This window comes from Spodoptera frugiperda, chromosome 23 (assembly GCF_023101765.2).
Source record: "Spodoptera frugiperda isolate SF20-4 chromosome 23, AGI-APGP_CSIRO_Sfru_2.0, whole genome shotgun sequence".
In the NCBI taxonomy this organism is placed as follows: Eukaryota; Metazoa; Arthropoda; class Insecta; order Lepidoptera; family Noctuidae; genus Spodoptera; species Spodoptera frugiperda.
The window spans coordinates 10,160,680-10,304,858 of record NC_064234.1 but is presented as its reverse complement, the minus strand read 5'-3'; the positions used below and the strand labels follow the sequence as shown (position 1 = coordinate 10,304,858).

Here is a 144,179-nt window from a genome sequence, read left to right as displayed (position 1 = left end):
AGTTTGAGAGTTAGTAATAACACAGAATGTAACAATACTACTTCTAATTGAATTTCAGATAGAATATGATTAGTGTAGACGGCAGATCAAGACATTAAGCCAAGAGTTTTCCACGCAGAAAATAGAATCTGCCATTTTTATTCATATGAGAACTTTATCCCGGTTTTTATTTTGTATAACGCTCATGCTCATGTTATTTACTTAACAAAGACATACTAAAAGTATTTAGAAAAAAAAGGCAAACTGAAAGCGCTATAAATTGTCTTCTTTATGTATTTTTTCAGCCATTTTGTCTAGCTAATAGCTGCGAATATACAGCAGGATAAAGAGGTCGTTTTGAAATTTAAACTGGAAAAGTACCACTTACCTACGTCGGAGTTTTTCGTAGAACATTTTTGCTAGATTTTTCCTAGATGTTGAACTATTACGAAATTTTAGAAAACTGCTTTGTTGTAGTCGACTTTAACATGTTGTGTAAAAGTTTTGGGAAATTCTCGATATTCAGGTTGAAGTTTTTTGTAGTGAAATTACGTGACAAGACTTTTTTTTATTTATATTGATGTTAGAGTATGCTTAAATATTGATGTATCGTGCCATTTAGCGCTACACCATACACACATACATACATAACCTCACATCTGCCTCCCATGGGGGTAGGCAGAGACAATGGAACGCCAATTGCTACGAATCTTATATACCGTTTTCGCTTCATCAACAGTCATCAGTCGCGTTACACTATGTCTACCTATACCGATGAAAGATAGGCGACTCGACAATTATAATTATGTAAAGGCATAGCTTTAAAATATACTCATAACATAGAAACCGTGACCATATTTATTCAATTTCTAAATCGTTTTACAACTTTCTAAAAAAATAGAAACCGCCTCCGGTGCTTAAAGTGCGAGCCTCCATTCTGACTTAAAACCTTTTCCTGAGTCTGAAAAATACTATGCTGAAAACGGCATTAAAACGCATGTATGTACAGGTACCTATACATACAGATAGATCAAACTAAAAACCTACTTTATTTGAAGTAGCTTAATGTTTTAAATAATTATAAAGAAAAAACAACAAACCCTTCCAGAATAAAAATAGCTTTATATATACCTCTTACTAACTTCACAACACCCGTGTTACATCTCATTATGCTCAAACGTGTTTTATAACGAAACAAATCTTCACTCACTGACGTAAGAGAGCTTTGCCCAAGGTCCATCGACCTGCAAGTCCTGCTACTAAGGATCCTACACATTGGTAGACTAAATATAAGTCTTACAAATCTTCTGTAATCCTACTATCTTACTAATATTATTGGTTGGTTTGTGTGTATGTTTGTTATTCAAACACGTCAAAATGGCTAAAGGAATCTTGATGATATTTGGAACAGGTATCGATTATAGTCTGGAATAAAACATGGATTACTTTTTATCCTTTTTACGGGAACGGGGTGAAACCGCGGCAGAAGCTAGTAATATTAAGTATATAGAAGTATTGATTGTTGGTTTATATTGAGCAAACTGAAGTTTGTCCAAGATCAATTAATAAACCTTTTTTACAATTGGGAAACTCTTTTCAGAGAGTTACAAAAACTATTATCTCCAAATTCTTATAAAATTGGGACCTATTTGAGAGAAATCTATATCTACGCGGGTAAAGCCGTAGTTAAAAAGTTAGTACTTAATAATCTTCTTAGCTTTTACTTGAAAAGTTCAAGCAAGAACAGTCCTTAAAGCAAAGTCGTAGAGCGTACTATACCTTAGTTTAGCTGTTAATGCAGTTAAGGATCAAAATCGCTCATGTATCTTATACGATTTCCGATATAAGATTGAAATTCTAGCAGTTTGTAGCGATTATTTTTTAATCCATTGGTGTATGGGTTCTGATGTGAGTTACTGCACTGCACAAGCACACCGCATGTTAGTTTTTAAATAGCTATGTAGCCAAGACGACAAACACTATGTAGAAATTACTATTGCACATTATTATTACACTATGTAGGAATGACTTTAAAAATAACCCTACAAAAATGAGTAGCTTACTTAGATAACAACATGACGTGATGTTTTAAACCTCAAAGTAGATAACAGGCACATTTTCATTACCTTTTTTAATTATTAGGCTATTTTAAACGACCAGACAGATCAATCGCTGCCGGCCAAGGACACCCAAAACACCAGAGGCATTAAACACGTTGCCGGCCTTTTGGGGGTTAGGAATCTGAGGGTTGTTGGGGAATCGGGGATATGGAAGATTGGGAAGGGGGGATAATTGGGCCTCGATAACCTCACTCAGACAACGAAACACACTGCAATTGTGTTTCACATCGGTTTTCTGTGGTATCACTCCGGTCGACCCGGCTCATTCGTACTGAAGCATGGCTCTTTCACAATTGTTTTTGATGCCTTTTACACTTAATTATTATGCTTATCTTCAACATTCTTTCATTTCCTTTATATTCTTTTTTTACAGACGTGCAACTACTAACTATCTCCAACTGCATAATATAAACAAAGCACAATGTAAACTCCCTCTAAGTGCATTGAGCCCGCATTGGTCTTAAGTTATACAGCGTTATGTAAACTGAGCTAAGACACACAGACTAAGTTCTAGAGGTGTCCCTTTACATTTAAGTTGATTTACAAGTTGGATGTTATGCTTTACATTTCAGTTGATTCCCAAGTTGAATGCTATTCATTTTGACCACGTTGTTCAATTGAATTTATTTTGTAGAAGTGTGGACTGTTGACGTTTGTGTCTTTGATTTTTAAAGGAAAGTGACTTGGATATGTGTGGGTGGAATTTTGCCAACGGATAAATCAATGTGTTTATTTTTATTGTTGTTTATTCGTTTGGTATAAGAAAGGACACTATATTTCATCAACACAAATGTATGTTTATATAATATAAGATTAAATTCATTTTACTCGCCTAAATGTAGATTGGTTAAATGTTTTGAATAAATAAAAAACAACAATAGGTAATCCATATAACTAAAAATTAAAAATTACAAGAACCACAAACCTATGACGTCATAAGGGAAGTGACACCAACATAACGCGAGCACCACAAAATGGCTGCCCTCGACCATAAGTACCTAAGACCCCAAGTAATAACTGCTTACGTTTCCGCCCTTTATGAAAATATCTACGCTTACCGTAATAAAAATAATCATATACATTTATTTATTTACATATTTTAGTAGATTAAATTATACTACTTCATAGAATAAAATCAAGAAACATCGTCACTGGGCCTTCTTCACAATACGGTTTGTTATAATCTCTATGCTTATTAAGCAAGGTGAAGATAGCATTTTAAAACTTTATCTGGAAAGGACGCTGCCCGTTCTTATAAAATTTTTAGTCTCTTATTCGTTCTTGTAACATCTGGACTATGAGCCTCGTCTACATAAGATTGGGATGGAAGTATAAATGTGGTAGGGCTATGCTTCGTTACGAATGGGCCGACTCGGCTGGAGTGACACCACGGCCTCACAGAAAACCGACGTGACATAACGCTTGCTTTGTTTCATTGTGTGAGTGAAGGTACCGGAGGTCCCCTACCCAATCTCCGATTCCCCAATTCCTTACCCACAAAAGGCCGGCAACGCACTTGTAACTCTTCTCGTGTTTCGGGTGTCCATGGGCGGCGGCGATTGCTTACCATCAGGTGATCCGTCTGCTCGTTCACCGGTTTATACCATAAAAAACAAATTCACAACAACACATTCAAACCATGTGTAGATATTGTATGTATTTACATATGTATAAGTAAATGTTTTATGTATTGTCTTCACAATTTACATTCGTCAAAGTTGGAATATATTTTCACAAAGCAATAGCGTATTCTTGTAAATTACGCTTGCTTGATACAATTTCCATATAAAATACAAAGACGAGTCTAATATGTGCTCTCTAGTGGCCAATGTTTGAACCAACATTGTTTTGTAGCTTCCAATACAGAATACACTCGCATTTTTTTAAGGAATGTGTCTGAAAAAATCCGCATTATACTTTTTCAGACCTGGATATCGCAGTCTGGCTTCTAGGCACCAATGAAGCATGTCTTTTCATAGTGAAAATAATCCAATGACTTCTCCCGTCTTGGGCGAGACGAGAGAGAGAGAGTGTCTGACTCTTGCTGACTAAAAGCCACCCTGTTTCTATTCCTGCTTTTCGAGCCGGATCCCCGGTAAACCCGCTAGGTAGAGGTAATCCGCAGCTCCGGATCAGATTTCAAGTACCTAGTAGAACGATTCTGAAGCTATGAACCTGATACAAGTCCAGACTTAACAAGAAAAAAAATTACTGAAAATTCATATCGAGCTATTACCGAAAATTCCAAAACCTCTCACACCAGAAATTGAGCCGAGTCAAAAATATCCATTTTTAAATACATCTATATAACTACATAGCTCATTCCGAGAGATAATCCCTCATCTCATTAAGATTCCATGTTTACTACAGCCCGTAAAACGCGGATGTAGGCTACGGCTACTGTTAAGGGAATTTCGAGACCCTCAGTAATTAGAGCGGTGTTACAATCTGCGCTACTTAACTGTATTGCTGAGATGCATTTACTTAGAACGCTGTTGATTTTAAGCTTAGCGTTGAGATTTAGATTATATACGGTTATTAGGAGAAGTGAGTTTATTTTACGCGGATATTATTCGCAGTTTTAAGACATGATTATATAGGTATAACTAAGAAATGTATTGGGAACCTGATTGAAAAACATAACCCTCCTTCTGGCGCAGTCGGGTAAAAATAGTTACCAATGGAGTTTCTTGCTCGTTCTTCGTTATAGGAATCTACTCTTTGGAACGGCCTTTAGCTTCACTAAAGGACTGATGTCGATCAGACCTCTGATACCTTTGAAATAATTTGTTTAGCATGTGTTGTGTCTTACACGAAAGCTAAAATTCTTCTGACAATAAAATGTAATGACAAATAATGTAAAATTTTCTCATCGTTGACAACCTAGTCAAATTCAAAACGTTCAATTCTTCTCCCGTGTCACAACGCAGCCTGCCAGTGTGTGTCAACATCTAGCCTGCCAGGTGCATGTGATGAAACCTCATTGCTACAGTCTCCCCTCTAACCTGAGCGAACGTCCCCGCGATCAGGTTAGTTCTTGCGTGGTCTACCCCTCCTACGTTTCTTTCAGCCGACGTGAGGAGGCGACTGGCGTACTCTATAGGTCGCTCGTCGGTCCCCCCCCCTGGAGTAATGCCGCTCCTAAAGCCTAACTGCTACTGTCAGTTCTGAGTACGAAAGGTTTCGTTTACAATTAGAGACCTAAATCTGCACACAAACACTTCTGCACGTTTGTCTTTTTGTTCCTAGCTGAACATTTCACGTGATATCTTGTGATGAGAAGTCGAATTCTTGGCTGTCACTAAACGGGTCTGTGTACGGGTAGTGCACGAGGACACAGCTGAAGTCCATCGAGGCTCCGCACCCGCCCAACAACTTCCGAATCTTAGTCTCGGAGTCAACATGGAGCGAAGTCGGAGCACGGCGTCCTTCCAGGTGGCGACGTTGTTGCGGGCGCCGCGCCACCACACGGTGGCATCGCCCTCTAACAGCATCGGGAGTCCCCGCAGCGCGTGATCGTCACTCACGTCCGCACAGCACACTCCTTGTATACCTGGACCGCGTCGATGAAGGCTTCTAGTACCTCCGGTTTTTGAGAAGTACCGGTGAACCTCGTGGTACACTTTGCGAAGTTCCAGGACGAACTCATCTTGAGAAGTCCGGTGAACCCCGCGGTACACTTGGCGAAGTTCCAGGACGAACTCTTCTTGAGAAGTCCGGTGAACCCCGCGGTACACTTGGCGAAGTTCCAGGACGAACTCTTCTTGAGAAGTCCGGTGAACCCCGCGGTACACTTGGCGAAGTTCCAGGACGAACTCTTCTTGAGAAGTCCGGTGAACCCCGCGGTACACTTGGCGAAGTCCCAGGACGAACTCTTCTTGAGAAGTCCGGTGAACCCCGCGGTACACTTGGCGAAGTCCCAGGACGAACTCTTCTTGAGAAGTCCGGTGAACCCCGCGGTACACTTGGCGAAGTCCCAGGACGAACTCTTCTTGAGAAGTCCGGTGAACCCCGCGGTACACTTGGCGAAGTTCCAGGACGAACTCTTCTTGAGAAGTCCGGTGAACCCCGCGGTACACTTGGCGAAGTTCCAGGACGAACTCTTCTTGAGAAGTCCGGTGAACCCCGCGGTACACTTGGCGAAGTTCCAGGACGAACTCTTCTTGAGAAGTCCGGTGAACCCCGCGGTACACTTGGCGAAGTTCCAGGACGAACTCTTCTTGAGAAGTCCGGTGAACCCCCGGACCCGGACGAACTCGTAGTGATGTTCAGCGACGGTGACGATGGTGACTGCCATGAGGCGCCGGCGTTTCGACCGCGTTTCGTCGGCGCAACGACCGCAGCGTCTCTATTGGGCACCTAGTCGTATCCGCCTGCATTATGCCGGCACGGTCAGACGAGGCGCTGTGACAAGTTCGGGGGTCCGTACAGGACTCTGCTCCGTAGCTTCGTCGTCTGCCGTCGTCTGCCTCCGTAGCCTAGTTCGGGGCATGGTCGGCCCTACTAGCTGGGCGCCAATTTAGCATGTGTTGTGTCTTACACGAAAGCTAAAATTCTTCTGACAATAAAATGTAATGACAAATAATGTAAAATTTTCTCATCGTTGACAACCTAGTCAAATTCAAAACGTTCAATTGTGTCACAACGTTGCCAGTGTGTGTCAACATCTAGCCTGCCAGGTGCATGTGATGAAACCTCATTCATTGTAGCAATGAGGTTTTATCACATGCACCTGGCAGGCTAGATGTTGACACACACTGGCAGGCTGCGTTGTGACACGGGAGAAGAATTGAACGTTTTGAATTTGACTAGGTTGTCAATGATGAGAAAATTTTACATTATTTGTCATTACATTTTATTGTCAGAAGAATTTTAGCTTTCGTGTAAGACACAACACATGCTAAATTTATTTTTTGTTTAACAATCAAAAGTGGCTTTTTAGGATAATTGAATAAATTATTTTTAATTTGATTTTAAACACATGAGTTCTCTGTCAAAGTTACGGATGGTGGCTTAACCTATACTATGAGCAATTTTACTCGTACTCGTGTAATAATTCCTTCAATCAAGACGACGACGTATCATTAGTTTATCGTTACTACTAAGTATTACCAAACATATATTTCTCCCATCCAATATAAAACGAACAACAAACTTTAGTTTAAATAAAGTTAACGAATGCGAAACCACACATCTGGGTACCTCAGCTCTTTGCAATTTACCTGATATTACTAACTGTACAAGTTAAAACATGTCTGTGATCCATCCGAATAAGTAGTCATGACTTGACTTATTGTCTACCTGTGACTGAACTAGAATGGGAGGACTTTGTAAATTACAAACTGCAGTCAGTCAGGTTGTTACTCTCAGCAAATTGGAAGAGTCGCGAAATAAAATTGTGTTGCAACAACTTGTTTGTGACGGGTTCTTGTTTAGGTATAAGTAGTAGTAATGGTTAACAATTTAATGAAATTGATTTATACAGTATGGAGATCATAATACAACTAAATATTTCAACGAAATTTATTTATTTTCTAACAAAATATAAATTAAATTAATTTAATTTATATTTTGTTAGAACTAAATTCTGTGTTAGTGTCCATGTTCATTGACCACAGAAGAGTAGTGAGTATAATATTGTAGTTTATCTAGGAATGTAACTGGCACGCGGTGCTGCTGTTATAATGCCGTAATTGTAAAGAGTGTTCAAATTAGCTCATAGAGAATAATGTACTTTTTGGCTTACATACTGGGTCTATGTCACTAATTTTTCGCAAATCGTCAGCCAAGATCATAATAAATATGTGGTTTAAATTAAGTCATAAGAGGGCTCCCCATAATATACTTATCTAAGTATGTACACTGATAATATGCCTCTAGACAGTCTGGTATTTGCCTAGAGACCACCCTTTACTAACTTGTACCTACATATTACCTCAGACAATATTACGTTTCAAAAACATTGTAATCAGACTTTCAATTTAAACTTTTTGACCTAAAAATTAAAAGAATTTTCGTATTTCAGCCCTTTTTGTGTATCTTAATTTTGGTGTCGTTTGTAAAAAATCTATTAAACACTGAAATTTAGTTTGAAAACAGTAATTATGCGTAGAATTACATAAAGTTTAAACCATGTAATTAAGTTTGGGTCAAACTTGGTCGCAGGACACATTCCAATTAAGCCTATTATGAGATAAAACAATTTATTTAAAGAACGTGGTTCACATTATACTTACCTATCTGTCTGCCCTTGTCCTATACGTACTAATATTATAAATGCATACTAATATTAAAAATTTGTGAGTATGAGTATTTGTTGCTCTTTCCCGCGAACGCACATGAACTTTGGAATTGTAGTAGATTATGGTCTGAAATAAAAAACACATAGGCTACTTTTTAACCCACGGGACCGCGAACGAAGCCCCTGGCATAAACTACTTTAATTATAACTACCTATACTTTTTTAAGCTTTTTAATAATATAATTTAGGTAATGTTTAAATAACTCTTAATACTCTCAAACGACAAAGATGCAACTTTTCTATTCATGACGATAATACACAAAATATTTGCTTCTCCATTAAAAGCAAAAGTACCTACCAAAAACTATTTCCACAACCATCAAATAATCCCAAGATGAAGCAGCAGTCTACTTTCTATCTTAATACTAAAACCTAAAGTCTTAAATCCCAAAATCGATTGGAATCAGCACCCACGCTTTTAGTTACACGTGCCGAACCAATCGAAGCGCTCGTGGCAGGTACACGCTCCAAATGCCAAATGCTGCTGCAATTTTATACAGGAACGTTTTAAAAAGTGGGATTGGGGTGGAAATTAAACGTAGTAAGATTTATGGATTGATTGGAGTGATTAAATTGTTTGAACGGATAATTATGAAACGTAGAGTGTTTTGTTCCTTACTAAGTTAGTTTGTGTATTTGATAACTTTACGCCTTTAATCGCCGAAGAGGTAGGCAGAGGTTCACATTATGACATGTAATGCCACTGTACAATATACACTCACATTTCAAAATTTATGTTGTAAGTCCCATGTAATAGGGAGTGAGCCTATTGCCATATACGCGGCACGTTTCCAGACTCCGTGTTTTGAATCTACAAAACACGGAGTCATAGTATATAGTCTGAGAAATTTTCGAAAAACCGAAAAAAATCGCCCGAACCGGGAATCGAACCCGAGACCCCTTGCCCGGTAGTCGCACTGGCAACCACTCGGCCAACGAGGCAGTTAGTTTGTGTACTGTTTTATAATTTTGTTAAATAAAAAGTTTTTATTATATTCGTGTAGTTTTATTCTTCTTTACCAATTGTTACATCTAAACAATGCGCAGAGGCTGGGGGTAAGAGAGAAAAAGGATCGAGACCAACAAGTAATCCGTTTTTATACAAAATCTATTGACAACCGACAATTTGCTGTCAACGTCAACGGTGTCACCTGGGTTAAAAGGATATGTTACAGTTTGTTGATGTATTTTGTTAGATATACAAAAGTAATATAATATGTTGTTGTCCGGCAAATTTATTATTTAACCACGTCTTGACAACTATCTTTTTTTATTCTGATAATTTGACATCACAATCTAATTAAAAATCAGCTAGCACTAGACACCATTTATCATTAAAAAACGAAAACAATTGAATACATGACACTATAATCTAGCACGAACGAACCACATTTGTATATTCATAAGTTGGTAACAGAAACAAAATCACGAAAAATATAATAATATGTATATTGTATAACCAGTAAAGATTAAGTAAGTACATTCGTCTAGTGTTCACAGCAAAAAGGAATAGGACAGAAGATTCACTCTGCAAAAATTTGTTCAGCTCAACTTTTATAGTCTGAATTAGAGCGTGGCCCTACTTGTCAGTAGTGCTGTTGCTTCAAGAGGACGCGACGGAACGGAGCAATGCATTGTTCGCCCTATCAGGGTTGCGACGACGGAACACAACTAACTAAATGGGACCAGTCTTAAAAAATATATATGGCAAACGACACCAAGACAACGTAACGCAGCGCAACTAACAAGAGGGGCCACGTTCTTATGGTTTTTTAAATATTATGTAAATAATAGTCCGCTTCTCTTGCTCTTGTCATTCTTTTTTTCGAATAATACGCTCTTATGTTTGTACATTTGCTTTAGTTCAAGTATACAATGTTTATTAAATGTACAATTTTCCCAACACAGTAAGATCAACACTGGTATTATGGTACCTTACAAATAAACCCTCTGTATTTTCTGCAGCATGGCTCTTTGAAAGTAAAGCTGTGACGTAGCCAAGTTCAGTGGCAACGTCGATGCACTCCTGAACTGCAGTATTGAGTGCATTCAACTGCATGAGTTATGTTTTGCTTGAAGCTTCAATGTTCAGTTTTATGAATTTGGTTGTTTTTTTTTTTAATTTACTGGTTCTTTGTTTCTGTATTTTTGTGTGTTGGAGAATATCGTAATTGTATGCCATTTTAGTTAATTTAACAATGTGATTGAAAAAATATGCACAAGCTGTTAATTATCATAACAAACATACTTTTATTGACTGCACAGTTGGTTCGGGAGCTAGGTAACTGGCTGCTGTGCAACGTGTAGATTCGATTCCCTCACGGAGCAACTCTTTGTCATGTCTATCTGAAATTGTATGTTTGTAAACGCACCCACGACACAGGAGTAAATCTTAGTGTGAGGCAAACTTTTTAAAAAAATATGACTTTCTTTAACATTTGTTGCCCAGCCCATTTACCTACTCATACACATCGAAACTTTTTACAAGATACAACTTTTTGTATATTATGGGGCTACTATCGAGATTGAAAACGACAATATTTCTTCTCACAACCCAACAGCCAAGACTTCACAGAAATTCTTATTCCATGTCTCATATTTTGATGCTACGTAGGTTTTAGACGAAATTCCTAGGTTCCGTCCATTCTGCCATCGTAAAACTATGCCATCAGTAGATATGGCTAACATTTGCTCCCGTAATCCTCTCTCGGACGTCGAACACCCTCAGGAAGATTAGGGATACTTCTTTGTGATGTCTAGACTAGGAATATGACGGTGTATAGTGTGTTTTTTATGTCGGTGCTATTTTTGTTTGGTCCTTGAATATGTTGACTGGGTTTTTTTGGGTTCCATTACTCGTTTTTATGTCATAATCATCATCTCCATACGTGGACAAAATATTAAAGTTTCCTTAGACTCTATTGGTATTGTCATCATTATCAACAACCTGTACCTATTACTGTTGGACTATGGGCCTGTTTTACTTATGAGAGTATATGTAGATTATTTCTTTAAAAAAATGCCCCACTCTAGAGTTTTCTCCTTTACAGTCATAAAATTTCACATGCACATAACACCCAGACAAGCAACAACAAGTTGTCCATCACTCAAAGAGTTGCTCGGTGGAAGAATCGAACCTGCTCCACGTTATATGACAGCCAGTTGCCTAGCCACCGCGTCAACCGTGCCATTGTAGTTCTTAGACCTAACTTTCTACAAGATTCTAAACCTGTAAAAAATCTTCATTTCAACTTTTATAATTGCACAATCGGTCTGAATTAGAGCGTGGTTATCGTGGATGAATGGGATAAAGCTACGCTGCGTTGATTCGCGATAAAGTAACGCAACAGAAAAATAGGGCCAGTTATAAAAAATATATGGAACGTTGAGACGATGCAACGCAGCTATACATTCTACAAGGCTCTTTAACCCTAATTACAAAAAAATATATACAACTTCTATGTTGCCACGTGTACAATAACGCTACATATATTAGATATGTAATTTCCTTTACTATAACAACACATCTATTATATACATAAGTTTAATTAACAATAGCTCGTACAATAACATAGAGTTTCATCAACACAGTTTAATTATTACCTGTATTTTGCTACGAACAACGGATAAAGCCGTATTCATCTGATCCGGGCAAATATAACATTTATTTGTAGACTCACGTTCAGTAATTATACTCGGATTTATATGTAATGGTTATAATAATTCGCGTTAGTTTCTGTTAGTCTACTGTATTGTTTATTCAGTTGTAATGCTTGAGCGTAATTATTGTTATTTATTGGGAGAAAATAATATCTTCACGCCGTATTTAACTTTGTCTACTTTGTTACTCTTAACTTAACGAGTCATTATCTATACTTCTATACTTAATATATAAAGCTGAAGAAAATCTTTGAAAGTACTGGTCCGAGTTAAATAATTATTTTTGTGTTGGATAGTCCATTTATTAAGAAAGGCTATATAAATATCACGCTACAATCAATGAGCCGTTCGGGCGAAGCCGCGTGGAAGTAGCTAGTTATGTCATATTTTCGTTTATTCTTATGTATTTTTAATATAAGGTATTGTCCTTTCTATACCATCGAAGGTATCGATGCAATACAGCATTTTTCAATTTCAAAAAGTAAAATATAAATACCTATATATCTTTGTCTGATAGACGCGCAATAATATAACGATCAAACCTACCATTTAATAAATGTCTTATTCACAAGCAAATGTTCATCCAATTAACTAATAATACGGAAGCATTTAACTAAAAGTCCATTTTTTACTCTCCCAGCTACTCCCACTAATTCCAAGACTAGACACCAAAACAAAATAATCTTTGATTTCAATCTAAGCTGGTGCTGTCTCTGCGACTGTCATTATATCTAGCATTTAGCTTAAATCTGATGTCTCAAAGGAGACCTAACCGCAGGTAAGAACAAGTATATAGTAGCCAGCACAACCAGATTATGAGCTTAGTGCTTAACGTGACAGCGACGTATAGTGAGCTAGGAATTCTAGAATGTAACTAATGAATGTTTGTTACAGTACTTGTTGTAGGAAATGGATTGAATAAATGTGTGTTAAAATGATTGGCTATATCCTTAAGTATAATATTTTTTAGTATAACACCATCAAAACAAAAAAGAAAGTCGACCAGTATCGATACGTGTCAAGCCAAGTTAATTTTAAATGTTTGTCCTTTGTATTTTCAAAAGAAATCGTTAGCCAGGGCCAAGTGAAAATTCACACAAACCACTTGATGCCACTTTTGTCCCCTCCATAACTGAAAACCTATATATATTCATTTTTTAAACTAAGCAAGTTCTATCTAAAAATGTTCACTTTATTCACCATTTAAAACAGGAATCTCATCAGGAATTTACTTGCTACCATTTCATTTCTTACGTCAAGCATGGACCTGATCTTATTAAAATAGATTTTTTGCTCAACGAAACTTGTCCCAACAAATAGCGTTACAACACATCATTAAGATTCAAAAAGAGAACGTAACCTCTAAAAAACCTTTCCATTCAAATATTTTTGTAAAAAAAGAAACATAACAAACTAACAAAAAGGTCACCAAACATGAAAAGATTTCAAACGAATTTATTTTAGCACTAATGAACATTCATACCTGAGGAAAACTTGAATAATATATAAAGTAAGCGAGTAGCTTCGGTCCCTAGAGGGTTGTAACTCAGTTCTCCCCGTCAGTACTCGGACGAATCTCCCGAATAATACATAGCTATTAGGTACATAACCCGCTTTGTGGACATTTGTCATTATTATTTATTTTTATTTTCACAGTTCATCGTAAAATCGTGTTGGGTTTAGTGGCTTTTGAGGCCGTTTGTTTATAGTGCCGTGTTTCATAGTATAGAGGGCGGTTTTGTCGAGAATTGCAGCCGTTTGTTCGTTGTTGATGTTTTGAAATAGGAAGGGAGTTGTAAATTGTTTGAATATTTACTTTTTTACTAGATATGGTACCTGCTAAATAAAAATTGAATATTTAATTTAGTTTGGTTGATAACCATTTAAATATTCGACCTTAAAATCCAAAATCTATAGACCGATCTTCATTTTTGACAGAAACTCTATAGAACTAATATCGGTATCGCTCAAAATTGACAGTAAGAAGAAAGAAGTTTCAGATAGGATTATGTTTGAGAGAGGAGGATGAACATTGCATAGACCTCAAGCAGGAACAAGATAAAGTAGTTCATAAGAAAGTCAAATAGATCAAAATACACTAATGTGTATTATGAGAAGTAATCATGATCGATTAGGTCATCGGTCCACCTAGTGGGAGGTCTGCCCACGTTACGTCTTCCGGACCACGGTCGCCACTCGATCATTTTCCTGGCCCAGCGGCCATCAGTCCTTCAAGCCACGTGGCCTACCCATTGCTCAAAATATGCATGCAGAAGTGGTTCTGCATGCATATTTTGAGAGCTATTTCTGTAACTCTTGTTTAACTCTCTAGTTCTCATAAAACAATGTAAAAGAAATTAGAAGCGTACCTCATCATCCGGAGCTGCGGACTACCTAGCGGGTTTACTGGGGCTCCGGTTCGAAAAGCAGGAGTAGGAACGGGGTGGCTTTTAGTCAGTAAGAGTCTGACACTCCCTCTCGCCTCGCCCAAGGCGAGAGAAGCCATTGGATGATTTTCCCCCCTCAAAACAAAAAAACTCATACGAAACATACCCAGTTAATTTTAAAAGGAGTTTAAGACTGTTATCGATGGAGGTATTATCAGGTATAGACCAGTAAAGAGTCGCCTAGTCGTGCCGGTAAACTACATCTTACAGCTACTGAGCTCTTTATAGACACGTTAAGGGTACAACAACCTTACGATACCTATGTAGCTAGCGTTTATGAGGTACTCGGGAGTTTGTTCTGCTTAGGTCCTCCGTGTACCTAAATAGACAACTCGTTTCTTTTCAAACTGTGTAAAATAATTTAATGGTTACATAACCCAGTCCTTAGCAATTGTTTTCGGTACAAAATTGTTACTAAGGAATAGTTTTCGTAATCATCAAGTGTCTCTGAATGCGGTAGTAAGAGTGACTTTAGAATAATATAAAGTTTATGATTTTCAGAACTGAGGGTTATGACTTAGTCATAACCCTCAGTTCTGAAAATTTCAATTTTACTGACTTCTTAGTCAGTAAAATTGAGATGCATGCTTTGTCAATATTACTTACTTGTTGTTGCCGAACTTACTTCGAAGCGCTTGTGTCATATAAGTTTCGTTAGTTTTCTTTCTACTTATACTAAGTATACTCTACCTCCCCTCAAATTGCAACCGTCCTATTTTTTCTATAGTAGCAATTCAACATTACTGTATCAGAAACTACAAAAACAAATATGCAACTAAATTTTGCAACCCACAACTTTTACAAACAAAACCTTCCCTTTTTAACAACAAATATTTTCATTATACATAAACAAATCCGTTCAACACCTACGTAGGAAGCGAAACCTCATACGTCATCAGCACACGTTGAAATAACACACGACTTCACATCAAGCTACACAAACCAGTATAAACTGACCCTCAAATGTGAAGAAAGTTCATACAAAGCGAGACCATGGTAAACTGGATTTGTTATATTTTCAGCCCAGTCTAAGCTGACCTTTCGAATGTGCGGCATATTCATACAAAGCGAGACCATGATAAACTGGTTACGTATAACTCCACGTGTACCAGCAAAATAAACAAGTTCTTTGTTATACAACATATTGTTTCAAACATGAATTGTATGAAACTGTTTCAATTGTAGCAAAAATCAACTGTTTGTTAATGAAGTAATTATTTCAACGAGTTTGACGTCATGAGCGTTTATTTAAATGGAGTCAAATCGTTATATGGTATTAATTTATTTATGTGGTGACGTCATTACTTTGTAGTTATTTTTAGGTGTCGTCTGTTGAGACTAATTTTAAGTTACACGTAAAATAAGACGCTAGAAGGAGTAAGCGTGGTTAGTAATTGATTTCATGCCTCTTAAAATATTGTTTGTTTAGTTGCTTGTTTGCTACAGGTTTTTACAATATCACATTATCTATGTTATATTTATTATTTAAAAATAAAATGGTTTTACACTCTATAACGCCCGACTTCGCCGCGACATTGTTGACTGTGCGACAAGGAACAGTTTCAACAATGTCGTGGCGATGTCGGGCAACGTCGCCAGGCATCGCCCGATGTCTCCGAGGACACATGTCGCTCGACAAATGATCCTTGTGAAAACGAGGCTTAAGACATTTGACGCCAATCAATACTACAGCTACATTCATATTTTTCTTTAAAAATATCTACAAAAATATTAGGGTTGCAACACCAGAGTACAAAGTGAAACAAATCAACGCGACTACTAAAAGGAGAGATGGTTCAGACGCTACTGAAGATCAGTTTTTAGATTGGATGGCAGCCCTGTGACCAGTCCGTACGTAATTAGTTGCACAACTATCTACCTTCATCATTTCTGTCTTGTACATTTTGAGCTAAACGTACCTATTTTAATTTAATTAGGGATGTATATAATTTAAAAGACATCGATTTTTAACTGTAGAGTACAATTTAAACTAGATATCACTGGTTTCGAGTTATCTATACTTTAAATTAGATATGATGTTGGACGCTGTGCAATCTACTACCCATCTAAAAATAGACCACAGCAAGTCTACTTCAATCTATAAATATAACTAGTAGTACTTCGTTCATTCAAATACCAAGTTATACTTCTAGACAAATAACTACATGTACAACAGCCAAACAAGAGATCTGGAGCTCTACATATTCTTGGTTCGAACAAAGAAAGCCTCCAAGAAGAAACCAAATAAATGTGGAACATGTTTTATGACATAAAAAACTTCAGTAAGCATGGGTGTAACAGTAATATTCACTAATTTCTTCGTAGATGACATTTTGCTCCTACAAAACAACACATAGCAAACATTCGCCAATCGAAATACCCCGAAAAAAGATCTCCCCTAACGTACGTACAAGACCTATATTTAGGTCATAGACCGAAATACGATATATCACGGCGCTTTCGCACCAATTTTACCCAAATCACCCATATTGGTAACATATGGCCACTATTAGTGGGTCTACCAAATAGGGTGTTACGAAATCGGAAAATAAAGTAATTGGCGCTTATTCGGGCGCTTTGTCCGATAATTTCGTTTTCTTCTCTCCCGCGTGGAGTGCACTTAATCTTTTATATTTGTTTTCTCTGTTTTAGTTATTTATGTGAAGACGATTTTTGTTGTAACATTATCATGTACGAGTATGTTGCAGGTTTAGCGACAATGGGTAAGAGAATTGGTATTTTTTTTTCAAAAGAAGTAATCATTCATTGCATTTTAGAAGACAATTATATTACTGCTTCCTGTTTTGAAATAGGTAAATTTAATGTCACATTATCATTAAAAATAATGTTATAAAATCTCTTCAAATATGATTCAGCTCTTAACGAGTTCATGACAAACACATAGGAAAAAATCAATATAAAGTTTATTATTTGTTACCTATGTACACCAGTCGGTACCCACCCCTATAGGGGAGGTAATTAACGGTAACAATTATATCTCAGGTATCGAACAAACAAGAAAAAAAATACCTATTTACACATGGCCAACTAGTCAAACATTGATCTATTTTCTAAGCTACTACAGACATGAACTTAATGGAACCTGTAATCCCCAAACATACTTAGCTATTACTAGTACCACCTAGTCAATATATAACGTCGCAAACACAAGAGATATAATTATAATCACTGCGTCCGGTAGTTCGTATAATGGCCGGCTATTTGCTTGCAATTTAATTAGTGGCTAAGCTTCGCTGTTCATTAATTACGGCATGCAGCTTCTCCGATAATAGGGATGACGGAGTTTGGTATTGGGTACATTGATTTACACGTGCATGTTTACCATATGCGTATTTTAATTAAATTTCTATGTCTTGGAGTAGGTCTATGATGGAAAAGCATAAATAAATGTTGTACATACGTGTTTAAAAAGGGAAAAAACGTTGCCCCTGACTAGGATCTTCTCCTGTATCGTGGGTGCTTTTTCAAATATACAAATTCGCATACACTTGACACTCAGACTCGAAACAACAATTTGTGCATCACCGAACCACCACGTCAACTGCAGGATAAGTAGATCATATATCGTCAACTGCCTCTGACAAAGCATTTCTGGATTATGAGCTTCCTTTGCATAAAATGATAAGTTTTAACTCCCACACTTGCGTAAGCGGATTGAATATCATAGTTTTAGGTGACATAGCAGCAAAACGCGTAATACGATGTTCTTCCACAGCCGTCAGTGAGACCCCACCTTAACTTTAATGAAAGAATAAAAGTGAATGCTTCACGTACTAGAGAAAGTTGTAAATATCAATATTTGCCGACCTTTCCTTATTACGATCGGATTATAGCCGTGCTATATTGATATCGACCTTCTGTGTTCTTAATTATTAAGCTCAAATTCATTTATTACGTTACCTACTTAGTGAGTTATTGTTGTAATTATCCAGCTGCTGATTGGAAGACTTATGTTACAAGTGCGTTGCCGGCCTTTTAGGGGTTAGGAATTTAAGGGTTGTCGGTGATTGGAAAGACTGGGAAGGGGGTTTATTGGGCCTCCGGTAACCTCATGTAAGCTATTATCTCCAAAAAGGCTTGCTGTGTTTTTGTCCACCAGATAGCAGTAGTGTGAACCTCTTCTTCTTCATCCAATAGGGAATTACCTATAACCTCACATCATTGGACGTTCGATATTTGACAGCTGCATTGATTGGATAAAAACACCTCTTTCTACATTAACTCCCATTAGATCAAGCATTTTTTTTTTTTTATTCGACAAAATCTAATGCTTGACTACAATCCCACCTGATGGTAACTAAGTAGTGATGCATTACTTTTACTTTAGAATGATATAGGTACGTGGAACCGGAGCTGCGAAATACCTGGCGGGTTTACCGGGGCTCCTGTAGGAACGGAGTGTTTTTTAATCAGTAAGAGTCTGACACTTCCTCTCGCCTCGCCTAAGGTAAGAGAAGTCATTGGATAATTTTCACCCTTAAAAAAGGGTCGTAGAAGATCCGTGTTTCTGTACCAATGGGTTGGCTCGACGGAATCTCATTCAATCTTCCATTCCCTTCCTTTAACATCAAAAACATTCTCTTCAGCTTCATATTCTATGAGAAACTAAACTTAACTTGTAAATCGTGATTTCACGGCTGAAGTCCTAAAGTGTGCTAGCGTTGGCGTTCTATTATCTGTCCTTTATAAACTACTAGTAAGAGGAATAAATAATTAATACTCGGTACAAGATAGTCTTTGGATTCTGTAATGTAATTAAGTGGCAATTTCGAAACTAATAATAGAAAGCCCTCCGAAATTAGCAGGCGAGAAGTTCGATGATGAACATTGTGACAGTTTTGTTTATGGTATAAGCCGGTAAACGAGCAGACGGATCACCTGATGGTAAGTAATCGCCACCGCCCATGGACATCCGAAACACCAGAGGTTTGGGGATAAGGAATTTAAGGGTTGTTGGGGAATCGGGGATTGGTAAGGGAGGTAATTAGGCCTCCGGTAACCTCACTTACACAACGTCGTTTGTCGTCGTTGTTTCACGACAGTTTTCTGTGAGGCCGTGGTATCACTTCGGTCGAGCCGACCTATTCATGCCCAAGCATGACTCTTCCACACTTACACCACATACAACCCTGCGGCCTCTTATATACATTATATGTATATAATATATGGCCATGATCTCAAGTGAATATACCTTTAATAATTCAGTTTCTTTCAGGATTATTTCAGTTGCTTGGTCAGCGTTTAGATAAGTCTAGACCTGAGATAAATCCATTAAAAAGAAGATAGGTAGGTACCTTCATATGTCTAAATTTAATCCTAAACTACTTAAAAGCAAATACACATCAAGACATCAAGATTATAGACGTTGTACACATTATGTCGCTCTCAACTGAGATTGAAAGCCCAAAAGTATTGCTTTAAAAGCCTAGTAGTGTATTTATTTTCACTACACATATTTTAGCATTTAACATGAATTTACTTTAAACAGATTGTCGTAAATAACGCACTTACATACACAGTTTTTCATTCCCGAAGGAGGTTGGTAGATGTGCGTATAGACAATACTTATAACACTTGTATTTATCAGTCATGTTATGGAGTCTATCTCACAGAATCAACCTTAATAGTAAGTATTTTTCCAGCAAGGGTAGCTCACCGCCCGATCAGAGGACCCGTGCTTACGGCGCCGGGCGTTCTGCGCGGGCTTCAAGGAGCCATCAGAAAACCACTGATGGAGTCTAATAGGGCTGATGCCGACCTTGAACTGCTGACTGCCTAGCGGGTTACCGGGGCTCTGGCTCGAAAACCAGGAGTAGGAACGGGGTGCCTCACCCAAGGCGGGAGAAGTCATTAGATGATGACTTCACGCTAACACATGATTTCTTGCCAAAAAAAATCTATCTACGTTGTAAATACTTGACTTACGTTACGTCTTTGGCCATAGACCCCTCTAATGCCTATTTCTTAAAAAGAAACGCAATGCCAATAATACACCTCGGCTGCCATTAGCAATTGTTGAACAAAATCACATATTATGAACTCATAATTTAAAAAATCCTACCAATCAGTCTAGCAACACATAATTCACAGTAACAGCACACAACACATTAACCTCGTTACCATTACCCATCACAATTAACAAACAAACCTTTATTATTACTTTATCACGCCACAATTTCAATTTCATTGTCTGCTATTATTTCATTTCAGTGTAAACTATCACGATATAGTAGCTACATATCATATATATTTAAATAAACAACTGTTTCATTATGTATTTATATAATAAATACATGACTAGCTAATTGATTTAGTTATTGATGTTGTAACTAGTGCTAAACACAAAGCAGTTCTAGAATTAACGCCTTAACTGGATCTCAAACACTTTTTCGAAAACTTCTCTTAAACATAACTTTTGTTAGGGTATGTGCTTGAGTGCAGCATACAAATCACGTCCAGACAAACCCTCCATAGGCTGGATTCAGTAACTTAACACATGATGTGGGCGCATGCTGTTAGCGCTATAACATTTGACTGTTAAAAACTAGCTTCACCCGCAGTTCCGTGGGATAAAAAGTAAAATATAGGATATGAATTCATATCTTATCTATATACTAAATTTCATCAAAATTCGTTACATGAAATCAGCTTTACCCGTCTGCTTTCCTCCTCGTCTTACTTCTGTACATAAACGAACAACGTTAAGTTGTGAATTTTTCATTTCATCAAAGTAATGATAACTTTAAAAATCATGTCTACACTAAATTGCGTGTCACACATTAACACGAACATCTAAAACAACAAACCCAATTATAATAATGTATCAAACGTTACAATTTACAACATTACAATGTCGTTTAAAGCATTATAGGCCATATTAATACTTAACAATAAGGTTGTCATCAAAAGTTCGTGCCTTCAGTATTAGATACAAATTGCTGAATCTCATGCAAAGAGGTTCAATAACCCTGATACCGGTTGTCGGATTGTACAACGGCGTATGTATTAAAATTGGTTTTTAGAGTCATTCATAATATTGAGTAATCCGATTATGTTTAATGAGAATATGGAAACATTTCTAGATTCCTATGTAATAGGGAGTGGGACTATTGCTACAAACGACCGCGCTAATAGCAAAACGCGTCCAATAAATTCTAGAAAAATAAAAAAGCTCAATAATACCTTTCTCGTCTTCAGTACCCTTAGTACGACTTTGCTTTAATACGAAAACGAAACGAGAGCGCATTCGGCGTTCTGATCTGACCAATCAGAGCGCTGAACGCGCTCTCGTTTCGATCTCTTTAAACGTAAAACAAACTCATACTAAGGCCTCAGAATCGAAAAAGGAACCTTTGACTTCAGAAGCAGGTAGTTCAGTATTTCACAAAAAAAGCACTATCCCCAAACTACTTCCTTATCTTAGAACACCCTCTCCAAAAATAACAAGCTTATCAGAACACGACCCACTAAGAAAACTATCAAGCCGTCCATCTCATAAATAATAAAACGGATTTTTGGAGATACCCCACTTTAGCACCAGTTGCCCGTTATCCGAAGCTAAATATATCTTTTATTTTTCTACGCCTCTGACCCTATTTTGCTTAAATAATATAGCATAAGCAATGAATACCGAATTTCCTTCGTCGGAGCAAAATATTCAATAATCTTTTACGTGTAGGTACAGCTATAGGAAAAACTGTGTTATTGTTTAATTTTCTCTGTTATTTTTGAGATGAGTTTTGCTTGTGGAAAGACTATATACTGTTGGAAGATTTTCCATTACCTTTAATTAAAGTTTTACATTTTTCCACGGTACTTAAATGATAAAACGTTTTTATCAGCTTTATAAGTAGTTACTATGCTTTTGTTTTGCTAGTGTTTTGTTCAGGTCAATCGTGATTGCAAGTAGATACTCTGTCATTCATATTATGTTATTGTGACATGTAATTGCAATTTTAAATTCTTTAGTTGTATTTCCTGATAGTAATTATAAGTCACCATTTACCTTCATTACAAATTATTATTAAACCATATATGTTAACCTCTGAATTAAATAAACTTTCTAAGATTATTTAGGCACCACGGATACACGGTGAAAGAAAACCATCGTGAGGAAACCTGGACTTATAATTTGAATTGAGCAAGCGTGGTGATTATTATTCCAACCTTCTTCTTGTGAGAAGAGGCCTTTGGACAACAGTTAGCTACTTACACGCAGTTGATGTGATAATTAAACCATATATTTGAATTCGTATAATGACAATTTAACTCACATTTTCGTCCTAGTTTTCACATCAAATACAATTTAAATGGGGCCAAGAAAACATGGCCGCCATAAATATCGCAGCAGGATGCCAGTACTATGTCTACCTACCCGGGTTTCCTTTCACTCTTATTTATGAGTTACGCATTGTAATGTATGCGTCTACGATTTTGTACGAAATGCTTACCAAAACTGCTGTTTTCTCTTAGGACATCAAATCAAAGTTTTAATTCAGGGCTAAGTTTTCTTGTTGACTTATAGATGAAGGTTTATTGATTATTAAGTTGAATTTCATATAAGTTAGCCTAAGTTATCATGGGACAAGGAGACAATATAACACTTTATCTGATGCGATAAACAAATATACATAATGATGATATATACCTAACATACACTGCTATTTAAATAAAGGCTTTATCATCAAAGACTACATCAAAATGGACCACACATTTTACAGCACACGCAACATAACACACAAAACAAAAAAAAAGAACTGACCACGTCTAAAACCAAGCGCACACAATCCCACGATCCGAAAATATAGGTCAAACCGTAGTCAATACACGGAATTTATGTTACCACCATAACTTTCGTTACATCCGTGCGATCCGGTTGATTTACTGCCGGTATTACGGTTGTACCCGGAACCGTGGGTTCAGATTACTGCGCATTCAGTCTGAACACTGCCTAATAATGCGTTATCGATGTCGTTTCGGAGTTTCTCGTCGATGCTTCGAGCTGATACAGATTTGCGAAAAGAATCGGGGTAATCGATTGTTTTTTGTAACAAATGGTGTTAAATGTGGGTTGTAAAGACATTGCTTGCCTACTGTAAAGATATTGCTGTACACTCATCTCGCACGTTATCAGATTTCTGACTGCGATCTCTTAGGTACTGTACAAAGATTTAGGTTGTTTTACATCTAGAACAACTACAGGACTGCTAAATATGTATGCTGCTATATATGATTGACATCGCTAACCCGCACTGAACAAGTGTGGTGATTAATGCTCAAACCTTCTCCATGTGAGAAGAAGCCTTTGGTCGGCAGTGGCCACTTATAGGCTGTTGATGATGATGATAACATACAATTAAGGCGCATTATTATCTTATTTTGAAAAAAATATGGGTAATAAATTGGTAAAGTATAAAAATTTAAAAATGCTTTTACAACAATTTGATTTCACTGAACATTATCTCATTTGATATCAATCTTTTGAATTTGACCTTTGCTTAATACATTATCATATTGAAATTTCCCATTACAAATATTACTTGAAAACCTTTGAAAAATCCATACGAAGTTTTATTTTAACCCAAACAAGGCGCAAAGCTTTCTCCATGCTTCCAATTTCTTTGAGAAGGGGATGAACAAAACGAATAGAGGCGTAAAATACAATTTATCACTGGTTTCAATGATGAAGGAAATGTCGTAAAGAAACTCTCACATTCATGTCATAAAATCTAACGAATTTAATGTTGTGGAAGCGTTGGTAGATAGGCCCACTTGTCTCTGGACCCATTCGGTTTGGGGATGCGTTGAATAGGAAAAACATTCAATATAGAATTGTAATAAAAAATGTATTTGAATGCATGTTTGTTCTCGTGATTGATAAGACTAAACTTTTGGCTGCTGCGTAACGTGTAGCCGGTTCGATACCCGCAGGAAGCAACTCTTTATGTGATCCACAAATTGTTGTTTCGGGTCTGGGTGTCATGAGTATGTGAACTTGTATGTTTGTAAACGCACCCACGACACAGGAAAAAATCCTAGTGTGGGGATTTAATGTAAAAAAATATATTCTACGCTTAGGCCAGGATCAATGTGAAATGTTTGTAAACAAGCTACAAGGGTGGGTCAACGTCTCGTCAATCCCACCGCTTGCGGTCGCACTCCCACCCTCTTTTCCATTCTATTTAGTGACAGTTCTGAGTGACAACAAAAGGAAAGAAGCACTTGTAACAAATAAAAGTAGTAAATGAACGATTAGTCGTTCGTTTAAAGTTAAATCAGATGTAAGTTACTTCTTTTTTCAAATCAAATCATGTACTGCATTCATGTGTACATTATAGGTTAGTTTCAACAGGCTACTTTAAATTTCACTTTTAAAAACGACTGGTCGTTCATTTACTACTTGGTTACAAGTCAGAATTACAAAATGATGGAAAAATAAGTGACATGAAGTTTGGATGTTTGTCTGTCAATCACGCTGAAACTATTGAACGGATTTTGATGAAATTTGTATACAGACAGGGTATGAGCTGACTTGGTTGATAGGATACTTTTTATTGCACAGGAACGCGGGCGAAACTGCTGGCAGAAGATAGTTTTACATATATTTAAAGCTGAAAGTACTTTAATATGGTACCAATTAAACTTTCTGAGTGAAGCCCAGACCAAACTAAAGGACATTTTTTATCAAAGGAGTCCTCTACTGGCTCTTTACATACTCATACAAGCATGTTAGTTTGAATAGAAAAACTTTGACTTTATAAAGCCTTTGGCAAATAAAACTTGCTCCAAATCCCTGACCGGTCTACAAGTTAATTTGAGTACAAATATTTTTACTTTTTGTTACTGAAGAAACTCAGTAGCAATAACTGTTGGACATTTTGGATGATAATGATTTAGTTACAGTTGCCAAGGGCGTAGTCAGTCAAGTATTTGCAACATGGGTTGATTTTTTGTAAAGTATCAGGAGTAAGCGTAATAATGTCTTTTTTGAGCGGGGAAAATCATTCAAAGTCTTCTCCCGTTTTGGACGATGCGAGAGGGAATGTCAGACTCTCACTGACTAAAAATTACCCCGTTCCTACTCCTGCTTTTCGAACCGGAGCCTCGGTAAATCCGCTAGGTAGTCCGCAACTCCGGGTCTAGTTACAGTTACAGTTGGGTTACTCTATAAATTTATTGTGAAGCAACATCGAGATATGATTCAGTTATGAAATGAATTAATGATTCATATTTTATTGCAAGTTACCATTCTATCGTAATTCAGGTGTTTCTCCTACAATTCATCAAGTTTCACCCGATGATTGTTTTTTAGGCCCCCGAATGGACGTTAGCAACAAAATTAAAAAAAAAATGTTATTCCATTCTCTGTATCCTGTGAATGTGAACACATAATCATATACTGACAGCGTGTACTTACAAATGTACATACATGTATGTATATGGGAAGTATATGTGTATATACATTGATGATACACACAGCTGTACATTGCCTTTTATTGTATCTACTGAACCCAATACTCCGAATAGCAACATAGTTACAACTCCCCAACTATTGCTCGATCTCTAAATTGCCAATGCCTGCTCGTTATCGGCCAAAACTAACTCGTAACTTCCACAACACAGCGCGTAGTCCCAATTTTGAGACCCAAACAATGAATTTTGTTATCTACCAAAATTCATTTAGTACTTTAAACTTCATAGTAATTTCGCAAAATTTTCATTAAACAACATTCAAAGACCAAAATGTTCTTATACACAACAAAACTCATGATACTTTCAGTACATTAATGAGTATAATTTTGGCTTCTAGGCATAGTTCACTTAGTTATAATTTGTGTCTAGGTCTTATGAAAACAAATCTGTACTGTCTCTGTTTCAGTTTTATTCTTTGAACTAAGAGCAACAAACAAAAAGTAGGTAAATAAACTACATCATCTAATATGTTTATGTACCTATAAAGAAGGAGAAACTTCTGGTGCTACTGCTACAGAATGTTACCAGGCTATCATAATAATGTAATTGTTCTTTATAAGATTAAATTGACTTGCAAACACAGCGTGATTCTTACTTTTAGCCATCTGTGATTAGGTATCTCATATCAAAATACACTCCAATCGAATCAATCAAAACTTACAACCACAGTAGCTTCTACCAGGGGTTTTGCCCGCATTCGCAAAAAATAAAATCCCATCACCCAAATCAACTCATCTCTTCTGTAGTTCCAGCGTGATTGACGGACAAACATCCAAAACAAACAAACTTTCACATTTATAATATTGTAGTATGATATTGTCCAATCATTATGCACTTGGTCACGTTACAAAACAAAAATATAGTTCATTAAAATGTAGGTACAGACAGAGTATCCCAAAAAACACCATCAACATTTTCATTTCATAAACCCGTAATATTTTATTCAATTTCCCTTCAAGCCGGCACATACTTCGCGCTTTCAATCAGTCGGCTCATACTAAACGAACAAATTAAAATCTGGTGATTAATTACTGCGCCAGCGTCGTGTTCGAGTTGCGTCACAACATTGAATATTCATCTTTATGTTTTCCCCGACACATTTTCGTATGGTTTCAGCCACATTTGTATGTGTTTCGTAACGAAATGTTAGCACATTTCGTCTGCGAGCTAGTACGACACGGTAGCTCTTATAGTAAACGTCGTGAACCTATTGCCATTTAGGGAACAGAGAGTAAAGTTTCCTAAGAAAAGGGGGATCCTCCAACCAGGAGAGGTGATCATGCCGGGTGATCGGGCTTTCTGTCCAATCCGTTTTTTTTTGGCTTTTCTATCCATGTTTATTTGAAAACCTTGTTAGGGTTTTCCAAACACTTTGCTCAACCCGAGAATCGAACCTGATACTTCTCACTTCACCGTCTCTCTGACTCTACTCCACTAACAAGATAGTCACTTGTCATGATTATGACGTGAATTATGTTATTTCTTTCTAATTACCCATTATTTAGGAAACATGACACTGAAGAGGAAAAGTAATCTCAATATTTTCCTACCATGACATGCTTATGGGGAAAACAGCGGCCATGTTATGAAAGTAAGTAAGTAATAGATACAACAAACATAAATATTGCAGTGATTATTATTGATGCTTGTTATTGTTCGTGGGTCCACTCTCTTTCCTGTTTTGTTTGTATCTGTTATTTACTTCTGTTATGAAGCCCTACTTACCATGGCTGCGATATTTTATTATAGATCACTTTCGTAATCGTACATCATTCTACTTAATCTCCAAATTAATAGTTGTATAACATAATAGGGCTAATCTTAATGGCGTATTCGACACAAGAAACAAAGGAGACACACACCCAGAATACTAAAAAAATTGAAATATACTAAACACAAGAAAAACGTTTTAAACTTTGTACTAGTGCTATCATTGAATATTTTTCAAAAAATCTGTAATATAATAAAATCCCTAAGAATACCTTAACCCGGGATACAAACCTTTGATTGATATTCGCACTCGTAGCCACTTGAATCACAAGCCACGGTTTATACAAATTAATTAACTAACTTTTTTCCAAATTTAGTACTTCATAGGCATCTTAATTGCTACCAATACGTTGCTGATTATACACGTGAAAGCAATCATACATTCGGCCTTGAAGGCCATAAACTTTGCAAACCCAAAAAGCACTTGTCCCAATACTTCTAAGGTTCTACCGGCTCACTTCACTCCTACTTACCCCTCGTTCAACTTCCACCGACTCCAATTTCCGCATACCGACAAAATGTATTCGGCAAATCCTTTAAAATATATAATCCGATACTTTCGGATACCATATAAAGTATAAACAGTTTGCCCTCGTAACTATGCAAAATTTCCTGGTTTTTATGACTGGCTTCTCAATATTTATGTAACAATAAACCTTATATAGATTTAAATAAGAAATATTTTTGTGTTAACTTATAGGTATGTCGAATCGCCGAGCACATTGGAGTCTTGTGGTGCCGCCATAGTGAATAAAACGATTATTATATTCACACACTATTTATTTAATAATAACACTGTTACTGCACTGTCTATATGATTTAAATAACAAAATAATTATTTGAAAGAATAAAATTAACAAAGTCTAAACACTGAGCCACGTAGGTTTGCAAGTGTGCGCACAACGCCACGATCAAATTAACACTGCCCAAAGATAATACACACTGAGCCCACCAAGCCTACGCTCCCCACCATCGCGCCACTCGCAACCCCACTCGACAACCCAACCGGAAGTTAGGCGTCGGCTCCTTTCTACAATAAATTGACTATCCGTATTCAAAATATCAAATAACCATCTTTTTATTTTTACAAATCAAATAAATTGAAAATAAAATAATTGACAAACGTATTTTTAAAACATTACTATAAACTACCTACATAAATAAAAGTGATTTGCATGCGTGATAAAAGAAAGAAAACAATCAAAACATTAAGTGAACAGTGAAATATTATGAGTGCGCCGTCACGGCCGTCCTGCAATATCACACGTCCTCGTGTGTCTCCTCACAATCTGAAAGCAGATAAAATAATTTAACCCTTAACCACGCTCGGCTATACTGACAGATACTTTTATTTTAGTACATAGCATAAATTTTCACAACACTCTCTTTTTCAATGACACCTTAAATGAAATATTTTGCTGATATGACTTCTCAAACAGCAACTGTCACAGAGATCTTTTTTTTTTTAAGATATTCATAACCAAGATCTATCGTAAATATCACACAGATCTATTATAAAGATTTTACCCACACAGACCCTCACTAAATACCACACAGATCTTTATCATGAAAGATTTTAACCACATAGACTCTTGCAAAGCACCACACAGATCTTTATTAAAAAGATGTTACCCACCATATAGATGCTTTACAAGTACCACACAGATCTTTATCATAAAGATTTTATCCACATAGATCTTTTACAAGATTTTAACCACAAAGATCTTTTTCAAGATATTTTACTGAAACGTTCACCACTGAGATTTATTACAGATTTTTTTTTTAATTACAATACCTTAAATCACTCTTTTTTTTTTTTTACTCACCAATGCCGTCAGCGGCGCATCCACTGAGATTTGGGTCTAACTCTATTGGCACATAGCATTCAGGCAAAGGGCGTAAACGATCATGAGCATACTTATACATTCGTTTAGAATTTAAAGCTTTCAGGAGATACCTGTCACCGTCTAATACCTGAGCTACCAAGTAAGGACCTTTAAATTTGGGTTCTAATTTAGTTTGATTACGCTCATGATTTTCTAGAAGCACGTAATCACCGACTTTAAAATTTTTAATCTTAGCTTTTGATTTGTCAAATCTAACTTTATCGGCATTCGCATTAGTCAGAATTGATTGGGCCGCCTGCTCTCTTACCAAATCTAAATCCACAGAGTCGTGTTCATCAGTAGCAGGAATCATTAAACTTAGTGGTCGGGCAGATTTACCTATTAGCAATTCTAAGGGGCTGGATTTGGTCACTCGACAAAAAGTACTATTTAACGCTATTTGGACTTCAGGAAGGGCATCCTGCCAGGACCTATTGTTTTCGGTTTCAATTGAAGTAAGCATATTCTTTAGGGTACTCATTACTCTTTCTACCTGACCGTTGGCACGACTGGTGCCCGTAGCTATTAGGTGAAGGTGGATACAGTGTGAGTCACAAAATTGTTTGAAATCTTTGCTAGCAAAACATCTTCCCTGGTCGGCTATAACACGACTAGGGGCTCCAAATAACGAGACACTATATTTCAATGCCTGTATGGCATTAGAAGAGTCAATATTTTTTGTATGATAGAGGATGGTATATTTGGTGAAAGCATCAATTAATACGAATACATACTCTTTTGTATCATTTTTGCCTGATAATTTTCCTGTTGCATCTATGTGAATAGTATGCCAGGGAACCGTAACCTTTGGAATGGAATGCAATTCGGCTTGAACTCGACCTGAATGACATTTAGATAGCCTACATGTAATACAATTTTCAACAAATTTTCTGACGTATTTGTTCATATGGGGAAACCAGTAATGAGAAAATACCTTTTCTAAAGTTTTCTCCCAGCCTAAATGCATCAGACTTTCATGCACGTTATTTATTATAGCCCACTGAAAAGCACGAGGTACGATAGGGAGCCAAAAACTACGATTATTTCTTTCAACCTTTCTATGTAAAACTCCGCGCCTAATCTCATAGGTTTTAGAAATATCTTTATCGAGTGTATTATTTTTAAGTTTTGAAATCAGATCTAGTATCTCTGTATCTTTTTGTTGTTCAGCTTGTAGCCAGTTATCAGTAATTTCAGTAAGATTTATTTGTTTTTGGATAACTTGAGATATGGGTTTGTTAGGGAGGGGATTGCGTGACAGAAAATCTACATGCTCCATTCTTTTTCCCGGTCGATACTCTATGTCAAAGTCAAAGGTTTGAAGGAAACACCACCACCTATGAACACGTGGTGTAAGATCCATTTTTGTCTTAGAGGCCTTAATAGCGTTACAATCTGTGACTACCAGAAATTTTCTATTTTGTAAGTAATGTTTGAAATGTTTAATAGCATTTACAACTGCTAATGTCTCTAATTCGTAGGAATGGTATTTAGATTCACAAGGGGAAGTTCTTTTACTGTAATACTCAATGACATGTGGTTTGTTGTCTACTTTTTGTATTAACATAGCACCATAACCCTCAGCGCTAGCGTCTGTATGTAATTCTATTGGAAAATTAGGGTCAAATATAGTTAGCACTGGCTTATTTGTTAAGATGGAGACGATTTTCTTTCGGATATCTTCTAGTTGTAAATCCCAGTCAATGCTTCCCTTTTTGGACGTAAGCCTATAGAGAGGTGCAGATATTTGGGAGAATCCTGGGATGAATTGCCGGAAATAAGAGGCCAACCCAATAAATTGGCGAAGTTGTGTCGCAGTTTTTGGTGGGGGCAATTGAGTAAGAGCCTGAATCTTACGAAGATTTGGTCTTATTTGACCAGAAGAAACATGGTAACCAAGGTAGTCCACTTCAACTTTAAGGAATGCGCATTTCTTGAGATTAAATGAAAAGCCTGCCTTTGTCAGAGCTTCTATGACTAACCTAAGCCTCTCAATACCTTGTTCAGTTGTAACTGACGGTATTATAATGTCATCAATGTAACAGACTGCAAAAGATTCAGCAAGTTCACCAAGAGCTTTATTGATAGCGCGTTGGTAAACAGAAGGCGCATTCCGAAGACCAAACGGCATGGTAACGTATTCGAATTGCCCATCAGGCGTTACGAATGCAGTTCGCTCAATAGAATCGGGATGTATAGGTATCTGATGGTACCCACTAGCCATATCAAGAGAAGAAAAGTAATTAGCACCTACAAGACGCTGTATTTGGTCTCCAATCAAAGGTAACGGGTATCTATCAGGGACTGTATTGCTATTGAGTTCACGATAGTCAATGCATAGTCGGTCAGTGCCATCCTTTTTCTTGACCAGTAACACAGGGCTAGAAAAAGGAGAACAACTTTCACGTACAACTCCCGCATTGATGAGGTCGCGAATCTTATCTCTTACAACAGTTCGTTCATCCATACTCAATCTATAGGGACGTCGCTGTACTGTGCGACTTGCATCAATTAATTTAATTTCGAGTTGGCCTGAGGTTACTCTGCTTGTTGGGACACCTTCAACGAAATTATCTGAATAAGATTCAAGTAGACTTAGTAATTTGGGTTTGTATTCTATCGGGATATCTGTATCTATATCTTGGAAATTATTGGCCTTTTTACCTACTTCACAGTATTGTACAATTTTAGTTTTATTAATCACTAGTCTGTCGGGAGATATTTCAATTGTGAACCCTAAAGCGACTAGATCTTGTCCTATTAAAATATCATTTGAAAGCGACTGGTCAGGAACAACATGAAACAATAATTCAATCGAGTGCGTTTGAATTATGACAGTTGACAGAATTTGTAGATGACATACTAAACTATCTTTACCTATACCTTTTAAAACGATGGTATCATGAAACCGTTTACCAGAAAACTTTTGAGCTACACTCTCTTTGATAAGAGAGCATTCAGCACCAGAATCAAAATAAAAAGGAAATTTCTCACCCAGATTGTAAAGGTCCCCCGCAGCCGGACTGACGGTGCAGGTCTCTACCCGTCGCTCGATCGGTTCTTTATGCTCAGCAGGTTTCGCATCCTTAGCAGGACACCGCGGTGCCACGTGTCCAGATTGTCCACAGCGGTAGCATATAATGGTCCTTTGCGATAGTTCCTTGCGCTGCATCGAAGTACTTGATGAGCTTGAATCCTGACGAACAGCAATAGGATTTTCTTTAGAAGCGGCGGCGCGTCTGCATTCATACGCTAGATGTCCGGTTTTCCCGCAGTTGTAGCAAGTACGAGGATATCTCGCCCTCTTGGCTTCACTTCCTGTATCATTTTTTTCAGATGACGGCAAAGATCTCTTTTTGTACACAAAAGCCATTAGTTCTTGTTGTAACTTTCTTCGTGTAGTAATTTCTGTAGTAAATGCCAGTCTTTGGATCTGTGCATCAGTTCGCGCAACATGAGCTAGTGCTACCGTGGTCGCAATTTGTTCTGTAGACAAGTCTCTCCAACGGTTCACAAGGGTACTTGTAATCCGAGACACATAAGACGAAATATTTTCTCCATCATTTGGGTTGCCGTTCAAAATTTTGAAAACAGTAGCAGCTGGTGTTTCAACAGTCCCAAACCGAGTCAAAAACAGATTTTTCAATTCAGGCCAAGTTGCATTGGCGAATGAATTTTGCGCCAGCCATGTTGCTGCTGCACCTTTCAGGGCTTTGCTAAGTAAAATGATTAATTTACTACCTGTAACGGTTTCTTCAGTGAAGCATAAATCAACAGTGTTGCACCAAGCTTCAGCATCAGCATCAGTTTTGTCCGGGTTAAATTCAGGCAGAGTAATTTTTGTTGAGTCATCCTTAGATTCCCTCATGTATTTTACCAATTCCAACATGTTGCGGTGCTGCAGTTCAAACAATCTTCCCCAATTTTCGTGCTTGGTTTGAAGGATTGGACTTTGACTTCGGTTGTGTGCATTTGGGTCAGTCCCGACTTCTGATGTCGAATCGCCGAGCACATTGGAGTCTTGTGGTGCCGCCATAGTGAATAAAACGATTATTATATTCACACACTATTTATTTAATAATAACACTGTTACTGCACTGTCTATATGATTTAAATAACAAAATAATTATTTGAAAGAATAAAATTAACAAAGTCTAAACACTGAGCCACGTAGGTTTGCAAGTGTGCGCACAACGCCACGATCAAATTAACACTGCCCAAAGATAATACACACTGAGCCCACCAAGCCTACGCTCCCCACCATCGCGCCACTCGCAACCCCACTCGACAACCCAACCGGAAGTTAGGCGTCGGCTCCTTTCTACAATAAATTGACTATCCGTATTCAAAATATCAAATAACCATCTTTTTATTTTTACAAATCAAATAAATTGAAAATAAAATAATTGACAAACGTATTTTTAAAACATTACTATAAACTACCTACATAAATAAAAGTGATTTGCATGCGTGATAAAAGAAAGAAAACAATCAAAACATTAAGTGAACAGTGAAATATTATGAGTGCGCCGTCAGGTATTTAGTTTCGAAAGTTTCACACAGTACTTTTACGTTTTATATTTTTTTCCATAAAATATTTTCGGATATTTTTATATCGACTTTATATCGTTCTTTCCTTACCATCGGTTAATATACATGTCAAAACTGCGTGTGCATTTCCCATTTTCTACCCCTTCATTCATACGAAATTACATTTTGTATGTTACACAAAAATTCATGACATAAAATTCACATTTAGATCGAATAGATGAGGAATCAATTGCCAATTTTACAATGCGTATATTTATCAGGGGAGGTATAGTAAAATATAATACCCACTTCTTATATGTACATATAATACGAGATTAGAATTTCAGAATCTGAACTATATATTACAGAGAAGTTATTTTAAAAAAACCCGAGATATCTTCCTCGAAAAACACATTTGCAACTAAATGAGTAGAGAGTAGTTTTTTTCACGAAACTTTTTTTAAATAATAGGTACCGTCTTCAATTTTCTTTACCTACACTTCCTAAGTACTTAGCACGTACCTATAATTATAAATTTTCGACCGAAATAAAAGAAACAAAATTATCCCAATAAAATACTTAGAAGTACTTACTGCATAGGCGAGCCCTTTCACGAAATTTATCGTTTTTTAATGGACAATAAATTAGAGTTGGTAATTCGATAAAAGTGATGGAAACAGAATTAATAGTGCGGACTTAATTCAATGAAAAGTGGGTCTCTGGTACCTTCAGTTGTTTTTAATGCTCCATAAACAGAAGTGTCTCGAAAATAAAGTAATTTTACGTATTTTGGGCCAGAGGAAATAAAATCAGGTTGGTAACTCGAAAATGGCTGGACCAATTTTAATGTTTTTAAAATTTTGTTAAGCTTTTTTGTAGTATAAACCGGCAAATGACGAATCACTGGATGGTAAGCAATCACCGCCGCCCATGGACAGCCGGAATACCAGAGGCGTAACAAGTGCGTGTCGGCCTTTTGGGGGTTATAAATAAGTTGTTAGGGAATCGGGGATTGGGAAGGGGGCATCATAATATGAGGAAAGTTCATAAAACCTAGTTCTATGTTATTTCGCACCATAAAGCTTGCATACCGAGATTTTAATAAACTGACCAACTGATGAATAATTGATTCAAGTAACAAAACATTTTATCAAAATCCTAACTAAAAAAAGCACGTAGTACAGCAATACGATTAATGTAGATCTTACACAAAAAAATAAAAATACCGGATCCGACGAATTTACGAACAATGATTATTTAATTCTGCCATTTTTCTTACGAACAAAATACCTTGAACTTTCCTACCTATTTCTTTGTTTCACGAAAGGAATTACGTCATAGGAATAAATCTCTAATAATTACGTTTAGATTGAAATCGTAATTCATGTGTTGTGATGTGAATAAGAAAAACAGGCTGTATGGAACATTACGTAAAGATAAAATACCATTCCTCTGTGAGGCTGTAGGTAAAACTTCTAATAAAAATCGCTAAAATGTGTTGCTAAACTTTTAGTACCTTGTGGAAGAGATGACATTAACTGAGAAAAAAAAATGACTGCGCGACTTGACTGTGATCCATAAATTGTTGTTTCGGGTCTGAGTATCATGTGTATGTTGAATTGTATGTTTGTAAACGCATCCACTTCAATGGAGAAAATCCTGGTGCGGAGTAACGTTTAAAAAATAACATCAAATATCTACCACTACATACCATACACCACTCACCAACAATTGAATTTAATTCACAGAAACCAATCCGATACCCTTCAATAAAACACAACAAACTTACCAATTCCTATGCTCGTTCTTCAAGCGCTCATTTCAACATCCCCATTCCTTAGACACTCCCTCTCTCCCCCCACCCTTTACGGAATCCGTAAATACCAAAGAGTTTCTAATTCAGGATCACTGGCTTACGCTGATGGATTCGGTGTGAAATGATTGCCTCAGCTTATTACAAGAGAGGGGTGACTGGGAGCTTAAAAACGGTGAGAGATCTTCTGAGATTTTTCTTGTTCGGTTGTTTATTTTGAGTTGGGTTTACTTTTATGTATATATCTACGCTTGTTTAGTTTAAGGGTTGGTTATGTTTGTATGTATGTATGTTCAAGTTATTTTTCAGTATTTTTTTTGTAATCATTAGATTGTATATACGAAAGATTTATTTTATTTTATTTTCTTGGTTAGTTTTTAAGTTGTATGGCTTTGGATATATTTTTATGTTATTTTAAAATATTACTCGCATTGTGATTGTTAGTGATTGGTTGCTCATTATAGAATTACCACGGCCTTACAGAAAGCCGGCGTGAAACAACGCTTGTGTTGTGTTACGTTGTGTGAATGAGATTACCGGAGGCCCCGATTCCCCAACAACCCTTAAATCCTTAACTCCCAAAAGGTTCGTAACGCACTTGTATCGCCTCTGGTGTTTCGGGTGTCCATGGGCTGTCGCGACTGCTTACCATCAGATGATCCGTCATCTCGTTCACTGGCTTATAACATACAAAAAACAAACTGTTCCTTATAAAATTGTGTACCTACGTAGTAGCTTTACGCAAACTTCTGTCTACCCTATTCAGAAAACAGTTTCAGCATTATCATGATTTAATTATAGCATTCAATAAAAAAAATAAGTTACGTATTCAAAGCCTGAATAAATATACGATAAAGTATCTTAAATAGAATGTTCAATATTTTCTTTTCTCTAGATTCAAGGACTAAGCGGCTTTGTGCGTCGACGTGGAAATACTTTGTTCTTTCACCTGCGTGAATAAATAACATTATATCATACCTCTTATTTCCCGAAGGGGTAAGCAAAGGTGGGATGATGGAAACATCTCGTCATTCCTTTTAATTCGTGAAGGTGTTGGCAGTGCATGTTTGCAATGTAGTGTTAACTTTTTACCAGTTTTGTTGAGGGGTTGAGCCTTGTATGAGATGTTGAATGAGTCTTACATAACTTGTAGTTTAGGTAGAAAGAAGTCTCTGGAGCTGCGGACAACGTAACAATTTACTGACTCCGGCTCAAAGCAACTAATATTATAAAAATATAGTGTATAAGTGTAAGTTTGTTTGTTTGTCAGTCAATCACGCTGAAACTACTGAACGGATTTTGATGAAATTTGATATACAGACAGGGTTTGAGCTGACTTAGGTAATAGGATAATTTTTATCCCACCGGAACGTGGGCGAAGCCGCTGGTATAAGTTTATAATTTAACACTTATTCTTATTTACTTCTTCGAAAAATAATATAACATGTACTTAACATAGTAACCTATTTATATGTGTATGTGGCATATAACCCATCAAAATTCATATAAACATTAGCATATAAATATTTACAAGAACTGAGAGCGTTTTATGACATATGACGTAATAAGGTTGTCAATCTTGTGACTGACTGATATTGAATCCCGATCGTGTATTCGGGCTTGTCATATCTCAAGGACGTTGACGGAAAAATCGGAATCTGTATGAGGACATATACATAATTATTTATTTCTTACTATTTCTGATACTATTACCGCTTTTCATACATGAAGATGCGGGTTGAAAACCTACCAATGGCAAGTACTAACGTTACTTTTTCCAAGTTATATGTACTTTCTAAGATTATTTAGACACTACTGACAAACTCTTGAAACCTGGCTCCCCTATGTGTGAGAACTATACTTTGAATGTAGAATTTAAAAAATGTAACCACGGGTATTGTCCAGCTACCGCGCCAACCGTGCAGTCAAAAATATAAAATATCGACTTTACAAAATAGAACTCAGAATGTCATAATCTACAGCAATAGATATCACCTACATTACTTGCATAAAGATATTTCCATATACTAGCTACCATTAACTGAACCCATACAAAACATAGCAACTTCACACGAAAATATGACATAACAACAATTAATTTCCCATATCTTCCGGCGAAAATTGTATAACAACACATACCTACATAGCACGTCACGTCAGTATACCTAAACTAAATAATTTACACGAGAATTAATTTAAACTATGTTTCCCGCATCCCGACGAACAACGCTTAGTTATAACCGAAAATCAACGCAGTATTTCTTAGTGAACATTTAATAAATTAAACTTTAGACGCTATCTGAAGGTGAGGAGTTTTCTAATTTATGTAAATTGTTAGCACTTTCCACGCTATGAGGTAAGTTGGAATAGAAAATGATTTTCCTTTAAATATCCTTAAGGAAATTGTAAGGAATTTTCTTTTGGAATACATCTAATCAGTTGACTTTTTCAGAAGTGCCTAATTTACGTACGTTTCTTTCGTGTTTCAGTTTGTTAGGCTTTCCAGTAACAGTCAAGATGCCTAATTGCCTAGTGTCCTATTCTTATTTAATTATTAATTTTTAGATTTTGACTGCCAGTGCCAACCAAAATCTGTTGAAGGCAAATTTTCCGCTAGCGCCGGAATCTATTTTGGTCCCCATGGCGTTTAATGTGTTAAGGTAATTTACAAAGCACCTATTTTATAATCATAGATTTATCTATTTTATATATTTAAATAACTGTTAACATCTAACCGTTTAATTTGGCTTTTTTATGTAGTTCTATTGGAAGAATTATTAGCATTTCCTAGTACGAAATTAGATGGCAAACGCAGTCGTGTATTGAATTCCGAGGAAAAATATTATAAGGCGCGGGTCCAACGAGATGAAAGTGATTGAGGAAATACGGTGCCTTCAACGAAAGAGCTTGCATCGTATTTTGTAATTTTACTTTATGAATCTGTAATAACTATATTTTACCTACAATAAAGTCCTCATTTCTTTTTTTCGTCTTTCTTTATAAGAAGTGTTATATAGTAAAATCTAAAAGAAGTAAATAAAATCAAAATTTACTATCTTCACTCACATACATCGGGAACACTTAAAATCGGATCTGGGCGTGATGTGAACTTGTATGTTTGTAAGCGTACCCACAATACAGGAGTCAATTCTAGTGTGGGGTAAAGTTTTAAAATGACATCAATAAACATCATAAAGAAGTTTTACAGACTTACGTGACAAATTACATAGATCAAACAGCTTTGTATTATTTTTATTGACATGAGTTTAAATTATGGGGGTAGGTTTTGCTAGTAGTAGGTATCTATGTATAAACGAGATGAAGCTCCCATGTATAGCTGGCCCCAAAACCAAAAAGCATAGCAACTTCGGTTAGGTACATCAAATCCGGAGCTGCGGACTACCTAGCGCGTTTACTATCTGCTATATGCGCGTTTACGAGCTGTGGACTACCTAGTAGGAACGGGGTGGTTTTTAGTCAGTAAGACTGACACTCCCTCTCGCTTCACCCAAGGCGGGAGAAGTCATTGGAAGAGTAATTTTTACCTCAAAAAAGGTACATCAAATGAGTTAAACATTTTTGCCAATATAATTACCGTAGCCAAAAAAGTTTCAAGGCAAGGCCACACAAATGTATAAATCGAATGATCACTTACAATCTATTAAAAGAGTGAATGGTAGAATGGACGCATCAATCTCGCAACAATCTCGACACAGTTTTCAAGATAAACGATAAAAAGTCGGAGCTCATCTCCGATCAATTTGTTTTTTGTTGGACAGACTACGACAGCGGACTTATTCTGGGAAGACGATAATAAAACGATACTAAAGCGTTAAATTGGATTTGTTTTTGTTAAACAAAATATTGGATGTGCATATTTACTGAAAATTTGTACAGGATGTAAACAGGTTGTATACGGATTACACTTTATTTATTTTCGATTTTTCTCAGTCTATAGGTAGTTGTAGTGTGCAGCTCCGTTTCATTGGCACTGGTTTAGTAGGTCAGTTGTAATATAAAATATCGACGTGGAAATTCAAATCTTCAAACTGATTAGATGACATCAACTTCCTAATGTGTAGGTCCTACAGATATTTAAAAGGAATCACATCAAATTATGTCTGTCATTTTCTCAAAAGGTAATCAAATAGCGAATTGTCGAAACATGGCAAGATTAATTATTGTTACATATGTTTTCGTCTTTCTTATTTTTCGAGAAATTCGTCTAGTTTCAAGCCATGCTAGAGGATTCATGAGCAGCATTACGCGACACACGACGCGGTGACTATCACGCAGCTACTCGGCTAAAATACGTTATACAAATTCATTAAAACTATGCTATAAAATAAAAATATTCCACAATAATAACCTCACACCGCAATACCGTTTTAACATCACAAAATTCTCGCTATCAAGAATAGGTAGCCTGCAATTCATCAAGTGTGTCCCATCTATCATTGTCGTTGCGGTCTGCAATGGCCTTGTGGACCTTCCTGATAACGAACAAACCGAATCGGTCTTGAGATTAATAGATCGAAAGTGTGGTTATGTCACGTGTGTGCGTCACTGGAAAGGTCTTAGTTTATTGATGTTTTGTTAGACATTTAGGGCACTTATATTCTATTTTAATCGGATTATAAGTAATTAAGTTATATTGTATTAGTGATTTTTTTAAAGCGGTAATATCGTCCAATGTCTTCTCTCGTAATGAGCGAGACGAGAGAGAAAGTGTCAGACTTGTATTGACTAAAAATCACCCCGTTCCTACTCCTGCTTCTCGAGCCAGAGCCCCGGTTAACCTGCTAGGTAGTCCGCAGCTCCGTATTGTATTAGTGATACTATAATATGGAGTAGTAAAGTACTGATAAAATTAAAAGAAATCCGTCACAAAGTTGTGATGTTAGGTAAATAATTCTTAAACATCAACCTTATTCCAATACCTACTAAGTATAGCTTATCGGATCTATAGGCATTTAATTTTATCAAACCTAAAAAATCCACTTCAACAAAACATGTCAATACACCCAACCTCACAAACCAAACAAACAGCATTAAGCATAAATACAAAAGACATTACATTTCACAACTTAACGTACCAACCAGTACTTTAAGTACCCAAGAACTCGTAACAACGGAATAATTTCCAAAGATTTCTCAAACTATAAACTTTTCGAGACTACAACTTAGGATTTAATCCACTTAAATTCACGAACATGCCTGGGAACAAGCCACAATGAGCTTTGTGTACTAGATATAGTACATAGCATTCTGATTTATAATTTCTATGCCGAAGTGAAACAACGGCTTCCAAACACGGATAACTTTAGTGCTTAAATTTCGGAAATACAAATAGAAAATGTATTGTTGTTTAGATTTGTGTGTAAAGGTACGTAATTGGTGGCTGGAAATTGATTTAGAAGTTTCGGTTTCGAGTATTTGTTGGGAAAAGTTCGAGCATTTTATGTTTCGTGTTTTTAGGTTATGTCCAAATTAGCAAATTGTTTGTTTAAGGTTAAACTTGAAGCTTATAAGGGTCCTTGAAAAGTACACAATTAGGTTATCAAAAAAATCTAGCTCTAGGTAGAATCAATTACTTACTAACGATACAAAAAATAGATTAAGGCTATCAGTAATTAGGTAACGTAATATGATTACGTAAGCGGGAAAACCATAACACTTACTATTAATATTTCAGATCAGTTATTCCTAGACATCTTAGATTATAAATCTGACATGAGAGCAGACAAAACGTATCGAAAACGTCACTTTATCTCTTTATTACAACATTCTAGAAAAGATAAGAAACAGATTCCATCGTAAACGGAGCACAAAGAAAATGAGAATATTAACGGCACAGCAACACGTACCCAGAATACTAAATAAACCAGATTGACCTTTCATATTTAACTACGAAGACAGAAGACTATTTGAGGACCTAAAAATAAAAGGAAAAAAATGAGCACTCAATTACTTCCACGAATGTTTTTCTGAAAGAAAAAAACGTTTCGAGGATTTTCTGGGCTTCTTATTCTTAATCCACTTATTTCTTAACAATTACATGTGTAACACCCACGCCGTATCATTCCCTAGAATAATCATTAGAGTATTAAGTAAATATTACTACAATACTAAATTACTATTTACTAATCTCCGTTTTTTGCTTCCACATTCATTAACGAGGATTTTCTTTTTTCGTTTCCCAATACGGTATAAAATGTTTTTTGTGAATATGAGTTTTTATGCTTCTACGGATGGCGTAATGTTCAATTACATAATATTAATGGGAATTATCCTGGGGCGATCCTTAGCTTGCTTTTCTAATAGACATGTGCTAGGCTACATTGCGGTGGTTTCGATTGACTTCCACCAATCATTTTCATAGTACACTTAGCTTAGTACTGGTGGAAACGGCTGTTGTTTGTATGTAAAGATACGTGCTATGGATGTGTGCTATGAATAGCTTCCCTACTATCGATACATCGTATACTCGTGCTTCGCGTCTTCCTCGCACAGCTACATTGCTTAGTATCAGTGAAAACGGTTACATAGTTTCACAGCTTAGCTATTACATCTTTATTAGCATAGCTACATAGCAATTATCTGGTGGAAAAGCACCCTAATCCTGGGGCGATCCTTAAACCAACCATCAATTTGTCAATAATATGAACGTCATTAACGATGTTTGTAACACCAAACGTGCATTACGAAGTATAATACAATTTGTCTGGCTTAAGTAAAGGTACAATTCATAAGGATTCTCACAAAAATATAACTCATTCTAGAACAAACGGTTTTCCTATTTTATTGAATCACACACCCAAGGGAGAAACTGGGAGACTTCAACAATAAGACTTAAAGTATTACCTTAAAATTTGAATCGATTTCTCGATCATCCCATTTATAGCAAAAGACATACAAAACGTTTTTCAGCTTTCATTTGATTAAGCGTGCCTACGTGCGTTTCAAGTAACCGGGTTTTATAAAAGAAATCTGGTCTAAAAAGCCCATGTTCTAAAACATAACAGGGTGCGGTACTTTGGAATTATTGATTGGGAATCATCATCAGATATTTTTAACTTATGTCTACTTCGGCGGATTGTAGATGTAAGTTTCTGATTTTAAAAACCAGTGCCCTTAGTTTGAGTTTGCTTTTCGTTTAAAGTAATCTTTAAAACGAAGCGCGCATTCGACGCCCCGATTGGTTGGTTCACTCGAGCCGGCCAATCAGAGTGCCGAACGAACTCGTTTCGTTTGTGTTCAACGTTTAACAAATTTGCATACTCGTGCTCATATGCATTTGTGGATAAAAGAGAAAGAACGTTAACTGACAGATAACCAAACTGATAAATCAAAAGTATTATCAGACTTTTTAAATTATCTTCTATTTTGAAGCACCTCTTTGCGTTTTGAGAAAATAGTAGACATTATGCTATGTAGTTACCTTACAAAATTCACAACCATCGCCAGCCACCAATCAACATTACCGAGCCGTCTCTAGAGGTCCCTTTTTCCCTTTAAATTACGCAACCCTAAAAACGCCCGGTACCTAATCTGTCAGCTTATTTTATCGGTGTCTCGACGCTTCGTATATTTCCTGCCTTTTATGAGTCCCGTTCTAATTGTGAGATTTTCTCCGTACTTTGACCTTTCGGCCTTCGACCTTCGAGATATTTTCTGAACTTTGAGTCGGTCTTCCTTGTTGCGTTGCGTAAGGAACAAATTAGTCACGATAACATTATGTGCCGATTGTAAGGCGGGTCTTAACGACCTATATTGTGAACCTGATTGAAAAAAAAGAGTAACCTATGGAGTTTCTTGCTCGTTCTTTTCCATAGGGAACACTTTAGAACGAGCAAATAGCTTTACTAGAAGACTGACCGACAGACACAGACGAAAAACAAATATAATTTAATATTATTATATTTCCTTTCACGTTCAAACGTCTTCCCTGATTATTTGAAATAAATAATTTTGACTTTGACTTGACTGTTGTTGTGTATTATTTTGATAATAATTTGTTGGTGAGTGGTGTAAATGATTAGTAAAAGGCATGGGAATGATAAGATTAAAGTAATAAATTTACGAACAATGGAATTCTGTTAACTTATCCTCAAAAAACTAGAGAAACGTTTTCATTTTAAAACCTCATCAAGTCGATGAAGAAGGCAATTAGTTTTTAAATATTCATCCAACGAAGTGGGTAAGTAATAAAAGTTAATTTATTATTCAGTCGCTGTTTCGTTTGGCAATAAATATTTTATTTGATCAATTCTCAAAATAGCCAAATTGTTTCTTGGAACTTTATTTTTTAATACAAACTCTTGTTTGCAGATATTACAATAAGTAATTCTGATATTTATTTTTGGAAATCTTTTTACTACAGAATATTGTTGCTAAGGAAAATTCCATCAGACCACCACAGATGGGGCCTAGTTAGGCTGATGAAGCCGACCCGGAGCAGGTTTACCGGGGCTCCGGTTCGAAAAGTAAGATCAAGGTGGCTTTTAGTCTGTAAGAATTTGACATTCTCACCTCACGCAAAGCGGAAGAAGCAATTGGATAATTTCCCCCTCAAAAAACAAAAAAAAAATGTAAGCAGTACAGATTGATTATTATGAATTGTTTTTTTTTTCATTATTCACAAACATTTGGGTATCTTTAAAACATTATAATATTATGGACCCACTATTGACCAGCGTACAATACTTAGACACGTAACTTTATGAATCCCTATCTCTATTCTACAAAACGTATAAAGACACAGCTACTCAGAATATTTAATCAACACCGCAGATCTCGCAAAACCCCTCTAAACCCAACATTCCAAAAATTACATCCGAAAATTAATGAAGAAACTACCGCAATCGGAAACGCACAGGAATAAGTAATTAATAATCAAGAACTGAATTTACAACGTGGAGAAGAAGATAGTCCAATACCTACAAACTCCGGAGATTTGAATCTTGATAATTAAACCGACCAAATTGAAGAAGCTGCGAGGTCAAGTAGACTGAGATAAGTTTCTGTACATCTAACTTTGGCAAGATAAACTTCTGTCAGATCATTCGGTGCGCCTTGTTAACGAAGTTTCGTTGATTTTATCTGCGTAATTAACGAAGAAGGACCAGGTATTGTTAGCGTTATACTTGAGCACTAAAGACTGGTTTAGATTGTCTGAAAATCATCTAAGTGGAAGTAAATGTCTAGGTTTTTCACTTAATTTGCTATCGTCTAACAGTAATTTTCAATTTAAACCAATTTCAAACCTTTAAGAAAATAGCGTATTCCTTTTTTAAAGTCTGGTAACACACCTGTGACTCCTCTAGTGTTGCGGGCGGGCGTGTCCATGGGCGGCGCTGAACGCTTACCATCAGGTGACTTTAAGCTTACCATAAAAAAAAAAACTTAATTGTAATATATAGGGGTTTTCTTTTACTACAGTTTGCATTTAATATATAGAGTTAACCATTACAAAATTTTGCGGTAGTATTCAAGTTTATTTTTTATAAACTACGAGTACTCCTTAAAGCTTATATCTCTATCTAAACTAGGTTATACACAGGTTTTCCACTAGTTGTTGTATACGCATATACTTATATATACGCATGTAATATGGGGTCAGCCTACTGCCACATATGGGGCACAAATCTAACTCAATTGGAAATAGTTTTCATTCGAAATTGTTGGTTGCTGCGTGTGGTCTATTTTAACTTGAATGGAAACGTAATTTATTGGCACTAATTTGGTACGAGCCGCATATTAACGTGGTTTTGGCTATTCTCGTTTTAGGTAGGTAGGCTTTAATTTGATGGAAAATAATCATTAAGTGTTTACGTTTACAGTTTCTTTTCGTTTACGTATGGTAAGCTGTTACTAGGTCATCATAAGTAAAGGCTTCATACTGAATTGTTGGAATATAACAAATCACAGTTTTTGTGTTGATTTAGTAAGTATTAGCAAGTTAAAATGGCAGTACACCGATAACCTCACTCGCACAACGAAACACAACGCAAGCGTTGTTTCACGTTGCTGTTCTGAGGCCGTGGTATCACTCCCGTCGAGCCGGCCCATTCGTGCCGAAGCATGGCTCTCCCACACCTAAAAATACACATAATAATTAAAGTCTGGATATTTATATCTCATGTAATATAAAAGGGACCGATATAGAATATCCACCCGAACGAATTTGAACCAACAAACAGTGAATAAAACAAACAAGTTTCAAACTGAACGAGATAACTTTATGTAGAATCAACAGAGGATTGATTGCCTCCACTGACATTTCCTAAATGTCAAACTGAATCGATATTTAACCTCACACAAGTACCTCTGTTGTACATGTGTCCGTGGGCGTCTCATCTGAAAAAGGTCAGGGTATCAATTTGTAGGGATGAGATTAACTAGTGATTGACTATAGTGTGTATTTGTTGCTAGCTTCTTGCTTGCGGTTTCACTTATGTAGGTACGTGGACGAGGGGTTACTGTTTTGTAATACTTCTGGTTTTATCTATAAGCGACATAAGGTGCCGCTATGTATACAAAATTGTGATGAGTTTCGACAGACATATTTTTTGTAAAAATTAGACAAAATTCTACGGCAACAGCTTTGTACCACACTCCAAGCATACAAATATTTGGAGCTGCGGACTGCCTAGCGAGGCTCCGGCTCGAAAAGCAGGAGTAGAAACGTGGTGGTTTTTAGTCAGTAAGACTTAGTCTTACACTCCCTCTCGTCTTGCCCAAGGCGAGAAAAGTCATCGGATGATTTTCCCCCCCTAAAAAAGCACACAAATATTTCCCTTTTTTATAGGACAGGCGTAAATGAAATATGTCTCCACCACCGGAGTTTCTGGGCATTAAAGAATATCAGGAAATTTTGATTTTTAAATTATCACAATAATATTGTATCTAATAAATAAACAGACATACTTTCCATTTTACGATATGTATAATAAGGACCATTTTATTTGATACTAGCTTCCGCCCGCGACTCCGTCCGCGCGGATGTCGGTCTTCGCGTGGAAGTTTTATTTCTCCATTTTGAGTAACTCTGACATTGACATCTTATAAATATCTATTGGACCCAAATACGGCGAGGCCCATAATAATTAAGGAGATCCCTCTATTGAGTTACTGCTGTTGAGCTTGCGTTTTGTAGAATAAAACTGAAAAATAAAGTTATTTTTATACGTATTTTTCCAGGACAAAAAGTATCCTATTTTATGCCCAGGATAATAAGGTATAATTATACCAAGTGTCATCGAAATTGAACCGTTAGTTTTCACGTGATGCCTGCACATACAGACAGACAGACAAAAAAAATAATCACATATTTGGGTTTGGTATCGATCCAGTAACACCCCCTGCTATTTATTCTTTCAATATTTTCAATGTACAGAATTCACCCTTCTACAGATTTATTATAATATGAATGAATGAATTAATGAATGAATGAGAGTGTTATAAACGTAAGAGTAGACAAATACATATAATCAGAAAGCTCCGAACTGCTAAGCTATCGGGAGTTATACGTGTTATTGTGAGTCAACCATAAGAGATAGACATTTGCTGTCGTGGAATATTTTTTAAACAATTTTAAGGAGAACATTTCCGTCGTACATTATTTCTGTGTAGCTTTAACCATTAAGGCTGCACACGCGACGGAAGCTTAAAAAATGGAGTAAGTTCTCCTGTTTTCCTAACATTTCCCTTCACTGCTCTGCTCCTATTGATCGTAGCGTGATGAAAAGTATACTATAACCTGCCCAGGAGTATGAAGAACAATTGTACCAAGTTTCGTTGAAATCTGTCGAGTGGTTTTTATTTCTATAAAGAACATACAGACAGACAGACAGACAGACAGACAGACAGACAGACAAAAATTTTTCTGATTGCATTTTTGGCGTCAGTATCGATCACTAATCACCCGCTGATAGTTATTTTGGAAATATATTTCATGTACAGAATCGACCTCTCTACAGATTTATTATAAGTATAGAAGATAGATATAGATATACTCGTACCTGAATGGATTTCAATTATATTATGGGATAATGGACATTATCCGAAGTAATTATTATTAGTAATACGAATACCTTTTTCTTAGTAACCTATTAGATAGAGTACAGTTACATTAATCTCCGGATTGCGTACTTTACCGTAAAAGCCATCCAGTTTAGGTTAGATTCGTAGAAATGGTGATCCTTTTTCTCCTTCTTTTCCTAGTATTCTTACTTTCTTAGTGTCAAGAAGCGTCTTTTTTTTCAACAACAAAGTTTAACAGTTCTCCTGTTAACCTACAAACGTTTGCAACCTCTAAGGAGTCTTACGCGTTTTTGATCTTGCAAAAGGCTTTGCATACCGTTTCAAACTAACTTCAACAAAGGAAGAGGTTCTCAATTCGGCTGTGTTTTTAATAAGCTTGTGATGACGCACATAGATGATCGACGAGCAAATCGACGGGAGACGTCATAAATAATACAACGCATAAATGAATTTGCATGCGAATTAACATTGATAAAAAATCCCAATGAACAAGAGTTGGGCAGAAAACCCGCCAGCCGCGATTACCTCGCCTTGTCAGAGGATCCTCCTTTTCTTAGGAAACTTTACTCTCTGATCCCTACTCGTAAAAGATCATACTGTAGTATATCAGAGAAACTTAGCTAGAATTAATTATATCTAACTACTCGTAGCTAATTTACCGTGTGTATAACTCATAGGTTTTCAAATAAATATGTATGTGTTATCATTATTTAGCTAGCTGATAGATTTATGTCCTTATCGTCCGTACTAAAATGGATCCATTCATTCCACATGACCTTGATACTTGATAGTGATATAATGGTCAAAATGACCGATGTCTGATCAAATATTTATGTTTACGACTATAACTGTCACATATTGGTATGTTACATAAGTCACCGCAGGAAGGTTCCGGAAATTTCTTCGAGGTTGGTGAAGGTATGAAGTGAATCTTTAAAAATGTTCTTTTAATTCGCAAAATAATAAAATGTGTCTGTAATTGGTATTGTATAATTGCAATTTAAGTTTCTTTAAAAACTGATTTACTTGTTGCCTACTATTTATATTAAACCATTGGATAGTATTGGTTGGAAGAGCGGCTTATACGTGGTCAAGGGTGATTTTAGAGGCGGCGAATCCGCGTCGGCAGCCTAGATCACGGCCACAGGCAGTGCAGTGCAGGGTAGTGCAGAAACCCTATTAGGAACGGCTACTTATACGTTATACTTAAAAAAATATATAATTCACGAGGCTTACTTTATATTATAGGTATCAGTTTCCACATTTATGTTTATTGGCATCAAGGATAAAAACAAATGGAAGTGAGGAAATAAAATATTTATGTATTTTATTATTACTCAGTGGTATTGTGTTTTGTTTCTGTGTTATTGTATTCATAATATTATGTAGTTGATTTAGGCTACTGTGGTTTGAGTGAGCTGTATTATAAACTGACTAAACTCAACTCAAAAGCGACTAAATAGTATTGTAATACTACTGAATACAACAGTATTGTGATACTATTTAGTGGTTTTTTTTCTTATACAACACCTTTCACTACAATTTTCATGTATTTTAATTAATAGTTACTTATTCATAAGACAATGAAGTGCTTCAACCGCAACGTTTTTAACAAAACAGTTGTATTTCATTGCATTATTTCAACTTTGTATCGAAGAACGTATTCAAAGAACTTTAAGAGTCTGGTAACTCCATAGTTCTACAGAATTCTAGAAGGTCTTAGATTGATTTTACTAAAGCCACTGGCCAGCAAACAAGATGTACCAAAGTATGTCGCAATACAAGTACAACTTGAGGAAACTAGACGAATATCTAAAGTCCTAAACTAACAAACTAGATTTCGAAATCATTGGTCCGAAAGCAAACTTGGAACAAACTGTACTAGAGCTAATTTAACAAGGCCCAAATATTTACAAGGAATTCTCATCCGTATTCCTGGATCCTTAAGTCCTGGTTTGGTGTGAGGGTTCTGGCACAAATGACTTTTATGTTTTTTGCAGTCCCTTTCTTGTTACGCTCATTAGGAATATTAATTAAACTAACTATCACACGTTTGGTCCACTCTCTGTTTCTGAACGGCTTTGAAGATTGTAGATAAACATTTACACTGCTGAACCTTCTTTGGTTAAGTTTTGTTTTCGGATTGGTCGACTGGAAATAAAACAAACTGCGCAAAGGCAGAGGAATTACGTATAATCATCATCAATTTGAAGTCTTGCTTATCAATTATTTTCAAACGTCAGCGCCTAATAGCATGAAGTCTAGATTTTTGTTATGGTGTAAGCCGGTAAACAAGCAGACAGATCACCTGATGGTAACCAAGCGCCGCCGCCCATGGACACACGAAACACCAAGGGTTAGGTTTTTAGGAATTGAGCCTCCGGTAAACTCACTCACAGAACGTAACCCCTATATTTTATACCTAATAACTATCGTGAGACATACTAATTTGACTAAAATAACAGTTTACTCATGGAAGCTTTAGTCCAGAGATAGCCTACGCGACGTAACCACATCCGCTCATGCTGTATATGAGGAAAAGTCCTCTGTGTCTCGAAACTAGTAGAACTTTTCTCAGTATTAATACATTTACCTGAGAAAACCGTTATATTTTATAATATATTATTTTATTAACAAAATAGTTTATTTTCTATACAAACACAAGAGTGTGATTACTAACTAACACTGACCTTACTAAACACAAAGCAAATTAACGAAACCTTAAAATTAACTTAGCAAGCCCTTTCTAAATTAAAATTTTTAGCTAAAATATAAATCAGTGGATACAAAATATAACTTGACAAGGTTAGATTAAAGTTTTTGATGTGATCTAATCTGCGTTCAGACTGCGATGGATTTAACACCGTTTCTTACCTAAGAACTGAGTCTAAAAACTAAGACAAAGTGAATTTTAATTGAAACTACTAACTTCCAATTTAGAGTTTGTTTGTTATTTCTTAGTAGCTGTTGCCTACGGCTTCGTTCGCGTAGAACAATCACTTCTGTCTGACCGAAATTGACACATTGTTTTTTTTTTAATAAAAATAGCCTTAGAATTTCAACTACCTAGCAATAAAAGTTCTTCTAATCGGTCCAGCCATTTCTAACATTAGCCGGAACAAACAAACAGACAGACAACAATTCTAATATGTGATTTTAGTGTATTTATCATTCCGGAGCTGCGGACTACCTAGCGGGTTTACCGGGGTTCCGGCTCGACAAGCAGGAGTAGGAACGGGATGGTTTTTAGTCAGTAAGAGTCTGACACTCCCTCTCGCTTTGCCCTGGCGAGAGAAGTCATTGGATGATTTTCCCCCTGAAAAAAAAAGTGTATTTATCATATGTATATTCTTCATAATATGCTTGTAATAAAAAGGGTTGCGGTTATTTAAATATTACAAACAGATACTTCAAGTTTATTTGTTAGTGTAGACAATTACAACAGTGAATAGAAATGAAGCTTTTAAATTTTTAAGTCATGGTTGGAAATTTTACCGAACTTGTTTACGACTTGAAAACAGTCCACAAATTCATGGAGAGATTACGCGAGCTCTAATTATATTTAGATGCAGTTCACTTAGAAAATTGTGGAAAAATATTTTAACCTCTCATGATATTGCCCCCTTTAAAAAAGTATACATTAGAAACAGTGCAATAGTAAAAACCATAATAATACGAATTCGACCAAGGACATGTCCATACCAGGTATTTCTTGACACCTATTTCTTGGCAGACTGTTATAATATTACTATAAGGAAATAGATTACAACTTTTACAAAACTGGTGTACCTACACTCTAAATACCATTCTAATTTCCTCTTCTGGAACCTGTAGATATAACACAAAGTCTAACAACAAAAATAGTAAAATCTTTAACAATTCATCACCGAATCATTTTCAAACATGAATGAGTTACAAAATGTACACTAGCAAACTAAATTAAGGTGGGGTAAGTACCTCTGTACTGTCAACTGCGTAATTTCCATTCATATTCATGAGTTAATTAAAACTAATGACTAAAGGTATTAATTTCTAAACTCATTTCAACTGAGAAATAACGTTCCTTAGAGACAGATGCGAAATATTCATTGTTAAGGTGGTAATTTTGGCCCTTTTTTGCTTTTTGGAATCTATTGGGCCTAGTTACGTAGAAGTTTATTGTCTAGGTATTGCTGTTTAGAGGTTAAAAGGAGACAGGTCTTATGTGTGAGGTTTAATTCTTCTTTATTTGTGTGTAGTTTATTTATTTTGGGTATGTTGATGTTTAGTTTATAGTGTAAGAAATTAATTTTACTTGTGTTTAGCGGGACTGCTAAATTGGAACTCGTGTTTATTTCTCTGATGTATTACAGAGTCAGAATTCTCCAAAAACCCTTATGTTCCTAAACCCCAAAAGGCCGGCAACACACTTAATGCGCACAACAACACTGTTTTGCTATGCGCACCGAGTACGTTGACGTGTGTGTTGTCAACACAAACGCATCTGGTGTTGCGGGTGTCCATGGGTCAAGACGCTTTACCGGCTTATACCAAAAAAAAAGTTCATAAAAAGGAATTCAGTACATAGCAAAATCTTCGACCTTACCCACAATGTTGTCAAATATTTACCCTCATAAGGTGGAAATCAGACCACACAAGCATTGAACATTATAATAAAAAGTTTAATGACTGTCAATTTTCATAAATATACAATTTTACATTTTATGTTGCTTGTTTCAAAGCTTATTATCCAGTGTCATTAAAAATTCGTATACTCTGCAGTTTTGGTGGTACGTCGTAAATTATTATGTCCCTGCTGATGAGCAGCTTTGAACAATTAGATCTAAGCAAAATTAACGCCAAAAGTATGTATTAGTCCCTTGTTTAGAAGTTTTTGTTTAATCGTAAACAACAACTTTTGTTATGATGTGAATATATATTTGAGACCTTTGTAGTACCTAAGTTTCGTATTCATAGATATTTGACACCTCTAAAAAATAGCTTTTGTATTCATATATGTATATATACGTATAAGTAATTTGTGTAAAAGTCTTTATAAAATTGCTTTATAAAGAAACTAGTTCAAAATGATTTCATTTTAATTGAAATATAAAGAAAATGTTGTACATCATCATACTTTTTTCATTCATTCCATTTTCTAATGTTGCAATACTTATTCTGCTACAAGCATTTGCCAGGCACTTCACACGCATTCCCGTGGAATAATAAGTATCTTATCACCTAAAACAGTTCATACCCTGTCTATATACTTAAAATTTCTATAAATGTAATAAAAATCCATTCAGTAGATTCAGCCTGATTAACAGCCAAACATCCAAACAAACTAACTTTTACATTTATAATATTAGTGTGATTTGAGGCAGAGGCCGATCTCAACGACGTCACCTTGGCTTTAAAAAAAAGAGAACAATCTCATAAAATAAAACTATAATCGATATAATACGACTTACTGATTGGAACAAACACTAAACTCCAAAAATAGGTGACATTGGAAAAAAACTTTGTGCACACAAAATGTTTTTTATGGTATAATCCGGTAAACGAGCAAACGAATCACCTGATAATAAGCAATTGTCGCCTATAGACACGCTAAACACAAGATACGTTACAAGTGCGTTGCCGGCCTTTTGGGGGTTAGGAATTTAAGGGTTGATGGGGAATCGGGGATTGGGAAGGGGGGTAATAGTATAAGGGCCTCCGAAAACCTAGCTAACACAACGAAACACAACGCAAGCGTTGTTTCACGTCAGTTTCACTAGACACAATATAGTGATTCAAATTGTCGTACATAGATCGACGATACGAGAGGTCTGTAACGCCCTGGTGACCCCAACCTAGTTGGGATGCAGCCAGGAGAAAGCAGACAAAGAAAATGAATGTAATAGGTTCACATCCACATCATAAAATATTTGCTTTTCCACGCAATTTCATCTGTTAGCAAGCGCCAGCGGTTTATTGCCGTAACACACAGCAACAGTATTTGTGTTAGGGACTATTGAGCAATAATAAAAAGAAAAAATATATACGACGTTTCCCTAACCTGCGTCATTGGACGAGTAGTCGCAAGTGCGACTGCCGGACAAGGGGTCTCGATTTCGATTCCCGGGTCTACTGGGCTTTTTTCGGATTTTCGAAATTTTCTCAGGAGTCGGAACCTGGAACTGTGCCCAGTATATGGCAATCGTTGTTTTTTTTACTTTTTTTTTACTCACCTTATGCTCACCTCCTATTACATGGAACTTATAACACAAATAGTGAAAAGTAGGTGTACATTGTATAGCGGTATTAATATGCACCTCTACCCCATCGGGGATAAAAAGGCGTGACGTTGTATTTTCCCCTACCGAGAATCCAAACCAATTTTTTTTGGCATTCAGATTTGTTCCCACTCTGTTGATAACAGAGTAGGCACAACACGGCAGTCAGGAGAAAACTACAAAGAGAGAGAGAATTAAAAACCATTTTTTTGTTTACAAGTCCATGCCCCCATGCGAGGCGTACCTACATACGGTACTGTTACGTAAACGCAGCGATAACGCAAACACTGTTGCACAAGTGAAACGAGTTGATAAGAAACGAGAAACGCAGTAAACTGAACTGTGTAGTGAACAACACGTTATGGTAAAATTTTAAAACATTTTACGCCCTTAGTAACGGTAGAGATGAAAATATTTGTAGATCAAAGTTTGTTTGAGGTATCATGCTTTTTAGGGTTCCGTAGCCAAATGGCAAAAAACGGAACCCTTATTAAACTAAGGTTTGGACTGGGGAGTAATATGGTCAAATGACCATTTATATTACGATGAAAATTAAGTATTACTAGCTTCTGCCAGCGGCTTCGCCCGCGTTCCCGTGGGATAAAATGTGTCTTATCCCTCAAATCAGCTAATACCCTGTCTGTATACTAAATTTCATCAAGATCCGTTCAATAGTTTCAGCACGATTGACGGACAAACATCCAAAAATCAAACTTTAATAATATTAGTGTGATAGCGATGTCAGCACCTTTCAACTGAAGATGAGACACTCTTACCGCAAATACTAATGGTTACACTAAACCCACTTTAGATCGACAAAGCACTTAAATCATCCCTAATATTATGAAGAATATTTCCTTGTTAGTTGTTGTTCTCATACTTATACGAAGAGACCCTACCAAAGTGCTGCGTAAGTAAGTATTTAGTTATAATACACATTTTGTAAATTGAAAATCTTAATCATAATTTACATCCAGCTCAGTAACCACGTTGCCATAAAAAAGTAGAAGTACATTTTAAGTCATAAAACATAACATTATATAACCACCACCCCCCCCCCCTCCCCGCCTCTGCCCATTTAACATGACCACAGAAGGGACGGACGGCCGTAAAATCTGTTAAACAGATTTGGTTTAATTTAAAGCAATGGTTCATTGTAATTACGGCGATAGAAAAGCTGGAAACCTTTTATCACAGACGTTAAACTGAATTAAAATTTTATTCCATTTTGAATTGTTATTTTTTTAGGTCAAGTTTTTACTTTTTTTTACGCTCTCGTAATAATCTTCAAAGGAGTCTTGAAAGTCCCTAAATCATTTTTAAAGAACTAGCAATTTATGTCAAACTGATTAATGATAACGATATGTTTTTATTATCTGCCTAAAAAGACGATGAAAGTAACTAAAGATGAGACGAATAAATGTTTTTCTTGACATAATGCGATCTTTAATCACGTTATATTTTCCAATCAAAGTATATCGATCAACTCAATTATTGTGAAAAATATGTCTCAGATTGCAATTTAAGAAACTAGTATTAGTTTATTTTTAATACCCTATCTTTACCCGTGGCGTAGATATGTAAAATTTCAAGAAGATTGAATGAGTAGGTAATGCCTAAAAAGTACCACTCAAACAAACTAACTTTTCTAAACAGAAATCATAAATGATATTTATTTTTGCAAATTGGTTACAAGATAACACTTTTACACGTCAATCTCTAAAATTTTTGAACAGTCATTAGTTTACTCAACCACGTTTTCGCGTTTTAAGTGTGTTGGATATTGAGATTTATTCGTGTATGCTACTGTTTCCTATAAGCAATTTATATAAGAACCATCGATGCGGCCCAGTAGGGCTGATTCCTGATCCGGAGCTGCGGATTACCTAGCGGGTTTACCGGGGCTCCGGCTCGAAAAGCAGGAGTAGGAAAAGAGTCTGATACTCCCTCTCGCCTCACCTAAGGCGAGAGAAGTCATTGAATGATTTTCCCCCCTCAAAAAGTGTTATAACAAAAGTTAATTACAACACTCAGTCTCAGCATAATCTCAAACATATTTACTAATCAGTCAGCAAATATATTTACATCATCAGACATCACTAGTTAACGACTAACTAACAACGCAACAAAAATCCTGTTTTATTCAACTTAATTAAAGCAGATAGTCCTTTGGCGTAATTCACTAGAATTATTAATTACAAGGATAATTGGCTGGCCTTGTCTTCGCTCTATGTTAGATGGCATTAATATTATATGACCCGAAGCCTTTAGATTCCACGATCATTTAGCCTTTGTTACTTGTTCAGCCTAGGTAATGGGGATATTTGCTCTTCGCCTTTTCTTAATGAATACTGTATTGGGGTCAAGTCGATTTCTGGATATTGAGATAATAGTGTGGTATGCTACCTGACTTGATATTTTAATTATTGGTTGTATGAACAGATTTACTTATTCGAAATCAATACCAAATTAATCTGTAAAATGTATAAGTGATCCGTAAATCTATACTCTAAGTTACTTATAAATGTAGTCATCACTAACAATACAATAAATCTTTAGTTTTATTCTGCTTGCGGCAGCACCACCCTCCCGCCCGCAATTAAATGCTCACGCAGCAGAGGTGCAACACAAAAACACACACACGACACGCAACAAAACACTCGACGTATGTTTCGCTCCTCTACGGAGTATCTTCAGGAGTTGTCGACTCAGCGGCTCCCGCAGCTCGAATTCGATCGAAGATTTATTGTATTGTTAGTGTAACATTGATCTCCGTAAAGTAACGCCTGATTCTGTTCTATATAATGTTGTAAGTTTTGTAAACCCCCTTCATATCTGAAAATCCTCCATTTTCAGCCTTTACTTTTACTGAGAACTCCTTGGTCTAGTTTATCAATAAGATTTATAAACCTTCTAAAGTGTGAACAGTAACTGAAGACCTAGTAATAACCGAACGACCTCAATATACAATCACTTAGACTGAACAAGGCAGAAAATCCATGAATATAAATATACCACCAAATTATAAGCTTCTACTAACAAAATTGATACCAAATATGGATGACCCTGAACTACTTATGAATTCCGATAAATTACAGCTATTACGTCTCATGATTGTTGCACCTACGCGGTCCTAATAATAACCCAAATATGTTATTTATGAACCAAAAACGTCGATTTCAAGGTCAAACGTTAAATCATTGTTTGTTATATAATTTGAACGTCATATTTGGGTAATGTGATGAATTTGGTAGATGGATTTGTTATTTTTGTAAAAAATAGAAATATGCATACAATTAATTATATATTTACTCGAATAGTGGACGAACGGATATGTAGTGTTAGATTTTAAATACAACGAAACCTTTTTCAGTAGGCTGCGCGACGACTCGTGATGATGACTCCCCCTGTGACTCGAAACTAGTAGAGCTTTTCTCGATTAATATACGTGAGAAAACCGTGATTTTTAGTTAATTTAATGTGGCTCACGATAGTTATTATAAAAATAAACCTTTTTAATGGTCTTGTCGCAAAAACTAATTTTATTATAAAATACAAGAGAAGGATAATATAATTACTAATACTGAAACAACCCCTCAAGGGAGCTTTATCATTTTATTCATTACCAGGAGCCGTCTGGGCGGTGATCGTTTCCTCCTTAGATTGAGCGGTCCCCATGGTTCGAAGATTAATTACAGCAACATAAGACTCGTTACTATAGGGACGTGGCCACAGCAAAATATCAAAGTTTTGGACGCCTTCCTATATATTTAGGACATTTTGAAACTGACAAGCAATTTCCCCAAATAATATTTTTTGCCCCTATCTGAGAATAAACCGCGATATCTAACGCACTTTTTTTTTGAGGGGAGAAAATCATCCAATGGCTTCTCTCGCCTTGGGTGCGGCGAGAGGTAGTGTCAGACTCTTACTTACTAAAATTCACTCCGTTCCTACTTCTGCTCTTCGAGCCGGAGCCCCAGTAACCCGCTAGGCAGTCCGCAGCTCCGGATCTTATACACTTTTAAACTATGATAACAATATAAAGATTACGAAATAAACATCTCAACATCACAAGGTCAAAGACGACCTCCAAGAAAAAATTAAACCATGAACACCAAGAATTTTCTCCATAAAACGAGATCTTATGGGCCATACTTCAAGGGTAATTTACCCTTACAGTATACCTACAGAATTGCATTAATTGACAGTAATGGGGGATCCTTTGGGTAATGAGTATTTAATTAGATCCACTAAACAAAATAATTAAAATGGAACGGAAAGGTCGAGGGGTAGAAGATTTATTTAAATAAAAACAATCGTGGTTGAGTAAACTAATTACTCTTCTAGAAATTGTCTTGACTATCAATCTTGACTTTAAAGAATAGTACTTTAGTGATAGTAGCTAGAACAACTGTTTGAATGATTGCAATGAGTCAAAAATAATATAGACAGAAAAAAACATGGGAAGAATAAAAGGAAATGTCTTATAACTCAACAGATTCAAAGAGATAATACAGGTTGATCGTTCAGAAAAAATAATACAAAATTCGTATCAGATGGCTCTCGATATTTTTAGTACAAGTACTTACTGTTTGTGAGTTTGTGTGTTTATGTGGATGTTTGTTACTCAATTAAAATGGCTGAGGGGATCGGAATGAGGAACAGAGGTAGGTTAGGAAGCTAGTTACTATATACCTACATATTGTAATAAACAGTGAATAATTTCAATCACAACGATCAATTCAGGTTTATCACAGATCTGGTGGTATCTGGTGGTATAGGAGATAATTTTATCAGAAGCAAAAATAGGAGCGATAAAAATAACTGGTGCTACAACATATTATCTTCGCTATGTGCGCCACAATAATATTGGTTTTATTATAATATGTACTTTATAGATACTCGCATATTGTTATTAATAACTTAATAAATACACCTGCTCATTCTGAAGCCGACGAGTATTTGAAGTTCGCCTAAATAAGTTTTAGGTAAAACCTAGAAAGTTCTACAAAACTGCTTCTAGGAATTTTCAAAATCGACTCTTATTATTTACCTGTTATAAAAGTGTAGAATCAAAATGTCACATATTTATAAAAAAAAACTTTTGAGAAGATTACCTAAATCTAACTTCTGCTTTTTAGTGGTATAAGCCGGCAAAGGATCACGTAATGGTATGCAATTGCCGACGTCCATTGACACCCGCAACACCAGAAGTGTTACAAGTGCGTTGCCGGCCTTTTGGGGGTTAGAAATTTAAGGGTTGTTGAGGAGTCGGGTATTGGGAAGACTGGGAAGAGGGGTAATTAGGCCTCCGGTAATCTTACCCATACAACAAATCACAACGCAAGCGTTGTTTCTGGTCGGTGTTCTATGAGACCGTGGTATCACTCCTGTCGAACCAACCCATTCCTGACGAAGCAAGGCTTTCCCACCCTTATAACCCAAATATAAACATACTTCCTACATAAAAAAATATAATATTTACATGTTCATGTGTAAATACGTCAGCTTTGATGTAGGTAAATAACATCTTTTCACATTCATTTCACACTCCAACCTACCGCAACACAAACATGGCGTCTAACCATGTTCCTTCGATCATTCAATCGGGAAATGATTGCCTCCTAATATAGTTATTCGCATCACTGACTCTGCCCTTAAGCTTTTTCATATATTTTTTCACACGGAATCCGTATTGGGAAGTAGGAAATGCATCTCCAGCCTTGTGATGCATTGATTTTGTTAAGCCCCAGTGGTTCGACAGATAACTTGTCATTAAACAACGGTAAATTGCGTTTTACTTTTGCACGTGGAAATGTAAAGAACTGGTTTTAACTGGTTTTTAGAATGTTTTTAGTTTTAATTGTGTAAGCGCCGTACTCCAAGTCATTTAATGGTTTGTTAACCCAGTCCTTAGCTATTGTTTTTGGAACAAAATGAAAAAAGGATTAGTCTAAGTAATCATTAAAATTAAATGTCTCTGATTACAGCAGTATTATTCTCTATTATAAAGACACAATTATTCATGTTTTCTTCAATATTATAGGTAAATTCTCTTTAATTTTATTGCCGTCTCCAAAATCCAATACGTTTCGTAGTTCGAAGTTTCTATCATCACACACACGTTTACAAAAGTTGTAGTTTGTGTGTGTGTATGAACAAACTCACGTTAAAGCTTTTAAACCGAGTTGGTTCCTTTACAAGTAAGCCCTAACAACACGAATGTCATAATCATTACCTCTCTAAGTAGTTACACGGAAACGAGTATTATGTAATTTCCAAACAATTGTTTCCGATAACACATTACGTAAAAAAAAAACTATGTTTATCAAAGGCAATAAAACGAGAAAACCGTTATTTCTTACACCTTAATTGTTCATTTTTCTGGGGATATGAAATCGTGGACAATTATGACTCATAATTAAACTTATGCATTATGTTGGTTAAAGAGGGCCTCTAATGTAAGTCTTAAGGTGCTTCCACACAGCAGTTATACAACGTTACAGTTATATAACGTTAGAACACAACATATAACATTTATAACATATAACATTTCTTAACATGTTGTAGAGTATGTTACACGCTATTATAAATGTTATCGTGTTATACATTGTTGTATAACGTTATATAACTGCTGTGTGGGAGCACCTTTATAAGTAAGCGCACTTCTGGATAACCAAGCACAAGGTACACAAGTGACCTGATATCAGACACAGGGAGCTGCTGGATCCCGGAGCTGCTGACTGCCTAGCGGGTTACCGGAGCTCCGGCTCGAAAACAGGAGTAAGAACGGGGTGGTTTTTAGTCAGTAAGATTCTGACACTCTCTCTCGTCTCGCCCAATGCGAAAGAAGTTATTGGATGTTTTTCCCCTCTTAAAAACCAGTAATCATCCCTTAACAGTATATTCCCTCCCATGGTAATTTGTACAAAACTTCCCAGTATTAATCATTGTTTGGATTCTGCGAAAATAAAAAACAAATTAAAAAAAAACGGGTTTGAATCCCCAACGTATACAGGATATTAAATTTCTAGGGTAAACTGATATTTCATGTTTACAATACACCGCAAATATGTAGGAAGGTTATCAAAAAATATTGCTCGGCACTGGTTGTGCAAATAAAAATAAATCGAAAATACTGCGTGAAACTTTTTTTATAAATCAATGCAAATACGAATCTCTGTTTAATAGAAACAGGAATCACTGATATTGTAAATACGAGTGTTTTAATTGATATGTATTATTAATATGTACGGGATTTATGTGTTCACAGAAAATATTCTGTTTAAATTATAAATTGTATGTCGTTAATTATATTATTATTCCTTTAGTTTGTAGTTTTTATAACATTGTTATATTATTTCGTCTATACGACACGTCGTAGTAATGTCAATTGACACATTTATGAACATTGAAAATATTTAAGATTTATTGTAGGATAAATTTAGTAAAAAAGGTATTCTTAATTTCCTCTTCAACTTTTAATACTTTCTTTTTACTAATGCAGATCTAGAAATCGCCCACCGCATAAATAAAAACAAAAATATAAACAAATAGATAAGACATAAAATGCGGTTGTTTTTCTTGATTTCAAAATTGGGTAACACTGTGTTTGGACTCGCTGGATAGCAACTAACCTTTGCATTTTTACAGCTACAATTTACTTTCTAGTTACTGCTAAAGAGCACATCATTTCACAACCAACTTAAATAAATCACTCAATTTTCAAATAAAAACTTCATTAAAAAGATACGTTCCAAAAATTATTAAGTTCATTAGAAAATTCATTAGGCAGGTGAGTGTCGAGCTTGATTAAAAATTGTTATTAATAGATATTATAATAACCAATAACCTTTAGGCTACACGTGTACTAAAATCGTCCAATATGCTGTGACCTTTAGGCCTTTTGATACTTGAGATTATAACTGTCACAGGGGACTGGGTCCTCACTTCACCCCCTTCATATTTTATTCAATACTACCTTTTGTTTTGTCAGCCATTTTTCGCCGAAAGCAGTTTTTATAGTTGACTAAATCTCTGTCCCAGATTTTCTTCCTCATATTACTTAGGTATAAGTAAAAATATGTTTAAAATTGTGAACATGGATGGATGGTTTATATAAAGGAATTAAATAATTATGCATGTTAGAGTGACAACCACTTACTACATTTATAAAATGTTGTAGGCAAAAAGAAAATAAGTTTAAAAGTAAATAAATAAGCAATAAGGAAAAAAATGCCAGTGATCAGCTAATGCTGTAGCACGGCACTGATTTTCAGCACTAACCAATAATGATAGAGTGACAATCACTTACACATGAGCATTATGATCTAAACAAGTTTCCTAAGAGTCCTGAAATTAACTAACTCTTTTCTGAAAGCCTATCCTACCCTATGTCAAACAGTAATCGATCCCGATCCTCAAAACAACAGAGCTACAAAGTACTTGAGGAGCGTGATACAACAAAACAGAATGCACCTTTCGAGCCTCGTAAATCATTTGCGTACAAAAGATGAGTTAAACAATGTTCGTCGCCTATTGTGAAATGTAGGTACTGGTGTACAACACAGCGTGTTGCATATTTATTCTTCGGGCTTGTTTATAGGGTGATTTATTTTAGGATATTATTTTGACTATATTTTTTGGAGGCGAGGAGGAAATGAGTGGGTTTTCTTGGAGTTGTAGCAACGGGCTGCTTTCAAGAGTGTGACGCGGTTGATGGGTGCCCAACGGCGGCGCTGATCGCTTACCATCAGGTGACTTGTCTGTTCGTTTGCCTCCTATTCGATAAAAAAGGACTACCTTAAGATTTTTGTTTATTTTTGTGATTTAAAAATCATACCTACTATTTTTGGAAAGGATGGAAAGAGATACACTTATGGTACATCAACTTATCATCAGTCGATGTCTCCAGCAACTTCAATAATAGAAAGCTAGTGGCCACAAAGGTGGTCACTGGCTTTCTTTGAAGCTGAGATACAACTCATCTATAGAGCTGGCTCATTCGTGCTGACTTCTGCAAACTTGCAACTATCTCACGTAAAACAAGTTACACATATTAAATTCTAAAACGACCATCAAACTCATTAATTTTTACCTAAAATTACTATGATACACCCTATACATGACACTGTATATTTATTTATACCTTAACTGCGTTACACCCTATATATGATACTGTATATTATATACCATAATTAGTCACGGACGTTGCCAACAGAGGCCGGTAGTGATTTGCAACGTCATGTTCAACCAATTCATCACCTCCTGAAGGTACGTTCTAACAATGGAAAATCAATATCTCCACACCACAACTCGGTCGCTTTATTTTTAGATGGCATTGATAAGCGTTATCGTGTTTAGTTTTAAAATTAAAACTGGAGTACTAATTTTTGAGGCCTGTATAGTTATAATATTTAAAAGACTTCAAAAAATGAGATTCTTAGTTTGACCTGCTTGGATGTATGTATGTTTGTGCGTGATTATCTCGCATTTAGCTGAACCGATTTGGATGCTTTTGTCGATAGAATATTTTTCAGACTTGTCAAGAAACAAGAAAAAGGATCCTTGGCTTGCTAGAGATAATGTTAGACTGTGACTGGCCAGTAAAAACACATATAACTAGCGAGAGCAAATCTTTTCTTATTCAACCTGACTAATCAAAATGTAAAACCAACGCAACGACATAATCAAACCTATTATCACAAAAAAAATACAAATTTTAATAAAGAACATACAGAAAAACAACAACAAAGTGCAAGTATTGCGTCAGCTTCCAAGGTCGGATTAGATCAGTCAGTCAGTCAGTCAGTCAAGACTAAACCACTGAACTGAAACAAAACACTGCACTCAATTAAAACGAGGAATTCCTTGAAGTAAACATGATGTTTTTTATTCCTTTAACTTGTAAACAAGTTACTGATGGCCATTGAAGATAATAATATAATATGATCGTCACGACATTTTACTTAACAAATTGGATAAATATTTTATACCTAGTTACAGTTTGCAGTTACTATCTAAAATTATTTAGACTCCACTGACAAACGGTGAAGGAAAATATCGTGAGGAAACCTTTTTTTTTGAGGGGGTCATCCAATGTCTTCTCCCGCCTTGAGTGAGGCGAGAGAGAGTGTTAGACTCTTACTGACTAAAAACCACCCCGTTCCTTCTCCTGCTAGGTAGTCCGTAGCTCCGGAATCGTGAGGAAACCTAGGCTTTTAGCTTCTGATTTTAAGTTTGAAATTGCCAACCCGCATTGAACAAGCATGGTTCGTTTAAAGGGCACAATATCCCGAACTACTATCCGATCTCAAAAAAAAATTGTTAATTTATCAAGGAAGGTTAGGTAGGCTATAAAACATGAGACTACAATCAAAAGGAGCAGAGCAGAGTGGGTGAAATCGCGTGGAAGTAGCAAGTATATCGACTGAAACAGCACAAATTGATATCAAAACACAAATCAAAACATTTGGACATTCAATAAACGTACTACCTTTACCAACAGTAGAATCCAACAGGAAATTACGAGGCAAACTAACGCATAATTTTCCTTTCATTCCTAAAGTTAATTACACTTAATAGAACCAGTTTTGCACCCCCGTGAAAGGGAGTGACGATCATAAAAATAGCCACGTCAATTATGATAAAAAGCCCCCAAACGAACCTTGATGTTTTCTACCCCATATAACATGGGGTTTAGGGGCAGGGGAACTTTTTGTAAACAACCCCTGGAGTTAAGCTACTTTGTAAATTGTAAAGCAAATCCAATTTCAATTTGGTATAAGTGAATTGATTGCTTAATATTTTGTAAATGGTTGGCTTTTGAAATAGGAGTTGAAGTAGGAGTAGGTTTTAGGTTATTTTTTAATCGAAAATGAGTTTTAATGCCATTGTTTTAATAGTTAAAGTGTCAACTGTTGAAAGAAAACTATTGAAGGCAAATCTGCTGAGCGTCAGTCACCAGTGACGTGGCGGTTAACGTGTTAATAGTGATCTCTTTGTAGCTGTAAACATATTACTATGAAGTTGTATCTGAAAACAAGTAAGAGGGGTAGAGTATTGATGAGTTCTTAGAAATTTCATCTAGAACACTTTGAACAGAAATTAAGACCCTGAAAGAGAATGAAGAGTACAGCCCTCGGCGTTGAAAGTATCTAGAACTTTCTAGAATTTCGTTACTTTACTTACAATAACGTAACACAGTTCAATAATGTATTCTATAAAATAAAATATCATTACTACAATACCTTCCAAATACAAGGAAAATGACAAAAATACAAATAAAGACCCCACATCATCATGTCAGATCATTTCTATATCATGTCATAAATTCTCGTCAGATCTTTAGAAAATCACCAACAGTAAAAACACCGATAAATAAAAACAAACAGAGTATAAAAGAGCTTTGTAAATATTTACCTTAATGTGGAGAGAGTGCGAAAAAAAATCCTGTTTGTCGAACTTAAGCGGTTGCGGCATTTGCGGCTTAAGGCTTCTCCTATATAAATACATACAGGCAATCGGTATGGGGGTTTCGGAAATTCCCCTAAAATATCCCTCGGGCATCTTCGTGGGTGAATTAATTTCGTGTCTCGCTATAATTTTAACGATTTCCCAGCTTATCACTCTTGCGGTTATCATGGAATATCTCTGTAATATATTTGTTGAAGTATATTCATGACATCTGTTTTGTTAGGGTCTAGGCAGACGTGTACTACTTCTTATTAGGTTTACTCTTTTAACAGCCTGTAAGTGACCACTGCTGACCAAAGGCATCTTCTCGCACTGAAAAGGTTTGAGCATTAATCGTCACGCTTGCTCAATGCGGGTTGGCGATTTCAAACTTATAATTAGAAATTATAAGCCCAGGTTTCTTCATGATGTTTTCCTTTACCGTTTGTCAGTGGTGTCTAAATAATCTTAGGAAGTACATATAAATTTGAAAAACTCTCATTGATACTTGCCGTTAGTAGGTTTCAAAGCCACACCTTAATGCATGAGAAACGGTGTGATAATTTCTAAGTATTCATACATAATTTCGCGTAAATCTTTGACGTGATAAAACTATGGTGAAATTACATCAATACTTTTGTTCTACTCTAGAATCGAAACCTCCTATCTTCCCCATCCCACACGGCCTATACTTAACAGTATTCTCATTCACGGGTAACATTTTATTCAAAGAATATTATATGACTTATAAAAAGCCGAGATTTTATGCCTATTTCGTATTTTCGTGGCGTATAAAGCTGTTTTATTACAGTCGTGTAATGTAATCTAATGAATTAGTGGGAGCAGACAGGGTGTAGGCAGGGAAATAAATTTTGGAGACACAATACAAAAAATGCTGACGGTCTTAAAAGTATTTTTGTTAATTCTTGCTTACATAATCAGTTCATTGGTAAATATAATACCACATTTCTTGTTTCTGTGTCTAGACAAAGAAACGACACGAGCCTTATTTATCGTCTCTCGATGTGATCAAGGCACGTGCATGGTGGCAAGCTTTATAATCTGTCACTTCACACTGGAAACAGTGGTTATTGACGAATGACAGCCCTGACTTAATCGATCTTAGATATTTTTACTTTACAATAGATGCTACGTTATTTAGTATTATATAGTTCGTATCGTCACGCTTTTTATCCCTGAAGAAGTAGGCAGAGGTGCACATTGCGGCACGTAGGCATTACATTATTGCTATAATACTGGGCACAATTCCAGATTCCGTAAGAAACAGAAAAAAGTCAGTTATAGCCCGACCTGGAAATCGAACACAATACCCCTTGCCCAGCAGTCGCATTTGCAAACACTCGACCAACGAGACAGTCAGCAGTACGTTATTAGTCCTATTGGAAAATAATACATAAGCCAAAAACCTCATCTTATTCTACCATATTAATAAAATCATCTGTCAACACGTTTCTCCATAATTACTAGACCGACCAAGTTGACAAAATTATAATAATATTCGATAATTTGAAAGTTTATTTCTTGGTGAACGTTGAAGTCTAGAAAGTTCCATTCTTGAGGGAACGAGAATAGTGAATGCAAATGAGAATGAGTTTGAAGCTTAGCACGAAACGTTCGTACGAAGTAATGGATTTCATAGAACTGCTGTTTTATATTCTAGATATTTTGAAGTCTGGATAAAGTATGCCAGCTGGTCTTGTAGTTTTAAAATTGGAGAGGAACGTGAATGTTTTATATTTTTTGAAAATGTTTTACTAATAGTACGAATCTTAATCCTAAAACTCCCAATAACATGGTACTTGGGAATTACGGGTATCCCAAACTACTTAATCAAAAGTGAACACACCTGCTTTCACATACCTACATAGTTCTAGCTGATGCCAACCGCATCAATCGCGTGGTTTACCGACTTTGTGACTAATAAAAGTAGACTAAGTCACTCCTTAATACATCAGCTACCTGCCAATAAAATTCGCGTCAAAATAGGTTCAGCCATTTCAGAGATTGGCCAGAACAAACATAATTGTAATTATTTTGGTATATGGATATCGTATGCATGTAGTAAAAAGGTGGTTATTTCAACAGTCACTTCAATTTTATTTATTAGGCTAGATTTTACGTACCTATATTGCCACTTAAGAGTCAATACGACTTTTAAGTGCCCAATACAACAAGTACCTAGTTAATTTCCTCATTCACAATAAACTCTATTCTCTCAATAAAAAATGCAATCAACAACTTGTAAATACTAAACAAAAATTCAACATCAAAATGAAAGAGGAAATTACAATTTACTTTGATTACAGCTCACAAAGTATAAAAAGCGTGTCATAATATGCCATAATCCGAGAAACCTTTTAATTAAGAATATAAAATAAAAAACATTGGCTTATAAATGTAAGCTAATAATATTGATAAACACGCACCATTCATCTTAATAAATTAAAACAATTTTCCAGGAAAATGGCCGTCGAATTTGTATCTCGAAAAACCGAGATTGATTTCGGAGCGACCGTTTATGAAAGGTAGTCCCTTAAGATTCTATATTTACATTAATAGGAAGATATTTTTAGAATGTAGGTATAATAATATCTAGAAGTATTTTAATTTTAGTATATTAGGATTTTGATTAGACTACGATGGTATTATGGAACGCGATGGTTATGTAGATAACGAATGCCATATACGAATATTATATCATGTATTGTGTGATGATAAGTACACTTAATGAAGTTTCTAGCCTTACTCACGTGACTATTCGACGATGTATCTCGACTGATTTCAACCCACACCAAGGGTTCATAATCAAAAGTAACATAGAGAACGTAATTAATTTATCATGTCACACAGTAGTTATAAAATAAGAGTTATAAATGTATAGAATAGAATCCGGAAATTGGAAATTCATGCTACCGTTCAAATATTCGAGCTGCGGGAGCCGCCGAGTCGACAACTCCTGAAAATGCTCCATGGAGGAGCGAAACATATGTCGAGTGTTTTGTTGCGTGTCGTGTGTGTGTTTTTGTGTTGCACCTCTGCTGCGTGAGCATTTAATTGCGGTGGATGCTGCATACCACATGCTAAAAATACGTCTAAAAAACTATTGTATTGTTAGTGAAGAGTTGTAAACCCCAGCAACCCTTCGACCAACAACTGCCAATGAGTTCGTCAATAGTATTAATTTTCTTTAATAATAAAAACAAATGACAACGCAATTATATCGTGTACTTAAAGCCTAAAAGATATTTATAGAAAACATTGTTCTTATTTGAATAGAATACTAATCTGCTTAAGAAGTAATCCTCCTATTGTGCTTACAATGACTCGCTAAGAACTTAAACACACCTGTCTTTGGAAATTCCATATTATAACAGCCAAAGTATGTATTTAGGAGGCATTATCTTTAAACATATCTAAATGTTATGGCACTTATGGTTCCTGTGCTTGCTGGCATGAAAATGTTTAGAGTATTTGGGTTTTTAAGATCTTTTAGTGAACGATTACAATGTTAAACCAGGACTCAGTAACCTATTCTTTGTAACTCTAAGGAAAATCAGGACTCAGTAACCTATTCTTTGTAGCTTAAAGGAAAAGTATTGAACAGTTAAGTAACACAACATAATTATTACTTATAATAAATTCTTAAATTCCTAACCCCCAAAAGGCTAGCAACGCACTTGTAATGCCTCTGGTGTTTCGGGTGTCAATGGACAACGGCGATTGCTTATCATCTGGAGATCCGTCTGCTCGTTCACCGGCTTGTCCCCATAAAGAAGAACATTAGGCCATATAAATATTGCGCGACTGTAGAAAATGTAGAAGTAAAATGGTAAGTACTCAATCTAATCTCAATCGACACCATTCTTAGAAAAATACAATACAATATTATTTTAAGGTATACCTACTACCTTAATCCACTAAAAATAATTCCCATTAGCTAAAATACGTGAACGTTACATAATCTCATTAGAAGTGAAGTTTCGTTAACGCGAAGAAAAGCTCTTAAACAACATTAGAAAAGAACGCAGAAGTACAGTCTTTGTCCTTGAGTAAATCCAATTACTACACAGTACACAGCTCCAAGATTTCCTTAATGATCACGAAAGTTGCGAAATAGGGGAAAAACTAGGAACACGCGAATATGTATAACTTTGACAAATATGTGACTCGAACAAATACATATTTCCTGTTCATTTCTGTTACTAGTTACTACACATATATACTATAAGGGTTTCAGAACACTAAGAAAGCAAAAAATCTGGTATAAACTAGGAAGTTAATAGTTAATGTTTACATAAGTGAAGTGTCTATAATAAGTGTCTATGAAGTCGTAGACCTACTAATTCTACTATAACCCCAGTTAGGCTATAAGTACCTAAGTTTCATACTGGTATTCCAAATTGACATTCTATGGAATCACCATCTGGAGAGTAACCAGCATTTTAAAGGTTTACGTTTACGTTTAATCTAGGACAATAATTATTTGTTTTCCATTAATCTTCGTAGTCTTTATTCAGTAAAATAAAAACACAATTTTTTATTAGCACTTTTAATACGTTTTCCGATCTTAATGCAGTAAAACACGAGAATTTCTCAAGATTAATTATGTTCATCCACCAGGAAATAATAACTTATGTAATATAGTTGTCCCTATTTCTATCAATGTCCATGTCGATACACGAATCAGATTGTCAATACGATCTCATTCATTTTGATTAATTACAGTTTCGACTTTGATGTATGGTTTAATAATATGATCCATTATGAAAGGTGTGTGTATGGGAGCTTTGGAAACTAGTGATCTTTCATTTAGTTTTGCATTCGACTGGTCCTGATACTGAATAAATTGATCGATAGAATCACGAATATTTGTGTATTTTACTCGGTAAGGTTGTAATCTCAATTGGTGCTTTTTTAAAACCGATTATTGTTTTGTACATGATTTCCAAGGCGCCTGTCAAACGTGAACTTTTGTTGACACAATAGAAAACACAGGTTAAAGAAAAGCGTTGCCCAACGCTAGTATTTTCTCCTGCGTCGTGGATGCGTTTACACATACAAGAAAAAACAAACTCAGACCCGAAAAAGCTATTTGTGAATGACACAAAGAGTTGCTCCGTGCGGGAATTGAACCAGCTACACGTTGCACTGCAACCAAAATCCTCTTACATTAGGTATATAAAAAATTCGTAGTCTTTCTAGAAATGATTTTAATATAGGTTTAAGAAGTACCATGATATTTAAGATGAATTTCCTGGTATGACAAACGTGGAGTCTAAATCAGCGGATTTTCTTGGAAAAGTACAACGATTGGAGCCGCAGATTTTATTCTGAAAAAAAGTTAAATTCCAGGTAAAATAACATTGGTTGCTAAAGGTAAAATAACAATGGCTGAAAATTTTTATATAACAGAATAAATTGTAATATATCTTTACGTTCTCTTTCTGTTTCTATGGCCCTTTATTTAATCTTCATCGAATGTAAATTCATACAAGAAACAGTAGATCATAAAGTTAAAATAACTAATAAGTACCATTCCTAATAATTCATTACACAACCATATTACTATAAGCTAAACATGATACATGATAACATTTCAAACCAAACAAAACATCATACACATTATTTATTAATTCCAAATATTACTACTTCATCAGCACATCCCATCAGATCCCAGCCAACTAATGAATTACCATAGAGGTTTTAGTAATTTGCAGCCTCACAATCCGACCTCTGATTCGCTTTGCCTTTGACACACAGCCAGCAAATCCGACCACATTTCTATTACGTACAAATTCCAAAATGGCGGTTTATGCAGAGGACAGTCATTGAAAATAATATTGTATTTGAATATTGAAATCCTGTATCTGTTTTACGAGTACGTCCGTACTCGAAATTGTAAAGGGAATATGTTAATGGAATGCTTTGTTTTAGTTCGATTGATATTTTGTTTCGTAATGTATTAAAATGGCAGTCGTGTTACATTGTGAAGAGTCTCTAAATTAGGTACGAGTAGATATGAATTGAATTACATGTGTAGGTAACAATAAAAAGTAATTGTTATAGATCTCAACATTTTAAACTCTTTATAAGGGATTTGCACCAGAAATGTGCAATGTAATGTTACTGCGGATGCGTTTGGTTCCACCAACAAGATTCATTGGTACACATAGCTTAGCTTAGCACAGGTGGAAACGGGTTCAACTGAGATATGTTTTTGTATATGGAAACATGCGTGCTATATAGATGTGTGCTATGGATGATTTCCCTACTATCTATAATTATTTACACATTAAAAATTATTCACGCTGTACCATGAATTATATTCACACTATAGCTGATAACCTTTTTCAAGTCAAGATCACATTTCAACAGTAACCCGTACAAAATAATCCTTAAAATTACCCCATTAAAACTTACAGACGGATATACCAGATTAATTATCAAATATCGTGCACACATGCAACTTCGTAACTAACTCTCAACTGACTTCGCAATGCACCGTTCAGACTAGAGAAACCATTTACTTAGCAGAACCATCACTAATGCAATATCTAAGTACTTTGGACGCATGAATAATAATATCTTAAACCCTTTAACAAGTCTAAGTAAACAGCTTCAATTTGCTTCGCTCCAAATACTAACTAAACATGTGTTAAACTAAGCATAAACAATTGTTATTGCTACTGTTTGTGTGTTCGTCACTGTAACAGAGAACAGTAATGAGATGAAATGTATTCCTAATAGCAGTTTTCCATTCTTAGAAGTCGGGTCGAGAGTTTGAAATTTCATTGTTCACTGATAAACACGAATCTTTTATGGTGCTTTTCCACTAGTGATGTGCTACGCTACGTTGCTGTGAATACGTTTGGCTTCCAACAATCATATTCATTGGTACACATAGCTTAGCACTGGTGGAAACGGACTCAGCTAAGCTATGTTCTTCATATGTAAAGATGCGTGCTATGGATGGCTTCCCTACTATTGATACATCGTATACTCGAGCTGCGCATCTTCCTCGCACAGCTACTTTGCGACGGCGCATCTTCATAGCACAGCTACATAGCTTAGTATCGGTGGAAACGGTGACATAGTTTACAGTTTGGCTAATACATCTTCGTAGCATAGGTACATAGCAAATCTATGGTGGAAGAGCACTGTCGGAGCTCCAACTCACCTGTCATATAGCGCAAAGATGATAAAAAACCATTGAATGTACTTAGTCTAGCGGTGCACAGTCACGACTGGCTAGTGAAGATGTTGATGTAAGACAAAAGATTCACCCTATATATTATTTGACATGACAAGCCTGGTAAAAAGAAACTGTAGGTACCTATAACTTAAAAAGTATGCTTCTTCGAAACACAAAATCTTATTTTATATTATGCTACGTCTTTTTTTCCAGGAATTCTCACGACTGTCCTCAGACGAAAGCTATCGAGAATCGATTCTGGACGGACTGAAATAATGTATCGAATATCGGAATGGGCGTTTATCGGTTTCTTTTTAGGACTCGAACGGTGGACGCTGATAACGTTGTTAGTCTAGAAATGTATATTCTTTTATTTTTTTCTCTCTTCTTTTATTTGACAGTATACAATAAATATAATGTATGAGCACTGTCGATACTAGGTCGCTGGGGATGTGAAGGCTGTAATTCGAAGACATTTACTACACTCACCCTCTAGTACATGGAACTTTTAATGTAACTGGTGAAAAGTAAGTATTACGTTGCATATTATGTGCATATCTGATTATGTGCACCCCTCATTATCTCTTCAAAGGCAAGATTCTAATTCATTCTTTAACACATTGAACGCCGTAGTTGTCACCGGTGACCGACGTTAGCGCAGGATTTGCCTTCAACAGTTTTCTATTGGCAGTCAAAGAATAAAAAAAGGCATAGTTCGACTGTTTTCTTCGACGGGCAGCAAAAGACGTTATGTTATATAACAAATACTAGACAGATAAGTTTAGTGACCAAACCGGTTTTTGACACATACATAGGTACTTCAAATGAAGTCACCAAAAAGTAGCTACAAGTTGAAAAAAATAATTACAACACATAAATTTTAACTCTATTTTTAGAAACACAAAATTTACAGAAGCACTTTAAAAAAAATACTGTTCAAGCAAAGAGTCTCTTCGTTCTAAAATCTGAGATATCCTGTTGCCCTCGTTTCGAGAGTCCGTCGGTGTTTATTTCAGCATAATTCACCATTTCCCTTTTTTGTGCCTCATAGCCTTAAAACAAAGGAATCGACCTTAGTAGGGAACAACCTCTTTTGTTCCCAAATTATTCATCGGACCCTTAAGAAAAAAAAAAAAAGAAAAAAAGCGGCCAGTGCCTAAAATATTCTATTTTGTTTTTCGAAAATCTCTGTAGTTTATGGGAGATAAACAGCTGTTTTTATGTATCTACGAGTATTTGTGAAACAAAATTGTTTTTATCTTGATAGACGGATAAGATATTGGTCTATAGATTATTATTGATCAATTGCTGTTGTTACCAAATCTTATTTTTTCTCGTTTCTGTGTTTAAATAACAACGAATAATAATGGTGACAAGTGCACATTACGGCACATAATGCCGCTATACAATGTACACCCACTTTTCACCGTTTGTGTTTTAAGTCCCATGTAATAGGGGGTGAGCCTATCGCCATATACTGGACACAATACCAGATACCGTGCTACTACTGAAAATCTTTCGAAAAGCCGAAAAAAGCCCAGTGATACTTTGCCCGACCCCTGAATCGAACCCGAGACCCCATGTCAGACAGTCGCACTTCCGAACACTCGGCCAACAAGTGTTCGGAAGTGCTATCGAAACTTGGAAAGAAGTATTCAATTTGACTAGCTAAAGAACAGCACATTGTTTTGTCACTGCACTCATCACAAAAAGTACTTCACATTTTTTTTACACACACACACACACACACTTACCCACGACGCGGACGACTGTCTATCTATGTATGTGAACTAAAAATTACACTCTATCGGTCAATGACCTGACATGTGGGTACGTATCAAAAACTTTTAAATTAAACTCGAGAGAAGACTTCATATAGTAATATGACCATAATACAACTTCATATACACTAATGCACAGACAGACAGAAAGTTTTCTAGATAGTAACAAATTTACTAAATGAAAAATGTCTGAGGAGACATTTTGTAGAAAATTCATTAGCAAATAGTTTTATTATGAATGGAATAAGAAGATTGGTTGTGATACTTGTTTGTGGTGTTTTTAGGGTTTTGTATTAAAAGAGTCAAACGGTTACTGAGACTCTGCTGTCTATTGTCTATTAGCAAATAGTACCCTTAGTACGAGTTTGCTTTACGTTGAAACGAAACGAGAGCGCGTTCGGTGATCTGATTGGTTGATTCATTCGCTGACCAATCAGAGCACCGAATGTGATCTCGATTCGATTTCGTTAAACGAAAAACAAACTCGCACTAAGGGTACAGTTTCACAGCACGGTTGGGGCGGTGGCTCAGCAACCTGCTGCCACATAACGTGTAGTAGATTTGATTCCCGCACGGAGCAACTGTTTGTGTGATCCACAACAAACATAATAATATACATTAATTTGACGGGCTTTCCATAAACCAAACGTAATTCTTTGCCGTTTTTATTTATAAAAGTATCCTACGCGGACGAGTCCAACTCTCACTTAGCAATTTTTATAAGCTTTTATATATTTTTTATTTAAGTAATGTTGAGAGCATTATTATTACGTTACGTAAAGTGCACTCAAGTTCTTTGTAATTAGAAATACGTAGCGAGCTCTAATATGCTTAGTTTTAAATAAACATGTTGTTATTTTCTATTTTGTAATATCTTTATAATGCACTAGCGGACCCGACAGACGTTGTCCTGTCTACACGTTAATTTGAAAATTTTATTCTTTTTTTAATAAGCTAAAACATTCTGGACCTTTTTGATGAAAATTATTATTCAAATGTTATGACAATATCTAACGTCATTAATATTTGACACTGCGATGGTAGCGCCGTCCGTCGGATCCGATGTAAAACATTCCAAAATCAACAACTACTAATAAATTAAAAATTAATTAAAAAATCATTGTCCAGCGGACAAAATTGTGAATCTAAACCATTCTCAGATCCTCTTGAACACACACAAAAAGTTTCATCAAAATCCGTCTAGTCGTTTAAGAGGAGTTCAGTGACATACACACGTACAGAAGAATTATATATATAAGATTATACATACTAGTTTCTGCCAGCGGCTTCGCCCGCGTTTTCGTGTGATAAATATCCTATCTCCCAAGTTAACTCATACCCAATCTGTGTAACAAATTTCATCAAAATACGTTCAGTAGTTTCAGCGTGATTGACAGACAAACATATAAATATTTGGATGTTTGGAAGTTTGGACAAACAAACTTTAACATTTATATGTGATGTATTTAGTTTACATTATAAAAAGAAGAATTGAATTAATATTAATCTATGTTTGAAATGAAACTGTTTCATCTAGATTCCTCGTTTTGTAGTCAGCTATCTATTTGTTAGAAATTAAATCAAGATACTTCTCTCTTTTTCTCTTTCTCCTTTCCTCTATCATGTCCTAAATACTTCTTGTCGAGTAATAACTATCTCAATAGGAATAAGTAACCACACTTCAGTACTGAAAATCAACAAACATAAAAAAAAACTCGCACTATCCAAAAATCGAACTCGAAAATCACACTTACGGACTTCCTAAATAAAGTAGAAGCATACAGTTTACGGAAATACTATATAAACAAGTATATCTATTTACTTAACCATGTACGTAAACCAAATTAGACGTTGAACCTTGAAAATTAAGTAATATTTACCTATTTCATTTGTCAGTTATCTAAGGTACAATCGATAAATATGAATCATGACTAAGTTCGACAGTAAATCGTTAAAAATGTACAAAATAACAAATGTATATAGAACAATGATAATCCTAATGGACGTGTACGTCTGTCGTGTAAGCGAATATCTACCTAATTGTATTTGCACATTTGTAAGACAACTGATAGAGGGCGATTCTTAAAAAAAGAAATCACAAAATGTTTACGGCATCATTATCCTCAACCAAAAATTAACAATTCTGCCGACTGATACACAAAATTTGATTTCAATAAATTAACCTGTGTCACTCTCAACCGATCCAATAAAATAAGTATGATAATAAGCTACCACGATGGTTAATAACGCTGCATAATGATTTGTTAAATAAAAGTTAAAGTTATTTGAAGAAGCACCCGGGGCATAAGGTAAATACATCGATTGTACAAAGCTGTGTGTATATTTTTCTAATATAAATTCTACGTAATATTTTATTTTCCTGATTTCGTTTGAGAGGGTCATTTCCGATTTAAATGAAGCGTTAAATATTGGAATTTGTTGAAGCAAACGTTTTTATTGGTTGGATGATTAGGAATCTAATGGCTTTCGATTTCTTCCTTTTAAGGTATCATCATAACATATCGAAACTGTAGTAAAACATATTTCGTAAAATAACTGTCACTTATCATTTATTTTGCGTAAACGTTTATAATTTGAAACCCAATTTTGAGTTATTTTGTTTTAAACAAGAATCGAACTTAGAACCTTGTCCTAGTGAGTATCATTGAAGAATGGACACTCCATTATATTTACTTTGCCAAAGTTAGATACATATATCAAAAACATCACACTTAACATCGATAAACGACCTTAAACAAACGTTTTGTTTAACACTAATATAAAATTTCGAAATTCAAACAAAACAATGTTAAGAGCACTCACATAATTCACATAAATATGGCATAATTCCACATAACTTTTTACATAGCCATTGTCATAGATTACACCACTCATATAATTTTACTAACAACTTTCGTCAACTGATATTTTTTAACACGAGTGATAACAAATGTGACTGAAGGTAACACGAATTATCATTGTTTAGCTATATCACGGTGAAAATTTCGCAATGATGCAGCAGTTTTGTAGTTCAAGGTAATAAATGTACGTACATATGTACTTACAAACTAGTAAGTAGATCGGCGATGAAGATTGTAGAATATACTATTTCCTACTATGTCCTATGACATAGTAGGAAATAGTATATACAATCTACATTTGATTAGATGAGTATGCAAGTTACTATTAACTTGCATACTCATCTAATCAAATGTTCACCAATTCTTGTACATTTTTTTAACAGTGTTTCTTCTTAAGCACTCTTTATAAATTCAGAAGTAATATTTGGTTTAACACAACAAGAAGAAAAATGAAAAGAATTTAATTCGGCACCGCCGCGATGCAAAAAATGCACATAATTGAAAATAATAATAAATACACTACAAACAACTTGAATAACAACACAATATTCCCAATCTCCGATTCCCTAACAACCGTTAAATCTTTAACCCCCAAAAGGGCGGCAACGCACTTGTAACGCCTCTGGTGTTTCGGGTGTCTATGGGCGACGGCGATTGATTACCATCTAATTTACCGGCTTATACCATAAAAAAGTGAGTAGAGCACTTGACTTTCAAAAATTGAAAATCCTTTTAAAACATACCAATCCATAGATTCTACCTAGCTCAAAAGTCACAATAATCACTCTATATCTACATATCTACCGTAATAGATGTCACAGAATAGAACCAAAAACAAACTGTAAAATTTAAAGCTCAACTCCCAACTCCTAACGAATATTTAAGTTAAAAAATATATTTTTTTTAATTTTAAATACTAACTTTTTCCGTAACATTTCTAACTCGACGCAGCGCTAACTAGGAAAAGTTAGGTCAATTAAAAAGGTAGAAAAGTTACATGTCATTAATGTTAGCTTAACTGTAGTCATGTACTAACTGATGTATGTAACTTTTTATGTAAAATGTAACTTGGGTTATACATATATGTACCTATTTTCTCCCTTTAAATAAAGGTATTATTTAAAGGGAGAAAATCATCTAATGACTTCTCCCGCTTTGGATGAGGCGAGAGGTAAGCTCAGACACTTTCTGACTAAAAACCAGCCTATTCCTTCTCCTGCTTTGAGCCGGAACCCCGGCAACTTGTTATGTTGTCCGCAGCTCCTGGTTATACATATACCTGTGATACTAATATGTATGTATGTATAATATGTTTTCTGTATGTACCTACAAAGGTATATCTCGGACTAGAAAAGGGACTTAAAAGGCAATAAATTACTTTCATGTTTTTTACTACTTTTTCTGCTGTTTATAGCAAAAACAAACCAATAAATCAAAGATTATGAAATCATATAGATTCACGGTTGATAGCGTCTAATAACATAACAAATACCATAAAAAAATCAATTCCATATACGCCACTATAAAAATCGATGTGTCTATTTCATTTCATTTTATTTTCATCATTGATGACTTACAATTACAAAATAAATGCTCTCTTTAAGTAACAATAAGCATGAATCTATCCTCAATTCCCTACACTTCACCAATATTAACCTACTTATATACAACCGAACATTCGTATCGTACTAAAAACAGGAATACAAATTGATCGTAATGAGAAAACCGGGGCATAAATCAAGCCGTCCTCACAAACGCACGCCGCGTTATGAAACAATATGTAAATGTGTTCTACAGAGGAACAATCTCGTTATCGTGACTCCCTTGGTCATTAGTTGTTACTCACTTAACGAACAATCACGATGGACGCAATCGACAGACACCCACACAATTTGATTAACGCTTCGGCGCCACTTTAAGGAACTTCGTGCCTCTCGTGCAAATCAATTACGTACCTACATTCAAATACAAACGAAATATCAATGAATCTTAAAAGATCCGTTCTCGATACAAAACCTATTTTGATGTTAAAAAAGTTAATGTCCCTCCAGAATACAGTTACTCGAGAACGCCAAAAACTCAACTTATTCGATAAACGATTACGATGATAACAAAAGTTAACACGAAAAAAATTTCAGACCCAAAAGTTTTCCAATTCACGTCCCTAAATAAGGAAACGATGTCCCTTCTCTATCTAAGTATAACAATTACTTTTCTATAAGAACTACGCGAGTATACCGCTACAGTGCGCCCAAACGCGGCTACGACAACCGTGCTACGAGAAATCGTAGTATCCGTAGCGAGATTAAAAGAAACCCATAACGTATTTTAATGCATCGGGCGCCTAATCACGACTAGTTATGTCCTTAAACTTGTCAAGTGTATCAGCACGGTAGAGTGGGCAAGTGCAGGCCCAGTCCCCGTGACCTACATCCAGCGACCCTCGCTCGGGAAGCTGCTAATTTCCACCATCGCGGGCTGTAGCCGACGTCACAGCGGGGGCAGGGAGGCACCTCGTCGGCTCGCTGGCTGCCTGCTCCGATCAGTCCAACGCCCCACTCCGAGCTGACAGCACGCTCCGGCCGCGACCCGACGCCGCGGATGATCGCGAACAAACACAACCTCACAGACGCCGCCTGATTAAAATATTTTAAGTGTTGCATCCGTATTTTTGTAAAGTGCGAAAACGGTGAAAGTATTTTTTTTTAAATAATAAAGTGTGATAGCGAGTCAGGCGGGCGGAGGCTCGGGTGGGGCGCGTTCCGCTGACACAGTGGCTCAGTCCGCCGCCGGTCGCCGAGTGGCAAGCACCATCGATTTTCTCCATACGACAGTTCGCGAGGTACGTAAGCATCACGTGCTCGTATTTTCACCACGGCTATTTCCACGCGCCGAGTATTTTCAGGCGATCTGCTTAGCGTTCAAGGCCGCGTTTGTTTGCGTCCGCGTACACGTTCGATGTACAGTTTACGTTGATGTTTTGATCGATTGTTGAGATCGTATGCAGTGTTATCTATTATCAGGCAGTTAGTTCGGGAGGAAAACGAATCGTTTTCACGGCTGTACGGTGGTGGGCGCGTGCTTAGAATAAGTAATGCGATAACGTTGTTAATACCAAGGTTGTGGTGCGGTGGACGAGCATTATGTTATTCTTGTTTGTATGACAACAGACGCTGGTACAGAATGCAAGTTATAGAAAGTGCGGTGCAGTTATATGACGAAGGTGATATTAGTACCTGTAAAGTGTATCGGAGTATTAGTTACGAGTAGGGCCAGGTGTTAGTGATGTGGTCATGAGAGTGATCATGACCTACAGAGTGGGCACTAAATCTGACTGCTTGATACGAGATCTGGCAGACGTTCAGACAGGGATTCATTCAAGCGATGTGCGAATGTTTGTGTTCATTACATCATAACAGTTCATGACTATTAAAAGAGCAAAGTCGACTGTTGATAATATATCATAAATTATATTTTTCGTAATTTGAGAAACTATCACATAATATTTACAATAATAATATTATAATTTCATTTTCAAGTCAAGGGAAGAAAGTGCAAGGGAACTTCAAAAATAATTTCTAAGTTCATATTATTATTCTAATATGATATTTTTATTATCTCTACAGTAAGACGGTTTGTCAATGGATAACTTCTTTATCGAGATAAATAACTTATCTTGACATTTCCTCTTCTAAAGATTTACTTACGACACAATCTAAATTCTGTGTCCAAGAGCTATAAAAACTATACAGCGATATAAAAACTAAACGGAAAAATTTATCGAGATTCAATTTCGTACGAGAAATATAATTTATGGCAAACAGTAGTTAGTTTCGACATTGATAAGTAAAAACTTTAAACACACAAAATTACCATAATTAAAATTAAAAAAAAGTAATAAATAAATTCCTAAGGTCGGTATCTATTTCCTTCCTTACATTTTTAGAGGTCAGTTTTTAAATTTCCGAAAATATAAAGTCACATTTATTTATCTACACTACCCAATACTACCCATGTAAAACACGATGTTTCTGGAAAAACGACTACCCACAAAAATAATGACGTCATAAATCTCGTATCGTCAGTACATATGTACGCACTATCGACTTCATTATAGGTCCACAAATTTTATCGACTGTACAGTTTACGTTAAACAAATTGCTTTTACCCAATTTTATAACGTTTTCCTATTGGTTTCTTATCGGTTTCCATCGACGCGTGCGCAAAAATATAACCGAAAAATACATACAATACATATTCATTTTTATGTAAATTTGTTTTGTTACGTCCCCCGAAATGGAAATGAAATTATTTATTCTCGAGGATTAGAAACTCATGAATTGTAAGAGGATATTCTCTACTCCAGATTTACGTTTCATTCCTGATTCTAGGAATAAGTTTCCTGAGACGTAAATATTCTAGAATAAAAAAGGTTGTCTTATTCCGTCCGTACTATATATTTTTATTACGAAATAGGAGCAACCACTTTTTTATATTAGAAACTTCTGTTGTAATAAATCCAGGAAAGTAATAAAAGAGTTACTTATCTCAAATTTCTTTTGTATCGTAAATTCTTTTTATACTTACTCACATAAACATAAGAACTAAAATGTATATAGCTACTGTAGGTACAACAATACCTACATAATACATTTCTTTTGGCTACATAAGAAAAAAAAAGTGTACCTTAAAAGAACGTAAATAAAGTTTATAATAGTACAACACTATAACGTCATTACGTTATGTAACAAGCGACCAATCAAATCGCTCTGTTTAATAACATTCTCCAAATTGAGCCACGTGATTCGTGGAAAATTGTCAACAGTTGGTAACTGAAAACATCAACAAGCCCTTAGGTTGATTCTTAGATATGGTATTTGACGTAACAATCTTGGCAGTTACTTTAAAAAGAAACGTTCTTCAAAATAAAAAAAACTAAATAACTCAGTCGAACCTGTTTTAGTCTTGTCTAAATAATTACGACGCGTTAAATTTTGTATCTATCAGTATCAGGAACTTAGAATCTGACTTTCGTGATGCAAAATTAATTATTATTTTTCGGAACATATGTTTACGACTACATTCATGAGCAGCATTACGCGACATACGACGAGCCTCTAGGATGGCTTTAAACTAGTCGAGTTTCTCGTCAAATAATTACGCGAGTAAGCCGAAAACCATAATAATTAAATTAAAATTTGACCTTTAAAATTTTTCTCGTAAGATTTAATATAGGATTTAAAATCTCATCTACCATTTTGTAACAACAATAAACCGATAATGTAAACAATAATACATTTTATTACATCCGTTATTTCCATTATCATTATAATAATTTTACAAACGATTAATTCGTTAATCATAATAATAGTTAAATAGTGCGTTAATCTGTTAATTTAATGTTTAATCCTATAGTTTATTTTTAATGGTTATTTAACAGAGGAAATACGGTTTCTAAGATCATGATACCAACGAAGTTTAGTTCCGAAATACATTTTATTTTAACTTGACCTTGAATTAAAACAAAGACTTATGTAATTAAATGTTAAATTTTGCGTGATACTTCAACATTTCCTGATTGTTACACGAAGTTGAAACTCATTAAGATGAAAGTAATAAATTGTTTACTAACTCTATATACTCTATAAACAGAAAGTCGCAAACAGGTGATAGTAATAAAATTTGAATTTTATTATCAAATGTTGCATGAATAACACGAAAACAAAAATGATTTTTTTTGTAGTATAAGTATAAATAAAATGTTGCAATCTTCTGGTTAAGGTTGATGTTGCACCTGAATAATATCGAAACCAAAATGTCGTTGATTTAAATTATAAATACAAAAAGTTGTTAATTTTTTTAAGTAGAATGTTCTTAGAAAACGTTAATTACTTTTGTACAAAAACTTAAAAACAACTATAACTCCACTGCTTCGTTAATACGATTGGTTACGAACCTAGTCTTAATTTGAGGTTTAATTGGTCCAAACTAAAACTAGCGAACTAGTAGGTACAAAATTAAGTCGCCATAGATAGGTACGGAGTCTGTCAAAATAATTTTATAACACATTAATAATGACAATCATCATTCTCTAACAACCGTAATCAGAGACAGTAACTTGAATAATTCCTTAGTAACGATTTTGTTCCGAAAACAATTGCTAAGGACTTGATCAAGTAACCATTAAAAGACTCTGAGTACAGCGATAAAAAGATTAATTAATCAAATCACGCTACATTCAAATCTAATTACAGATTAAATAGGCTATCATATACATATACGACAACAATATGAGTTCAAGATCTGTCTCCAAATATATCATACGACACTTCAATGAACTAGCAACTGTAGTATTAATGTCAAGGTGTCGTCACGAATCATCTGGCATCATCAGACCGATGGCAACGCCAACATGCCAGTAAAAACGGCAGATAGCATCTACATAGGGGCCGGTAGATCGGTCAGCCATTTTTTAATCGTGTAGCCAAATTTGGCAATGTGGGCAATGTGATTAAATTAATTGCTCGGTTGATGTGTAGTTTATATTTTGTTGTAGTGAAATTTTATTAATGGGATTTTATTTTATTAATGGGTTATCTTTAGTAAATGGAATTAATCAATTATGTTAGTAACGGAACGCAACGGTACACGTAAACGCACGTAATGCGCTATACAGTGTACAACCACTTTTCATAATTTGTGTTATAAGTTCCTTGTAATAGGGGGAAACATATTGCCATATACTGGTATTGCAATTTCGTCAGCATATACTTAAATTATATGAAATAAAATTACATTACAGTCAAAAACAAAACATTTTTATTTGCAGATTTATAAAATAAAATTACAAATTATTAATAACATTGATATTATTAATCGTAGTAGTTAAGAAACATCTACATAGGTAGCACTTATTTACATACTATACTCAAAGTGGTAGTATTAATTAAAATAGCACGTGTATGCTAATTTACCCGCCATAAGAGTAACGTAACCGATTTACCGTGAAAGACAAATTCGATTCGGGTACAGCACGACATGTGTGTAAGTTTTATCTATTGGGAAACGTACTCACTTAGTTTACGATAACTTATACCTACATCTAAGATAGATACTATACTATGTTGTAATAATAACTATTTTCTTATAATATATTATCTAGAATAATTGAATGTAATGCGTATGTTTTTCTTTTGTTACAACAAGTACAATACATAACACAAGATTAATTAAAAACAATACTACAAACAATAAGTTGTCTACCTACTTTATTTCTAGCTATTTGCCTACATAGTTCATGTACATATGTGTAGGTATTATGAACGCTCATATGTAACAGTTGATTATAATATCCAATATAACTTCAAATTAGATACAGTTTCATTACAGTTCAGCTCACAATTATCTACTAGGGTTATCACCAACAGGATTCGCGGAATAAAGATCGGTCCCAGTACCCAGACGGGTTTTCATTTTCAAATTCAATGAATAAGCGACCTTTGCATTTGATGGGTATGATAACCGTAGATATATAGACGAAAATCTACATAATGACGTCGTTAGAGCGAAATCGATGCGGGAAAATATACCTAAAAATATTTGGGACATGGTCGAGATTCATGTCAGCAGCCACAATGACGATCCGAATTCATGAGGGATAATTTTGAAGACGCACCCAATTTCAATTTCTGATGTAACCCGAAGTTGTTAATAGGGTTGGTCGTGGCGCTGAACTTGGACAATCGAGTTATCGTAATAAATATTTGTTGGAAATAATTGAAAAACTTTTATCACTGGGTCGTGTTAATTAGTTTTTGTTTGAGATTTTAAATGTAAACATCGCTTTTTTGGTGTGACCTTGAAGAGACAAGGTTAAATTAGGCCCCCTCCTTATGTCATGTTAGTATGACAGTTGTGTACGCGTGGCCTAATTTATACGACTGCTTTACCTTCGTAGGTCACGCAATCACGTTATTGAAGGTATTTTCCTTACATAGACTTTTGTTTTTCCTTCCAAACGTTCGTTTTCTTTGGTACACGATTTATTTACCGTCATGTCGTGGCGAAAGTAATACATGGGCCGCTGTTTGAACATGTTCAAGTCGGTATATTTACATAAAGACAATGTTTATTTTATTTCCAAAATTGAATGTATTTCTTTGTACTATAACTTTAGTACTACTACAAATCGATTCTTCAACATCGATGTGACCGGCCCATTGCCATTAAGGCTTGCTAATCCATTGAGCCACAACGGTAACTATAGTACTCTGTCAGACTCAGAGAGACTCCGAGTGTAGCAGAGACCGGCTGATAACGATTAAAATCCAGCTCATTAGATCTTTTTTTATCTTTCAGTCTAAAAAAAACCTCTTTTAAGAGTTAGAACTGATTGCTAAATGATGTTTCTCGTGCAATTCATAAGAAATTGATATCTTGATTCATTACCAAATGGTACGTGACTAGTGTCGTTAGGAACAACTCTAATATACACGTATCGTACATAGATGTAGATTGTTAACACGCAATCCTTATATTTACTCAATGAAATTACGATTAGGCATTTTATTTTTATCTTTATCGGGAAATCACTTGAATCTCTGTTGTATTATGATGTAATATTCATGATTGTTATCTTCAAGGGAATAGACAGAGTTGTCTCTATTACCGCCGTACTCAGAGATGGTTACTTAATCTAGTCTTTAACAATTGTTTTCAGAATAAAATTGTTACTAAGGTATAGTTTGTCTCTGAATGCAGCAGTTAGACAACAACTTTTGGATGGTTATTTCTTTTGTCGTATAGACACTTTTTTATAATGAAAATGTATACAATCCAACAAATACATAATTTTACACCACATTTATATTTACTACAAGTATCTATAACACTGCTAGCTCATTCAAATAATAACAGACACAAATTTATGCGACAGAATTTCCAGAGCAATCCTTGTAATACTCTGCCCCGAATGAACAGAACTTGTCGTCTCTAAGACCACTAGTCCAACGGACACAGTAACATAAATATCATCAGGAATTTATCCAATTACAACCAGACACATAAATACTACTCAAGTATTTCAAATTGGACATAAATATAACAAAACCTAGACCCTTTTAATATGAAAATCTAATTAATATAAAACGATAGCGTTGTGTAGTGAATTTCAAACACTGGGCTTTATAAAACGACTAGTTTTTACCAACGGATTGGCTCAAGTATTAGTGTGTTTTTTGAGATGAAAAGTAGGTCTGTCATTGTACATACTACCAACTATATGTATGCAAAATTTCAAGAAGATAAATTATGTAGATAATTCATAAAGATGTAATAAACAAACTTACTTTTGCATTGAATATTAGTTGAAATTTTCGTTTCGACTAGCCGAAAGCACTTAGAACTAAATAATTAATACTTGGCTAGCAATAATGAGTCGAGACTGACATAATATAGAAGATATGAGATTGCCAAAATGTAGACATGAAGCGTCTTGACAACAGATTTCAATTACGTAAGATATTTTAAAGTCTCATAGTTACTGAGACTTAGTACAAAGATTGTGTGAGTAACTATTGATCTAAAAGTTGGAGTTTGGATTAACCTTGCGTTTTGAAAATAGACGTTAGTAATATGTATTTAGAATTGAAAATTTATTCTCATAGTAATAAGTAGGCCGTGGGGTGACGATACATTTATTTGTCATCAGCATCCTCACTCCTCTCGCGGGTACTGTAAATGTCGATTATGGGACTACATATGTATTAAATAGAGACCGAGCAGAAGCGTTCTCTAATAGACCTAGTACTTTTAAACTGCAATCTCCAACCCCGTTTACTAAGCGTGAAGATTATGGTGAATTTGTAGAGTTAGCCTATAGTTTAGGAACTGTTGTTATACCTAACTGATAACAGCGCCACAGGGTAGGTAGGTAGGAATGTAGAAGCGTTTAATTCTTAACTCATCAAAATGTTTTATTATATTGCTGTTTCTGATAAAATTATAATAGGTGTGAACCTAGCAAGCACCTCTTTGTGGGTAACAACGATAATGCTAACTTTATGCAAACTTTTTCTTTTATAAAATTTTCTTTTTGATTTACGAAGCCATAATTCAAGTTAAGAAGATCGGTGCGTGTTTTAACAACAAAATATTTGCAAGCATGTTTACTTTGATTTACGCCTTTATTTACATTTGTCCTTGAGAACATTTGCTTACCTTAAATAGGTTTAAATTTCGAAATACGTAGTCGTCTTTTTGAGCTATTTTGCGCTGGTAAATAGGGTCGAAATTCCTTTGTGTTCAAGAAACTATTTAAAGATTTTGCTGTGTGTTATTTATTATACTGCCAAATGATTGTAGTCTGGCATAGTACTGCTGATATTACAATGTTAATAAGTACTTAATTGTCTCTTGTCAAATATTTAAAGTACGTAAGTCTTGTATTCTGGGATTGTGGATTTGTGATATGTGGTAAAGAGTAATCAATGTGTAGACTAGGCAATATATGTAAAGTCAGAGATACAAATTATTTCGGAGTAACTTGTCATTTAAATTTGAACATTAAATCGTATGTCGTATGTTATATTTCATAACGTCAATACGAAAGGGCTGTAAGCACGCGGTCCGCGCGCTGGTAGTGTGCTTGCAGCCTTTTTACATTGTTTACCTTGCTGCTGTTTGTGTGTGCAATAACTTTTATAAAACTTAATGGAACTTTTGGTGCAAATACTAGGAGAGTGTATTGTGCTAAGACCAAAGATTCAACTTAACGACATTGAATTTCATCACCAAATGACACATAGCTTAAGCTACAGAATTCACTTATTAAACAAACGATCAATCTAAGATTTCTTTAGCAAACAAAAATAAAAAGTTTAGTATCAAAAAATATCAGTCAAAAAACAAAATTAATTACAACTATAATATAATGCATAGTCTAAAATCTAAAGACAAGCAATAAAAGACCTTAAAGTTTCGAATACCAGCGATATCTCGCTAACAAGCTGTTTTGAAGTCATCTTATACAAACTAATTGCCGCGTCGTTGCCTGTCGCTTTAACAAATGACAAGTAACGAAAGATTGATGAAGATATAAGCTGAGAATGAGCCAATTTACATAACAATATCTGTGCAAACACAGACCGATACACGGTATACGCTTAGTGATGGAAAAGGTCGAATTGTCAATAAGACATACACACATACATTATAATAATGTATTTGTGTAATGTAGGTACACACGCACATCAACGTATACAGGGTTTTTTATAGGATTGTCAGGCTTATTGTTTTGTGATAAGGTTGATAATCTGTTGCAGGTTGTTGTGAATTTGGGGTAGGTTGATGTGCGTCTGAACATATCGGTTTTGAAAATGAATGTTTGTCATTTCGTTCAAGAAATGAATAGTGAACAACTAGGAACCCTTATAGATTTTTCTGTCTGTTTTTAGCTGCCTTATACGAAGGTGATGTACTTAATCACTGTAAAGTATCCTGAATATTCATTAAAGAAAAAATATCTGATATTTATAGAAAAACTAATTAAAATGACCTCAAAAAACCAACAAAAGGCCCTAATTCCATTAAAAAATAAACTAACTACCCCAAAAATAAAGCACTTAAAACAAATTAAACCTAATATTCCAATTTAAAAACAAAACTCACTTTTAACGAACACCTTTTACACACCGTCGCATGACAATGAACATTAATCCTTATTACGTAGGCCATACGAGCGATTATAAGTCGCAGCCGCTAATAAAACTTGTATAACTATGCTATTTACTTAAATATATTACTTTAATCTATTGTGGTTTAGCTTTTTGTATGTTTTTCACTGAAATAACTAACTTTTATGGTTTTAAGTAACTTGGTTGGTATTAATATGCATATTATTAGACTTTTGTGTGTAAATATGTATACCTAAGTGCATAAGATAAGGGTTCGATTCCCGAGCCAAATTTGAAAAAATCTTATGATATCACAGATGTAGTATTATTTGGGATTCAAAGAAGCTAGACTAGGTACAATCACACTTATATTATAAATGTGAAAGTTTATGTGCTTGTTTGTACGTCCAATACGCTGAAACTACTGAACGGATTTTGATAAAATTTGGTATACAGACAGTGTATGAGCTGACTTGAGTGATAGAATACTTTTTATTCCACGGGAACACGGGTGAAACCACTGGCAGAAGCTAGTTCAATATAAACATAAGTAATGAAACTAGACAGGGTACACTATCATTTCATCTTTACCCATTATTTCGAGAAACAACTCTCATAATTCCGTATAATTAATTTTCAAAGAAAAAAAAACAAGAAAAGAAGCCTTGAAAAACACACACACATGGAAGCAGTATTTTTCTTAATAAACAGTTTAAAACATGTCATAAGATGTCAAAGTAGCCATTTAAAAAAAAATGCTACGACATATAATTTTCCTCTGCCACGCCAATTTGACCTTTACAGCTATTAATATTGAGTTTACTTTTGTACCAGACGTTATCTTTTGCGCAAATATTTTGCCTACATCTCGTGGTTAGTGCGTAGTATAAATAGAATTGTATTTACTTTGGTATTAGTTGTGATATTTAGGTTATCTGTGGTTTTGATCATTGAGACGGGAATTAGGGTCAATCATGTGGTCTCTATCACCTAGTTTATAATGACATTGTTATTGGAAATTGTACTCTAAGTGCCATTTGATACTATAAATCTAATAATATATAGACTACTACCTTCTGCCAGCGGCTTCGCCCACGTTCCCGTGAGATAAAAATTAGATATCCTAACACCCAAGTCAGCTTATACCTTATTTTTATATACTAAATTTCATCAAAATCTGGTTAGTAGTTTCAGCGTGAATCAACATCAAAGAAACAAACTTTCACATTTATAATATTAGTGTAATTAGTTTTTTTTACAGTAAGAGTAGTCGTAAGCGCAATTTGCCAGCGATTCGATTCATATATCCAGCAAAATATTACTTACGGTGGAGTTTAAAAAAATACAGTGATATTACGGCGTAACAAAGCTGGTATTTGAGTCCCATATACATAGTAGGATTGAATCTATCAATCACCAGTCACAATTCCAAACTTTACTTTCCTGATAGAAATTACAATTATACGAATACTGAAAAGATCAAAATACACAATAAAACTTTTTACCATTTACCTAAAGCAAGATTTAACCAAAGATCCAAGCTTCAAGGTAGTGTATAAAGCATGCTTCATTATAATTGAAAAGTGTTCCCGTGTTTCTATTTGGGTCACAAGGAATTTTTAATGCCAAAACTGTAAGATACTCTTGAATTTCCACTCGAAACTGGCAGATGTTCAAAATTCCATACAATATTCCGTCAGACTAAGTGCTTTCGATTATATTTCACAAGATTTTTTAAACTATACATTTTAAAAAAGACAATATTCTTTAAAAATATAGCTTTATACCTACAGAGAGAAGTGGAATGAGGGTAAGAAGGCCTTGCAATGGGACGATTAGAGCTGCAAAATAAATAAATAAAATAATTATTATTATTTTAATCATTTTCTATTTTCAAAAAAAAACTTAAATATCGACTGACAGAGAATACCTAAATAACATTATAAGTCCATATTTCCGTACCTACTAAGATTAAAATAAAAAGAATCGTTGAGGGCGTTAAGTTACAACAAATTGCGCAACCATGCTATCTACAGAGAGACCCCAGAACAAAAATTAGGGTTCGTTTGGTCACCGGCAATGACTTGGTTGCGCAACCAAGTTTAAATAAGATTAAATAGCAATATTCTTGTGTCTGGAAAAATAAAAATCATAAAAGAGTGATATAGGCTCCATTTTTAAACTGCAAGTACCAACTAATTATATACAAATCATTATTTAATGTAAGGTTAACAATGAAAGGTTAATTTTAATTCAAACAAAAATAAACGAACCGCGACCCATTAAAACTACATTAGAACTTAAATAAAGTAACTACATATAATAATATGTTACTTTATTTCCCCACTATCTTAAAATACTAATATCTATATAATTACGATCCAATTTCAGTAATATTCAGGGCCTAAAAAATAAAAATGGACTAATATACTAGCTTTTCCAAACAATCTAGAATCATAGTAATTAATTAAATTACTGTGAAGGCCTTTTAATAAAAGTCTAGACGAGAATAAAATAAAATTTCCAAAAATTAACTTGTTTGCTTCGTTGGTCTAATATTATCATTGTAACTTTTTTTATTGTATCTGAGTCTAGAATAAGAATAGGAACGTTTATTAGTATGAAGTATGGTAGATAATTACAGGTACAATATAAACAATGAATCTCATACATCGCCTACTCTTTTCAGCCCAAAATTATTGGTTACAATTGTAATCAATAGGAACGAATAATAACATAAAATTCTGAGCCTCTTCTGAGCCTTCTGATATTCTTTCCAATCCCCTATTCCCCAACAACCATTAAATTCCTAATTCCAGCGGCGATTGCTTACCATCAGGTGATCTGTTTGCTCGATCGTTTTGGATTTTGAAGTGCATTAATTTTACTACATAAATACAACAATATAGGTACCTCAACCACCAAAAACCTTTACGTTTACCTCTTTAAAGAGCAAAGAACACAATTTTAACACAAACAAACTAGTCTACGTTCACAAACAAAACACTACCAGACCCTTCATATTGACACACACCAGGTGTTGTAAGCCCACACAAACAAGAGTGACGTCACATCAGTCCAGAAGTCTGTTTTCCAATAGATTTGCGATGTAAAGCCAATTGCTAACAGTTATAGAGACAGACAGACAGATGGCCCATCGCAAACATCGATCCACTGTGACATTGTTCAAGATGATAGCTGAAGCTGTATCAATATTATAATGAGATAGATATGTTGTATTCTGTTTAAATTTGTTTGTTTATATTATAGTATATTATTGAGATTTGATCAAAGTAAATTTATCCATTTTTCGATCAATATAACTGCAGATAAAATGAGTAAAATCATAGCCTAGGTATGAAATAATACATATCTAGAAAAACATAGTCTAGAAAATTCTAAACTTTAATGGATGTAAGTCCTAGAATTCATCTAGATTTGTCTAGTTTCTGTAACGCATCTAAATAAAAATGTATCGCAAAAATATTTGTGCGCTCATAACTCGTAAACAACTGCACCAAATTAGATAATACTTCGTTCTAAAATCATCATAGTCAGGATAAGATTTCTATATGGAGGGGTAAAAAGTGGCACCAACTGGTTCTTGTAATATTACAATCGGTGCTGGCCAGCCAGTTCCTTTGCTTGAACTAGGCTTGACACGCTGCTACGTGTCTAAATACCTAGCTTCACTGACAAACAGGCTGACGGACAATTCAATTTGAAGTTTCAAAAATGCCTAATTAAGGATCAATAGAAATAAATGCTTTAACTTTGACTTTGATGAAGGATAAACACGGAAACTTACCGTAACCGTAGGTACTACAAGATAAAACCTAAAGCAATATCATTAATCTGCCTATATAATCTACTAATCCTAGTCTAAGTACATTTGAGATCACAATATCGTTTCAAGGTCCTTTGGGTATTACGCCAGTGCGCGGTGCAAAGAACTCATAAAATCATGGCTCCAAATATTGTCAGTTGCGTTCAGATGTAACTGGTTTGATTGTGACAAGGATAACACGGATATTGGATGATTGGTGCAATCGTACGCCTTCCGTTAAGTTGTCTGGTTATAATTTCTTTTTTTTTTTTGTTAACAATTTTGGCGTTTGTAATTAGTGTGGCTTTGACTTACTATAAAAGTGAGTGAAATTTTGTGAGTTAGAACGAGATTAAAGTTGAACGCTGTGTTGTGGAGACTTTCGTTCAACATAAAGCAAACTCGTTCTAAGGATATTTCGAAATAGTACCCTCTTTATCGCAACTAAACATACATAACATACATAATTTTATATAGGTACCTACCTACTACTAATTTTATTTAGTCTACTTGTCTATGCAAGAGTTAACAAGAATGTTTCTAATACGATGTGTATGTTTAGTTCTGCGAATAGTTTCAAACCACAGTCGGAGCTCTCAACCGTTCAGCTCACTGCAGTTCGAAATGCGATAAATAGTTTTTAATAGTTAAATTCAAGGTATTAATTTATTTGTTATTTTGTTTCAGATACTACAAACTACATACACGCTCCGTCTACCAGGGTGAATAATAATTAGGTAAGTTTTAGTACAAGTATTTATTTAAAAGCATATGTTTGATATAGAAATTATTTAGAAGTAAACAAAGAACAATGAATATACAATTAATATTTTTTACATTGTCTCCTATATCGTGTGTGCGTTTACAAACACATAATTTCACAAACACATGGCACGCAGACCCGAAACAACAATTTGTGGATCAAACAAAAAATTGCTCCGTGCGGGAATCGAACCCGCTACTAGTTGCACGGCAGCCAGTTGCCCAGTCATCGCGTTAACTGTGCAGTTTTTACAAAGACATAATAGATTTTAATCTATTATATTTAAAATTATGATTCATAAATATACCTTGTCATCAATATATAATTTTTCTATTCATGAAACTATATTCGTCTACAAACAATTTTAATACTTATTCCATTATTTTTTTTAATCTAGGTCAAATTCTAGCATTGTTCTTTGATGTCTTCAAAATAATAATATGTATTCGTAACTTTAACCGAAGTTTATAATCAACTTTGGAAAGTCATACTAGGTCAATATAACATGAATAATAAATATGTCTTTGATATTATTATAATCTATACAAAACAAAACAAAATATAAGTATTTCTCGCTTTTTGTTTAAATATAAACATCTATATTCCCCGCTTGGTTTATTGATTATCAAAACTTTATATAATCAGGGTTGCATATAAATAATTCCACCAATATTTGATAATTCCTTCATTTTATTCAGTACTGTTGCAGTAGGGCTCATGTTAAATAAAAACTGCCAGTCACCGAAAAAGTCAAACAGTACTCGAGCAAAACCAGGACAGTTTGCTAGTCTTATGAAAATTATATTACACGTCTCTTGCCAGCAGAATATTTAAGCAAATCAAATTGTCTAAACATTTTAAATATTCATATAATGTACGTCCATCGCTTTACATCTAAACATTGATGAATTAGTTTGAAATCTTAATGCACTTAGGCGCCAAATAAGGCTTTGAATTCTAATGGAAACTGCTTAGAATGTGCAAAATTATCTTCGTGATATTATTTCTATATTTGACATTTGTATATATGACAGATAAATCAATGAGAAATACATTATATAATAACCATCTGTATATTAAAATTAACATGATTATGATCGAAAAGTCATTTCATATGTGATCATCTATAAATTGACAGAGACTGGGCAACAACTAGTCTTATTTAAAAGAGATTTAAAGTCTGCTAGTGGACTATCACGACCTGTTGATAATATAAATTAACTGTTAGATAGTCTTTATAAAAAAGTAAGGAATCATTGAATTTATACCGAAACCATCCAACTTTTTGAACGCAAATCTAGAAAAAATCACCAGAAGATGCTAGAAAATGTCACGCTAGATTATCAACGCCAAACGCCATTTTTTGCGATATACCAAAGATTCGGCCATGATTATTTGTGCAGTGAATGGCTAGTTTTTCTTAACAGCGTACCTTGGCTTTCCGGTGAACTAAACTTAGTCTGTGACCGCGCGTGAGAAAAAAAAAAGAAATAAAAAAATAAAAATGTACCACGCACCGTTGGCGATGAGTGCGTCCCAAGTACAGGGTTACCAACATAATAATTACATTCTACGTTTAAATTGTTTAAAAAAAATTGCATCGTGTTCCATTTATAATATGTTCGAATTTTTTATACAAATGTGTGCTCTAAGAATTTATTTAAAATTGTGTTGTTATTTATTACATTTTTAAATGTAATAATGCAACGACGTTGTTGATGGTTAGAAAATGACAAAGATATTTTCTTTCATAAAAGAAAGATGACGATGTATCTTTATAAATATAAATTCTTATCTTAACACATTTATCAAAACTTCGCTACTTTAGAATCAGATAAACAAGTTCGTAGATTTTATTTATTTATTTCGAAATGTATAAAAGATTTATTTTATGCTTATTAAACGTTATTAAGTAGAGCGTCGAATAGCACTATCGGATTGCTGACAATGTCATTCAAACTGCTAGTTGGCAGCCCTATCATGTCAATGAATGGACACTGTGACATTGCGCAGCTCACGTGCGTGTGACGTCATCAACGATTTTCTTTAACTGTTTTTACAATTCAATTGACAATAACAAAAAATATTTCCGAAAAAATAATGCAATCGTGCGTCCATTTTTAAGCAAAAAACTACTTTACTATAATAATTTTTCAATTCAATTTTCCATGAATCAAGTGTCATTCACTTATGATACAGGACTTTTTAACGAAACTAATACAAAACATGTATCATAAAGTTGTAATTTACGTAGCACAATGAACGGAATTGGCTCTATAAATAAACAAGAGACCTCAGAGCTATCGGAAACAATTCCCAGCCACGTAGTTAAATAGTTGCAAGGCTGAGAGGGCCACCCGACCCTCTCTGAACTAGCTTTAACTCCTCTTAACTCAAAAACATAGTTACTCGTATATAAACCGTTTATTTGGGAACATTTTTAGGCTCAAAATTTAACCGACGAAATAAAAGTACATAATTAGGTAAAGGATAATTTTCAAAAAAGAAAAAAATATTAATGTCCTGAATATGTTATCAAATAACTTCGACCTTGTATTGGTTTCATTAAACCCATTCTAAAATGTTGTTCATCTCTGAAAATAAAGACTTGCGTAGGTAGATAGTTATTGTAACCTGTAAAGTACCCAAAATATTATTTTGCTTGCCAATAGGACAATTTCAAAATGTCTTACAACATATTAGCTTTTGCCGGCAGCTTCACCTATGTACGTTCCCGTGGGACAAATTCGCCTAGCCTATGTATTATTTTAGACTACATAAACCATAATCTACTCCTATTCCAAATTTCATACCGATTCCTTCAGCCGTATTGACGTAATTGTAAAACAAACTTAGGTACACACAAGCATACAAGCTCATGATGTTTCGCATTCATTATAATATTAGTAAGATACTAGTAATAATACTTTTCTAAACCCAGAAATCTAATCAAATTCACCAACGAACCACTAAATCATTTCTTCGTAACGCACTTTGCATTTGAAACCTCGCTACTAATCAAACGACCTTACTCCGACCTTTGCAACGAAGGTCCTATATGCATTATACGTTTTATTGTGATCACATACAGTCCATAATTAATTACCACTGTTGTATAATTTCCATGACCTTGCCACGTAACGTGTCGTCGACGCTTGAATTTTTATAGTACGCTTGAATTGTCTTCTTCAGTATACAATGCTGGGTTAGCCTTGTCAATGTCACGGCCGCTTCCCATTGTGTGGTCAAGCGAAGTGGAGCTTGTCGTTATTGAAGTTTCGTCATTCATACTTTTGTTTGTAAAACGCTCATCTGTTGTTGTAGTAGTTTGTGTTATGAGTGTAATTTTTTGTAGTGTATTCGCTTTAATTGGTTGTAAAGTGTAATGGATCTTAATGAAGGTGTAGTAAAGTTCATTTTTATATTTTTTGTATGTAATGGAACACTGTCTCTCTCTGATTATGCCAATCCCTGCGAAAAATACCACATCGGTGCGCTAAAATAAGATGTAATGTAATAGCGTTAATTGCAATCACATCACTTCATTTAAAATGAATACTTCATTTCATTTAAAATGAATCTTGAATAAATGAAAATGAACATTAATTTTCGTTGCAACATCAACAAAACACATTCAAAGCATTTCAATAGGGTTGCCAAGCAAGTGAATACTCTATTCATCTAAGTGTGTAATCTCACTAATCTAGTTAATCACAGCCCTATTTTCGCCGACTCATTAGTACGGATAAAACCGTTGTGAGGTTTCTAAACAGTTTTAGTAAGTAAGTAGGATATTATTAGACTGCTTTCACTTAATTGCTTTTAGGGTAGGGAAGATATTTTTTGGGTCTACTGAAGTAAGTTCTTGAGTGATTTTTCTCGAAGTAATAAGTGACAGAGATGTATGTAGTAGTGGTCTGGTGCGCAATAGTCGGGGATGGCCACTATTTTTGCTTGTAATATTATACTATGAATCACGCTTAATAACCAATGCTATCTACTGTACAAAATAAAAATAGAAAACTATAGCAAATTATTGTTTACTTCGTCTGCTGTTTAAAACTTGGACTTAACAGTCATGCTAAGCCTAGTCTTCAAGTTCTCCATCTATCTCTATGCCAGAGATTATCAAATCAAGTTCAGTATTTTTCGGAGCTGCGGCCAATGTAACAGGTTACCGGGGCTCCAGCTCAAAGCAGGTGAATGAACAGGGTTGTTATAGTCAGTAAAAGTGACTACCTCTCGCATCACCCAAGGCGCGAAAAGAATTTAGATGATTAAAAAACATATCAACAGTTTAGTAGTAAAAGCATAATAAACTAACAAACAAACATGCACATTTCAAACTTTATACAAGATTTTTGTTCCATTTCCGTAGTAACCTTGGATTTTAATTTGTTTATCTAGATTTTAACGTTGTGTAATTAAAATGCAAATCCGGAAAACGTTTTCGAGAAAATAATTACGTGTGTAATTGGGCGGTTGTGTTTAATTACGTAACATTTTGAAACATCATGGCGGCTCTTCTTGGAAAGGGTAAACAATTGTTTGTTTACACAGAATGTTTTGCTATCTGACTGCCTCTTTGAGGTCGTGCTTACCTAGTACAACTGTCGAGGTAGGATTCTTAGAATTATATCTCCTCTTTTACTATATTATGGTGTAAGTAGAGTTTGTAAGAGGATATAAGTATATAACCTTAACTTCCTAACCCCAAAAGGCCGTCAACGCACTTGTAACGCCTCTGGTGTGTCGGGCGTCCATGGGCGGCGGCGATTGCTTACCATCAGGTGATCCGTCTGCTCGTTTACCGGCTTATAAAAAAATGGTGAGATTTTCATTTCCAAAAATGATTTTTCTATTTATTTGTCCTAATACTACATAAGCATGACATGAAGTTCACTAGAATAGATAGCATATATTTATATATAATATACAGCAACCACACAATATCTGCGGTTAAGCTGTCACCTAATCCGGCCATCAGTTGGATGGGTGGTCGATGCTTAATCCGCTTCATGCTTCAGGAAACACTGAGGCCATCATTTCCGGGTAGTATAGATTGAACCATGTTCCTTTTCTACCCTTTTGGGATCAGCAGGGGTCCAGGTCGTATCTATTTTAATTAATCAGTTCCCTAGGGTTGAGTTTAATCTGATTTAATTATTTTAAATCCTTTGTTAGGTACCTTGTTGTATGAAATGGATACTGATGCCGCTTTTGTTATTGTGTTTGAAGATATAAAATATTTAATAATAATATAGTCATATCGCTGCCTCATAGTAACGTTAAACGCTACGGGATCGATTCTTGAACTGATCAAAGCGTATTTTGAAGTTTGCTAGTTATATACTGAGAAGCTTATACATTCAAGCTAATAAGCGAACATGTTAATGTAGGCTGCAAGATAAAAGGTTATACTATGCATTATCATGTCTGTAATTACATAATTCATTCATACTTCAACTAAATCGTTTTGAAAAACTCTGTCTTTTAATTGGTCATCCAATAATACACAATGAGTAGGCCTTAATATAAACACACCTTCATTATTCTTATTTCCTAAAGAGGTTTTTTTTGAGAGGGGAAAATCATCCAATGCCTTCTCCCGCCTTGGGCGGGGCGAGATGGAGTGTCAGACTCTTACTGACTAAAAACCACCCCGTTCCTACTCCTGCTTTTCGACCCGGAGCCCCGGTAATCCCGCTAGGTAGTCCGCAGCTCCGGATCAGTTCCAAAAGAGGTAGAGCTGTTTTTACAGTATTTAGTAATACAATTCGTCCGATAATAGTTCCAATACTACCATATCCTTATAAAATAGTTTTAGGAGGCGAGATTGTTTACCAAATATCGAGTAACTATTCATTATTAAATTCCATGTCCCTGCTAAGAATTGGAATATCTGTGAGCACTCAAAATATTTTTTTCAGCGTAACATTTCACGGTTATCAGTTTCAACAGACTATTGATCAATAATAATTCAAGCATCAAAAGTCTTCAAACTTGTACAAGAATGGACAGCATTTATTATTCCAAAAAAGTAAATTCTTTAACCAAGTGTCACTGGCTGATACAAAAATAATCACTTCATACTCAAAGTAACATTTTAAGTGAAGGATGTTGCATTAAACAGATATTTTCGTGTCAACATAAAAGACTGTAATGAGCTACACTATTGTTAAGATTTAGACCTTATTGTGTTGTACATACATCTCAGATTGTTATGTTGTTTACTTCGGTCGGTGTTCCATTTTGAAATTCTTAAATTGTAATATGTTAGTTAAAGTTGCTAATTTGGATGGTGCCCTTGGTTGAGTAATTACAAGTCGCAGTCAAAACAATTTTTTATTGAGATTTTTGTCCATTATGTGCCTAGAGTTTATAGTATAGATACCTAAGTCATACGATGACGATAGAGTAGAATATATGTATCACCATCCCTACTCTTTCCGTGAATTTCATAAGTACTGACTAAAAATACTAGATACTAGACATTATACTAGATACGAAAAATACTAGACATTTGACTCTCTGATAAACGTAATCGTTTTAAATTACAATGTCCAACCCGCTTTCCAGAAACCAGATAACAACAGACAGTCTTTTGAAGAGGTGACCCACAATCCGACAGAAGACTGTTGATAATAAAAATGATATTTGAAATTAAATTTAAAATAAAAATTACATACCCACTTAGTAACAACCAAAGCTTTAAATAAAGCAACCTAACCACGTAACTCCCATTTAAAGCAAAAACTCACAGAAATATATAGCCACGTTACTCCACATAAATAATTCGTTCCCGCGTCGCGTTTATAATTTAAATTTCTCTGGCATTTCAAGGCCTTCCAGCTCCTGCGGTCACGGGAGGGTTAACTTGCAAGTATGTGAGCACAAACCGAAAAGGTCCGAGTATTGGGTAATTTTAAATAACCCAAAAGTTTCAAGGTAAATACTAGAGTGGCCTGTTTATCTTGTCATGTTTTCTAAAGTCCACTGTTTTGATAGATTTTGAAATGTATCATTGTTAACAACAGCTCATTAAGATCTCTATGTGATCGATTTTCAGTCTTAATAGTTTGTAATAAGATGCCTGATGTTCTAAAGTAGATCTTTATGAGTCGAAAGCAAGTAATACTTCTGAACTAGAAGGTTTGGTCATTGCTAAATTCTTTGTAATCATAGGTACATAATTCGCTGTATTGTATAGGACTCATAAGTGGTGAATACAATCATGTACTAGATATTATGGTATGTAGTAATAAGTACTTACCTCGACAGAATCTGTACTAGTTATCTCTCCGTCTATTTCCAAAACCTTCTACTCCCTCTTTATCTCCCATATCAGACATGATTACACCATCTTATTGAACGCAAAAATCTCGTCCTTCAACAAATAAACTCACCCCAATAACCCAAAAACCGACATACCCACATTTGGTACGAGTGAGGAAATAGTGGAAAATATTACCCCAGTAACCCTCGGCTGTTCATCAATCAAGTTTTTCTTTTCATTCCCGGGGTCTATATGGGATGGATGGGCTCATTAATCATTATAGATGGACGGTGGATGCTTTTATCCCGAAGATATCTTGCGTCGAAATGTTTTCATGTTTTACGACAATATGTCAAAACCGGGAGTATTCCATTTCGGACCGTTCCGTTCGGAATGGGTTGTGCTAATGAATTTTACATTAGATGCGTGGCTTAGGGACGCAATTTAGTGAAGATATTTTTCTCTACCCTTTCGGAGGTTTCCTTGGATTATTTAGATTATTTCGTAAAGCTACTGTGTTTTGGTTTTTAGAATAGATGTACTATACATATGTTTGTATGTGCTCTTGTTTTTGTTTTTACACCCAAACACTGAATAACGAATAGTACTTTTAAGTTTTAATACTTAACGCTGTTTCGGGTATAGGATTCTCCAACATTCGGTTATTTCCATAGCAAGTAGGCATCTTATTCAGTTATTGCAGATTAAAAAAACAAACATCTCGATAATACTGGCTTAAGCAATAAAAAAGAGATTATTTCTGTACTTTACCTTGAAAAAACAGTAATTGAATGACTTTACCTTGTTTCCAGTAAAAAGATAAATAATATTATGTAGCAAAAACATTTTTATAACACTAATTGTAATTATTCATTCCTTGGCATATTTACTTCTATTTATTATCTTTAGGAAGTAAACAAGACTAATTTTGTTGACCCATCTTCAGTGAGCACATCTACAGTATGATTTTAATATACCAGAACGAAGTGTTACAAACAAACATAAATCTTAACTCGAAGTAATAACTCTTAATCCTTTCCAACTTACCCGAGCAGTTAATTAAACTGTACAAAATTAATGTCTTAGTCAATAAACGTAGAAATGTCATCGATGACTTAATTTATTTGAGGCGAGTCTAAATTGACAGCGTTATTATTAACAGTTAGACCAGATACTTAATTAAGTAAAGTTATATTTTAGTCTGCGGCCGTTTCTAGACATTTCTAACTAAATACTCAATTTAAACTAGTTATTATATTTAAAACTATGACTTTGATATCGGTTTACGTCAAAATCAGAAACAATTGAAGGTTATTGTGGGCGTAATTTCATATTTATAACCTCACTTTATAATAGAAGTTAGAAAGCTAGTTTGTTTAAAAAAGAAAACAAATAAAAATGGCGTGTGGTTAATGATAGATTGGAACCTCTTTACGGAGGGTTAATAAGTAATTAGGTAAATAAAATTATGGTTATATCGATCCAAGATTGTTGAAGAACGATGACGTGAAACCAGTTAATCAATAAAGTAAAACCATTAAGCCTAATCACCATAATCCAGCCTTCCCCCTCTTAACTGGGTGGCTGAGAGTCTCCCTCAAACTTCTGGAGTTTCCAAATAAATTATCCGACGTAACTCGCTGAATATTACACAGGAATTTGTTCATTTTAAAACGTCCTGTACATCGCTCGCAGCGCTTCCAAGTTGTGCCATATATCAGCGGTGACACGGTTTTAGTGACGTTCTTATTTCTTGAGCTTTAGGACTGATTTTCTTTGATTCAAATGGTGTTGTTTTGTTATGTGATTTTGAACCTTATGTATAAGAGAATACATATTGTTATTTAGCGAATAATAAAGGTGTTTTCTTTGTCGAAGTATGTAAAGAAAATGCATAATACCTTAAACGCGAATGTTTACCGAACAATTTGCGTCACATCTGATACAATGCATGCGGTGCAGACAGGGTTAATTTCACAGTACTTCTTACGTCACCACTGCACTATTCTCATGGGAAATAGATCCTTTAGGTTGTAAACACAAGTTTCATTTCCGCATAAACACAAATGCCGAGACCGAGACCTACTAAAGTTGTTAATGCGAAAACTTTGACGTCAGTGCCCCATATTACTGCTTCGACTTTACCATGGTTCGGTTTACCATATCAATATACTAATGTAGTTAGTTTTTATTAGTTTTTGTTAGAAAATGAGGTTGGGACACGCACATTTATTGATTATCTACCAATAATACTATTGTTCTACGCGTTGAACTTGAAAACACACAGCTGATGCAATTACTTTTAGAAATGTTTATTCTTTATTGCGCATTATTTTGTTTTATCTTAAATTGTGAATCATAAGTACATGGTGTATCAGTTAAGATAAAGGTTCTCGTTGTAATCTCGAGACTTCGTCACGAAGCGACGTTGTCGTGTGTGAGTTACAAAATAATATTTCACGATGAGCAAACATTGGATTACAGCCACGTAGATAGTTACTACGCAAAAAATGAACACGCACAAATAATACTGGTTCTCACTATTCCCTCTCATGATACTATGAGAGGACAACTCACTCAATACGATAAGAAAATAGTAGAAAATAAATATTGATGCGATGCTGAAACTGTAGCTACCATCGTCGTCATTATAAAAAAAATATCAGTCACAAGACGTCCACTGCTAAATATATGGGTGCTTTTCCACCAGAGATGTGCTATGCTACGTTGCTTCCACCGATCATATTCATTGGTACACATAGCTTAGCACTGATGAAAACGGACTCAGCTAAGCTGTTTTTATATGGAAAGATGCGTGTTATGGATGCGTACTATGGATGTGTGCTACGGATGGCTTCCCTACTATTGACACTAGCTAAGTATCAATGAAAACGGTCACATAGTTTCTCAGCTTAGCTAATACTTCGTAGCATAGCTTAATAGCACATCTCAACAAATAAACTCCATCGAATTCTAAATACATAGGCAACTTGTTATCAAGTCTCACAACACGATTGCGTATAGAGCAGTTTAGGCACACAAGACTATACAAAACCAGTTTAACCTGACCGTTTAATATGTGGAAAGATCATACGAAGCGAGACCATGATAAAATGGTCGTATAGGTTGATGTGTAATCGTGTAAACTTGTGAATTGTCATAACAAGACTGTCATGAAACACATAATTATTTATAGGTGACACGTGAAGTGTTACAGATGGTGTTTTGCGACTGAAATATCGGAAACTTCTGTACGAGAGCGCGTTCGGCACTCTGATTGGTTGGTTCATTCGAGCCGACCAATCAGAGTGCCGAGCGTGCTCTCGTTAAACGTAAAACCAACTTGTACTAAACCCTCTGTTGTTAAGTTTACGTAATGGTCAATTATAGCCGAAAAACATGATTTTTCAATATGATACCTTAATGGTTAAATACTAGAACTCAAAATGGAAATATTAATACATACATACACTTGTACATTTAACGTAATTTTTTATCTGTTATTTTGCCATGTTATCAGACGCCGCCCGGCGATCAATGATCTGGTTTTTACGGACCACAAAATCTCAATTCAATGAATCATTGATAAAAAGATCAGTTGACAGGATTATCTTATATGTATACCTATCTATCTATACATATATAGGTACGGGTAATCTCGTATTCATCACATTTAAGACCTACTATCTACGACCCTATGTAAAAAGTATATAAGAATTGTAGATAGTAGTTGTAGTAGTACATTTAATGTAAAAAAATACGGTAAAGTGTACTTATTTCTTGTCCTTCAATAAATAAATACCTATACTATATCCCAGAGTTCAGATATATATCTCTAAAAACCAATAATCTGTATTTTTGTAGCTGTATCCTACGTACAATAAAAATATGTTTCTAATAACCCATTTCAACGTGACATCCACATTTATTTAGGTCAATTTATCGGCCATTCATGTCTAGTCCATGTCAAAACTTTAATAGGGAAATGCCTTGACATGGTTGCTTCGGTTTGTAGTTTCTGATTCCATTGTCATTTTGAACCGGCAATGTATTGTGTTCGTATAATTTACATCGCCGTGTCCGCTGTCACCGAGTGAATGAATTAGCTAGCGTGTGCATATCATGTATTCGCGACAGGATTGTAAATAGATTCTGCTGATATTCATAATCACTAGGAATTTGTATGGTTAACAGATTCTATTGCATGTAGAACTACAATACCTATAGAACTATGTACCTATCTAATTTAGACCTCCTTGTAGACTGACCCTGAACTAAAGACTGCCTAGCGGGTTATTGGGACTCCGGCTCAAAAAGCAAGAGTAGGAACAGGGTCGTTTTTAGTCAATAAGAGTCTGAAACTCCCTCTCGCCTTACCCAATGTGAAAGAAATCATTGTATGATTTTGCCTCCTCAAAAACATATAGACTACATATTCATACATAGCATGTTAAAATACAGATATAATGTTATGCTATTTTTAACAGAAAAAGTTATAATTAATAGACTTTTTGCCATCCCAAAATGTTTGTTGATGTCTGCTATTAAAATATGCACCCTCATTCGTTCTACATTTTCTGTCAGCTTCGTGTATTAACGAACAAACAAACGGAGACTCTTAATTAAATATTTACATTGAATAAATAAATATTTTATGTGAACGAACCCATATTTTGCTAACCACAGAAAAAAAATACGATTTTCTTTACCATACATCAATTTTGTTATTGTTGGGCGTTTTTCAAATTAAAAACAAATTATTTTTTTATTCAACGAATTGATCGAACGTTCGATTTTCAAATTTTGAACAGTCGTCTAATCGCAAACCATTGTAATCTATATCTATTCAAATAAACCGCCATTTTTTATTTTAAAAACTAAGCTTGCTTTATTTATTACATTCTAAACTTTATTTTTAGGATCATAGAAGCTTATTTTGATAAGGTGAGTGATTAATTAACAACTAGTGACGAAAATAAACCTTATCTGTACAAATTGTTAAACTAATTAATTTACACGTAATCCTATTTTAAGATCTAACCTATTTAGCATTTTTATTACAAAATACATTTAAAAACACAATTATTCGAATTACAAATTAGGTGGTCTTAGTGGCCAGTGTTTTCATGTATCTGGCTGAATAGAACTTAACGAAAAGAAAAAAAATACTATCATAACAACTTCAACATTCCAAATTTAAAACACAATATCTATTTCAATTCCATATCAGAATGTAAATCGACAAATAACCAGAAAATGGGTGACACCACGCCCTAGATTCTATCATTGATTTCACATCAATCCATCAAGCTCATACATAATAAATATTATATAAGTCAGTGCCTTTCATTCGAACCTATCAGTAAACAGGTAAGCACTTAATCTTTGTCTAAAACTTTTAGATAACACTAATCAATCATTCATATAAAGTACGTATATGGAATAATATATTACGAGTATATTCCCAAATATGTTTCAACGCGTGTCTGATAAAATAACGTCACGTATCGCATAGTTACGTCTGGGATAAATATACATTTATGTAAATAGTAAATGTACATTTTAATATTATTAATGTAGGTAGACATTGTAACCTACTTTAGATATTACGTTTTTATTTTTAGACTCTTTTCACCCCGCATTGTGACGCGTTATTAATTTTTAACTGTAATGAAATAATCTTCCAATATTATCGAACTGGGTTTTGGGTGGGATTTCATTTATTTTTGTAAGGTTTATTTTCTTTTTTTCTTATTTATCATGTAAATTTTAGGTCGGTAGACCATTATATAGATTTTTTTTGTTTTAGTTCCTTAGGGGTATGATATAACACTCATTAAGCATGCGATGTCATAAACGACTATTGGAAGTGGTCTAGGTTTTTGATGAGTGAGTCAGCTGAGTGTATGTAAAAATAGCGATATAAAAAGATCTACAATAGAGCTCACAAAATAACTAGATAACGAGCTCCTAACTTGGCGGACACACTCAGCTCCTTTTTAACAGCTCACAATCAAAACCAAGGTCACGACACAATAAATAAATAGCGCCCCATATTCCATATGACCATGACATTGAACCAGAATCAGTATATTCCAGAAGCAAGGAAGTACATACGCGTCATATAAATATGACATATGACTGCAATCTACCTGCATATGCTGTGAAACAATGCGTAGGTACAGTCGCGTGACCTTGTATGAAATCATTTCTGTTAGTTGATAGTACTATGGTAAAACATCAAGCTGTACAGAACCAGTATAAACTGACCCTTGATTGTGTGGAAAGGTCGTACTAGCTGAGGTCATGATAAACTGGTTATGTCTAGCTTGATATGCGTCCGTGTATACTACGGTTACTGTTCTCACGTGAGCGCTAACAGTCCGTTTCCGTTAATAGACGACAAACATAGTTTGTTTATGTGTACGTTACTACGTACGGTCTGTGATGTAGGTTTTTGTAGTGAAATTGGATATATTTGGAGATTGGTTACGTAACTTCCTACGTGAATGAAAGGCTAAGAGATTATTGGAAAAAAGGTGTTGTGTATTTATGATAAGTATATTAGTCGTAAGTATATTTATCATAAAATCAGACAGAAGATCGCATAGACATGACTTATCTGACTTTTCTCGCCTTAGGCGAGGTGAGGGGGACTATCAGACTCTTACTGCCTAAAAACTGTGGTTGCTGCTGGTTTACTGTGGCTCCGGCTCGATAAGCAGGAGTCGAAACGGGGATGGTTTTTAGTCAGTAAGAGTCTGACTCCCTCTCACCTCACCCAAGGCGGGAGAAGTCATTGGATGATGTTCCCCCCTTAAAAAAAGACTCCTTACTATTACTCAGTTTGTTTTCATCCATAAAATAACTGAACATCTTGTACCTAACTATACCAAGGTCACCTAGGCACATCGTTTATCTAAGTATTATAATTAACTGATAAATATTTAACAGAATGACTAAGTTTATTATCTTAGAAGGCAAAGCACTAAAATTGCAAATGAACGCCATCTTCACGACAGCATTATTAATTGAGGATTGTATTAAAAGTCATTGGTGTTTAAATTTATTTCAATGCTTTTGGTTTCGGTTGTAAAAAAAATAGATGAGTAATTCGGTTTGAGTAATTCGTAATTCTACCCCTACGATGTTTGCTTGAAAACTTTATTTATTTTGGTATGACGACATTTATTTTCATCAATGTTTTTTTTTTTCTAATACCTGTTTGTTTTCGCCAACCCCTCTTTAATTTTAAAGAAACTTTTAGCTAAGATAGGTGACACTTAACGAAATAACTCGTAAGTGACACCACTGTTTACCTTATAGTACAGGTAAGGAGTTAATTTAGACTGTGCTCTCCTGCGCTAAGAGATGCTTTAGTGTAATAATAAATCCTATCTTAATCTCTTTTTTAACGCAGTTTTTTCAGTAATCTTAGTTAAATATCAGTCAAATTGAAAGGAGATTGATCCCTCTTAGGAATTGTAGGTAAAATATTCCAGATCAAACAACTCTATATTATATTCAACATTATTTAAAAAGTTAATCAAAACAAACACTCGCCTACGTCACTAAAGCCAGCTCAAACAACATTGAGACAGGTCTCACGCGATCTATTTGCTATAACGACACACGCTATTGTCATACCTACGTGTACATAATAAGGTATATAATGGCATACGTGATTCTGATAAATTATGCCCTATTAGGTTAGCTACATATATGTATAACCAGTATAAACTGACCGTCGAATGTGAGCAAAGAGCCCTCAAAGCGAGATCATGATAAACTGGTTTTGTATAACTCTAGGTATGTATGCCTACCAAAGGGATGGAGAGGGAAATTTTAATGATAGGTAAAGAGAATACGAAATAATTTATTAATATTTCCGAGAAACGATCTTAAGGGTCTCTCAGAAATGTATTGCGGGAATTAAAGTAGGATTATATTGAAGTCAATACAACATTTAATGGTTCAATAACCCATAAAGGTAATTTGAATTCGATGAGAACCCTCGGGAATGTATTTTGAAATCCCTTTTGAGGAAAAAGGAGGATTTATTAGTATTTTAGGTACTTCCCAATACGGAGCACTTCAATTCACGGGTTTTTTATTTATTTGAGTTGTGGAGGAAGGCAAAAAATTAGATGAATAGATGTACTGCATGATTCATTAGGGGAAGTATTATATTTTTGGGCTTGTTTAATGAACCACTAACTTCTGCCAGCGGTTTCGACCGCGAAAAGTATACTATCACCCAAGTCAGCCCATACACTGTCTGTATACCAAATTTCATCAAAATCAGTTCAGTAGTTTCAGCGTGATTGACGGACAAACATTCAAACAACCAAACAAAAGCTCCGGGATTATTATTACCTCTGTACTTGCATTCCAATGAGATTTCAAATTACATAATAGAAATATATTCCTACATCGAAATGAAAATATTCTCATGACGTTTCCTTCACGTCACTATGTTTAAACAACTACATACGTATTCCTATATGTATATAACATCTATGTACATTTTCTATATACTTTTGACGTCACTCCTTGCTAAATTAGTTCTAAATCTATCAGTCACTTAACCGTGAATTACGTCACATTTGATAATACTAACGTATGTGAGATTGTACATAGAGATTATGTAAGTTATTTACCCTACGTGTATCGAGGTGTAATTAAATTAGTTTCAAGGACTTAATTTGGAGTTTAAGATGATATAACATTCAATTTATTTTTTAATTTTTGGCAAGTACTACAATTTACTCCTGTGTCATGGGTGCGTATACAAACATACAAGTTCACATACATATGGCACACATACCCGAAGCATCAATTTGACTTGTTTTGTTCGGGAATCGAACCCGATACACGATACACGCAGTATACAGCCAGATGCCCAGCCACCGCGCAGCAGTGTATTGCAATACATAAGCAAAGAAAATATTGAAATTAAATGGAGCTGAATCTCTCTGTACGTTTTTTTTATAGTAGGCGATCTAGAAACTTCTACTAATTCATGACTATAGAAAAGTAGGATTTCATCATAACACAATTTTATAAACCAAACAAAACATAGGTTTCTAGAAAAACAATCTAATCCTTGTATTTGCTAAAACAGATTTGTTAAAACTTTTATAAGGTCTTGTAACCCTTAGGGAAGGACCTACGTCTAACAAAAATAGTGACGTAGACCAAACCCGGGACTCTATCCCGGGATTTCAACATTTTTTATTTGAGTCTCAGTCTCAAATATAAATTACGTTGAACATCTACGCAAGACAAAATAGAGACTACATTTAAATATTCATTTGAATATAAAATACGACTTCAATGTATAATTTATATTTATATTGAACGACTTAACACTTAGTTTTACATAAGACGAGGTTTTTTTTATGGAATAATAACGAGCAGACGGATCACCTGATGGTAAGTAAACGCCGCCGCCCATGGACACCCGAAACGCTAGAGGTGTTACAAGTGCGTTGCCGGCCTTTTGGGGCTTAGGAATTGGGATAATTTGGCCTCCGTTTTCCTCATTCACACAACGAAACACAACGTAAGCGTTGTTTTACGTCGGTTTTCTGTGAGGACGTGGTATAACTCCGGTCGAGCCGGCCCATTTCGACTCTCCTACACTTAAAAATGATGTGACGAATCATAGTAACAGAAACCAAATTAATTATTTTATTCTGACACATTTAACATATCATAGCCATGTTTTGCTTTTTGACACCTCAATGTTTTCATTTGATTAAACCGTGTGATGTGTTAGACTTTTCCCTCGTAATGAAAACATAGTACCTACGAAAACATTAATTACATAGTCAGTCATACGTACATAATTAATTATATTTTACATACACGTGTTTGAAACACCAATGAGAAAATACAAATGGCTAAACATAAACTTTCAAGGCCTACACGTGGTAATTTATTGATTAAATTGCCCAAGTAATTACTTTTAAGAACAACCTTCTATTTCTTAGTGGAAAGCCTAAATATAATCTGGTGAAAGTACTAGGTATACTAATTACTCTTTGTAAAACTTTCGGAGCTTGTTAATCATTCAACTTACTCATACCACATACAGTTGCCAGGATAAATATATTAGCTACGTTACTCTGTCACGCACTTGTAATAAAACTTTAAAATAAATGGTAACTTGTTTCAAAGCTAGGTTTCCCTTCGAACCACATTTGATCAGCAGATAGATTAAAAAACGGTAAAATAAAATTAAAAATTTAATTCAAAGAAAATTCTCATTAAGAAAATCCCGGGAAATACGTCCCTATTCGATACTCGTAACCGGGATATCACTGTCTATGGAACATGCAAATTAAATCCCGGATCGCGGGAATTAAAAAAAGTCCGTGATTAGGTAAACCCTAGAGTACACAGAGCAGTAATTTTCATCGTGAATTTATTTTAATTATGAACGTAATTTCTTTATTATAAAAACGTAGGTACATTGCTTTTTCTAGAGAAGTTTTTATTAATTTACTTATATTCCAACGAAGCTTGAATATCTATTTTAATTTAAATACACTATTCATTATAATGAATATTATCGTGTATCTTTATTTTTAATCCCAGTAAAGTTTGTCTAACATCATTTATTTCTGTAGAAAACGCTAGTTAATTTCGATAAACCGAAACAAAACCGTAAAATATTGACGTAAAAACCGTTTTTAATTAGCAAAATACGACGCAAGTCTCGGATACTGGTGATACGGGCTCTGTATCAGTAAAAACATGTTGTAAACTTGATAACCCACTTGGCTAACACCGTTTATCCCGAAACGCGTAAAAGTTTGAAACCAATTTGCATAAAACTGCCTCGTTGGTTGATTTGGCCACAAACGCGACTGTCGAGCAGAAGGCAAAGTACAATTGAGTTTTCGGATATTCTCAAACATAACTCTGAGATTGTGATAGAGCCTAGCATGGGACTCATAAGATCACACTAATATTATAAATATGATAGTTTGGTTGGATGTTTGTTCGTCATCCACGCTGAAATTATTGAACGGATTGATTGGAAGATGGAAGCTGACTGGGGTGATTTTTAACTCACAGGAACGCGAGCAAACCAGTTGGTAGAAGCTGTACTAGCAACAGCTCCTGGACAACGAACCTTTTCTACAAAGAAAGTCTCTATTTAGAGTGTTTGCCTTAATTAGCACCCATAAATGAGAGTACTAGAGTGTGTTTATTTGAACGCACTAATCTCCAAGACTACTATTTCGAATTGTATAATTCATTTTGTGCTGGATAGTCCATTTAAGTATCAAGGCCAGGATCTATAAAACATCACGCTATGATCAAGTGGAGCCGAGCAGCAGGTATAGCTAGTTATACATAACCTTCTGTCCACCTTTTCCTATTATTATGTTATAGGTACAAAAAATTCTGCAACAAATTTGCATAGTGGCTCGTATAGCAACTGATAGCAATATCGTCATGTTAACGATAACGTTTCGTTTCCTCTACCCACGCCACTGATGGTGACGACATTTGGTAATTGCATGGTTTACACTACAATACTGATATTGTTATGGAATATAACGATAATGGAACAAATTGGAGATATTGCAGATATTTCTCTTTACTATGTGACGTGTGAAGAGCTGTGACGTCACTGTATTGACCTATTATGTAGTATTTGAGTTTGATTTCCTGTTTTTGTGAAATATACTTGGAGACTGCAGCTATAGTTTTACTAAATTGTTTACATATTTTTAACTAAGCCATATCTTTTATAACCATTGGTCGGTTTCTAAGTATCCTAAGTTAATCTTAATCTTCTTTCCTGTGTATACTAAAAAACTCACCCCTATAAACATAACTATATTTTTATAAAAAACGTTGTCCCACACTAGTATTTTCTCCTATGCTGTGGGTGCGTTTACAAACATAGTATATATTTGTAGATCACACAAATAGTTGCTCCGTGTGGGAATCGAACCTGCTACACGCTACTATTGTGTAATGTTCACATTGACATTGTTAATTTGTTGTTGGTTACAATATTTTTATCTAAATTTTGTGGTAGATAGTAGTTGTGGTGGTACAACGGGTCCTGTATGTTAACTATCAATAGAAGCCCCTATTGATAATATGTAGTAAACCGCTAGAAACAAAATCAGCAACGGTTTTTGACCTACCATTTGAATAGATACCTAATGTATTCTATTTTAAACTCTATTTAAAATGTAATAACGTTAGTAATGCATTAATCGGAACTATTGTTGTATTAAAAAAATAATTGGTATTCACAATTAGATTACCTATACTGCACATTGAAAGAAATTGAACTATCAATACCTAAACATTTTTTTAACAGTGCAAGATTTTTTATTTTATTTTATTTACGCACTATAATAGACATACACATTTACATTTTAATTTAGTCTTCTAAAATAAATAAGATGTTATTCCCAGTGTAGGCCAAACTAAAAATATCTTGGTACAATATTGGTCTAGCCAAATCTCACTGTGAGTATTCTGCTGAATTTGATTAAGACCTTATGCTAAAACCAACCTAGGAATAGGGCTTAGGGAATGAAAAAAGTTATAAATAGACTCGGTCTAGTAGAGATAAAGATAGGAATATCGAAATATGAACCAGACAAGAATATTTGGTATTTCAAGATTATTTCAGATATAAGGTCTTGTTAATTCTACATACATTACGCATACAAGTGTGGGAGAGTCATATTTCGGCACGAATGGGCTGGCTCAATCGGAGTGGTACCACGGCCTCGCAGACAACTCACGAGTTTATACCAAAAAAAAATCCCTTATTGTTAATTCCACACACATTACGCATATCTACAAATTTTTACATGAAAGTATTTTTTCGATGTAGTCTAACTGTATATTATTTATTTACTTACTCAAATACATCACCAACTTATTGTAAACAAAACAATCTAAAAGAAAATATTTTGATAAAAAAAAATTAATTTTAAACTACACATTATTTTTTGCCACAAACACAATCATGTTTTCACTAAGCACTGTTAATGGAAACAAAAACGAAATAAAATTCATTTAAGGATTAAATTCATTTGTCTCGGAGTTCTAATGAATTATAGTGTCAACCTCATTGAATTAAAGCTAGACTTTTTTGAAACCTATTTTTGCAGACTAGAAAACCTATGTCAGTCAAATGAGAGAGGTTTTTAGGACACTAGAATTTAGTTCAGATTTGGGATTTTATGAATCACTATCATAGCAGAACCTTTTTGGTGATAAAATCAGAAATAGGTCTGACAGTTGGACAGAAGGAAATATGGGTCGTAGGTACTTAACCATTTTTTATGTTGGAAAACTCCGTAGGAGCCAATATGAAGATGGCTTAGGGTGACTCGGCGAAAATAGCGTTAAGTGTCTTTCAGAAAGGTCAATAAGATATTGAAGATTTTGACTTGATCGAGGTGGAAATTGGTAATTTACAAAAAAGTATTAATTTTTTAAACTGTTTTTTTTTTATTTTGCTCCTCATTAGGGTTTTCTACTGCGTCGTGGGTGCGTTTACAAACATACAATTTCACATACACACAGTTTTCAATGTAATGTTAATTCTTTAATTGTAGCAGTTTAGCTAGGCAAGGTATTCCTACAAAAAACCTTATTAGATCTTTATAAAATAAATCCTATACATATCTCTAAAACAAGAAAACATAAGTAAATTAGTTTACAAACATAATGTTCAATTGAAAATTAAACCTTAAATACAAATAACAAAAGCTTATATTACCAAATTCATTTTAAAACAATACAAAAATTGGAGTATCCATACTCCGTTTGAATATCGAACATTTTCGAATTTGGAACGAGCTCATAAATAAAACATAAGTGTACACAATCAGCTGTGGCCAAATCAACGATGATAGTCACAGATAAACATCGGCCATGACTGATTGCGACAAACCATTAGTGACCTTGATTCAATTGTTGTAGAGTCCATTATTATAATTCAGGATGCGTTTGAGATAATGTCTTTCGTAATTGAGTTACTGTCTTACTTTACGTGACGTTTTGAAGATATTCATTCGTATTTTTTTAGATAAAACCTTTCGTTTTGTATCATGTAATTGTGTGAATAATTAATATTCGTAGATGCATAATTGAACGTTTTTCTATATTTAGGTCATACTTTTTACGAAAGTGCTACTATACATATAATATTTAAAATAACATGTAAATTTTGTTGGACTTTACTGAAAAACCAGGGAATTGATAAAACAACTAATAAAACCTATAAGAGATTCACACATAAGTCAGTATGTAAAATTTTGCAAAATACAAATACAAAATACAACTAACACAAAAAAACTAATTTAAACCAAATCCCATGTAAATAAAGTACATTTTGCAACAACTTCTAAAACCATAGGTAACAATTTCCCATAAAAACCTTTTCATTTTGTAACAAAACGTGCCTTGAACATGACACATGAGATTACAAATCGAAGGATAGATCCTTTCGAAATGTTTATCAGCGAAAACTCATGTCAACCTCGTTTTCAACCAGAATTGTAATCAATGCGATGAATATTCATGAACCAGGCATTGGGGATTTATTCAGCACTTAGATATAACATGCAGATTTTATGTACTTACCTACAGTAAGTTAGTGTTGTGTATGTTGGGTACAAATAGGGTAAATGTACCTATATGTTGTCGGTAGGGTTTAATATTAAAAATGTTTCTGGCGTTTTCTATTTATCCTAAATTTTGTTTCTACTTTAATAATATCTTCTGATTTATTTCGTTGCGAGATCCAAGACAGTCATTCATGTCCCTGAGACGCGGACTTCAGTGTTCCGGTGTTTTCATGGTTGTATCTACTGTAGATCCTAGTTTACGGGAGTTGCAGCAGTATATGACGTAGTGGCGGACTTGTCCCAAAAAATCTCTCCGTTATTCCACAGTATGTTTTTAAATATTTTACGAAAAGTAATTTCAACTATGACTGATTCTAATTTTACTTCTTTAACTGACTCAATGTTCATACGACGTTAATTTCTCATAAACTGACATGTTGACATGACTTTCTGACTCACTTTCTCTAACACTAAACTTGACATAATACATAATTAAATGAATTACGTGTGCCATGACTTTATTTTGACATTACCTTCAATGGAAGCCATTTCAAGTGAATATTAATAGCCTTCTGTAGGTCACGATATAACATAACAATCTAATCCTATAATCCAATACAAAATTGCTTTATCGGGTGTCAGTATGAAGTGGCCTGTATTATAAATAGGCAAACGTACTGGGATTATAATATAACTTATTTCAGTTATAATGACATTATAACAGAAAGAGCAGATAGAATTGTATGTATTATATTTCTAAGGTAAAACCAATTAATATGTGTTTTTAAATTGGTAGGAATTGGTGCTAGGTAAAACTTTCCCGTCATAGCATTCTGGAGTCATACATATAAAAATATGGTTTTAATAAAAGTTTGACGATTTGAACTAAAGATACAGCTCTGTCTAGACCCTCTATACTATGAACTGCTAACACAACCACTCAATCATACACAAAAATTGTATTCCACTAATCCAATAACACACAACAAAGATCATTTATCTCAGTGTCCTACTTACAGCCTCAAACACTACCAGCAAAACTTAAATCAATTAACTGGCGTCCGGCCAATAAAGGGGAGTTTACCCTACTTGCGCAACACTCGACACTAACTCCTATTGTATATACGACACTTGTAGACAATACATATGTAAATAACGGAGACTAAGGGTCCAACTATACGTAGTAAACGGCAAGACATGACTTACGGGCCTTTTATATGTGGATGTGAAATGAAATGTGTCAAGGGATGCTATGTTATGTAGGTTTTATACGTATGTTTGTTGGTATGTTACGTTGTTACTGATAAGTCTGAGCTGAATTTAGTATTTTTAAGATGGAGGAAAGTTAAACATTTTTGTGGTAAATTGGTTAAATAAAAAGGATTTTAGCTTCTCAACTCCGTCACAATAAGCACAGAGCCTTTGGTATTCGGTTACAATTGGTCAATAGTAAATACTTATTTTCATATAGAAATGTATTTCTCTATGTCTATTGACTAAGAAAAACTTAGGTAATAAAAGTTGCTTCCTTCAAACACAACTCGTTTTTTATTACAAGTACCTACCTATAGGGGAATAAAATAGGTTTTCCATATACATTTATTAGCAATAAAAACTATATATTTAGGCCATATAAACATCTAAATGGCTCTCTCTTTCCTTACTTTTCCCCATTAATTTTTATACAAGAGAATAATCGAAGGAATAATGTAGACGTGTCTTGAAATAAATTCAGTAGACGTAGGAGCAATCCCACGACGTATTAAGAGTTATTTTATTCAGCGAAAGATGGATATTGATGATCGTAGCTACTTTTATATGGAGCGTATATCTTTTGAAACAAAAGCAATAGTCGAAGTTCAATGACCTCTAATACAAGTCAAGTCAAAGTATTGATAAACTCAATTTCGGTCAAACGTCTCTTTTCGGTTAATGGTGTGCCGAAATGCTTCAGTTTTGCGGTCAGATATATAGGACATTGGACTGTAATAGAAACGCATTACTGCCTCAAATCCCCTATCACTTATTTATACGGATGATAATAAATGAATTAACAGAGAAACGTTTAATAATATTCAACTTTATGATCTTCGGAAAATGTGACTAAATATAGAACTTAACAACATAACCTTAGTGATTTTCACGTCACATTTATTCCATAGCATTAAGGTTCATTTTCACTTTCCCCATCGTCTCTTGGTTGACCATTTACTAATACCACAACCCTCAGACTTTTTCACAGTTGATCGGACAGGTCATAACTTGAATCGAAATCACAATAAGACCCAACATTTTTCCAATCAATTTACTTCAGGTTTGAAAGCTTTTCTAAGAAAAATCCTCGATTGGTGAACCATTAAACTTGCTTTGTCTCTTATAAAGACTGAAATATCTTTATATATCCTTGCAGAAAGGTGTTGAGAGATTATTAAGCTGTTACAATACATCAGACGATTACTTGTGAGAGCTACGGAACGTAGACGAATGCAAGCCATTTGTTTAGCCGCGGTACAAGACATAAGAAGTAGCGGGATGACCAAAAATATACGCCATTTTTCTTCTTTAAATTCAAGGCCGTCTTTGTATCGCTAAAATGTTTTTCTTGTCCTATAAAGCCGAAATATCTTAGTTTTTTTGGGTCATCTGTGTAAATTAGGGTTATTTATTTCTATTTATTCACACACTGTAGTCACTTTAGTAATGTTTATGTGTCTAGGACATATATTATGTAACACAGTATTATTTATGGGTCTTCTACAATATAGATTACGTAAAAGTATCATAGAAAAAAATGTATAATACTTTTAGTCATTGGTTTATTAATGATAGTATTAACTTAGTTTTGCTAACCTATACATAACAAACAAACTCGCTTATAATAACCTCACCTGCTAAGTAAGATCTGTACTTCTTAAGCTTTCTGCGTGCCTGGTCATTCGTTAAAAGAACATTCTACTTCACTGCTGTTCTTTTTTCATACTTTTACTTCCAAACTCGCTCCCGCTACCGCTTCTGTTTACCCCAAGGTATAATTCAGCACGTTCTGTAAATGATCGCAACACTTTCTGCAGATAACAATAATAGGTGCTCCGGCGCAGCGTCTCGTCTAAATAGTGTATTTCGTTGCTATAAGGGTAACTGAATTTTATGGCCTGACTGCCAGTAACTGGTCTTTTATTTTATACTAACAAACAACCAACTATTCTTGGTTTTGTTTATTAGAATATATTTCAGGTCCACACGTTTTATGCCTTTGTAAATAAAGCCTTATATCGAAACTCATAAGAACTTCTTTGCTTGTTTAATCGACAAAACTCTGACTTCACTTAAACAAATTCTTGGTACTAATATCTTGCTTGATTAACTCACATTATTTTGAAAACGTATACCTATTTAAAACGATGTTCCCACAGCCAAATATCGCACGCCTCATTTAACTTAACTATAATGGGATATTTATGACAAGCCTATAACTAAAGCCTTTGGAACATCGAATAACGTGCATCAGACCGTAAGAAATTACAGATAAACCAAAACTATAAGTAACTAGCTACCGTCTGAGCTCATTGTAACATCTTTTTGTCCCAAATTTAATGACCCGGATAGCTGAACATCGTCTAATAAACCAGAAAATAATAGCTTTAAGTGCGAATTTGTGGAGGGTCACATCCATAGTTAGTCTAACCTAAATCTTTTTCCGATAAAGAGAAGGGACGCTCGGATGAATCGGAGAATTCGCCAAGAATAAGGCCAGGTTTTTCGGTACATTTTTTCATGAAGATAATTCCTCAATTTTCAATAGAATGGAAATTATTAAGCACCCACGTAATGGCTTCCAGTTCGATGGGCTTCGGTTTAATATTATTCAAATTGGGCTTAAATTATAAAATGTAGGAGTTCTGTGTGTTTGTGTAACATTGGAGTGCCAATGTGAGAAAGTTCTAGAATTCAATTTTGGATTAGGAAAAATAAATGAGATGAAACTGCTTCGTATCGTTTGAAATGTTTAATTAATATTCTCATTACTAATACACGCTACACACTTTAGTATTTAAAACTCGACTGTTACACAGTTATAGTTAAAATCGCACAGTTAAATCGTAAGGTGTGTAGCCACTATAACATTACTTTCCACTTAAATCTAAATCGATTTTTCAACATTAACAGCCCACATAACTTTCACTAAACTGTACCCCATAGAAACTAATTTACCTATAACAAACCTTAACGATCGCGTGCACTATACGGCCACAATATAAAACCGTATTACCCCGGTGACGTATACCATTTACGTCACCGCATAATTCTCTCGTCCACAATTTCCCGACCGAAAACAAGAAAAACATAACCAAACCACACCAAGAATAATACTCGAATCAACAGAAGTTGGCTCGGCTATTTAAATCCATGTAAGTTAGTTTTCATAGTGAATTGGACTTTGTGTCCTGGCTGGTAAGTGATAAAATCGCGCGAATAGGAATAGAGGGTTGTCGGCTAGTGGGGCGACAGATCGATACCGGGTTACCGATATAAATAGGACGGGTGAACTTAAGGCCGTATGTCCTCAAACGCTCGGTTTCGTTCATAGGGATCGATTGTAGTGCTTTAATACTCGTAGTATCGAGTCGAGTCAGCTGTCCTACTTATGTATATTGTAAAGGGGGATGTGAAGTGGAAATTTTGATTCCATTATCACGGGGATTATGCAAAACTGTTAAGTTCAGCAGTGTGGAGGGATGGGACCGCTGTGAAGTTTCAGGGTGATAATGTTATAATCTTATTGTGGTATTACTTCCTTTATGTGTTGATAGGGTGTGATTTACAAGTTGATGAGCATTCTGATGGCTTAGTTATAAGTGCTCTTTTACTAAGTGATGGCGTCATTTTGGGTGTCATAAAGTTCTTTAATTGGAACATGTTTAATAGTCATACTGGGGATAAGAAAGTAGGGTCAATCGATAGTCCTTTGTGATCAAAATGGACCAAAAATTAACACACGTTCTCTCAAAAAAGACACTATACTCTCTTCTTTTTTAGTTCTTTAAATTTATTATAAGTGACCTACAGACAAAACAAAATCTTTAAAAAAAGCTCACACTTCATAAACTAACTAAAACAATGGCAACAGCAGCATGTCATAATGTTAAAAATGATCTAATTTGTGATAGCGTGACATTTCACTATCACGCCATACATTGCCTTTTAATGGTTATATGTGAAACAGTTTTGTAGGCAGATTTTAACCGTTTTAACAAATACGGCTTAATTTAACCGCTACATTCGTAGTTTAAATTTATTTCAGTTCAGAATTTAGACGTCAAACGTCAACTATTTCTGAGTGGCCGGTCGGAATTTTAAACTAAATAGGTATTTGTGAAGTTTATTTTGTGTGTATGTGTGTTTATGTTTGTCTTGGATAAATTGTTTTTGAAGTGTTATTTAACCGTTTTGTTTGTTTTGTCTTGAAAATACAAAGGTTAAGTTTATTAATATTGGTTTTTTGGACGCGCAATTTGGATTATTGAATTATTATTTGTCAACTAGTTTATTTACTTTTTATTTCAATTAGGTTACTAATACAACCATTTGTTATTTAGGTTAAGTATATAAGCACAAATTGTTATTTCGGGTTTGTATACATACCTACAAAACAGGAGATATGGCTAGTGTGGGGCAACGTTTTATAAAAAAAATATAAGTATACTGCTGCATTTAAAGGATGCTATTAATATTTCAACTGCAAGTTGAGTAATAAATAATGTCTTATTTACTTACCCACTGATTTTGATGTCACAACGACTTCAAACCTAAAATTTTTCAGCAATAAGATACTACACCTCAACATTTGTACTTAATGCTATACAATTTGAAGAGTTGCCAACCTTTTAAGGTCATTCCATATACAAAATTAGTTCGAGTAAGAATCTTGCAACACTGTAATCGCCTTCCGTATCTTGACCCAGTTGTAACATGATTTTAAGCGTTCCATCTTGAAGTGACAGGTTTATTACAGTGCTTGTTTGAAACACGGAAACTTTGGGGAACTAGTTTACTAATTACTCAAATAAATAAAAGGTATTCCAAGTAAAATATACCAAGTTTAGAATTTGAATTATTGCAAAGTTATTGCTGAGAAGGTGAGCCTTTTATAGCAGACTTCTAAATAAAATTGTCAGAAATATTGCATTGTTAAGTCATGCTAATGTTTCGAATACTTTCCGCTTTATAATGGGAGATCCTTAGAAGGAGAATAATACAGACAAGGACACTTTCTATCTATCTATTCTATTATTATCTATCTTATTCTATTATCTATATTATTTCTATCTACCTATCGTTGGATCCTGTGGATTCCTACAGGATCTAAAAACAATGCCTTACTTCCCCCATATCACCACAAAAATCCAAATTATGTAGTACGCAGTTCAAACGAGTTCGAACTGATATCGCGAAAAAATTGCACATTAAGGGGTTTAGCAATTAGCATAGAGTATAAATCTAACATCTAACCTTGTGTCGATACAGTTTAGTGTTGTTTAGCCGTCGTATGTAGGTAAGTGGGTGAAGTATGATAACCGTTCTGCGGATGTGGGTTAATTTTTTATTTGCCTCAGATTTTGTGGAAGAAGATGATTGCGTTGTAGAGAGGATTATGCCATTAAGGAGTGTTAAACCTATGTTGTGTAATGATCGATAGAAAGGTAGAGAAAATAGATGACAGAAATAAGTTACTGTTTCGTTAAAATATGAAAAATTCAAGTACAATTTTTAGAGGTCATTTCTAGTAGACCAAAATTTTGTTACTATACCTGATGTAGGGAAATCGTCCTTTATTTGACAATAAGGGACTTATGCAATTGTGTCCACTATCTCAATAGGTACTGTAGCATAATAGTCAATACTAATACTGCAGACACATTCATACACCTCTACACACATCATCAGCGAGTACCAACTGTAATACATTAGTACTACATAACCAAACCTGTATAACCTCAATAATTTTAATGCCACAACTCAACTGCAAAGGTTGATCGTGACCCCATCAATAGCAACCCTTTGATCCCAACCACTGACGCTTCCAAAAGCCTTTATGGAGGCTTTAATCGCAAATCAGCAGCACCTATGTGATTAATCTTAGGTAAATTAATTACCCCTAACCTTCATACTTCACGGTTCACATGTTTAGGCAAACTGCCGTGGCTTGGGAACCCGCTGTTAGGAGGTCTCATTGATAAGCGGTAGCGAATGTGGGTTTTGTTTTTGCAAGTTTTGTTTATTAATAATGTAAACAGTTGTATTATTGCGAATCTACTTTTAAATTAATTTACTACCAATCAAATTAATTGTTCCAAGTTTTTACTTAGGTAACAATCAGCCTCCTCACATTTTAAGATCGTAGTATAAGAAGTTTTAGGTTTATCAGAGAACGCTGCTGCCTTGGTATCTGTTAAATGTCCCTTCTGTATTTGAGTAGGATTTTTCGACACACATGTGACGAATAGGATTTTACCATTACTGTGTATTAGCACTAACGTGTATAAGATATTTATTATTAAAATTCAAGCATAAAGGTTATTTCAACTACATTATCCATAAAAATAAACCCGCTGCTCGCTCCAAGCTTGCACCACAGCCGTAGGCCGCCATTTCTCATCATGACCTTCCTAGCGACAAGGGTGGCTTTGTTTGAGATATAATGGTGGGAACCATTTAGCTGGAAAATGTGCCTGGAAGCCATCATTCCTCTGTATTATGTTCGCAAGTACGTAACCTAGATATTTGTACTGAATTATTGTCTCTACATCCGTGCTATTGTTAGATTTATGGACGTACTCGCATTTTGACGTTTGTTAGTTAGGTTATGTTTTTTTTTTTAGGTTATGTCACGTGGTGTTTTTAAGTATAGTATTAGTACTTCGATGAACTTATTTGCTTTTCTGTTTAGAAGTACTAACTAGGTAGTTTATTACCCTTATTAATTCATTCTTAATTTATTCTATAAACAGTAATGTTTTTCATAATAAATATTATTGTAGGTAAAAGAAAGTCATCGTAAGGATTTCTCCGCAACCTTCGACTGTTAATTACTTTAACTATACTATATTTTCTCTTTTATCTATTAATAGTTTGTAGATTTATAGAAATAATTATTTAATGAGTTATTACGAAGGAATTCTTTTTATAATAGCCGTCTCAAATGGATGGCCTTTCTAGCTTCTAAGGACAATGTAGGTCACAGGAATTCCATACAACCTGTTTCATTTGTATTACTTTCTTAGCACATTCCTTAGACTTGGGTACAAACACGCAATAGAACATAAAAAGTACACTTCAAATGCAAAATGCCACTTAAAGGGAAAAGTATCACAGATTTCAAAGATAATTTTGATCGACATTCAAAACAGAAATTGGTCCGCGACTTTATGTGCCATAGACATTTTACGACCATTTTATACCTTCACAAAAGTCGCTTGAAGACATTTACTTATGTATTATAGAATAGATGTAAGCCCAAATAAATATAGAACGTCTAAACTTCTTTCTTAAAACCGTTTCTTTCCTTAAAAAGTTTACTCGACAAATGTAATTCGTTTCAAGGGGACTTATCTCGGTACTTGAAATTTTTGGAGAACCCTTCAAAGGGTTTTGGGTCCATTTCGCTTATTCCGCAGAGACCATCTGTTTGCGCCTTATCTAAAGTTCCTTCGTCCTGATTAGGTCACGGGAACACTTCTATGTTACTGCCAAGAGGAAGACGAGAGAATTGAGGAAAAATGAGGGTATCACAGCCATTGTTTTGTAGGAAAACTCAAATAAAAACAAGTTGTATTAAGGCTTAAACTCGTTACAGGTCACGACAATCGAGTTCAGCTAATAATAACCCGACATCGCAAAAGAGTATTGATTTTTGCGCGTAGTTAAGTGTTTGCGTGATAAGAGAATAGTAAAACCTAGATTAAGGTAACCTTTACTAAAGTTTGAAATAACTTAGCGATGAAATATTCCATCGCCAATAGGAAACTTCGTTTAGTAGATAAATATTTGTGTTTTCTTACGAAGCGTATCGCCGATTGATCGTGGAAGGGAAAATATTTTTTGAACGAACCCAGCGGCCATGTTTGTTTCACGTTCTATCTCTGCGATATTTTTATTATGTCCTCCGGTTATGTGTCTTGATCGAGTCAAACGTACGGCTGTAAATATGCGTATGTGCTTAGAAAAGAGGTCATAATAATATAATCCTAGATTGATATTGATAGAATCTTGTACATTTCATAAGACACTAGTAGCATTATCCCTTAACATAACTATCTTTAAGTACCAGATATAAAGTTGCACTAGTCTACATCAAAAAGCCATACCCCATCCACTACAGTTCACAATTCTTCTAACTTTACTGCTATAAAATTCAAAACAAAACAATAAATATAGGAGCTGCATCGCCGAATGATCATTCACACCATCCCGCACCACAATCACGTACGAATGAAATATCTAGCGACATTTCTAGACTGAAATATATTCTAGAACCGTCTAGAACTATCATCTGTCGGCTAAACTACGAAATAGTACGTATCCAGTAGATAAACGTAAGATGTAATAAACATTGTGCAAAGCATTGTACGTTTCAAGAAATACTGTAGAATATAATATTCTGTGAAGAAGTTAACGGTTGGTTGTAGAGAATTTTATTTGTAGAAAATTTTCTATATGCCTTTTGTTATCGTTCTTCTTAATGGAAGAAGGTCACACAAAGATATATTTATGTTTCAAAACGGGATGAACGGGATGATGAGTATGAAAAAAGGCCATAAACATCAAAAACTTTTCAAATGCATTTTTGCGCTTCTCTAAACCACAAAACCCCAGAACTGATATCCAAAACCCTGGACATAAGGCAAAATAAAATCTAAAATGAAATCATGTCAACCTACCTATTAATAAGTGGTTTTCAAGATGGCATCATACCTTGTGCCATAAAACTGTAACGAGTAAAGATAGCACGTAGTACAAGCTTGTCAAATCTATCTATCAATCTAAAATTGAAGGCTCAAGGTTAACAGTCGGTTCGCCGCTAGATTCAATACCCATTTAGCTTGTCGGTTCGAAAATACGTAGTTCATTATGATGGATCTGCTGATGTGACGATAGATCGGTTATGGATTTTTTCATTTTCAACTTTGTCTGCAGGGTTTTTGGGTGCAATTTTGTCTTTCTAAGTTTGCAATGTTGTGTCTGTCAGGGTATTTATAAACACATCACCAGGGTCTGCCGGTCCATTGGACCATTTTTGTACTCATATCTCGATTATATTTCATGGACTTACGAGTATTATCTAAAATTCACGAGCACTACAAAATACCCCATTTCACCTGTATTCCGCTGTAAAAATAAATCACAAGAAAAAAGCATAAGCGACTAAAATATAAAGATATATTTCGGGTGATAGATGTTAGAAATACAGTCGTTAAAAAAAACTTCCAAGGCAACTGTCATGGCCGTTCTTGCGCGTGACCTGACACGCACTAATGAGAAGAGGATGTCCCTTACTATTGTAACCTCCCACTCAAACGAGTTTTAATTTACCCTCTTTTATAAACACGAATAATATAGTTTTAGCAAACATTTCGATTGCTGAAAACACGTCAACAAAATAGGTATTTGCTTTCAATTTTCCAGCCTCACAATATGTTACCAATTGTTGACATTTACATGTTGAAGGCAGACGTGATTTATGATAAAATATTTAACAGATCTATCTTGTGTGGAATGACAAAATACCTATTTACATATTTACTCGCGCGATAGTACTGTCAACAAACACGATGGCACCAAAATATATTTATATTGAACACCATGGTAGGGAAAATTACGTTAAATAACACTTATCTTTGTTATTAAGCCTTATCTTAAATCCGTTCCGATCTTTCTTCCTTTCAATGTAATCGATTCTGAGATCTTAAACGCTTCATATCTTGTGCGGAACCGTTGTAACTATAGATATTATAGGTCTATATAGAACGTGGTTACAACACTATTCGTTCAGAGTCGCGACACGTCGGAAGGCCAAAGTTAATTCAGTGCATAGTGCGGAAACGTTAGCCAACTAAACCAGGGATCGACGACCGGATACCATAATAAACCACCGTAACTATTCACCTTTCGCGACGACTATTAACTAACTCATCATACAAAATATAGGCCACGTTTAAATTCTTTTTATCAACTCGCACTCAATCGAATAAAAATCGATTTGTACGCGGAATCGTCTTCGAACTAATCGCCATTTAAATATTAGATCTGCAAATCACCGAACAGCCACTATTCTGAGTAGCGAATCGATTCAATTTCATTGATTTGTTTCGATTACGTTGCATAACAAAATCGATTTGTGAATTTACTTGCAATAAACGCTGTTGACTGCGGAAAAATATATTTACCTAGTTATTATTTTTGTTGCTTCGGCCAGTTTGTTCTCATTGTCACGGCCATTATCAGAGGTCGTCTTGACCGTCCGAAGTTACCTACAATATTAGCTCTATTTAACCTCTAACGGCTCCAGCCAATGAAACCGAAAACTGCGGCTCTAATTGATTTAACAATCGGCCGATTGTGTAGCTAATTATAACTTTAAAAAGAAGCCATTTGAAGTGTGTGTTTGCTATAAATTCTTATACTATTTTTCTCTTGTCCACAGTGATAACAAACATGCATATTGAAGTGCAAGTCGCCCTAAATTTCGTCATATCGTACCTGTACAACAAGTTACCAAGACGGCGCGTCAACATCTTCGGTGAAGAGTTGGAGAAGGCGTTGAAGGACAAGTTCAGGGGGCACTGGTACCCCGATAGGCCGTGCAGAGGCTCGGCGTTCCGGTGCCTGAAGACGGGAGGCCCACTAGACCCCGTGCTGGAGAGGGCAGCGCGAGAGTCAGGAGTACCAGTGCGAGATGTCCTTGAACACCTACCGCGGGATCTCGCCGTCTGGGTCGATCCAGGTGAGGATTACTCGAGTATAATCTGAACACTAAACTTCAACAACAAAAATAACATGTACCTAAATGTAGGTGAACAAACAAATTGTAACTTTAACGGTAAAACTTTGCTCCCATCGCAATACAAATCAAAAACATACACCGACCCAAATAAAGTTGTGCATTGAAAAGTTGAAATTGTTCCTAGTTTTGCTGTGGGAAAATTTTGTTAAACGTCACCGGCAATGAAGTTCTGACGCTGTCCCAGCGTCGTTTCACTTGGCTCCGTCGTTTGCCAAATGTGTGACGTCACACACTATCTATGTAGACCAAGCTTTATCATCACTACTATGTCTGTTGTCAAGATAACTACATAGTGCGCATATAATTACAATTCCTATTAGAGTAGTTCCAATTTGTCGCCATGGCAATGTTCTGATATTAATCTCATCGCCTTATTTATTGGCTTTTTGACTGCCTCGTTGGTCGAGCGGTTGTAAGTGCGACTGCCGAACAAGGGGTCTCGGGTTCGATTCCCGGGCTTTTTTCAGATTTTCGAAAATTTCTCAGTAGTAGCACGGAGTCTAGAATTGTGTCCAGGATATGGCAATAGGCTCACCCCCTATTACATAGGACTTTAACACAAAATGGTGAAAAGTGGGTGTACATTGTATAGCGGCATTACGTGCCGTAATACCTCTGCCTATTTCGGGGATTAAAAGGCGTGAAGTTGTTGTTGTAGTTGTGTTGCCTTATTTATTGGCAAAAATTGTTTTTACATGACATGTTAAATACGACAAACATGTTTGTTGTATTAAAATCGTACTAGGATCTGTTTACGGATGTAGCACAACAATTACATTACAAGCGATGTCGGTATCTAAGTATAGGAAGGTATCTAATAGCAGTAACTAATAGCTGATAATTGGCATTAATTGGCTTTCATGCGTTTAGCGATAATGTGAAAGCATTCAGTGCAAACAACTCAATTATATGTATAGTGGGACCTAGTCGTTAAACTAAATAACAATGCAATTGTCGCAGTAGGCAGTAAGTACCTAGTGCGCATAAGTGATGGTGTATTACATAACACGCTAAAGAAATAAGGTCGGCAAACAGACAATTTATGCTCCGAGAGCGATAATAAAGATTGTTCTTAGATATATCATTGAATACAACAGGAACATAGGTAGTATTCGTACTGAACTAGAAACAACCCGTCAGAACTTACTAAACTTAGACCGTTCTAGAAACAAATCAAAAAGTTAGGAACAAACCGAGTGAATCTGAATAAATTGTACAATCGAGACGCTTTGGTGAAGCTTTATAAAAACATGGGAGCTCATGTGTGCTCAATGCGAAACCGATATCTCGAAATGAATCAAGAAAAAAGATCGAGACCAAAGTAATGTAATTCCTGACACAATTTCACAAGTCTAGAGATTGGATGGTGAACGAAATAAAGACGAGTCTTGTCTTATGTTTCAGGCGAAGTATCATACCGCATTGGGGAAAAGGGCGCGGTGAAGGTGCTCTTCAGTAGCGACGAGCGAGCAGCCGACGAGAGGACCGATCGAGAGGTAACAACAACATTCTAACTGACTAGACACATAAATTACTAGTACACAAACCTTCATAAACAGTTCGTACCGAATGGAAACAACAATTTATAGCATTTATTACTTCTGAAGACAATAGAATAAATTAATACAGACTGTCTGGCTGTGTTCTGGCAATAAACTACGTCAGGTGGCGCAACCCAGTTATCAGTGATAAATCGTTCATGATAGGACGTCTAAAGAGATTTCAAGACGTCAGCATCTGCGTTTTTTGGCTTTGCTATACGAAGTTTACCTTCGTATACAACGGCATAGTAGCCACGTATGAGTGCGATTCTCTCTTTCAATATTAATAGCACTTAGCTCTATACAAAGTACCCCTTATAATGCTGAGGCACCTACATATCCACTTGATGAATATCAGTGGGTCATTTAGATTGACTGCTGACCTATACTAATGAGTAATTTTCTATTTCAGGTAACCCGTGCGTTCAACCCCGAGGCGCAGTGCTTCCGGCCCGTTGAGCCGGCGGCGGCGCCGTCACCCCCCGCGCCAGCGGCCTTCTCTCCAGCGCCACCCTTCCGGGCGCAACCTCTCACATTCACGACAGCGACTTTTGCGCAGACCAAGTTCGGAAGCACGAAGTTGAAGACGAGCAGCAAACGCGCGAACCGCATGTCTCCCACCGAGTTCAGCAACTACATCAAGCAGCGCGCGATGCAGCAGCAGCTGGCGGCGCGCGCGCTGTCGCCCGCCTCGGACCCCGCGGCGTACTTCGTCGCGCGGCGCGAGCCCGCCCCGTCCTCCGCGCCCCCGTACCCGCCGGCGCCGGCGCACCTGCTGCTCGCCAACTGAGCCGCGCATGCGCGCTAGCCGCACCGCGCGACCCGCTCATAGAGTCTTTACTTTTTTACGAGAGAGACGCGCGCCGCGATTTATTTTTTTATTTTCCGCGGGGGCGTCCCGCGCCGCCCGCCGCTTGTGATATCCGTACGATTTTCCATAACTTTTTGTATTCTCGTTCGTTACGTCGATGTGTAAATTTATCGATAGGAGCAATAATCTGCCGCGCGACTCGCCGGCGATTTATTTTCGTAATATTTAATGCTGAGTCAAGTTTTTGATGTCTTCGTTCGATATCGATATATTCGTAGGGTGTAAGGGAGCGAGAGGCCGACTGGCCGCGTGCGCTTACGACGACGTACCTTCTAGAGCGAGCCTGTATACATACGTCCTCCGACTAAGAAAAATACTGATATTTAAATATGTATACATAATATATATTCGTACGCGATAATCGTCTAATTTTTCACGTGGAAACGAGGCCAATAGAGAAATTACGTATTTTTAATATTGAAATTGATAAATAATTCATACTTACTATTATAGTGTACTAGTACCTACGTATTGTACTCGTACGTCGTAACTCGTAATAAATAATTGCATATCCGGTGGGACGTGGTCGGACGGCGGCGGGCCGCCCGAAGGCGTCGGAGATCTCACAAATAGTGATAATGAGCATCACTCGTACGATTGTGTACCCTTGTAATAATAATTATTATAATACTATACATAATATATTATAGGTTTAGCTACGTTTCAATCTAACAGTATTTTTTTAAGAAGATATTAGTCCTTGTGTACATTTGCCGGTCGACCGCGTCGCGGCGCCCGGCCTTAGCGTGTATGGTATACTTATATTGTTATAAAAGACATGAATATGGATAAATGATAGAAAAAATATTTCTCAATTCAAATTAAGAATAACGGGTGCATGCAAATTCATAAATAAATACTATGTGTTATTTATCTTTTTTATATTTCACTTGGCGGTCGGTGCAGTTTTTCAATGGTCAGTGGAGTAGGTGCAGCGATAGGCATGCTAGTGTTGTATCAGCGCACTGCACGCCCGCGTTCCATGCACAACACTCACATTTTGTACCTAAACTGATATGTACAACTATTTTTTACTATTTTTATATTTTGATTTAGAATTAAGCCTAGTTGTATGGTTTCAACCTTAACGTGTACTTTATTAACGCCCTATTATTAAATTATTACGTAATAATAATATGTAATAATATCGGTGATTACGATTGTCGATTGAGAAACTGACCGAAATGCTACAGTATTTTGTAGATAAAATCTATAATGTAAGTTTAATAATACAATCTAGCGTAAAGAGATTTTTTATTATAAAGATACTTTTTATTTTTCTTTCTTTTGTAAGATATATTCGATGGAAGTGTTAAAGATAATATAATATTTGCATAATATAGTAAATGCGGCTCTCCATGTCCGCTAATATAATTAGTCAATAATAATTTTTCATATTGTTGTACGACTTTTTAAGTTTATATTAAAATGTTTTGTGCAATCTATTCTGTGTCTTATTACAACCTCTTGCAGTACCTTTACCACCTTTACCATGAGTTTGAAGCAATAGTACCTATGTGTCGATAGTCGCTAATTTTACTACGCCTCTACCGGTCTCCTGTGGAACTAAAATTTGACATACAATAAATTTACGTCGTCGCTAGCGACTATCGACAAATACTATTGCTTCAAACTCATGGTAGAGATACTGACCCCAGAATCTTACAATGGAATTATTTTGAAAGCTCTACATAAGATAATAATAAAAACAAACAGGCGTGAAGCTACATTTTTAACACGCAATACACCTATTAAAACAAACCACACTGACTAACAAGATGCTACACCAAAACGAAAAGTGTAAAATAAAGTCTATGCATCTGATGTTTACACCTGTCCGTGCAAATGCACATTAACATGGACAGGTGCAAATCTCACAAACCGTTAAGGCCAGGTATATCTCATATCAGAGTGCTTAGTACGAGTTTGTTTTTCGTTTAACGAGATCGAAACGACAACGCATCCAAACTCGTACTAAGGGTACAGTACTTAAGAGTGGTTTGGTCTACAACTTGCTTGTCGCTATGGCAACTATGAATGCTGTTGCACCTTACAAGTGTGCAAGTGAGATATACTCATTAAATAGTAGTATGAAGCCACCTTTTTTATGGAATAAGCCAGCAAATGAGCAGCCGCATCACCTGATGGTTAGCAATCGCCGGCGCCCATGGACACTTGATTCACCACAGGCGTTACAAATGCATAGCCGGCCTTTTGGGGGTTAGGAATTTAAGGGTAAAATAACAAAAGGTATCGAAATATAAAAATTAAAGACATAAATAATAATCATTAAGTCACTTTATTATCAAACCACAAAGATGACAAAAGTGTACCTCATCTATGGACAATATTCAAACACATTCGTTACAGACGCCGTCAAGTACAAAAATATTTATGCAATAATGAACCTTATGGCTTTAATACTCTTACAATAAAACACAAAATATCCTAAAACGATAATACGAATCAAGGAATAAAAATCCAGATGACCATTTCATATTAATTGATTTGAATACAATGTGTGCGCTTTGGTCTAGGACACAAGGTTTAAAATTGGTCAATTAGATTAACCAACCATCTTATCACTAGTCAACATAATTATATGTAAAAGTTTATTTTAAGAATACAGCAGACATAAGAAAGTAAAATATAAAACTATTCGGCAGTTTGCATTAAACCATCTTTATTCTTCACGGCGTCGCAACCAATGTTCGACAATTGACTATTTTCATCAACAAATTTTAACTCTCATATAAAATCGTACTCGATCCAGGAAGGAGACCTTACTTCATATCACTTAATTTGTACATCACTCGAGAAATGCAAAGTTATCGAAAATACCGTTAAGGAACACAGCTTGATTGCTTCAACATACATGTAATTCAATTATTTCTGCTCAAATTGATTATTTACTTATTTACAATGCAATGTAATAATGCAGAGGACTGATAAACTAAATATTTTGAATAGAAAAATTATAATTCAGATCGTGATTATAAATTTTATATCGTATTTTATCGTCAACACTAATATCACTACTACAAACTAAATATGAAATATAAATTCCATCGTTATTTTGAAGTATATATTTACAGTGTACAATTTTAAGATACACTTTATTTTACAGGAACATTTTAATATCTATTTAGAATTTTATGATATAACTATATCCAGTTATCGTTAAAGAAAACGGAAGATATATGTTTTTTTGGCACTGGTCGACAGTGGGAACAGATGGCTTAGTATGAGTTCGTTTTACGTTTAACGAGAACGAAACAAGAGCGCGTTCGGCGCTCTGATTGGTTGGTTCATTCGCGCCGGCCAATCAGAACGCCAAACGTGCTCTCGTTTCGTTTTCGTTCAACGTAAAGCAAACTCGTACTAAGGATACAGAATTCTATGTGTAAAAGTATAAAGACGTAATTAACAATATCCAAAGTCTTAGATGAACCCTTAAGTCTTACTTTACATAATTTCCAGATTTTTAGGCCTTTATCACCAACTACCTACTGTTACAAAATTATATTTGTCACCATAGATGAGGCGATATGCCCTAAGTGGTTCACATAGAATATATATTAAAATTACTAAAAATAATCAGTACATTTTAGTGAAACAGAAATGACCTTACCATATTATACCAAATCAATAACTCATTAAATCCCAAATTACAATTAAAATAACTATTTTAATATTTACAAAATAAGCAACTAACGTAATTTAAAGAAAAACGCCTAAGACCATATTTGTCGATTTTAAAAATAATCATACATAATAAGAAACAAATTCTTACACAAATAAACACTGACTGATTTTGACTATGTTTCACAATTTTGGCCCGTTATTCCAATATTCAAAAATAGAATAGTTTGCTATCATTATTTACTTAATTATCATAATTTATTTAGTAAATCATGATAAGTACTTACACTACTACAGACATTAGTGTCCAAGTGAGTCCACATATACTATTACATCAAATCGAATCTGTAACAGTCTTCATATCACTATGGACAGAATAGTAATAATAAATAACACAATTCGTGAGCAAAGGCTTTACGAGAACAAACAATGACAAAAATAAATCTTGGTTCTCATTCCAAATTAATAGAAGAAATTACATCATCATAATATGGCGACAGAACAATATCAGATCGTTCCTGTACAGCCGAGCTGTAATATTGTGCCTGTATCGAACAAATGTATGTACAATGTAAAGCCGTTGGTATCAAACATGCGGACACCACAAAAGAAAAAGAAATTAAAATTACGAGTAGTAGAAACGCGTTACGGTTTCATTCAATTGTAATTATTTTATCCTAATCACGAGACATCGCTCGTCTCAGCCGAAGATCAGTGAGCCATTTCGATGTGCCGCTGTAAGCTCTTTTTGTTCATATAAAACCTATCGCACATGGCACACGGGAAAAAAACTTTTTCGTTGTCGGCGTGTCTCGCTCGTGTGTGCGACGACAAGTCTAACGCTCGCGCGAAATACACTTTACAAATATTACAGAAGAATTTGGTGGGTGTGGCGTGCATGGTGCGGTGGGCGATGAGGTCTCGGGGGGTGGCTACGCCATCACCACATTGTGCACAAGTAAATTCTCCAGGAGGAGGTACAGGAACATTTCCGTCGTCACTCTCTTCCGCCGATTCTTCTTCTTCACCGTGATGCCTCGCTCGATGCGCCCTCAACGCTTGGTCACTGTCATACTGGGCGCCACACAAGTCACAAGAGAACATGTCATCGTCCCCTTGGCCCGTGGCCGACGAACTACCCTCCCCACTCTCATAATGCTTCTTCATATGAATAAGCAACGTTGACTTTCTCGTAAAGCTCTTATCACAGACCGGACAAAACACGGAATTCGGTTGATGCACTTCATCCATGTGTCGTTGATACGCCGCCCGTTTCGTAAACTCTTTATCACAAATCGTACAGTACCTATCCTCAAGTGAACCAGAGTTTTGCGTATCCATGTCCACCGAGTCATCTGATCGTAATTTCTTATTCGGGTTCACAACTGTCACTTCTACTTCTGGAGGTAGCCTTCTTTTAGCCGCAGTTGCACTTACAGGCGTTGAGGTATGTGTGACCTTGGCAAGTTGCGAAGGATCAATAACTTCATGTTTGCTTATTTTACTAGTAACTTTGTGCTGAGGCATCCAAAGTCCAGAATTATTGGCAGCTGCTTTTCCATCAGGCGAACGTAAATGCCAACCACGATGACTTTTTAGTGCAGAAATTGATGTATAGCTCTTATGACAAATCTCACAGTCAAATGTCTGCGGCTGCGCCGGTAGTTGATTGATACACTGATGGTTTTGTAACGCTAACAAACCAACAAACTGTTTGCCGCAAGTGTCACAGGGGTACCGCGCCTGATAATCAACACTGGGATCCGCAGATTCCTGATCGTTTTCATAATCAGGTTCTACTTCTTGTGTCATATCTTGAGATTTACTGGAACCTTGATTAGCGTTATAACCCAATAGTTCTCTGGCGTGCGCAGCCTTCAAATGTTCATATAATTCTAAGGTAGAAGTTAGCGGTTTACCACATATTTTGCACATTTGAACTGTAGATTTGTGAACATTCTTTCGGTGGCGATAATAAGATTTCTTATCGGAAAATGTGATTCTACATATGGTGCAGCTGGACCTACTACTGCCTTCTCCGCCGCTGGCCGATGTGGTCGCATTGTCGTTGCTACCACTCGAACCAGGATTTACGATTCCATGTTTAGCACGTTTGTGTTTCCACAAACTGGTCTTAAGTGGGAAACGTTTGAAGCACAGTTCACACGAGTATGGCATTGTTTCTGTGTTCGATTGTTGCACATTGTTCGGGAAATTTGTGAAATTAAAACTATTAAATTGAGGCGTAGATAGAATGGCACCGTTCTCGTCTGGGTTGAATTCCTCCTCTTCCGTCGAATTCGCTTGCATGGTATTCTCTTCACTATCATGTCTCTCAGCCAAAATATCAGCATGCAAAACTTTCTTATGTTTCCAAATATTCTTCTTGTGCATGAATCCTTTCCCACAAATGTCACATGAATATGGAGCGTTAGGAATATTGTAATTAGGTTTAAACCATGAAAAGCCAGGTTGAGCCACCGGGTACTGCTTGATGGGCTTAACAACTATTTGAGGTGCGGAACCCTTAACTACACCTGGCTTCCTGTTAGTAGTAGGTACTTTAGCGTGAATACGCATGTGATTTGAATAAGCCTGTCGGCTTTTGAACGATCTAATGCAGATATCGCAGAAGAATTCAGCCTCAGTGGGTACAACTGGACCAAGCCCTGCATGTGCCTCTTGCACGTGTTCAGAAAGTTTTTGCGGGGTGCCGTAAGAGTTAGGACACACACTGCAGGGATAGAATTTAACCCGCAAGTGAGTGTTCTTATGCTCTGCCAGCTCTGAGGGACGTAGGAACTTCTTCTCACACTGGTCGCAATGGTGAGCTATTTGATTGTGTTCTGCCACTTGGTGATCGGTCCATGCATCAACAGTTTCGAAGATAGCGTTACATTCCGTACACGAGTAGTGATACTCTTCTGCTTCTTCTTTCACAATAGACATGTCTGGTTCTGACACCATGCCTAACGTTCTATCAGAATGCTCCATGTAAATGTGTTTATTCAGATCCGTAGCTTGTTCAAATTTAGCATCACAATGTTGACAATAATGAGGCTTCTCTTCACTGTGTATTATCTTCAAATGTTTCACTAAATTAGGATAGCTACTGTTTTTCTTCCCACATAGTGGACAGTCAGTTGGTCGGCCGTCTACACATTTGCTCTGATTATCAGATTGATCGAAACTGCCAGCATGGACAGCTAAAGCGTGATCATTAAAGTCCTGCATATTCACGAACTTTTCTGAGCACAAGTCGCACGCCACATAAACTGTACAATCACCCTTACGGATATGTTTTTTAAGTAAACTTTTATCTTTGAATCTAATGCGGCAGTGCACACACGTAAGCGGCACCCGGGATTGTCCATCTTCATGAGTATCTAAAACATGCTTCATAATAAATTGTTTAAGCTGGAACTTGGCTGGGCAGAGCTTGCATGCGTAAGATCTGGCGTTGAAGATATCTTTGTATTGAACCTTGACTTCTTTCGGTTCGTCTTCAAGCACTTGATCGTCACTGATGCCATTTTCATCGTAAATAATCTTCCACAAGTTGGTGCACGTATTCGACCTCATATGGCTGAGCAGAGCACCAATATGTCCGAAGGTGATGACACAATTATAACACGTATGTTTGGGTACTTTGTGTCCGTTCTTTTGTAAATGTTGTATAACAGCTTTCCTCCGAGGATGCTCACGGTCGCAACATAAACAACGTTTCGTGTTAATTTGTTGAATGATGTCTCGATATTTCTGGATGAAATCTCTTTGTGTTTTTGTAACATAGGTCTTGTCAGGATCAAGTACTTTGGGCTCGGCCTCCTCATCGTCAAGGGTCTCATTGGGGTCGGCAGTCTCATCAAGTTCTTCATCATCTTCGTTGACTTCACTATTGAAGGAGTTGCCTTGAAGTCCCTCGTTTATTTCAACAACGGGAGCCAATGACATGGGAAGGTCATCATCATCATCTTCCTCTTCGTTCTCATTGTGATTCATTTCGGAGTCGTCGTGTTCTCTGTCTTCTTGGCCGTCATCATCTTTCATATCACCTTCAGTTTCAGGTTTGACATCCATACTGTCCTCCTCTTCCATGTTCTCTTGACTTTCTGCTGTGTCATCATTGCCATCTTTTTCGTTGTCGCTTTGACCTCCTTCCATGTTATTCTCATCGTCACCATGCTCGATATTATCCTCTCCATCACCATTGTCTTCACCATCTTGCTCCATTCCTTGTTGACGAGCAATTTCTATCTCGTTTTCTGAGTCCATATCAACAGTATCATAATTTTGACTTTGATTGTTCATGTCCTCATCACCTTCTTCGTCGCCTTGCTGTACATCTTGTGGGTCGTATGCATCAGCGTCAGGCTCAGTCAGAATAGCTTCGACTTGGAATGATGCTATTTCTGGCTCAGAAATCAATGTCTCCGGACTTTCAGGTCCCGAATTAAGAATTTCTGGTTCGGAAACCAAAACTTCAGGTTTAGAAGTTAACAAGGTTTTTAGAATTTGTGGTTCCTTTTTCTTAATTTGTAAATCTTTGAGCGCTTTTATACGTAATGGATAAGGCAAATTGTTTGCCGTCGTCTTTGACGTCTTTATTGGAATGGGTTTCTGAGGCGTTATAACTTTGTTTGCAGGCATAATTTTGGCGGGGATGTTTTTGTTTAAGAATTGCATCTTATGACTAATAGGATTCGGCATCATCCGTGCTTTGGGATTGAATGGGTTTGGTCTGAGCTTGGGTTGTAGATGAGTGAGTGTTTTCTTGGGCGTAATTTTGTTTGTATATCTATCGAAGCTGTGAGCGGTGAGTTCATGTCGCCGAGCATTGTGAGAGTACCTATATGACCGGCCGCAGACAAGACAGTCTTTGGAGGCCAGTTGGTGAATACCTTGGCGTGCGTGTAGGGTTTCACCGGTAGGCCTCATGACCGTGATGGACACCTCCGGCATATGCGGCACTTTCGGATACGTTTGTGCTGGTTCAGGTTCGTTAGTTTCTTCCTCGTCCTCATCGTTGTTCTCACTCTCTGCACCCTGGAATTGATGGTGAAATGCAAAATAATTAACAGAACAACATTTAACATTATGAAATTTTATTGCACTCCAATACATACAATAAATAACATAGTAATCATTTATATTAAAAAAATATATATTATGAATAACACAGCTTATTTTTAACTTTTAATGTGACACTTCAAACTAAGTTAATAAAAAAATAACTTGGGTAAGATAAGTACTTTTTATCCAACAAGCACCATAACAAGATTAAAAAATATATTAAAAATTAACACGTCATATTTCTCTCAACGTCATTTTAGAACAAATTATACTATATAACTTTTACATATAACATATTCATAAACTATTTTGACATTCAAGTAACATTTAAAATGATTAATATTAATTTCCACACATAGTGCATAAACTAATGGAATGCTCTTTACAAATAAATTGACCACATTTGATACAAAACTGTCTGGTTCTCCTATCTTTCTTAGTTGTTCTCACACATATTTTACACCGTCTCCTGTTTTTATAATAAGGCTGAGCAGTATTTGACACAAGAGAAAATTTATTTCTATTCTCCTCTACATTCACAATTGGTGAAATGAAAATTCTATCATCCTCCTGTTCGAATAGACTTAGAGCCAAATCTTTGATAAACAGGCGACGCTGTGTAATATGATTGTTTTGAGAGCACCACAGGACCTGAGCATTGACAGTGGCAATATTCAGTAATGTGAAGAATATGGACAATGTCCAGTCATTTGTATGTTGCATAGTTGTATAATAATGCATGAGAACATCAACAACTTCTACTGCAGACTGATTCTTCTTGTACACTGACACCACTGTGGTATGATTAATATGACCTTTTTTGTAGTATTTGGGCAGATTAGTCAACACATTAATGGACTTCCCTTCAGTGTTCACATAGGATGTAAGTGACACCTCATGATCAACAAAGCCAGACATAAATGTTCTACATTTCCTGTACTGAGAGAGAAATAGTGGTGGTATCATATCACTGTTTGGGTTCAAAGCCGCGATAGAATATAACTGATACTCATTTCTAAGGTTATCAATTAACGAGGGTGACGTAAACCAACTATCCATCACAATAGATCTTCCAGTTCCGGCTAAATGCTGAACCAACTTTTTCACCATTTCTTCGGCGCCAAAATAAGAATCCGTTATGACGTCCAGGTTGCTCACGTAGAATGATGATGAGTCAACTAGCAAGACCATTTTTATACCCCGCTTCAGTGGTTTCTTATCAATATCATATCGAAATGGGCAAGGTCCGTAAACTGGCACGATGATCTCATCAATAACCGCAATATTCTCGATCTCATGAGCTGTTCTGCAATTCATGGCGAAGATTTCGAACACTTTACGCATACGTTTCATTATGTCGTACTGTGTAATAGAGTCACCGTCCTTCTTATCGAAGCTGATATTTTGTAGCAGGAATTTGAACCTTTCAAATTTCATGACATTCCTGATGCAAGGGACACCACAATCACTATTCCAAAGGTCACTGCATTTCGGATGGGTTGGTCGCATTATGCCGTGCAAGTACAGTATACCAATAAGCGTCTTAATTTCACTGGCAGTAGTCGACTCCGAGAAACCTCTTCCATTTGCGACAATATTTTCATTAGTAGAAGCGACAATCAATTCTAGTAGGTCATCAGTGAATAACAATTGCCACGCATTTTTAGGTCGTGAACAATGTTTACTGGCCGTTTGTTTATGTTTCCCGAGTTTAAAAGCCTCTTTGATTCTGGCGTTATTCAGAGCAGTTGATAGTTTTGGTGCTTTGGCAATAACTTTTTTATTCTTACATATGTAACCAGTCTTGCAATCAACATAATCATCATCAATTTCTTGTTGGAGTTCAGCTTCCGTGTCAGAATCATGGTCAGAATGCTGCAAAACATCACACTCCTCTTTTTTCTGTAGGGAATCTATCACCTCATTGTCTTGAACCATGTCCAAAATTGCATGAACCCGATGCCAATCCATTCTGGGATCCACACAGGTCTGCGGATGAAATTAACTCAATTGAACTATTCTCCTACTGGTACTCATCACAATTTAAATACCACAACATTGTATTACAAACTCACTATTAACGAAAATAAAGTACAATATTGTATAAATAAAATACAATAAAAGAATATTGAAGTGTCATATTAAAATGGAAGTTGTGATATAAACAAGCATGTGTTACTTATTCAGTGATAAACTATATTGGGCATGTAATCTGTACCTTATCACTTCTTGGTGTGAGCCCCAATGAAGCCAAGATTGGGGGACCTTCAGGTTGCACTTTGTTTGACAGGCCAGCATTCTGAAATTATAATAATAACTTTTATACTTTTTTGTTTATGAATTATTTTTTATGAAGTAAGCGCTATGTTTCAATGGCTCAACATGAAAAAAAACCCCTTCAGAAAGTTTATGTTTTTTGTTGAAGCATTAAGTAGTTTTGCCTAAAGGATTGAGTATAATTAAAAAAGAAATAAGATTTCATCACCAAATCCTTATGAGTTAACTTATGAAGCGAGTCTGACTGCAGTATAGTCACACTGCAACAGTGTTAAAGTTACATAAAAACCAACCAGTATGTTTTTATATTATGTAATGAATGGGAAAATGGATTAAGAGAACAATTCAATAAAAACATTATGTAGCTATGCCAATATAACCAGTTCCCTTAGCTGGGTCAAACAAGGAAAACAGAACAACGGTAAAATTTTATTTAGGAACTATCAACACTGCATTCATAGCTAACTCATTATCACTAACACAAGTTCCCAGTCTATACTTTACTTGACATCTGTTCAAATGTCCTTGACACCAATGTGTAGCCAAGTCTTAGTACAAGTATGTAGACCAGAGCAGAAGTATCTACTCACAAACAACACAGCCCTGGTAGATAACAGCATTTATCATGCCAACAATTATGCTGACTCATACATACCTCAATGACAGGATATGAGCCATCAATGACCACTCCATCATCATAAGCCTCATCAGATAATGGTTCACTTTTTATTTTCACCTGAAAATACATAATTCCACCATAAAACAACAGAATCTCAAAATGCTAACTGACAGTTCCAAGCTCAAATATCCAGAAAGATAAACCCACCTCTTCTAGTTGGCTGCCATCTTTTAGAGACTGTAGTTTGTTTTGTGTCCTTTCACAAACAGTTTTAAACACATGCCAGTTATTGACATTGTCCATGCACTTCCTGCAGACATTAGTGGGCAGGTCGTCATTTTCGTTTATCTGAAAAAACAATCATACGTAATCATCGCACGATGGGCAAATAGGCGCTCTCCACGACGCGCTCGTTTCATCAGAACGAACGAGGCGAAACCGCGCCTCGTGTATAGATAGCTACGCGAGGAGAAACTAAGTAGGTAGGCGTAGGTATAACCGAGCGCCGGCGAGCGGCTACTCCTCGACCGAATAAGTAGAAGCGAGTCGAGTGGCAGCCAGCGAGCCCCTCGAGGGTTAGCGCTCGATATACGCACACAAGTATAGCGCACTCACGCCGACACCGACGCTCGACCCGTCCGAGGGACGAGCTGCAGGCTGGTCTCGTCCGATAAATCAATACACCCGACGGCCAAGCCAACGCAAGCCATGCCTAGCGATACGCAGCCCCCTCCCGATATGACCCCCGGGAATAATGCCAACCCGACCCTCATGATACGCGCCATTCCTCGCCGGCTGCACGGAATGCGACGCGCCGCGGCCACGAGCCGAGCGATAGCCGTGGAACATTACAAAATGGTGGACGATCTTACGACATCTCCACCTAAACGCGCTGCCTGTCATTGCTCGTATCGAGGCGGATGACGAGTTCTCACGTATACCGAGGGTCTACTTTCACTCAAAACTGCACTGTATCACTTATTTTACACATTACATACCTGAATGGACACACAATCCTTGATTTTCAAAGCGAGGACGGGAGGTTCCGAGTCATCGGAACTGGTGGTAGGAAAAATCGGCAGTAATTCGCCTCTAGATGACAAGCACAGTCTACAAACACGATCATAGTTCACATTCATTGTAAATAAACGATATTTTGAAAGTATTAACACCTTCCACAATCTTTAAAAAAGGGACGCCATGTCACCACGAGCACTTCAACACAAAGCACTGCACATCGTTCTTGCTAGAGCACGAAAGCGGCTGATGATGAGGATGAGAAGTCGATAGGTTCGGTCGGGACGGCTGGTTCGAGTCGGCGACCACCTGTCGTTCTGCGCATGTGCGCGTAAAATTGCCTCGGGGTGGCCAACATCAGAAACACAAAATGTTGATAATTCCATAGACCACAAACATTTAAATGTTATGTGCATTAAATGCATTTGTCATTATGTTAAGTAAATTAGCTAATTAACATCAATTATTCGCAAAGTATTTGTTTATTACAAAAATAAATGAGATTTAACTTAAATAAAACCTATTTTATAGCAACTTGAGTAATTTTTACTTATCAAAATTAAATTATTAAGAAAGAAAAATGGTTAAAATTATGTTTGTTTAACCATAAGTGATTTCATAGTATTTGAAAATATAATTAGATAATTTCTAAACAATTAAAAATATTCATACATTAATATTTGAATTATAATGTTGGCAAAACTTTATTTAGAATTTATAACTTCCCATAGCGTCACAATTTTGTTAGTTTTGTATTTTTTAATTACATTTTGTCAAATATGTAAATTAATGTTACTTAATTTATCACTAAATTAGAAATATCTGGTAAATATTGTGTATCAGCAGATGTTTACAAAATTATTCCAATGTTTGTAGTCCCTGCTACATGAAACAAAAGTATCTCTTTCTCTTTCTAAACCAGTAAAGCCAAAGCGGCAAATTCGAACTTCGGAGAACTTCGTTCATTTTTCGTAATGGCGCGAGATTACAAAACTCAGACCGTTGTTTATTATTGTTTTATTTTCTTTGTTTCTGGACGGTAACCATTGTTAAATGGTATTATTATATTATCTACGATCATACTTCTTTGAAATAATAAAGTTTGACGGGGTAAATTTCATTTAAATCGTTAAAAAACATAAAACAAAGTCACAAGTTATCGGAACGAGGTAGCCCACGTAGTACCAACTTTATGGGTATCTAATAAACAAACAAAATAGAAAGAAATTAGTTTGGTCCATTCATAAATGGTGGGGAGAGCAAAATAATGAATGAAAACGTAAAATGTTATTTTACTACACGTCACG

General features: G+C 35.5%; 2 protein-coding genes across 2 annotated transcripts; one reads left to right on the top strand and one right to left on the bottom strand.

The window, feature by feature from the left end:
* The first annotated feature begins 80,138 nt into the window (after window positions 1-80,138).
* On the top strand, window positions 80,139-131,689 carry LOC118266735 (protein Tob1). Its single transcript, XM_035580253.2, has 5 exons — window positions 80,139-80,455; window positions 93,799-93,848; window positions 127,473-127,772; window positions 129,237-129,328; window positions 129,786-131,689. Exons 3-5 carry the CDS (start codon window positions 127,484-127,486, stop codon window positions 130,161-130,163), a joined length of 759 nt encoding a protein of 252 aa, XP_035436146.1. The 5' UTR covers window positions 80,139-80,455; window positions 93,799-93,848; window positions 127,473-127,483; the 3' UTR covers window positions 130,164-131,689.
* An 835-nt stretch (window positions 131,690-132,524) lies between these two features.
* Window positions 132,525-143,202, bottom strand: LOC118266762 (zinc finger protein 91). The gene is made up of 5 exons (XM_035580297.2): window positions 142,854-143,202; window positions 142,063-142,203; window positions 141,892-141,972; window positions 141,178-141,258; window positions 132,525-138,932 (listed from the first exon to the last, which is right to left on the bottom strand). Exons 1-5 carry the CDS (start codon window positions 142,992-142,994, stop codon window positions 134,598-134,600), a joined length of 4,779 nt encoding a protein of 1,592 aa, XP_035436190.2. The 5' UTR covers window positions 142,995-143,202; the 3' UTR covers window positions 132,525-134,597.
* Between the last annotated feature and the right edge of the window lie 977 nt (window positions 143,203-144,179).

Excerpts from the sequence above, each read along its gene's own strand:
- LOC118266735 (XM_035580253.2), top strand. The coding sequence starts at position 127,484 with ATGCATATTGAAGTGCAAGTCGCCCTAAATTTCGTCATATCGTACCTG. Across the intron at positions 127,773-129,236 it reads CGCCGTCTGGGTCGATCCAG|GCGAAGTATCATACCGCATT; the intron begins GTGAGGATTACT and ends CTTATGTTTCAG. Across the intron at positions 129,329-129,785 it reads ACGAGAGGACCGATCGAGAG|GTAACCCGTGCGTTCAACCC; the intron begins GTAACAACAACA and ends TTTCTATTTCAG.
- LOC118266762 (XM_035580297.2), bottom strand. The coding sequence starts at position 142,994 with ATGAATGTGAACTATGATCGTGTTTGTAGACTGTGCTTGTCATCTAGA. Across the intron at positions 142,204-142,853 it reads AGGATTGTGTGTCCATTCAG|ATAAACGAAAATGACGACCT; the intron begins GTATGTAATGTG and ends TTGTTTTTTCAG. Across the intron at positions 138,933-141,177 it reads TCACACCAAGAAGTGATAAG|GGTGCAGAGAGTGAGAACAA; the intron begins GTACAGATTACA and ends CATCAATTCCAG.